This window comes from Oncorhynchus kisutch, linkage group LG13, assembly GCF_002021735.2.
Source record: "Oncorhynchus kisutch isolate 150728-3 linkage group LG13, Okis_V2, whole genome shotgun sequence".
In the NCBI taxonomy this organism is placed as follows: Eukaryota; Metazoa; Chordata; class Actinopteri; order Salmoniformes; family Salmonidae; genus Oncorhynchus; species Oncorhynchus kisutch.
This window is the reverse complement of record NC_034186.2, coordinates 36,817,735-36,943,805: the sequence shown is the minus strand read 5'-3', so window position 1 is coordinate 36,943,805 and position 126,071 is coordinate 36,817,735. Positions and strand designations below refer to the sequence as shown.

The 126,071-nt window shown below is 42.9% G+C and overlaps 1 protein-coding gene across 1 annotated transcript; it reads right to left on the bottom strand.

The window, feature by feature from the left end:
- Nucleotides 1-21,221: 21,221 nt before the first annotated feature.
- On the bottom strand, nucleotides 21,222-119,632 carry LOC109902485 (DNA-directed RNA polymerase, mitochondrial-like). The gene is made up of 21 exons (XM_031786156.1): nucleotides 119,434-119,632; nucleotides 118,803-118,901; nucleotides 117,819-118,693; nucleotides 117,545-117,678; nucleotides 90,813-90,999; nucleotides 81,785-81,934; nucleotides 74,599-74,766; nucleotides 74,110-74,280; nucleotides 73,762-74,001; nucleotides 71,455-72,249; nucleotides 71,185-71,307; nucleotides 68,877-68,999; nucleotides 67,146-67,325; nucleotides 60,938-61,024; nucleotides 59,778-59,891; nucleotides 39,263-39,315; nucleotides 28,600-28,698; nucleotides 27,701-27,773; nucleotides 26,236-26,327; nucleotides 23,388-23,461; nucleotides 21,222-22,167 (listed from the first exon to the last, which is right to left on the bottom strand). The coding sequence occupies exons 1-21, from the start codon at nucleotides 119,564-119,566 to the stop codon at nucleotides 22,118-22,120; spliced, it is 4,020 nt and encodes a 1,339-aa protein (XP_031642016.1). The 5' UTR covers nucleotides 119,567-119,632; the 3' UTR covers nucleotides 21,222-22,117.
- Between the last annotated feature and the right edge of the window lie 6,439 nt (nucleotides 119,633-126,071).

Genomic DNA, 126,071 nt, shown 5'->3' with positions numbered 1-126,071 from the left:
TAACGTTTGTCTATTGAGATTGCAAGGCGGTGTGCTGAATTTTATACACCTGTCAGCAAGGGTGTGGCTGAAACATCCAAATCCACTCATTTGATGGGGTGTCCACATACTTTTGTGTATATAGTGTTTAAACCAAGTCATCCATCCCCATTGGCTGCTCGGCTATTGAAATCCATTTCCTGATTTGAGTTATGAATCACATGAATATATCAACATACTGTATCTCATTCAACCCTGATGGAAATGCATAATAGGTTTTTTGCATAGCTGAAGTTTAGAATAGACAGATCATAGTTTTATATTTTAAAACATATCCAAGATAATAGTCTGACTGATGTTCTGAAGGCACTGTGCAGTGTAATTGATTACGCTAATATGTATTCTTATACTGTACAGACTGATGCACCCTGGTCAGATCCACACATTACACCATTTAATGAATACATTGAACTTTGCATCTCATCTGCATTGTCCCATCCATTACAAGACTTTTTAGATTATTTGAAGTTTAAAACAAATCCATTTTCTTTATCCTTTCCTCTCAAATTCTAACAGTAATATTGCATCAAATTGAGGTAGATTTTGTGTGCATAAATGACATAATGCTTCTGGAATGCTGAAATCTAAATGACTCCCATTCTAGTCTAATCTGCAGCAAGGACAGAGCAGACATTTTGGAGGGTGCATTTCAATGATGTGTCTCCTACCATAAGTGATGCCACTGAATGTGTGTACCGGCCTCCACTGATTAGTGTCCAAAAGTATTAGTGGAAGAGGCTTTCCAAGCACTGATATCCACTTCATCTGCTGCTCAATAACCCCCGTACCACCACCACCACCACCACCATTACTATGTAATGAGAGAGAAGATTGGATCCCCTCAGGCCCCATTTATTTTGGACTGTTATTACTTCTCATTGTGTTTCATCATAAGTTTTACTGTATCATCCACCTTGTCAGTGGCGCCAAGGTTGTGGGTTTGGAAGGGATTTGTTGCTGGAAATTATGCCCAATGAAACTTCTTTGGGAACTTTCATGTGTTTGAAGGTGGTTTTAATGGCCGGATTCCTTTTAGATTGCTGAGCAGGTTTTGAGACTATTGGTCTAGCAATAAATTAGGACATTTAACAAACATGTAATAAATACCATACAATACAGTGTAGATGAAAAGCCAAAATTGGAATAAAATGAAAATGTTTTTGAATGGCTTAAGATTTGTTTATGGGATGCGTTTGGAAGTTCTTATATCTACTGTACATGACACACTTAAGATGGTAAATGGTGGGAATATTTCATGCAATCCATATACACTGAATAAAAATATAAACGCAACATGTAAAGTGTTGGTCCCATGTTTCATGAGCTGAAATAAAAGATCCCAGAAATGTTCCATATGCACAAAAAGCTTATTTCTCTCAAATGTTGTGCACACATTGATTTACATCCCTGTTGGTGAGCATTTCTCTTTTACCAAGATAATCCATCCACCTGACAGGTGTGGCATATCAAGAAGCTGATTAAACAGCAAGATCATTATACAGATGGACCTTGTGCTGGGGACAATAAAAGGCCACTCTAAAATGTGAAGTTTTGTCACACAATACAATGCCACAGATGTCTCAATTTTTGAGGGAGCGTGCAATTGGCATATTGACTGCAGGAATGTCCACTAGAACTGTCGCCAGAGAACTGAATGTTCATTTCTCTACCATAAGCCGCCTCCAACGTCGTTTTAGAGAATTTGACAGTACATCCAACCGGCCTCATAACCGCAGACCACGTGTATGGTGTCGTGTGGGAAAGCGGTTTGCTGATGTCAATGTTCCTAGGCATGTGAAATCCATAGATTAGGGCCTAATTAATTTATTTCAATTGACTGATTTCCTTATATGAACTGTAACTCAGTAAAATCTTAGAAATTGTTCCATGTTGCGTTTATACTGTATTTGTGTTTAGTATACAATCCATTTACAATCCTATCTGAAGCATGTTCATTTTGTCAGGTTAGAATGACAGTTATCCTCTCCAATAGCTACATTTGTTGTCATATGTGTTTAGCCTTTACCCAGCATTTTTCTTGGGATGTTTCCTTGCCAAATTGTGATTTAAACTGTAACTTGAATAAATATATGACGCAATAACAAGCAGTATAAGAAAGAGTCCTTGATGTTTTGGCTTACATTTCCAGGAAGAGACGGAAATAACTTTTTAAACCCTTATATTTACTGTACGTACTGTATAGGTCATATTCTATAACAATTAGTACATGTTTTGTTCTATTCAGAGGAACTGAAACCATGAAACGTGTGGTACTGTTTTATTCATCGCTATACACAACAGAAACTCTATCAAGAATTTGAATGAAGTGTTTATTTGCTCATTTGATTTTTCCAGTGCAATACAATTACATGAAATATCTATCAACACTATCTTCAGGGCATTGTTGTCTCTCAGCTCTGCAAACATTCCTAACCACTTTTCCTGAAGTATCCTCAAACCAATTATCAATTTAGCCTTGAATCCTGACACTGGTGTAACCCTTTCTCTCACACTGTCAGAGAAAAGCTCTTTTTCTGTAACAAAAAATAATGCGCCTGAGCTTTTTACAGAAAAACACAGAACACCCCTGGGCCAAGTTAGGCATCTGCGTTTGTCACAATCCGCAGCATCTGTGTTTTCCAAATGCTTTATTAGCCCCCCATATGTCGATCCCTCTTACCAAATATAGTGTACTTTACAGAAACTGTTGCAGTTTTAGAAATGGCTTCAGCTCAGTGAGTTAATTTAGGGAGACACTGATGGCTGTTTTTTTGTTGTGTTGCCGAGCAGGTGATTGTGGACAAATAGCATGTAAAGCTGGGATATAAATCAGGGAGAACATGGATTAGAGAAGGGCGACAATTTAATACTAATCAACCTCGCAAATAAAATATTCAAATAGCTGCGATGGGGAGAGAGGTAATTTTGAAGTGGCCAGTCATGGTGGAGAGAGAGGGTTTGGGGTGACAGTTACGTGAGCTGACATTTCACAGGCTTTGTAGTCTACCAGAAAGCTTGGCCCAGTCTTCAAACTCACATTTTAGGGGAGTTCCACAAACATCGTAGTGCCTAATCCTAACTTGAGATTCAAACTTGAACAGAAATCCCATTGACACTGCATGATGGGGGGCCTCTGGAATAATCACTCCACCAAATCAAATGAATGATCAGTTAGTCCTTTCAGTTGAACTTTGTCTGACGTTGTATTTCAAGTGTTGCTGTGGTCGGACAAACATCTTTGACATTTGAACAAAATCTGTTTCTGTTGGTTTATTACCAATATCCTAAACTGTAAGCAATGAGATAGATGGTATATTCATGAATGTTATTCCACCCAAAAAAGTGTGAATTCATTGCTTACAGCCATAGACGTGTATAATGTTCCTCATACTCATAACCTACACATCTCACTCTCATACAGTAGTTTCTGAAACATTACTCAGTATGGAACTAGCAGTGTGATTTTCTGTTTGAGACGCTTTCCATCTCTATTGGCGGACACTGTTGTGACCGATGTGATGTGAGCACATGTACAGTATGCTGCACAATATGGTCTTTGTTTTTGTTCCTCTCTAATGCTGACCCCATTTAACCTGTAATGTTTTTAGCTGCGTCACAGACTATATGATTCCATTTGAGTGTGTCTTTGAGTGGGTGTGGACATTGAGAGAGATTGGAGGGAGGTGACTGTATACATGGTGTACAGTCTGTACTGTATGGTGCTTTGAGCACAAAGTGGCAGAGTCAGCTGTTATCGCCTAACATTGTTCCTAAACTACAGCACTCAATTGACTTAACAGCTGATGGTCTCTTTTATAAGAGCTGGTTGGAAACCCAGCCATGAAGAAAAAAGATATATACTTACAGCTAGTGAGAGCAACAGAAACAATAAAGGTACACATGCTAATCAGAATTGGGAGCTGGTTCTTTTAAAGAGCAGTAAATGTCTCATCTCTCTAGAAAAGGGACCCCCATAACACGTGTACTGTATATACCTAGTGCCTAGCATACCTAGTTTCACATACTACATCGAGTTAATTGTCTCTGTGGCTGTAAAACAAAAGCTCCCCAAATGCAAATAAATTCAGTTGTGATGTATATCTAACTGCAATACATGTAATAAGGAAAGAGAATAAATACCATTTGGATTACTAATGTTTGTTGTTGGCTGATCAGCTATTACATAATACACATTGCACTTCTAACAAATGTTAATAGGGATTATATCATATATATATCATTATATTATACATATCCTTATATCATTATATAATCAACTGGTGTTCCCCTGTTCTCTACACTCAACCTTTTGATTGGATTTTCCATCACCTTTGAAATACACCATTTACTGTGCAATAAAGCATTCACTCATAAGGATACTTTCCCCTCCATTAGTGACACTTGCTGCATCAATATGACTAAGTGGTCATGACCCTTGACATTCATTGCCAATGTCTGTAATGATGGAACATCCTCTTGACTGTTCTTGATTCAATTGTAATTGTACACAGGGATAAATTGACATGGTTGTCAATACCATACCTTATTGTTATTCTTCCAAGGTTAATTTGCTCAATGCAATGACGCCCCAGCACAATAATCTCACTCACTCACTCACACGGCGTGCACTCGCACACACACACAAGCACGCACACATACAAACACTGCTCCATCACTGAGCAGACAGTGACAATAGCTAGGGCCGCTGCATCAGTGATGAGGTGTGTGTGACAGTCAGTGAGCCACGCCACCCATTAGTGTGCGTCAGAGGTCTAGGTCAGAGTACCCCCTAACCCCCCTCTGGGGCTGCCAGTGGCCAGCGCCAGCCTGCTGGCTCTGCTGAGAGGTGGGCACTCATCACGCCACGGGGCAGCAGATACGCAGCGATACTGGGAGAGCTTGGCAGATGACCCAAAGAGCTCGCTCAGTGAGTGAGTGTCCTGGCTAACACATGGAGACATTTGGATCCCTTAGAGCTTGAGCCATGCTAAAACTCCTCACACTAGGTTGCTTCAACAGCTAGGATACCCGGTACTGTGCACATTATGTACCATGACATCAGATCACAAGTTAAGTGTTTATAAATCCCTCAAATGTATACTTGTGTTGCTTTCATGTGCAAGCTTCAACTATCTATCTATCGAACTTACCTGAATTCACCTGCTATGGAGTGTAGCCATCGTTGCTTCAATGGTAGTTGTTCCAAGCGAGAGCAGGACTTATTTTATGACGCTGGACATCGTTTCTATTGCACACAGGGCATTTTCCGCCATGGATTATAGATAAGCATCGGCCTTGGAATTATAGTTTCGGGGAGTTTGCTGCGGTACTGTGAGTAATGATGCATTTCCATTTGTTTTCATCACTTCAGTGACAGAGGTTTTAAGAGTGCACTCTATACCCAGGGTTTTGTTTTATTTCTGTATTGTGATTGTGTTGTGTGCCTAATAATATATTAAAGTTAATTGCATTCCCTGTGTAGTTGTATTTTTATTGAGTTATGATTGCATGGGAGAACATCCTGAAAACAGTCATCTCTGTGACTCGGATGGAACAGCATGGGAATAATTGTGAAAAGGACATCTCAGTAAATTACATTCTATGATAATGACTTGCTAGGTCGAAAAACGAGAGGCCAGGGATATTACTAATAGATATTTAAAGTTTAGATGATTGTTTTCAGAATGTACTCCTTTGCAATAGAATAAATGTAGTATGAAAATACAACCACACACTGAATGCAATTTGACTTAAATGTATTAGTTAAAATAATAATGATTAGGTATACAAACGCAATACAATCAATTACAGTATAGAAATCAAAAATAAAATCCTGGTTATAGAGCTCCCTCTTAAAACTCAGTCAATGACACTGTTTGACCTAGCAAGCTAATGTTGACTCACCTCAATTAATGATTAAGCAATGAATGTGAACACAATGTTACTCACAGTACCACAGCAAACCCTTGAAACCAGCTAGCTGGAGTGTTACCGGACATATTCAATCTCTCCCAATCCCAGTCTGCTGTCCCCACTTGTTTCAATATGTACACCATTGTTCCTGTACCCAAGAAAGCAAAGGTAACTGAACTAAATGACTATTTCCCCGTATCACTCACTTCTGTCATCATGAAGTGCTTTGATATGATCATTGACTAGCCTATCACCTCTACCTTACCTGAAACCCTAGACCCACTTCAATTTGCTTACCGCCCCAATAGATCCTCAGACGATGCAATCTTACATAGGAATAACTATGCAAGAATGCTGTTCATTGACTATAGCTCAGCATTCAACACCATAGTACCCTCCAAGCTCACCATTAAGCTCGGGGCCCTGGGTCTGAACCCCACTCTGTGCAACTAGGTCTTGGACTTCCTGATGGGCTGCCCCCAGGTGGTGAAGGTAAGAAACAACACCATTTCTCTGATCCTCAACACAGGGGCCCCACAAGGGTGCGTGCTCAGCCCCCTCCTGTACTCCCTGTTCACCCATGACTGTGTGGCCACACACGCCTCCAACTCAATCATTAAGTTTGCAGATGACACAACAGTAATAGGCCTGATTACCAACAATGACAAGACAGCCTACAGAGAGGTGAGGGCCCTGGGAGTGTCGTCCCAGGAAAATAACCTCTCACTCAATGTCGACAAAACAAAGGAGCTGATCGTAGACTTCAGGAAACAGCGGAGGGAGCACACCCCTATCCACATCGACGGGACCGCAGTGGAGCAGGTGGAGAGCTTTAAGTTCCTCTGCGTACACATCACTGACGATCTGAAATGCTCCTCCCATACAGACAGTGTGGTGAAGAAGGCGCAACAGCGCCTCTTCAACCTCAGGAGGCTGAAAAAAATTGGCTTGGCACCTTAAACCCTCACCGACTTCACAGATGCACAATTGAGAGCTTCCTGTCGGGCTGTATCACTGCCTGGTACGGCAACAGCACTGCCCGCAACCACAGGGCTCTCCAGAGGGTGATGCGGTCTGCCCAGCGCATAATCGGGGGCAAACTACCTGCCCTCCAGGACACCTACAAAACCCAATGTCACAGGAAGGCCAAAAAGATTAAAGGACAACAACCACCCGAGCCACTGCCTGTTCACCCCGCTATCATCTAGAAGGCGAGGTCAGTACAGGTGCATCAAAGCTGGGACCGAGAGACTGAAAAACAGCTTCTACCTCAAGGCCATCAGACTGTTAAATAGCCATCACTAGGATGCTTCCATCTGGTTACATAACCCTGCACCTTAGAGTCTGTTGCCCCATATACATAGACTTGAAATCACTGGCCACTTTAATAATGCTTTACACATCTCATCATCTCATTATGTATATACTGTATTCTATTCTACTGTGTTTAATCTATGCCACTCCGACATTGCTAACCCTAATATTTATATATTCCTTAATTCCATTCTTTTACTTTTAGGTTCTGTGTATTGTTGTGATTTGTTAGATATTACTGCATTGGAGCTAGAAACACAAGCATTTCCCTACACCCACAATAACATCTGCTAAACATGTGTACGTGACAAATAAAATTTTATTGCATTTTGATTTGAAACAATAATTCCAAGACTGATGTCTATCTATAATCCAATTGCGGAAAATGCCCTGTACGCAACAGAAGAGGCGACTCATCTCAGAACAAAGTCTTCCTCTACAGCTCCCGATCCGACGAAGCCAGGCTAACTTTTTGAAGCGATAACGGCCAAATAAATTATATTTAAGTAATAAAACCAAGATGGAGTAGCAGTCAGGAGTCTGTATTCGTCTTGTCGTGTCCCATGTATAAATCTTTTTTCTTCGCATATAAATATTTTTTTTTACCTCAACTCCAACATACTCTCCTGCAACCCGCCTCACCCAATGTGGTATGAATCTGCTATTTTCTTTACTTTAGAACTGGAACCCCCAACAGAAGCAAGCCAGCTAACTAGTTACTAACTAGTAGTCAGCTAGCGGTCATCAGCTAACCTTTAGCCCGGACAACTCCTGCCGGTCTGCACAGCGCGATTCAACCTAGAGCATACCGTACTCTTTTTCCTCACATCTCCGGATTCCTACCGCAAGCTCTGAACCTTTTCACCTGGATATATCACAGCTAGCTAGCTGCTATCCGAGTGGCTACTCCTGGCTAACGTCTCTGTCCCGAAGCAAGCACCAATTAGCCTGGAGCTAGACTATGCTAGGCCCATCTCCCGGCAATCTGAAAAGGTCCATCAGCCACTTCCTTGGGCTACAATACCCATTTTGCCAATTGGCCTGGACCCATTTTACTGCTGATATGGAACCCGCCGATCCTTCACGACTGGTCTACCGATGTAATCAGCCCGAGGGAGTTTTTCAACAGGCTCCTCCGTCGCAACGTTCCCTGATTTAAATGGTGTCTCTAGAGACAATACCTCTCTCATTGTCACTCAATGCCTAGGTTTACCTCCACTGTATTCACATCCTACCATACCCTTGTCTGTACATTATGCCATGAATCTATTCTTCAGTGCCCAGAAACCTGCTTCTATTACTCTCTGTTCCGAACGCATTAGACGACCAGTTATTTTAGCCTTTAGCCGTACTCTTATCCTACTCCCCCTCTGGTGATGTAGAGGTTAATCCAGGCCCTGCAGTAACTAGTTCCACTCCCATTCCCCAGGCGCTCTCATTTGTTGACTTCTGTAACCGTAAAAGCCTTGGTTTCATGCATGTTAACATTAGAAACATCCTCCCTAAGTTTGTTTTATTCACTTCTTTAGCACACTCTGCCAACCCAGATGTCCTAGCCGTGTCTGAATCCTGGCTTAGGAAGTCCACTAAAAACCCTGAAATTTCCGACAAGACAGAACAGCCAAAGGGGGCGGAGTTGCAATCTACTGCAGAGATAGCCTGCATAGTTCTGTCATACTATCCAGGTCTGTGCCCAAACAATTTGAGCTTCTACTGGCCCGGGTATCCTGGAAGGATATTGACCTCATTCCGTCAGTAGAGGATGCCTGGTTATTCTTTAAAAGTGCATTCCTCACCATCTTAAATAAGCATGCCCCATTCAAAAAACAATTTAACCAGGAACAGATATAGCCCTTGGTTCACTCCAGACCTGACTGCCCTTGACCAGCACAAAAACATCCTGTGGCATACTGCATTAGCATTGAATAGCCCCCGTGATATGCAACTTTTCATGGAAGTTAGGAACCAATATGCACAGGCAGTTAGGAAAGCAAAGGTTAGCCTTCTCAAACAGAAATTTGCATCCTGTAGCACAAACTCCAAAAAGTTCTGGAACACTGTAAAGTCCATGGAGAATAAGAACACCTCCTCCCAGCTGCCCACTGCACTGAGGCTAGGAATCACTGTCACCACCGATAAATCAACGATAATTGAGAATTTCAATAAGCATTTTTCTACAGCTGGCCATGCTTTCCACTTAGCTACCCCTATCCCGGTCAACAGCCCTGCACAATCCACAGCAACTTGCCCAAGCCTCCCCTTTTCTCCTTCACCCAAAACCAGATAGGCAATGTTCAGAAAGAGCTGCAAAATCTGGACCCCTACAAATCAGCCGGGCTAGAAAATCTGGACCCTCTCTAAAATTATCCGTCGCAATTGTTGCAATCCCTATTACTAGCCTGTTCAACCTCTCTTTCGCATCGTCTGAGATCCCTAAAGATTGGAAAGCTGCCGCGGTCATCCCCCTTTTCAAAGGGGGGAGACATTCTAGACCCAAACTGTTATAGACCTATATCTATCCTACCCTGCCTTTCTAAAGTCTTCGAAAGCCAAGTTAACAAAAAGTTCACCGACCATTTCGAAGCTGGTCATGGGTGCACCTCAGCCACGCTCAAGGTCCTAAATGATATCATAACCGGCATCAATAAGAGACAATACTGTGCAGCCATATTATAGACCTGGCTAAGGCTTTCGACTCTGTCAATCACCACATCCTTATCGGCAGACTCAACAGCCTTGGTTTCTCAAATGACTGCCTCGCCTGGTTAACCAACTACTTCTCAGACAGAGTTCAGTGTGTCAAATCGGGGGGCCTGTTGTCCGGACCTCTGGCAGTCTCTATGGGGGTGCCACAGGGTTCAATTCTCGGGCTGTCTCTTTTCTCTGTATAGATCAATGATGTCGCTCTTGCTGCTGGTGATTCTCTGATCCACCTCTACGCAAACGACACCATTCTGTATACTTCTGGCCCTTCTTTGGACACTGTGTTAACTAACCTCCAGACGAACTTCAATGCCATACAACTCTCCTTCTGTGGCCTCCAACTGCTCTTAAATGCAAGTAAAACTAAATGCATGCTCTTCAACCCATCGCTGCCCGTACCTGCCCGCCCGTCCAGCGTCACTACTCTGGACGGTTCTGACTTAGAATATGTGGACAACTACAAATACCTAGGCGTCGGGTTAGACTGTAAACTCTCCTTCCAGACTCACATTAAGCATCTCCAATCCAACATTAAATCTAGAATCGGCTTCCTATTTCGCAACAAATAGACTGACTATCTGACTATCCTACCGATCCTCGACTTCGGCGATGTCATTTACAAAATAGCCTCCAACACTCTACTCAGCAAATTGGATACGGTCTATCACAGTGCCATCCATTTTGTCACCAAAACCCCATATACTACCCACCACTGCAACCTGTATGCTCTTGTTGGCTGGCCCTCGCTTCATATTCGTCGCCAAACCCACTGGCTCCAGGTCCTCTATAAGTCTTTGCTAGGTAAAGCCTCGCCTTATCTCGGCTCACTGGTCACCATAGCAGCACACACCCTAGCACGCGATCCAGAAGGTATATTTCCCTGGTCACCCCCAAAGCCAATTCCTCCTTTGGCCGCCTCTCCTTACAGTTCTCTGCTGCCAATGATTGGAACAAATTGCAAAAAAACACTGAAGCTGGAGACATATCTCCCTCTCTAACTTTAAGCACCAGCTGTCAGAGCAGCTCACAGATCACTGCACCTGTACATAGCCCATCTGTAAATAGCCCATCCAATTACCTCATCCCCATGCTGTTATTTTTTTGCTCCTTTGCACCTCAGTATCTCTACTTGCACATTCATCTTCTGCACATCTATCTCTTCAGTGTTTAATTGCGAAACTGTAATTATTTCGCCACTATGGCCTATTTACTCCCTTATCTTACCTCATTTGCACACACCGTATATAAACTTTCTATTGTGTTATTGACTGTATGTTTGTTTATTCCATGTGCAACTATGTGTTGTTGTTTGTATCACACTGCTTTGCTTTATCTTGGCCAGGTCAGTTGTAAATGAGAACTTGTTCTCAACTGGCGTACCTGGTTAAATAAAGGTAAAATAAAAAAAATATTAAAAATCCACAGCAGGCGAATTCAGGTAAGTTAGATATTAAAAACTAGAATTTCTCTAGACTGCAACATGTAAATAAGATTAGGCAACAGTCTTTTTGCTAAATAAATGCTATTCATATCTTCACAGATGTAAAAGTTTAAGCTAAAAAAATAGTGTCCTTCTCTCTTCTCAGCTCGAGCAGAGAGTCAGAAGTCCCAAAAAGTCTTCCTCCCAACAGAAATCCCCCAAATTCACACGTTATTCCAAAACGTAATGTTTATTATTGGCTAAACCAAACCAGGTTGCTTTAGTTCACTTGAATGTAAAAGAGCAAAATAATTTAGTGGACGGCAAGAAATCTACCAACTTGACTGTTAGATTATTGCACATGAAAGCAACAATTGTTTGAAGTAATGCAATCACATAGGCTCAACAGGAACGGCTGTATTAAAATGTAGTGTTTCTAAGCCTTTTAATATCTATTAGTAATATCCCTAGCCTCCACTAGCGAATCAATATCATACAAGTTAATTTACTGAGATGTCCTTTTCACCATTATTTCCATGTTAAACTAGTCAAGTGTTTGGTGAGAGGGTTACCTACACCATTTCAGAAACGTCTACATTTGTAGGGCTTTGAGGGGTAAATGGGCGAATGTGATAAAACAGATTGAGGTATAAGTATAACAAGCGGAACAAGAGAGGGTCAAAACGAAGGGAAATCCTTCCGGGACTGCAGTGGAGTAGAAAGACACTACCATTACCCCATCGTTCAGGGCCTTTGAAGGCAGATCTTTTTTTCTTTTTTTACAACAGAAGGGGGCTTACATCTCATTAAACCATAGCTGGGGGAAACAGAATCAGGAGCTAGATAGGAACAGTACTAGTGCACTCAAATAACTGCAGGGAGAGGGTGAGTTCAAGCACACAGCCTCCTTATCAAGCATTACCCCCTTTGGTGGAGATGGCTTGTTTGGCCATGGCTTGTTTGGCCATGCAACTGATGCAGCGTGCTGGATCTACTCTCTTTGTTCCACTTAGAAACATTAGAGTTTGCTATATTTTTCTCACTACAACTTCTCTGTCTCAGGCAGACATGTACAACGCCTTCGGAAAGTAGTCAAACCCCTGGACTTTTTTCACATTTTGTTACGTTACAGCCTTATTCTAAAAGGAATGAAATAAAAAAAATACCTCATAATGACTAAGCGAAAAAACTGTTTTTTTAAATGTTTGCAAATGTATTAATATTAAAATTCAGAAATACCTTATTTACATACACTACCTTTCAAAATGTTGGGGTCACTTAGAAATGTCATTGTATTTGAAAAAATAAATAAATAGTCTATTAAAATAACAACAAAGCTGACCACGACTCCATTTTGTTGCTCCCTGCCTATAGACAGAGACTAAAACAGGAAGCTCCCGCGCTCAGGTCTGTTCAACCCTGGTCCGACCAATCTGATTCCACACTTCAAGATTGCTTCGATCACGTGGATTGGGATATGTTCCGCATTGCGTCAAACAACAACATTGATGAATACGCTGATTCAGTGAGCGAGTTTATTAGCAAGTGCATCGGCGATGTCGTACCCACAGCAACTATTAAAACGTTCCCAAACCAGAAACTGTGGATTGATGGCAGCATTCGCGCAAATCTGAAAGCCGAACCACTGCTTTTAACCAGGGCAAGGTGACCGGAAACATGACCGAATACAAGCAGTGTAGCTATTCCCTCCGCAAGGCAATCAAACAAGCTAAGCGTCAGTAGAGAGACAAAGTAGAGTCGCAATTCAAAGGCTCAGCCACAAGAGGTATGTGGCAGGGTCTACAGTCAATCACCGATTACAAAAAGAACACCAGCCCCGTCGCGGACCAGGATGTCTTGCTCCCAGACAGACTAAACAACTTCTTTGTGCCACTGACATGGCCCGCTACCAAAACCTACAGTGACTCTCCTTCACTGCAGCCGATGTGAGTAAAACATTTAAACGTGTTAACCCTTGCAAGGCTGCAGGCCCAGACGGCATCCCCAGCTCGTCCTCAGAACATGCGCAGACCAGCTGGCTGGTGTATTTACGGACATATTCAATCAATCCTTATCCCAGTCTGCTGTTCCCACATGCTTCAAGAGGGCCACCATTGTTCCTGTTCCCAAGAAAGCTAAGGTAACTGAGCTAAACGACTACCGCCCCATAGCACTCACTTCCGTCATCATGAAGTGCTTTGAGAGACTAGTCAAGGACCATATCACCTCCACCCTACCTGACACCCTAGACCCACTCCAATTTGCTTACTGCCCCAATAGGTCCACAGACGACACAATCGCAATCACACTGCACTAACCCATCTGGACAAGAGGAATACCTACAGTGGGGAGAACAAGTATTTGATACACTGCCGATTTTGCAGGTTTACCTACTTACAAAGCACGTAGAGGTCTGTAATTTTTATCATAGGTACACTTCAACTGTGAGAGACAGAATCTAAAAATCACATTGTATGATTTTTAAGTAATAATTAGAATTTTATTGCATGACATAAGTATTTGATCACCTACCAACCAGTAAGAATTCCAGCTCTCACAGACAGTTTTTCTTGAAACAAATCAAATCAAATCAAATGTATTTATATAGCCCTTCGTACATCAGCTGATATCTCAAAGTGCTGTACAGAAACCCAGCCTAAAACCCCAAACAGCAAGCAATGCAGGTGTAGAAGCACGGTGGCTAGGAAAAACTCCCTAGAAAGGCCAATACCTAGGAAGAAACCTAGAGAGGAACCAGGCTATGTGGGGTGGCCAGTCCTCTTCTGGCTGTGCCGGGTGGAGATTATAACAGAACATGGCCAAGATGTTCAAATGTTCATAAATGACCAGCATGGTCGAATAATAATAAGGCAGAACAGTTGAAACTGGAGCAGCAGCACAGTCAGGTAGAAGTTGAAACTGGAGCAGCAGCATGGCCAGGTGGACTGGGGACAGCAAGGAGTCATCATGTCAGGTAGTCCTGGGGCATGGTCCTAGGGCTCAGGTCAGTTGAAACTGGAACAGCAGCATGGCCAGGTGGACTGGGGACAGCAAGGAGTCATCAAGTCAGGTAGTCCTGGGGCATGGTCCTAGGGCTCAGGTCCTCCGAGAGAGAGAAAGAAAGAGAGAAGGAGAGAATTAGAGAACGCACACTTAGATTCACACAGGACACCGAATAGGACAGGAGAAGTACTCCAGATATAACAAACTGACCCCAGCCCCCCGACACATAAACTACTGCAGCATAAATACTGGAGGCTGAGACAGGAGTGGTCAGGAGACACTGTGGCCCCATCCGAGGACACCCCCGGACAGGGCCAAACAGGAAGGATATAACCCCACCCACTTTGCCAAAGCACAGCCCCCACACCACTAGAGGGATATCTTCAACCACCAACTTACCATCCTGAGACAAGGCTGAGTATAGCCCACAAAGATCTCCGCCACGGCAAAACCCAAGGGGGGGGCGCCAACCCAGACAGGATGACCACAACAGTGAATCAACCCACTCAGGTGATGCACCCCCTCCAGGGACGGCATGAGAGAGCCCCAGCAAGCCAGTGACTCAGCCCCTGTAATAGGGTTAGAGGCAGAGAATCCCAGTGGAAAGAGGGGAACCGGCCAGGCAGAGACAGCAAGGGCGGTTCGTTGCTCCAGAGCCTTTCCGTTCACCTTCCCACCCCTGGGCCAGACTACACTCAATCATATGACCCACTGAAGAGATGAGTCTTCAGTAAAGACTTAAAGGTTGAGACCGAGTTTGCGTCTCTGACATGGGTAGGCAGACCGTTCCATAAAAATGGAGCTCTATAGGAGAAAGCCCTGCCTCCAGCTGTTTGCTTAGAAATTCTAGGGACAATTAGGAGGCCTGCGTCTTGTGACCGTAGCGTACGTGTAGGTATGTACGGCAGGACCAAATCAGAGAGATAGGTAGGAGCAAGCCCATGTAATGCTTTGTAGGTTAGCAGTAAAACCTTGAAATCAGCCCTTGCTTTGACAGGAAGCCAGTGTAGAGAGGCTAGCACTGGAGTAATATGATCAAATTTTTTGGTTCTAGTCAGGATTCTAGCAGCCGTATTTAGCACTAACTGAAGTTTATTTAGTGCTTTATCCGGGTAGCCGGAAAATAGAGCATTGCAGTAGTCTAACCTAGAAGTGACAAAAGCATGGATTAATTTTTCTGCATCATTTTTGGACAGAAAGTTTCTGATTTTTGCAATGTTACGTAGATGGAAAAAAGCTGTCCTCGAAATGGTCTTGATATGTTCTTCAAAAGAGAGATCTGTGAAGAAGCCCTCCTGTTCTCCACTCATTACCTGTATTAACTGCACCTGTTTGAACTCGTTAACTGTGTAAAAGACATCTGTCCACACACTCAATCAAACAGACTCCCACCTCTCCATAATGGCCAAGACCAGAGAGCTGTGTAAGGACATCAGGGATACAATTGTAGACCTGCACAAGGCTGGGATGGGCTACAGGACAATAGGCAAGCAGCTTGGTGAGAAGGCAACAACTGTTGGCGCAATTATTCGAAAATGGAAGAAGTTCAAGATGGCGGTCAATCACCCTCGGTCTGGGGCTCCATGCAAGATCTCACCTCATGGGGCATCAATGATCATTAGGAAGGTGAGGGATCAGCCCAGAACTACACAGCAAGACCTGGTCAATGACCTGAAGAGAGCTGGGACCAGAGTCTCAAAGAAAACCATTAGTAACACACTAACATTAGTAACACACACCCTGCTCAAGCCGGCGCATGTCCAGGCCCGACTGAAGTTTGCCAATGACCATCTGGATGATCCAGAGGAGGAATGGGAGAAGGTCATGTGGTCTGTTGAGACAAAAATAGAGCTTTTTGGTCCAAACTCCACTCGCCGTGTTTGGAGGAAGAAGAAGGATGAGGACAACCCCAAGAACACCATCCCAACCGTGAAGCATGGAGGTGGAAACATAATTCTTTGGAGATGCTTTTCTGCAAAGGGGACAGGACGACTGCATCATATTGAGGGGAGGATGGATGCGGCCATGTATCGCGAGATCTTGGCCAACAACCTCCTTCCCTCAGTAAGAGCATTGAAGATGGGTCGTGGCTGGGTCTTCCAGCATGACAACGACCCGAAACACACAGCCAGGGCAACTAAGGAGTGGCTCCATAAGAAGCATCTCAAGGTCCTGGAGTGGCCTAGCCAGTCTCCAGACCTGAACCCAATAGAAAATCTTTGGAGGGAGCTGAAAGTCCGTATTGCCCAGCGACAGCCCCGAAACCTGAAGGATCTGAAGATGGTCTGTATGGAGGAGTGGGCCAAAATCCCTGCTGCAGTGTGTGCAAACCTGGTCAAGAACTACAGGAAACGTATTATCTCTGTAATTGCAAACCAAGGTTTCTGTACCAAATATTAAGTTCTGCTTTTCTGATGTATTAAATACTTATGTCATGCAATAAAATACAAATACATTTTTGTTTTAGATTCCGTCTCTCACAGTTGAAGTGTACCTATGATAAAAATTACAGACCTCTACATGCTTTGTAAGTAGGAAAACCTGCAAAATCGGCAATGTATCAAATACTTGTTTTCCCCACTGTATGTAAGAATGCTGTTCATTTAACACCACGGTACCCTCCAAACTCATCATTAAGCTCGAGACCCTGGATCTCGACCCCACTCTTTGCAACTGGGTCCTGGATTTTCTGATGGGTCGCCCCCAGGTGGTGAGGGAAGGAAACAACATTTCCCCCTGCTGATCCTCAACACTTGGGCCCCTCAAGGGTGCTGAGCCCTCTCCTGTACTCCCTGTTCACCCACGACTGCGTGGCCATGCACGCCTCCAACTCAATCATCAAGTTTGCAGACGACACGACAGTGGTAGGCTTGATTATCAACAACGGCGAGACGGCCTACAGGGAGGAAGTGAGGGCCCTCGGAGTGTGGTGTCAGGAAAATAACCTCACACTCAACGTCAACAAAACAAAGGAAATGATTGTGGACTTCAGGAAATAGCAGAGGGAGCACCCCCCCCCCCCTCCCCCCAATCCACATCGACGGGACAGTAGTGGAGAGGGTAGTAAGTTTTAAGTTCCTCTGCGTACACATCACGGACAAACTGAATTGGTCCACCCACACAGACAGCGTGGTGAAGAAGAAGCAGCAGCGCCTCTTCAACCTCAGGAGGCTGAAGAAATTTGGCTTGTCACCAAAAGCACTCACAAACTTTTACAGATGCACAATCGAGAGCATCCTGTCGGGCTGTATCACCGCCTGGTATGGCAACTGCTCCGCCCACAACCGTAAGGCTCTCCAGAGGGTAGTCAGGTCTGCACAACGCATCACCGGGGGCAAACTACCTGCCCTCCAGGACATCTACAAAATCCAATGTCACAGGAAGGCCATAAAGATCATTAAGGACAACAAACACCCGAGCCACTGCCTGTTTACTGCCGCTATCATCCAGAAGACGAGGTCAGTACAGGTGCATAACATGACAGCCCACTAGGCACCTAAAGACTCTCAGACCATGAGAAACAAGACTCTGGTCTGATGAAACAAAGTTTCAACTCTTTGGCCTGAATGCCAAGCATCAAGTCTGGAGTAAACCTGGCACCATCCCTTTTTTCTTTTATTGTGACAGGTAGACCTGCATTTGCTGCAGCATAGCCTATGCTACAGTAATATAATGACCAAATGTGCGTCTAATTTACACATCTCCATCTGGCTTTCAGGGTCACCTTTTTTCTATTTTTTTTCTATCCTCAATTTTGTGATATCCAAATTGGTAGTTACAGCCTTGTCCCATCCCTGCAACTTCCGTACTGACTCGGGAGAGGCGAAGGTCGAGAGCCGTGCCTCCTCTGAAACATGACTCCGCTAAGCCGCCTGCTTCTTGACACAATGTTCACTTAACCCGGAAGCCAGCCGCACCAATGTGTCGGAGGAGTGTCAGCGTGCATTGCGCCCGGGCAGCCACAGGAGTAGGTAGAGCGCAATGGGAAAAGGACAACCCGGCCGGCCAAACCCTCCCCTAACCCGGACAACGCTGGGCCAATTGTGCGCCACCTCATGGGTCTCCCGGTTCCAACACAGCCTGGGATCGTACCAGGATCTGTAGTGATGCAGCTAGCACTAAGATGCCGTGCCTTAGACCGCTGCACCACTCAGGACGACTACCTAATTTTTTAATTGTAAAGGTGTCTTCATTTTTATTATTGCAGTTTTAAAACAGCCTATCACTAAAATGTTGTTGCTTTAAATCAGTTCACAAGCGAACACTCTCTTGCAGTCTTTCTTAATTCCATTCAAATTGCATCCAAAATAGATAATCCTGTTCTAGATTTATATATAGATGTCCTAGTCTACCTCTTTCAGGTAATAAATTCAATGCAGTATCAGCCTTTATATTAGTCTAATTAATGATGGGTTATTCATAATAAGCTTCTAACTTATAACTTGCGCAACATGCAAGCACCTGAGCTCCGCTGGCCTCTCCATAAGAAAATGCTCCTTAGCTCTGAGTCCCATGCAGGAAAAACTAGACTACAATAGCTTGCCGGGCTTCTTTTTATATCAATAAACTATTCAAAGGGGGATGCAAGCTCTTGTTTGCTGAATGCTAAATACAGCAGCCAATAGAGCTCACGTGTAGTTTGAAAGAAGAGCGAATGCGCAATGATGGTAGGCTATAGCAGTTATTCATTCAGACTCATAACCATTCAATCTTCGTGAAGAGAAGTGAAAGCCATCTGCACCTATTTCTAGTCCTATATTATGCAAGAATGTCATTAGAATGATGAAGATAAGGACAACAAAACGTATTTCATATAATTGTTGAAAGCTAGGAAGGAATGAAGCAATAGAGAGAAAGAGGTAGGCTATAACATTAGGGGAAATATAGTATTAGAACAAGTATATACGGTACTAGTCAAAAGTTTGGCCACACCTACTTATTCAAGGGTTTTTATTTTTTCTTACTATTTCCCACATTGTATAATAATAGTGAAGACACCAACACTATGAAATAACACATATGGAATCATGTATGTCCTGAAAAGTTTGCTGTTATTACAACGTCATTCTTGTCACATTAGCGCACGTTAGCAACAACCGTCAAAGTATAGGGACTCCGATCTTACGGAATCCTTAAGAGGTTTTTAGAGGTTTAAACAAACTCATGTTTTTTTCTTTGTATTATCTTTTACCAGATCTAATGTGTTATATTCTCCTACATTAATTTCAAATTTCCACAAACGTTAGGAAAGTGCTTCCTTTCAAATGGTATCAAGAATATGTATATCCCTGCTTCAGGTCCTGAGTTACAGGCAGTTAGATTTGGGTATGTCATTTTGGCCGAAAATTGAAAAAAAGGGGCAGATCCCATTTAAAGTATGGCTCATCAGGCTCAGGTAGCATCAGGCTTGAATTTTGGATCAAATCTCTAATCAAATCCAGACATATTTATATGCTTTTGAGTCAAGCTTCCTGTTTTGGAAGGAAATACCAGGTTACCCTGGTGAACAGTGATTTATTCTCGGGATGGAACACTTGTAAAATACCAGTAAAATATTCAACCCTAGTCTGGTCTGTAAGGTGTTCTCCCAGAGAGAGAGAGAATCTGCCATAATGCATCAGAACAACAGATCTATACCTCAGCCACAGATCATTATTGAAACTCCATGTAGCCATGCCTAGCAGCCATGTTCCATCAGCCCAGACATGTACAGAGCCTTTTTCTGTCTGTTTGTCTGACAGATTAAACCCTTTCACCAATCACTTCTTAGTTCTCTGCTCAGATTTAGCAGACAGAGCTCTGTGCTCTGCGTCAGTGGCCAAGTTGTGAAAGAGGATATGCGTGAGTGTATGAGAACCTGAAAGCACTTCACAGCAACAATCAGAGCTGTGCCCTTGAACACGAACACTGACGGGGAGAAGAGAGAGCTAAGACATGCAAGGAGTGCTTTTTAGACCATTTGAGGACCCCGACTTGATTTGCTTCGTCATTGAAATTACACAACGGTAACAGAGTACCTCTCACAATCAACAGGCTTATAACACAGCGAGAGGCATAGTGGGGATGGCCGAGTTAAAAAAACTGTCCGTTCAATTGAAATCTGAAAATGAACCAAGTCGAAGTGTGGAATTAATACAGATGGCTCTGAGGTGATTGCAAACAAGGCTCTTGAGTTAATGATAGAGGGCTTTGCTCAGAATAAGAGGACGTATCCATGCCTAAAGAGCAAATATTACTTCTTTGTAATCACTTGTGAACATTATGAGGAGTTGGTAAACAGATGGCACGAGACAGATGGCATGCGAATTGTTCAGTAATACTATATTTATGAAATGGTTTAGTTTAAGTAGTGTCGCCGAAGTATTCCGTTTCAACTGCAACACTAAAAGAATTCATCAACGCTACATACAATTGTAACTGTGCCAGATTCATGGCAAACAAATGACCAGTTACACAGACTGGAAAAGCAGAAAACAAGAATGTGTCTTTTTTTTTTTTTTAAACAGCAGGATCATCCATATTTCATGACGTCCTCCCTCTCACAGCCAGTTCTGTTTGGGTCTAGGCTACATTTTCATTTGAACATCGACTCAACACCTTTTGTCTGAAACTGCTGTTGCGTTTGAAGCCCAGATCAGATACCATTCCTGCTTTTTTTTTTACCTCTAGATGTGGGCACTGGCCCAGAAAAATATGATCTTTGTTGATTAGCAATTCTTCAAACCCTTTGTGGACCATCTTATGACGCTCGATACAATTAAAGGGTACAGATATAATGTCTGTAAACACATAATCCAATCAAAACTCTTATCATCAAATGAACAAGAGATGCTTTAAGAAATACATGTTTATTTAAAAAAAAATCTATTGCTTAATTACTCCAAAAGGTGAAAATAAGAACACAAAGTCACAGATTTCTCCCTCATTCCAATCCATTATTTCTATCTTCTTCCCTCTCTGTAAGTGAGAGTAACTGTCTCTATTGGAAACTTGTGATGTAAATGAAGTATCGCTCAAAATGTGAGAGTGGGCATCTCTTCCTGGGTGCCTCTGAATCGATGAAAGGCAGGATCATGTGCTTTAATGACCCAGGTGTTAGCCGGAGGGAGAGAGCCGACCGACTCTGCCCAGAGAAGGAGGGGGGATGGAGGGCACAGACTGACCACACTGGGCTACACCGTTGATCAACGCTCACTCAGAAGTCTCGCTTAGTGTCTCTGGCTCTTTATGTAATGGGGGTATACCTGATAAGGGGAGGACACACAGGTGTGAGGAACACGAGCGTAATACAGTATAAAGCAACATTCACATTCTCATCAAGAAATGTCATTCGCACACATTGACACACAGAAACGTTCTCTCACAACCACCCACACACTACAGTAATAGGAGAGTGAAAGTCATAGCATGGGTCATAATTGAGCTCTGTTGAGATCTTCAGTCCAGGGTGGGGGAGTTGCTCTCCTCTCCAGAGCTGGCCTCTCCTCCTCTCCTCCCACAATGGTCTGTGGCTAGCTGTCTGTCTGGGTCATTATGAGTGATTGAGCTGCTTCCGAAGGCCTTGGCTTCGCCCAGCGGGCTGTGGATCAATCAGCCGATGTCTGAGGGAGACAAGACCTCCCAGCCTCCCAGGCCCCACGCAGCCCTCCCAGTGTTCAGCCTCACAGCCTGTCAATCCCACTCATCTCCCTCCATTGGCTTCTGCTTCCTGTCTGCCTGTTCCTCTCAGCTGAAGAAGTAAGTGGATTCCTTTACCCGCTGGAGATCAAAGTTGCCTGGGAGACAAAAACAACACAAACACACCTCAGTGAAAAGTGATGTGTGATGATTGCTTAAGTTTTGATCTGTCAAATATTGTGGTCCAATTCGGAGTGACTTATCAGTCTAATATCCATCTCCATCTTCAGATCCGCATTGAATTCAACTCTGAAAAGTTGCCCCTGTACATGACTGTCGACTCCTATAGATACATTATAGGAGTCAATGCTTCCTCTACCCTTATATAGGTGGGCCAGACTGCTGACTGTAACCTGTCATATGTGAGTGTAAGAGCAGGGAGGGGCCTGTCTGTCTATATAAGGGACCAGATTATAATACTGATTCTGTCATTTAGAGGAGGGGAAATGACAGCTAGGCAAGACACCCACTCTGTGCATAGCTATTCTATCTCAACTAACACATGTAACCTACTACACGAGAGGAACTAAATGTTCCGATTATGTTGTATAACAATGGGTGAAATTAACCTCTACCTGTTCAATGTAACCTGGCGGAGTGATGCAGAAAATCATCCTGGATTATGTCCAGCTAGTATTCATCCACTGTATCCTGTTAGAGGAGACAGCCAGGGGTTACCGTGGTGATGGCCTCTGTGTGGTTCGGACACAAAGCAGACCACCACATCTGCCTGAGCCATGTAAACAGATTATGAATGCGGGTGGAGGGTGGGGACAATTAATGGTAATCAACTTTATGCAATTCAGCTGCCGGTGCCAACCAGCCACTACAGATGGACAGAGAGAGAGGTTGAGTAAAGCCTCCTTCAGAACTGATGGATGGACGTGTTGCTGACAGAACAACGGACGCTGTTATCAATCATCCCCTATGTCTATGCTGTGGGAATTAGAGGTGGAATCTGATGGACAGAACACACAGGTCACATAGGGTGCAGATAGAGAGAGAGACAAAGATGCAGAGAGACAGACACGCACAAGAGAGTCAGAGAGAGATGCAAAGAGAGAACGAGGCAGAGAGAGAACGAGACAGAGACACACACACAAGAGAGTCAGAGAGAGATGCAAAGAGAGAATGATGCAAAGAGAGAACGAGGCAGAGAGAGAATGAGACAGACAGACAGAGACAGACAGACAGACAGACAGACAGACAGACAGAGACAGACAGACAGACAGACAGAGACAGACAGACAGACAGACAGACAGAGACAGACAGACAGAGACAGAGGCAGACAGAGACAGAGGCAGACAGAGACACTGACCTGTTTGGGGCACTTTGGCCAGCAGCAGCAGCATTCTCCGGTACTCCAGAAACTTTTTGCTTTTGACCTCGCTCCTGGGGGAGAAGGGAAGACACGATAAAAGCCTTATTTAACTGTTGCTGTTGTGGTGGTAAGAGGTTGGTCAGGAGTCCCGGTTAGTGGGAAGAGCAGGATAGTGGTGCAGGATCCTCAGGCTCATCTCCCTAAGCTCCAGCCTTCCTCGGTCTCTCCTCGCCTCTCCTCCTAGGGACTAATGACCTCACGGGGCCTGGGCACAGGGGTGAGGGGCTGGCCTGAGGTGCCCAATTACCCCACAGAAGGAGCAGTGTGGATACCATGTACACTTAACCCAAGCCCAGGGGATTACCGTAAAAACAAAACTTTTTACAAGCAACCTCACTAACAGTAAAAAAGCCTTTTTTACTGTAATACAAGTAGTCTGTTGAGATTCTAAACACATTTATCTTCAAAGGCAGTCTGGGATCTGGGAATTTGTTGACGTTAAAAATCATGTCTCTATTGGATAGCATAGTTAAAAGCCCATCCAGCGTTTAGTATGTTTACTTTCTACAGTGCTTAAATTATTATTACTTTAACGATGTGTGTATGCTTTACCATGCAACTACAGTGCATTAGGAAAGTATTCAGACCCATTCCCTTGTTCCACATTTTGTGTATTACAGACTTAATCTAAAAATACATTTAAAACAAATTAAAAAAACATCAATCTACAAACAATAGCCCATAATGACAAAGCCCATAATGACAAAGCCCATAATGACAAAGCCCATAATGACAAAGCCCATAATGACAAAGCCCATAATGACAAAGCCCATAATGACAAAGCCCATAATGACAAAGCCCATAATGACAAAGCCCATAATGACAAAGCCCATAATGACAAAGCCCATAATGACAAAGCCCATAATGACAAAGCCCATAATGACAAAGCCCATAATGACAAAGCCCATAATGACAAAGCCCATAATGACAAAGCCCATAATGACAAAGCCCATAATGACAAAGCCCATAATGACAAAGCCCATAATGACATAGCCCATAATGACAAAGCCCATAATGACAAAGCCCATAATGACAAAGCCCATAATGACAAAGCCCATAATGACAAAGCCCATAATGACAAAGCCCATAATGACAAAGCCCATAATGACAAAGCCCATAATGACAAAGTGAAAAGAGGTTTTTAGAATTTTTGCAAATGTATTACAAATAAAAAACAGAAATACCTTATTTACATAATTATTCAGACCTTTTGCTATGAGCCTCGAAATTGAGCTCAGGTGCATCCTGTTTACATTGATCATAATTTAGATGTTTCTACAACTTGATTGTAGTCCACCTGTGGTAAATTCAATTGATTGGACATGATTTGGAAAGGCACACCTGTCTATATAAGGTCCCACAGTTGACAATGCATGTCAGAGCAAAAAGTAAGCCATGAGGTCGAAGGAATTGACCAAACGAGCCCCGAGACAGGATTGTGTCGAGGCACAGATCTGGGAAATGGGTACCAAAACCTTTATGCAGCATTGAAGGTCCCCAAGAACACAGTGGCCTCCATCATTCTTAAATGGTTGAAGTTTGGAACCACCAAGACTCTTCCTAGAGCTGGCTGCCTGGCCAAACTGAGCAATCAGGGGAGAAGGGCCTTGGTCAGAGAGGTGACCAAGAACCTGATTCGCTGGTCTGATGAAACCAAGATTGATCTCTTTGGCCTGAATGCCAAGCGTCACGCCTGGAGTAAACCTGGCACCATCCCTACGGTGAAGCATGGTCGTGTCAGCATCATGATGTGGGGATGTTTTCAGTGGCAGGGACTGGGAGGGACTGGGAGACTAGTCAGGATCGAGGGAAAGATTAACGGAGCAAAGTACAGAGAGATGAAAAGCGCTCAGGACCTCAGTCTGGGAGCGAAGGTTAATCTTCTAACAGGACAACAACCCTAAACACACAGCCAAGACAACACAGGAGCGACTTCGGAACAAGTGTCAATGTCCTTGAGTGGCTCAACCAGAGGCCGGACTTGAACCTGAACGAACATCTCTGGAGAGACCTGAAAATAGCTGTCCAGTGACGCTCCCCATCCAACCTGACAGAGCCTGATAGGATCTGCAGAGAAGAATGGGAGAAACTCCCCAAATACAGGTGTGCCAAGCTTGTAACGTCATAACCAAGAAGACTTGATACTTCAACAAAGAACTAAAGTAAATGGTCTGAATACTTATGTAAACGTATTATCATTTTTGTTATTCTTTATACATTTGCAAAACAAAAAACACTATATTTGCTTCGTCATTATAGGGTATTGTGTGTAGATTGATGAGAAAAAAAAAAAAAAAAACAATTTAAACTATTTTAGAATAAGACTAACGTAACAACACGTGGAAAAAGTCAAGGGGTCTGAATAGTGTCTGAATGCACTGTATATCATTAAAGTCCAGCTATGGCTTGTCCAGGCTTAACAAGTACATAGCGTATACAGGGTGAGAGAGACCACAGCAGTAAACTCCCAAGTAGATGAATGTTTGTACATTCTTTGCATACATGGCTGAGAGAAAGTGAAAGGTTCATCGGCAGTGCTGTTGAATCTACTTTTTGTTGAGTTATGTATTCTCAGTAAAAATGCTCAATGTGCAATAACAAGTTCTGGTAAATGCACAAAATAGGCGAGGTTTGCATATAAAGACATATAAAGTCAGGTTTTCCCTCCCCAACACTTTTCCCCCTCTATGCTCCTTTCCTCCTATCTTATAGCTAAATAAAGCATACTAAACTGTCTCAGTGTGGTGTATCAGTGGTCCAGTGTGTGTGGTGTGTAGAAACTTACTGTAGCCCAGAACAGTATTTCTTCAGTAGGAAGTTAGACAGCTCTTGAAGGATGGGCTGGCTGTGCAGTGCCACAAACTGCTCCCGGCAAACCTGGCAACCCAAGAGAGCACACCACACACAGTCACTCTACTGTACTCCCAACACTTAAGCAATCACTCTATTCAACACTGGCATTTGACTGTACTGGGAGTTCTAGAGTGATCTGGCAACCCAAGAGAGTCACTCACTCTGTCCTCATGATAGAAGCAGAACCAACAACACTACTCAACTCTCCAGCTTCATTGACACAGGACTCGAAGTCACACTGCTGACTTGAGTTATGCTAATGATCTCCATTGGGGTTGCTCCATTTGTCCTCTCCAGTCTCGTCGGTCTCCATTGTGTGACTGGGGAGATCTAAACTAGGTTGATGACCCTGATACTACATAGACAACAGGGGAGGACAGGAGGAGAGGAGAGAAGGAGAAGAGGGGGTAGAGGTAGAAATGGAGGAGGAAAGGGATAGGAGACTAGCTAGAGTGATTGGAGCCATTCATTTATGCTGCCAGGTCGGTGCCAATTTAATGCTTGCCTGAAGAATAGAAATATGATAATATAAAATCCTATGTCATATGTTAAGGTGCGGACCAATATATTTAAAGTGCTGCCCCTAGCCTTTGTGTTCAATTGGCTATGTAATGAGGGAAGGGCACTTTGAGATTTAAACATGACAAGAAATAACCACACTGTGAAAAACCGCTTCAATGCTAATTATTGGAGATTGGATGAAGAAATAGCACTTTCCTTAACATAATTCACACAGAAATACCATTATGGTAATTCGGCCATTTTGGATCTCAACAGAGCGTCTCAATTTAGTGTTGTTGACACCTCGGAGCGTCTCAATTTAGTGTTGTTAACACCTCGGAGTCACGCTAAAAAGGACAGGCCAACACAGCCCTCTATACTCCGTAATGGCCCTCTGTAACAGGATGCAACTCTGGGACATATGGTGCTGTCTGCTGCCAATAGCTGTAAAGCCATGTATTAACAGCCAGGCAGCCAGTGGTGTAAAGTAATTGACTCTGGCCACCAGGGAAGGCCTATATGGGGTATTATACTCTGGGTAGTTCAAGCCTTGAATGCTGATTGGCTGACAGCTGTGGTATATCAGACTGTATACCAGGGGTATGACAAAACCTTTATTTTTTACTGCTCTAATTACATTGGTAACCAGTTTATAATAGCAATAAGGTAACTCGGGGGTTTGTGGTATATGGCCAGTATACCACGGCTAAGGGCTGTGTCCAGGCCCCCATCGTTGCTTTATGCGTAAGAACAGGCCTTAGCCGTGGTATATTGGCCATATACCACACCTCCTTGGGCCTTATTGCTTAAGTATACTACCCCACCCAGCCACAAGGAGCTGTGTGCTAAGGTCAAAGGAGGAATGAAGGTGATAGAAGAAAATTAAGATGACGTACCCTGTTCATGGTGTCGACTGTGATGGCGTGGGTCCAGAAGCAGTCGTGGACGGAGACGAACGTCAGGCCGGCACTGGAGAAGCACACAGAGGAAGAAAGAGACATGAGATATAGGGCTAGACACGGTGGAAGGAAATCGTGGTGGAAACTGGACACCGTAACATGAAGTTACACAGCCTGGGAGACATACTAAGACTTGAATCAATGTGACATAGTATGACAACGGTTTATGGGTTCAAACAGAGATGGTTATTCAGATGGCTATCCCATGCAGAGTTCAGAGGGGTCATGAGAGCTGATACCGTAGCAGGCTAGAGCAGGGATGGGCAACTTTGATGTTGGTGGGGGCCACAAAAAAATCTGAACTCATCATGAGGGGCAGTGGCTCGAGGGTCTGCTTACCCACACATGCAGTTAGAGCCGGCCCTAGCCTTTTGGGGGCCCCAAGTGACATTTTATCGGGCCCCAATTCTACACATTTTGCCGGGCCCCAATTCTACACATTTTGCCATGGGTCGTAGAGAAAATGTAGCAATTTTATAACTCATTTCTTGCAATTCTACACATTCTACACACAAAGAAAAATGTGCAATTCTACAGCTTATTTCCTGCAACTCTACTCAGTTTGCCATAAGGTGCAGAAAAATCTGAGTGAGAGTGACTAAGAAAATTAATGAATTAATTAGTCCACGATTACTAAAGTTTAGATAATTGAGTGAATGTCAGTGAGTGACAAGAGAAAAACTGCTGATGCACAACCACATTTTAGAAATAGGCCTATTCTACTTTTCTAACTCTCAACAGCAAGTTGAGACCTCCTTGGAAACTACCACCAGTTTCCCCATCCCTGTTGTAGAGTGTGGTGTGGGTCAGAGGTTATAGGTTAGGCCATAGTGTACCTGTAGCAGTAGAGAGCAGTCAGCATCATGTGTGTGGAGTCCAGAGAGTGGATGAAGTTAGGAGGGAAGGCATTCTTCTGTTTCACAGTGTCTGGTCTCCTGTGGATGAAAAACAGGACAGTTATTCACAACAGGAGAAGACACACACAGTCACACGCTAACTATGTTTCTCTCACACACCAACACATAGCCCCCACTATGAAGTCCCTGATGATGCAAGGAACTGAAAAGCCAGTTTCCAAGTACATAAATCACTGATGGTAGATCAATATGAATTATGTATGAGTGACAAAGAAACAACAGAACAGATGTTCACGTGACAACGGCATCTCGCCAATAACAACTGCACTCTAAACTTCCAAATTCCTGTGCAAGCCTCCAGCTAATTGGGTGTTGGCGAGAAAAGAAAAACACATTGCAGTATTAGAAGCTGTTTTGGCAACTGTCATCCAACTGAAGGGTTGGAGAAATGTAAATGTGCATCGACCTCTGCTGCAAGTGAGCACTTTCCCAATCTGTATATGCACACATTATCCTCATTAGCCTGGGCCTTGACCTCCCAACCCACTGCTCCAGTGCACTTGTAATGAGGATGGAGTACAGGGGGATAATAGCTTGGGATGCACCCAGCAGCACAAACTAGACATAGGCATGCCAGCTATACAGATGTCAACTCCACTCCCCTGTAACGCCGTTTGGCTGGGAACTGGCCAGAGTGATGGAGGAAATAGCCAAGCCTGTATCAGTGCTTAGGGGTAACTTCTACCTACTCTTCAATCTATGCGATTGAAAACTATGCGGTTAACTTTGTCTCTATGGGGAATGGGATAGACTGGGAGTTTAGCTTCAAGCACTTTAGCAACAGTTAGTCAAGTCAAATCACATTTTATTGGTCACATACACATGGTTAGCAGATGTTAATGCGAGTGTAGTGAAATGATTGTGCTTCTAGTCCCGAAAGTGCAGTAATAACTAACAAGTAATCTAACAAAAATGACTACCTTGTACACACACAAATGGGATGTACATAAGAATATGTACATATAAATACATGGATGAGCGATGGCCGTGCGGCATAGGAAAGATGCAGTAGATGCTATAGAATACAGTATATACATATGAGATTAGTAATGTAGGATATGTAAACATTATTAAAGAGCCGTTATTTAAAGTGACTAGTAATACCTTTATTAAATCAATTTATTACATTTATTAAAGTGGCCAGAGATTTGAGTCAGTATGTTGGCAGCAGCCACTCTATGTTAGTCATGACTGTTTAACAGTCTGATGGCCTTGAGATAGAAGCTGTTTTTCAGTCTCTCTGTCCCAGCTTTGATGCACCTGTACTGACCTCGCCTTCTGGATGATAGCGGGGTAAACAGGCAGTGGCTCGGGTGGTTATTGACCTTGATGATCTTTTTGGCCTTCCTGTGACATCGGGTGCTGTAGGTGTCCTGGAGGGCAGGTAGTTTGCCCCCGGTAAATGCTTTATTCCGACCCCACTACCCTCTAGAGAGCCTTACAGTTGTGGACGGAGCAGTTGCCATACCAGGCGGTGATACAGCCCGACATGATTCTCTCGATTGTGCATCTGTAAAAGTTTGTGAGTGTTTTAGGCGGCAAGAAATATTTCTTCAGCCTCCTGAGGTTGAAGAGGCACTGTTGCGCCTTCTTCACCACGCTGTCTGTGTGGGTGGACCATTTCAGTTTGTCCGTGATTTGTACGCCGAGGAACTTAAAACTTTCCACCTTCTCCACAACTGTCCCGTCGATGTGAATGATGGGGGGGGGGTTCCTGAAGTCCATGATCATCTCCTTTGTTTTGTTGACATTGAGTGAGAGGTTATTTCCCTGACACCGCACTTCGAGGGCCCTCACCTCCTCCCTGTAGGCCGTCTCGTCATGGTTGGTAATCAAGCCTACCACTGTAGTGTCGTCTGCAAACTTGATGATTGAGTTGGAAGCGTGGATGGCCACGCAGTCATGGAAGAACAGGGAGTACAGGAGAGGGCTGAGAATGCACCCTTGAGGGGCCCAAGTGTTGAGGATCAGCGGGGTAGAGATGTTGTTTCCTACCCTCACCACCTGGGGGCGACCCATCAGAAAATCCAGGACCCAGTTGCAAAGGGTGGGGTTGAGATCCAGGGTCTCGAGCTTAATGATGAGTTTGGAGGGTACCATGGTGTTAAATGCTGTTCTGTAGTCAATGAACAGCATTCTTACATAGGTATTCCTCTTGTCCAGATGGGATTGGGCAGTGTCCAGTGTGATGGGGATTGCGTCGTCTGTGAACCTATTGAGGCAGTAAGCAAATTGAAGTGGGTCTAGGGTGTCAGGTAGGGTGAAGGTGAAATGGTCCTTGACTAGTCTCTCAAAGCACTTCATAATGACAGAAGTGAGTGCTACGGGTGGATAGTCGTTTAGCTCAGTTACCTTAGCTTTCTTGGGGACAGGAACAATGGTGGCCATCTTGAAGCATGTGGCCACAGCAGACTGGGACAGGGATTGATTGAATATGTTCGTAAAAACACACCAGCCAGCTGGTCTGCGCATGCTCTGAGGACGCGGCTAGGGATGCTGTCTGGGCCGGCAGCCTTGCAAGGGTTAACACGTTTAAATGTTTTACTCACATTGGCCACGGAGAAGGAGAGCCCACAGGCTTTGGTAGTGGGCCGTGTCAGTGGCACAGCATTGTCCTCAAAGTGAGCAAAGAAGTTGTTTAATTTGTCTGGGAGCAGGACGTCGGTGTCCGCGACGGGGGTTGGTTTTCTTTTTGTAATCTGTGATTGACTGTAGATCCTATCACATACGTCTGGTTAGATGGTTAGAGGCCTGTAAGCACAGGAGAGCCAAAGCCAACCACACCACTTACTTACCCTAATGAAGGCCTTTTTAAGGCCTATACTGTGTGCGCGCGTGTGTACAGTACATGTTTTCCTGCCTTATCAGGACCAGAATGTCCTGACTAATCACCAGAACGTCCTGACAAAGTAGGAAAACAGGAAACATTTTGTAAAGCCAGGACTTTTTTCATGTCCTGAATTTGTTTTAAATGCTATTTTAGGCTTAAGGGTTAGGTTTAGGGTTTGGGGTTAAGGTTAGGGATAAGTTTAGGGTTAAGGTTTAGGAGTTAGGAAAAATAGGATTTTGAATGGGAATACATTTTTGCTCCGCAAAAAGTCCTGAAAATTCACGAAAACAAAGCTGTGTGTATGTACACAAGTGAAAGCTGGGGAAATCAGCAGAGAGGAGGGAATGCTGAGCTCGGCTGTAACTGGCAGACTGTGAAATACGGATACTTTCTCTGGCAGAAATCTAAGTTGAGAGGAATAACTCTATAAGCAGCAGCATCCCTCTGCACGCGCGCGCGCACAAGCACACACACTTTAGTTTGAGATAAAGAGGAGGAAGCTTTTTGTTGTGTGTCGCCGTGCTCGTGTGTGGCGGTGAATGTCAGGTCAGACAGAAGGCTGTCAATCTGTCTCCTCTCTCTCAGTCAGTGAGGTATTTATGGTTTCTCGATGTCAGTGTGGTATTTATGGTCTCTCTCTCAGTCAGTGAGGTATTTATGGTCTCAGTCAGTGAGGTACTTACGGTCTCTTTCGATGTCAGTGAGGTATTTATGGTCTCTCTCGATGTCAGTGAGGTATTTATGGTCTCTCTCGATGTCAGTGAGGTATTTATGGTCTCTCTCGATGTCAGTGAGGTATTTATGGTCTCTCTCGATGTCAGTGAGGTATTTATGGTCTCTCTCGATGTCAGTGAGTTATTTATGGTCTCTCTCGATGTCAGCGGCAGACCTCAGAGTAATGGGGAGACTGTCACAAGGCATAGGCCTCACCCCACTGAGGGATCAGACAGTAGGCTACAGACAGCAGCAATTAAAGGGGAACTCTGCCCCAGTCACGATGTGGATGAAATAGTCACAAAACATGTGTGGCTGTCAGTCAGCATGGACATTGTGAAGAACAGAGTATGAAATTTACTTTTTATTTTAAAGTTAGAAATGACCCATATGCATTTTTCCAATCTTAGTGATACAGCTCTAGTGTTTTGTGTTATAGTGTAGGCACTCACTCAAAGATTTACACTAACTAGCCCAACTAGGCCTAGTTCCCTATGTTGCACAGGAATATGTATAGGCTACTTTAAAAAAAGTTTCAAACCAAATACCCAACAAACAACAACCACGGTGTATTAACCTCCAGCTCTACCTCTGATACTAATCACACATTCAATGGCCCTTTTACAGAAATCATTCAGCGGTGACATTTTAGCCCAAATGCCACGCTACCCAGGGCTATCAGTGGCCTGTCTGTCCGTCCGTCTGTCCATCTGGTGCAGATGGCCCCATTGTTTTGAACATATCTTTCCTTTTCAAGTTCAAAAAGTTCACATATACATTATAAAACATGTCAAGGATCGTTCACATCATGCTCTATGTTTTTGGAAGAGAAAGAGACAGAGGGAAAGAGAGAAATAAAGTCATTTCTTACAAACTATCCCTAAAAGGACAAAAATACTGTAAGTAATACATATAATAATTACAGCAGTTTACCTCAATGTCATTGAATAGAATTAACACACACGTTCCTGTTTTTGTCTATACAGTTATTTGGCAGGGTACAATATGTCTTTAGTCGCAACCCGGCTGTTATAATTGACATTACATACACATTTTTCAGTCTCTGAGTCCAGTTGGCGGCTGTGGTTTGAGCCAAATTGGCCGTAGTCATTTTCTGTCCAATCACTAACAGTTCCCTTAACATGTACATTTGGTTTTTATCACCCAGGTTACAAGGTACTGCTCCCAATACAATGAAAGGTGATTCCAGTGGTAACTAAATGTCTAGGAGTGTCTTCACTACTTCTTTTTTAATGTTCTTCCAGAAGCCCTGTAAACTTTGGACAGTACCAGAAGATATGTGTGTGGTCTCCTATTGATCAAGCATACAATTTCGATATCAAGAAAGGATCTCATTTTCACTTTCCAGTCAAACTGGTGCTTTTGTGACTACTTTCACAAATTCTCTCCCATGATTGATCTTCCACCACCAAATTAATCTCTAGTTTCCATTTTCCTTTCACATCCTGCGTGTGAAACCATTTATATAACTGAGACACATATTTTTGGGCTATTTGACCTTCCAATATGTTTATGAAATATTGCTCGACACTGAATGCCAATTTTTTTATGACCTCCCATTTCTTGTGTGTCATTAGGTTGTGTCTTATCTGGAAGTACCTAAACATGTCATTTGCAGGTAGACCATATTTGGTTTGGAGCGGAGTAAAAGATTTGTGAACATTCACTTCAAAAAGCTGGTTAATTGACCCTTCGCTAAGCCCCACGCCCCTTGGTTACTGTTGTAACCTCAGATAGCATTTTCCCAGGAAGCCCAATTCTCCATTCATCCACTGGCGAAATCCCCTTACAATGATCTCAAACTGTGTTTCTAATACACAATGAAATTAAACAGACTACCCCTTGCTAATCAGGAAACTCTTGGGTATGTTGTGGTGGATTGTTGCTTCACGGGAAAGGGAACCTGGTAAAATGATGTTTGTAGTATAGCTAGCCACTGAATGGCTCTGAATTCACTGTCAGCATGCAGTGAAAGCTATAAATATATTTGGAGCAAACTAGCTAGCATGTGCTCTAAAATCATACCCTGATGTTGACAGCAGATGGGAGTTTTATTCATAACAATGCTAACTTAGCTAGCTAACACACAGTACCGGTCAAAAGTTTGGACACACCTACTCATTCAAGGGTTTTTCTTTATTTTTTAAATATTTTCTACATTATAGAATAATTGTGAAGATATCAAAACTATGAAATAACACGTATGGAATCATGTAGTAAACAAATCAAATTATATTTTATATTTGAGATTCTTCAAAGTAGCCACCCGTTGCCTTGATGACAGCTTTGCACATTCTTGGCATTCTCTCAACCAGCTTAATCAGGAATGCTTTTCCAACAGTCTTGGAGTTCAAATAGGCCTTACAAAGCTGTCATCAAGGCAAAGGGTGGCTACTTTGAAGACTCAAGTATAAATATATACCGTACCAGTCAAAAGTTTGGACACCTACACCTTTTCTTTATTTTTATTATTTTCTAAATTGTAGAATAAGTGAAATGCCAAGAGTGTGGAAAGCTGTCAACAAGGCGAAGGGTGGCTACTTTGAAGAAACTCAAATATAAAATACATTTTTATTTGTTTAACACTTTTTTGGTTACTACATGATTCCATATGTGTTATTTCATAGTTTTGATGTCTTCACTATTATTCTACAATGTAGAAAATAATAAAATAAAGAAAAAATCTTGAATGAGTAGTTGTGTCCAAACTTATGACTGGTACTGTACATGCAATATAAACGTGAGCTTTTCCGAGGTGTTGGACCTGATGTCCGTTGCTATCCAGTTGCTGCTGTTGGTTCCCCGGAATTCTAGGGCTAACCAAAGGGTCAATTGTGATCAACCCTTTCTGCCATTATGGACGGCTGTCCATACCTTAAGAGTGTATCTTTTACATTCAGTCTTCAATCTAACTTTCCTCCAATGTAATGGGCCTAAAAACGGTGATGAAGGAAGGGGTATTCTCAGAAATGAATTGTGAGCTGTAGCCATTCACTCTAACCCTGGATATAGGGTTGGGGATCCATACTCTAATCCTTAATAACCAATGGAATTAATCCCATTCTCAAAAGTGTTTGTTCTAGGTAGAACTAATCAACAGTATGAAATGCCTTCTCCGCATCTAGGCTGAGAAGCAAGGCTGTTGCAGAGAAGCATCACTGTTTGTTGTCTACCCTTAGCCAGTGACTGAATGTTTAATACCCTCCTAATATTGTTAGTAATTTGTCTGCCAAGTATAAAACCTGTCTGAACCGGGTTAATCAGTTTCCCTACTGTATATGTTTCTGAATTCTCTTAGTAAATTTTGGGTCCGTGGGGAGGAGACTAATATGCCTGAATGAGCTACACTGGGAAGGATCTTTACCTTCCTTGTGGATTACTGTTATGATTGACCATGTTTTGGGTGGGTCTTCCTTTGATAATGCATAGTTATATACTCTGAACAAAACCAGGGTAATATCCTCAATGAAGGTCTTCACCTCAGTATCCATCTGTCCCCTGGTGATTTATTATTTTGCAATCTCTTGATGGCTTACTCAACCTCGTTCTCTATAACTGGCCGTGTCATTTCGGCCCAATCTTCTTGTGATCATTTTGTGAGATTTAGGTTAGACAAGAGGGTTCAAATGTTTTCTTGTTTATGGTCTTGTTCTGCTGAATCATTAAGGTCTTTATAATATGCTGCAAACACCTCCGCAATGTCACTTGGTTTTGAGACTTCTGCTTTAGAGAAGGGATTAATTATTTTAGGGACTACTCTGCTAGCCTGGGCTTTTCTTAGCTGGAAGGCTAACAACCAGCTGTCTCTATTACCCATCTCATAATATCTTTGATTAGTAAATCTAAATGTCCCTTCTGTTTTGTAAGTCAATAACTTACATAACTTTTGTGGACATTCATTCAACTTATGCAATGTATCATCTTCCCTTGTTTTTTATGTTCTCGTTCAAGTCTCTTTAAACTATCCTCCAAACGCTGCAGTTTTTCAATACACTGCTTCTTTTATTTGGTAGACAAAGCAATTATCTTACCTCTTAATACCGCCTTTGCCCCTTCCCACAAAATGGATTGATGATAGATCATTATTAAAATGAAGAAGTAATCTTTCAAATGTTCATTGTAACTCTTGCTTTACAATATGTTATGTCAATATGGAGACAAAATGTAAAGTGCTTCTCCATTCCAAGATGTATCTTTAGACATACTTGACTGGGGTCCGATATAGTTTTCAACGCTGCATTCCTTTACTTTATGTAAATACTGCTTGGATATACAAAATAAGTATATTCTGGAGTAGCTGCCATGACCCTTTGAGAATTTTTTTTGTATTTTATTCTGGAATGCTTTGAACGCCATGTATCAATAAGCCCCAGTTTATTCATCATGGCAGCCAGGGCTTTAGATTTCTTAGAATGTGGACTGTGCTCAGCAGGAAGTCAGTCAAGCTTGCAATTCTGTATGCAATTAAAAGTCCCCGCCAATAATAACAATCCCTTTTGCATTGTCCACGATTACAGTTGCGATATCTTTAAAGAACCCTGGGCAGTCCTCATTTTGATGCATTCAAGTTCAGAATAGTAATTTATGTCCCCACTACCCTCATCTACCCTGATTATCCTTCAACACTTTATTCTTGGCAAAGCACACAGATCTATTAAATAAGATTGCAACACCTCTTTTTTCCTTACCATGAAAAGATGCACAAAATACTTGATCTACCCATTCTCTTCTTCATTTTTTAGTTAATTCTTTGTTAAATGGGTCTCCTTGAAATGTTCTACTGAACATTTATATTATAACTAATACAATTAACTAGTCGTTTAATATGTTGTTTTGCGTTGATACATAACTCCCTCCTCAACTTGTACTCCCCTCCCTCATCATATAAATCCATTTAAAAAAGTAATGTCTGTGAAGTGCAGAAACTCACTCCTAAGCTCAATATGATGGTCAAGGATAAATGGAACATAGAACATAACCAAACAAAATCAGCCCCCACCCCCCCAAAAAAGAAAACTGGTTCTCTCAAATAAAGTCATGTTTTTGATTATCTGAAATAAAATACACCATCCCCCTTCGACATACAGTGGGGCAAAAAAGTATTTAGTCAGCCACCAATTGTGCAAGTTCTCCCACTTAAAAAGATGAGGCCTGTAATTTTCATCATAGGTACACTTCAACTATGACAGACAAAATGAGAAAAAAAATCCTGAAAATCACATTGTAGGATTTTAAATGAATTTATTTGCAAATTATGGTGGAAAATAAGTATTTGGTCACCTACAAACAAGCAAGATTTCTGGCTCTCACAGACCTGTAACTTCTTCTTTAAGAGGCTCCTCTGTCCTCCACTCGTTACCTGTATTAATGGCACTTGTTTGAACTTATCAGTATAAAAGACACCTGTCCACAACCTCAAACAGTCACACTCCAAACTCCACTACGGCCTCTCACATCTTTTTAAGTGGGAGAACTTGCACAATTGGTGGCTGACTAAATACTTTTTTGCCCCACTGTATGTCCAGAGAGCTGTGCCTTTCCTGTCTGTCTGGAGTAAACACAGTCTGTGTGGATGCCATGATCCAAAAGAGTCAAATCCCCATCCTAGGAAGTTGCTGCTCAAACCTGTACGTATTATCAGTTTTAAATAAAAGTTTTAGACTTGCTAACATACTATATATGTATACTATCTGTCGACAAAGTCATACAATAATTAAGCCAAATAAAGTGGCCTACATCTACATAGCAAATCAATGTGTTCATTTACCTCAGTGTAAACACATATTGTAATGTGGGGCAATACATTTCAAACGTCTTCCTGGATGAATGTCTTCAGATCCATATCTGACAGCACTATTCTGTCCCTGCCTCCTGCACCTGCCATCGGTCTCTCTCGAAATCTCTCTCCCGACGGTTTCTTTCTTCCATCCGTACCGTGATTCCCAGCTCCCTCAGGGTCAGGATTGCATCCATCAAAAGTGCTGAAGGTCTTCGTGCCTGAGTTTAGTGTCATCCTCAGTTGGGCTGGGTATGGGCACTTCGCTTTTATGTTGTTCCCTCTCAGCTGTTTGATCACTTCTCGGACTCACATCCTTTTCTTCTGTAGGTCTGGGGAATAATCATGGTCAAAGTAGATTGTTTTCTCCTGAAATGTAACTTGCCTCTGCTCCCAGGCCTGGAGTAGAATAGTTTCTTTGACAGTTAAGTCCAGAAACCGCACTATAATGGACATTACCGGTGCTTCTGTATCTCTCAGCTTCGTAACCAGTGCCCTCACAAAGCTCATCATATCATTTATTTCAACGCATTCTGCTACCTGGTAGATCCGAATATTGTTACACCTCAGCATATCTTCCAAGTCGTCACACACCGTGGCTCTGTCCTCACCGGTCTCCTCTGGAATCTTTTGAACTGTCGTTATTTGTTGTTGTATCTACTTGACAAAGTCATTACTCAACTTTTCCTGCCACTTTGTTCAATATTTGCCACTCTTAATATATAGTACTACAGTAGTTAGCTAGTTTTCCATTTGGGTCGCAGCTGCGTCTTCAAGCTGTTTTCCCGTTCACGACGTCACAGGAAACTCCCTTTAGTCCACTGTTAATACAATCCCAAAATGTTTTGCATGTCAGCAGTCAAGTTAAGATATAGGATTTTCAAGACGCAAAGTGTCACTTGCCACATCATCCTGATGATGTGCTTGCTATCGCTGAACGGATCAGAATGTGACCAATCAAAAGTGGTAAACATGTCTTGTATACTGTTTTTATACAGGGTGTACATGTCAAAGTCTCTAAAGCAAGTTGGAGATGAGTGGAGAGAAAAAAAAGTGAGCCCTGAGAAGATACCGATGGATGACAGGGTTGGGGTCGATTCCATCTAAATTCCAGTCAAGTCAGGAATGTAACAACTTTCCCCTATGGAGAAATCCCATGTCCAATGCAACTGACAGGAATATAAACGGAATTGATCCCAACTCTGGTAGTGTTAGAAGCGTCTGGAGGGAGAGGAACTTACTCTTTAGAGTCGTGGGTGATCTGGAAACTCAGGTACTGGATGGTGGCCTTCAGCTGCAGGAAACATGGGGGGGGGGGGGGGGGGGGGGGGGGGGGGGGGAACATGAATGAATCAGGTAGGTTTGATGATGTCATTTCGGTCAATGAAATGGTGGAGTTTGGGAGAGGGGACTGGATTAGTATTAGACATTCTTTAAACACACACAAAGCAAACAGGGTAAACTTCTAACACCCAAAGCAGTCCTTCTGTTTGACATTTCTAACACATTGATGGAAAATCAAACGAATGTGGAATCCATTCTTATTGAAAGCCTCTGATTGACCTACAAATGCTACCCATTGATTCCCAGCCCACCTGCCACAGAAATGACAATAGAACATTAATGACTGGTAAAACCGGACTTGAGCCAACATACAAGCGTACTGTGACATGCTAACAAACAGTAATTGTCTCCTAGGACAGTAGTTTCCAACCTGTGAGTCAATTATAATACATCAAAAAAGGGATCAAAATATCGATTGTCTTCCAAAAATAATAACAGTTGGGAGCATCTAGATGTTAGAAACTGTCAAACAAAAATCCATCTGTAATAATAGGCATTTCATGTGTTACATTCACTGATAGAATTGACTAAGATATTTTATGTAAAAAATGGTGGTTCTCAAGAGCTTTTGACAGTCATTTGGTGGTCCCCGGAAAGGAACAGGTTGGGAACCGTAGTCCTAGAAATAAACCTGACTAGTGCTCAAGTCTCAACAACAGCTACTGACAGAGCAGACACACTATACTATAGGTTCTGCCACAGAAGAGAGTTTGGCCAGTCTGAGGTGAATAATGGAGCCCATCATTTTGGCCCTGTAAGAGCTGTAAGGGAAGCCATTTTGTCAAGAATGTGAGTGACTGCTCTCCACATTGGCCCTATCACTGTCACGCCCCTGAGTGCCTCAATCACATTACAGCTCAGATGAGTTTCTCCCTGTCTCTCTCTCTCACACACACACACACACACACACACACACACACACACACACACACACACACACACACACACACAGACAGAGAGAGAGAGAGCAGTAGAGGAGAGAGGTTCCCTGCTCAAGGTGACACTGCATTGAGCCGGGACAGAGAGAAGACAGAAACATGAGAGAGACAAGCAGCACACAGCCGTGAGGGACATCTGAAGTGCTGAGGATAGCTTGAGAGCTGGAGCTTGGGTGGAGTGTGTGTGCTGGCCATGAGGTAAATTGAGATGCAGTCCTGGGGGTGGTCATCAATCACTATGATTTATGAATCTATTAGACCCCATTAATAGAATAACCACTTAATGTAGGAGAGATGAGAGAAAGAAAGAGAGTGAGAGGGGGGGTCAGAAAAAGAGAGAGAGAATGACATAGAGTGTGAGAGAATTAGGGGTGAGAGAGACAAGGAGAGTGAAGAGACACCTTGCTCACTCACCTCGCTCATTAGTTATTCTGCCCTGCAATTCCTCTACAGCAGAGCTCTAGCACTACACACCTGATTCGAATAATCAACTCATCAAGCCTTTGGACCTGTGTCAGAGTGGAATCAGGTGTGTAGAGCTAGGGCCCTCCTTCGGGTCCCAGGAGCAGGATTAAGAAACACTGCTCTACAGAGACAGTAGAAATAAAGAACAGAACAGTCTTTTATAAGCGAAGTGATAAGACTAGCAGTGAATGGGAACCTCTACCCAAACAGGCTCTCTACGATAATAGAGTACCCTGATATAGACATAAATGGACATAACTTGAAAGGATCAGTTCAGGCCTGGGGAACTCCAGTCCTTGGTGACACACTTTTGCCCCAGCTAACACATCTGACTTGAATAAACCACTAATCATGATCTTTAGTTTAGAATGCAATTACTTTAAAATCAGCCGTGTTTGCTAGGGACGGGGAAAAGTGTGACAGCACTCCAACCTCCGAGGACTGGAGTTGCCCATCCCTGGATCAGGTCATCATCATTGTAGCAGTATATCTCCTTCATCTAAATAAGACCTTAGTTATGGGTCAAAATGATGCCCATCTAAGAAAATAACATTTTGGGAGCTCGGAATCAAATAGGATTCACTGCTTGCACTCCTACATCTAGCCATACCAAGGCAACCAGGGCAGTCCTCCCACTGATACACCCTGGCAGTAGGCTTGTGTGATGAAAACATCTATCAACAACCAGATAAGACTGGCTTCAGACAGCAGACACTACTGCACATCATAGCACACATTACATGAACACTGCTGGTTCTGGAAAATAATGAATGTCTGTCTGCCCGCCACAAGTGAAGAGAACCATTCATTCATCTGGAACTCCTGACTAACTGAAAGCTCCAAATGAAGTGCTCTCACTGACACTGGTTCACTTAAAAGTAAATCATCAAAAGCACTGAGAACACTTAAAGACATGCTCCGGAAGTATTTTTAAACCTCCCGCTTTGGGCTAAATGTGTCAATGTGTAGTTCATACAAACATCATTTTTTTGTAGAATTACTGTCTTACCTAAATTAGCCACAAAATCCCTAGTTTGAAAACAGTTTTTCTGGAAGATGGGCTGCGCCACTTTCCCTACATTTCCCCCCACATGGGGCAGCCCCCTAGAAATTCAAGTTCTAGCCAATAAGCTTCAGTCCCTTGCCATTTGAGTGACAGCTAGCAAGTTGAACACACAGCAGAGCGAGAGAAAGAGCAATGACGTGGTGCACATATGTGACTTAGTACGCACATTTCTGGGACCAGTTTTGTCTCGTGACCTCTACTTTCAGAACTACTGGATAAAAATAATACAAAAAGGTGGGTTGGGAATCTCTTTAGAACACTTAAACCCATCACCCAGACTGTAGTGTCTCTAACTGAATGTAGTTAATTCATGCTTCCAGTTTAGAACCAGGGGAGAAAAGTGTCTGCAACTGCTTTCATGAATGGAAATGTACTGCAAAAGCCTGTGTCCTATTCATTATTGGAACCCGTAGTGAAACATTTTGCAACAGAAAATAAGAATTTGTTATTGGACAGGTTCAGATAGTGCCATCCTGTTTCTACCCGCTTTCTTCCATTTTCTGCCTAATGAAGGCAACCGTGGTCAGTTCTTTATGCTAGATTAAAAATAGATAAATCAGTAATTAGGACTTCTGGACATAAATCCAATCCCACAGTGACAAGCCTTCATGCAGGGTAGCAGCTCTCTTGATTTACCCAGCAAGCTGCCTCCTCTGCTGTCAATGGCTCCAGGGCACATTGATTTATTACAGAAACAACCAAACAGGTTGAAAATAGACACACACAGACACACAGGGCGATACATTCCCATCAGCATGTGCCATGTAGTGCGATCTCATCCATCAGCCCTCTAGGAGGAGTTGAAGGAAAGATGTGTCTATCACTGTGGCAGAAAGTCCTTCCGATCTCCCCATGTCCTCAGGGATACATTTAGGGAGAAAGGAAGAGGTAATGATGGAAGGATCTGGGGTTAACTCAACACACTACTCTATTGTACGTAGGGGCAGCAGGTAGCCTAGCGGTTAGAGCGTTTGGCTAGTAACCAAAATGTTGCTGTTTGTTTGTTTGTTTTACCTTTATTTAACTAGGCAAGTCAGTTAAGAACAAATTCTTATTTTCAATGACGGCCTAGGAACAGCGGGTTAACTGCCTGTTCAGGGGCAGAACGACAGATTTCTCCTTCGATTCCCCGAACCGACTAGGTGAAAAATCTGCCGATGTGCCCTTGAGCAAGTCACTTAAACCTAATTGCTCCTGTAACTTACTTAAAATGTCAAATGTATCTTCCATATCCTTATTGAGTTTGCATAAAATAGGAATTAAAGGTAGGCGTAGCGAAATTACGCTGCCACGATTAGAGCTGCAGTTATTGAAATGCAAGACATCACTCTCACAAATCAAATCGTATTTGTCACATGCGCCAAATACAACTTGTGTAGACTTGAAATGCTTGCTTACGAGCCCATCCCAACGATGCAGAGTTTAAGAATAAAAATTGTAACAAGAGAAATAAAATATAATACACAAGAATGAAGCTATATACAGGGACTACCAGTACCAGATCAATGTGCAGAGGTATTTGAGGTAGATATGTACATAAAGGCAGGGTAAAGTGATTATGCATCAGGATAGATAATAATAGGTGTAAAATAAAGAACAGAATAGAAGCAGCAAATGTTGAGTGTAAAAGTGTGTGTGTATGTGTATGTTTGTGTTGTGAATGTGTGGGAGTGTCAATGTAGTGTGAGTGTGTATACAGTGCATTTGGAAAGAATTCAGACTCCTTGACTTTTTCCACATTTTGTTACATTACAGCCTTATTCTAGAAAGGATACAATTGTTTTTCCCCTCATCAATCTACACACAATACCCCATAATGACAAAGTGAAAACAGGTTTGTAGAAATGTTTGCACATTTATTAAAAATAAAAAACAAATACCTTACTCATAAGTATTCCGACCCTTTGCTATGAGACTCGAAATTGCGCTCAGGCGCATCCTGTTTCCATTGATCATCTACAACTTGGAGTCCACCTGTGGTAAATTCAATTGATTGGACATGATTTGGAAAGGAACACACCTATCTGTATAAGGTCCCACAGTTAACCGTGCATATCAGAGCAAAAAAACAAGCCATGAGGTCGAAGGAATTGTCCGTAGAGCTCTGAGACAGGATTTTGTTGAGGCACTGATCTGGGGAAGGGTACCAAAACATTTCTGCAGCATTGAATATCTCCAAGAACACAGTGGCCTCCATCATTCTTAAATGGAAAAAGTTTGGAACCACCAACTCTTCCTAGAGCTGGCTGCCCGGCCAAACTGAGCAATCGGGAGAGAAGGGCCTTGGGTCAGGGAGGTGACCAAGAACCCGATGGTCACTCTGACAGAGCTTCAGGTTTTCTCTGTGGAGATGGGAGAACCTTCCAGAAGGACAACCATCTCTGCAGCACTCCACCAATCAGGCCTTTATGGTAGTGGCCAGATATAAGCCACTCTTCAGAAAAAGGCACATGACAGCCCGCTTGGAGTTTGGCTAAAGGCACCTAAAGAAACAAGATTCTCTGGTCTGATGAACCCGAGATTGAACTCTTTGGACTGAATGCCAAGCGTCACGTCTGGAGGAAACCTGGCACCATCCCTACGGTGAAGCATGGTGGTGGCAGCATCGTGCTGCGGGGATGTTTTCTTTTGTTAGGATTGAGGGAAATGAACGAAGCAAGGTACAGAGAGATCGTTGATGAAAACCTTCTGCAGGACACTCAGGACCTCAGACCGGGGCTAAGGTTCCCCTTCCAACAGGACAACGACCCTAAGTATACAGCCAAGACAACGCAGGAGTGGCTTTGGGGACAAGTCTCTGAATGTCCTTGAGTGTCCCAGCCAGAGCCCGGACTTGAACCCGACTGAACATCTGTGGAGAGACCTGAAAATAACAGTGCTGCGACGCTCCACATCCAACCTGACAGAGATTGAGAGGATCTGCAGAGAAGAATGGGAGAAACTCTCCAAATAAGGTGTGCCAAGCTTTTAGCGTCATACCCAAGAAGACTTGAGGCTGTAATCTCTGCAAAAAGTGCTTCAACAAAGTACTAAGTTAAGGTTCTGAATACCTACCTAAATGTAATATTTCAATTTTTTCTGTGTAATAAATGTCTAAAACCCTTCTTTTTTGGCTTTGTCATTTTGGGGAATTGTGTGTAGATTAAAAATATATATATATTTTAGAATAAGGCTGTAACGTAAGAAAATGTGGAAAAGTCAAGTGGTCTGAATACTTTCCAAATGCACTGTCTATATAGTCTAGTGAATGTGCGTAAGGTATGTGCAAGATAGAGTCAGTGCAGATAGTCAGTTAATGGTACCCAAACTACTTAGCAGTCTGGCTATTTAGCAGGCTTGTGGGAAGAAGAGGTCTCAGAGCCTGTTGGTACGAGAGACGATGCTCCGGTAAGATTTGCTCACATCGGCCACAGACAGTGAGATCACACAGTCATCCGGAAAAACATGGGCTTTCACGCAAGGCACAGTGTGATATTTAGCTCGTTTGGGAGTTCTGCATCGGTGGGTAACTCACGGCTTGGTTTCCCTTTGTAATCCGTTATCGTGTGCAATCCCTGCCACACATAATATTGCAGCTTTTCAAGTCTCTCTGATAGGAGACTCTCGAACAAAGCTATTCTTGAGTGACTGAACATTTGCCAATAGAATGCTGAGGAGTGCCGTTCAGTTCCCTTCGCCTCAATTTTACCAGGATTCCATCTCGCCGGTGGCGTTTTGGTAGCTTATGAAACAAAGGAATAGGGTTGAACAGTGGAATAGCTGAGTCGTGGAACAGTGAAACAGCTGTCGATCTGATGTCCAGAAGTACTTGGTGGTCATTATGTGATGATAGTATGAACTTTCTGTCCAAAAAAAAAAATCTACATAAACACGATAAAAGTCACTAAATAACAAAGTTGGGTTGGAGCTCGTAAGATGTCGCCCTTCTCTGTTGGCGCGCAATATCTGCGCATGTGCACGGTTCGCTTCATGCTCATACAGTGTGGGAGCCACGGGATCAAAACAGCAGAGAAGTTGAGCCTCGTGTTATTTACTTTCTGCATATATGTCATATCGCTGAGTCTACCTTTAAAATCTTGATCATTGTAATTTTCCCTAGGAATGGATCTGCAATATATCTTTGAAGAGAGAGATTTTAATTTATGTCTTGATTTGTATACTATACCCACATCATTATATCTGCACCAGTTTTGCCAGCCTAGCCCAATCCTTAGCTTATGATGAATTTGCCCTTGATACAGTGCAACATTCTCTCCATGGAGAATAGTCCCAAATCACCTGAGAGTTACTCTATCAGACAGCACTAGATAAAACAGTCATAAGTATCAGTGAAGAAGCAGCATTGTGCCGGAAGTGGAAGGATTCCCATCACATTACGACTCTGTTGTGGCAGTTCCTACCACAACCATCATCAGTCCATGTCTAGCCCAGCCCTGCCTCCAGCCCAATGAGCCAACCACTCTACGCTAACCTGAGCATTCCTGGCCCCTCTATCTCGCGCCAACTCTCTACCACGCTCACCCCAGCTGTCACTCACTCACCTTATTGATCACGGTGGTCAGACAGTCCACAGATGAAGTACAACACAATTATTCACCTCCCCCTGGATAGACCTACCAAATTCCCATTGACCTTTTCCTCTCCTCCCCTCCATCCCTCCCTTCTCCTTCTTTTATCCATTACCTCCAGGGTGTCCTTGAAACTCCATCAGCATTTATTAGTTCACCCCAAAACCGCGGGGAGTTGCTGGCTTTGGTTCTCGGGGAGTGAGGGAGAGGAGAAGTCAACATTTGGAGAAGTGCGGTATCATGGAATTAGAATAACTCATTCTGATTCTGTGTATGGTACAGTGCATATTCCACTAGCATACTCATCGTGACTACAGCAGCTAGCATGTTTCATCAAGACAAGGAGTTAGGATTGGAAAGGAAATCTTAAGTAGGCCTCCACACAGCAGGCAAAATAGTATGTAGAAAGACTGGAGAGTTGTCTTTAAACCCCAACATAAAGTGTTTTTAACAGTGGGACCCCCGATCCTTTGGGTTTCCACCAGTAAGGTTAGTTCAGGATATGGCGTAGATGGATTCCCTCTAGGGAAAAGACCCTTAATGTAAGGGTTTCAACTCAACATAGATCCACTGTCTGTCTCTCTGGGTAATAAAAGCATGGAGTAACCCCATAATCCACCACTCCTCTCCCTGGTGAAATCCACTTCTCCGGTTTCACTTACGTAACTCAGCCAGCGAGGGTGGAAAGGAGAAAAATCTTTGCCCGGGCAAAAGTGACCCCTAATCTGATTAGTTGCCTACAATCCCGTTAGGCAGCCATATTGATGCATGTCCACGCTGCTCGCAGCTTGCTACTGTCATTTCCTCCAACCTATCATCAGCACTGGGCCACCTTCCCTCCCTCCGCCACTGACTGATTATGGGACGCTTCTCTCCCTTCTCTTCCTGCTTATTTGTGTACTGATTGTTCCGGGTGCTTCATCTTCTCCCATATTGTCTACTCTAATTAATGCTCCACAAAGTCCATTTATGAAAGGAAAAAAATATTGAATCAAGTATGGTGGAATATTAGGGAGAAAAGGTGACCTTTGTAGTGTTTAATTTCTGTTGGCCCCATGATGCAAGTAGATGGAGAGGGAATAGAAGTATGTAGGGTATATAACACAAAGTGTGGGAATAATAGTGTAAGGGAGTTACATTCGTCTTGGTAGTGTGTGTGGGTGTATGTTTGAGGATGTTATTACTTACAAAGCAGACTATGATACACACATTCGCATGGGCAGCTAAATATATGATTCACACTACAGAAACAAATCACGTCTATAGAGAAACAAATCACGTCTACAGAGAGAGAGAGAGAGAGAGAGAGACACAGAGAGAGAGAGAGACACACACAGAGAGTGAGAGAGAGACACACAGAGACACACAGAGAGAGAGAGAGACACACAGAGACACACAGAGACACACAGAGAGAGAGAGAGAGAGAGAGAGAGAGAGACAGAGAGAGAGAGAGAGAGAGAGAGAGACAGGGAGAGAGACAGAGAGAGAAACAGATAGAGACAGAGAGAGAGACAGAGAGAGAGACAGAGAGAGAGAGAGAGAGAGAGAGACAGAGAGAGAGACAGACAGAGAGAGAGACAGAGAGAGAGAGAGACACACAGAGACACACAGAGAGAGAGAGAGAGACACAGAGACACACAGAGACACACAGAGAGAGAGAGAGAGAGACAGAGAGAGAGAGAGAGAGAGAGAGAGAGAGAGAGAGAGAGAGAGAGAGAGGAGAGAGAGAGAGAGAGACAGGGAGAGAGACAGAGAGAGAAACAGATAGAGACAGAGAGAGAGACAGAGAGAGAGACAGAGAGAGAGAGACAGAGAGAGAGACAGAGAGAGAGAGAGAGACAGAGAGAGAGAGACAGAGAGAGACAGGCTCTCAAGAGAAGACAGGCTATGTGCTCACTGCCCACAAAATGAGGTGGAAACTGAGCTGCACTTCCTAACCTCCTGCCCAATGTATGACCATATTAGAGAGACATATTTCCCCCAGATTACACAGATCCACAAAGAATTCGAAAACAAATCCAATTTTGAAAAACTCCCCTATCTACTGGGTGAAATTCCACAGTGTGCCATCACAGCAGCAAGATTTGTGACCTGTTGCCACGAGAAAAGGGCAACCAGTGAAGAACACACACCATTGTAAATACAACCCATATCTATGCTTATTTATTGTATCTTGTGTCCTTTACCATTTGTACATTGTTAAAACACTGTGTATATATATATAATATGACATTTGTAATGTCTTTATTGATTTGAAACTTCTTTATGTGTAATGTTTACTGTTAATTTGTATTGTTTATTTCACTTTATATATCTACTTTATATATTATCTACCTCACTTGCTTTGGCAATGTTAACACATGTTTCCCATGCCAATAAAGCCCTTGAATTGAATTGAATTGACAGAGACAGAGAGAGAGAGAGAGAGAGAGAGAGAGAGAGAGAGAGAGAGAGAGAGAGAGAGAGAGAGAGAGAGAGAGAGAGAGAGAGAGAGAGACAGAGAGAGAGAGACAGAGAGAGCCCTCCAGAGGCCTGCCATCTGTCACCTCTGCTCCCCAGCACCTGCTGATGAGGTGCAGCTAGCCCAGCGCATCACCGCTGCTTGATACCACACTACCAGAGCACGCTGGGCTAGCTGACAGACCTGCTTAGGATGTCTGTCTGCTCTCCGCTAGTGCTGAATGCCAGACACGTAAGCAGCACAGCACACACACAGCTTCACACACACAAACGGATCCACACAACCACATACACACACCATTTTTTGGTTATAACGGGGACAGTAACATCAGTAATCTGAAAAAGTAATCTCTAAAAGGGGGGGGGGGGGGGGGGGGGTTCTACTAAGCTATATGGAATACCAAGGATCATTTTGCTATTTGATTTTGAATTTTAAAGACCCCTTTAAGTATCAATAATAATAGTGAAGACATCAAAACCATGATATAATACATATGGAATCATGTAGTAACCAAAAAAGTGTTAAACAAATCTAAATATATTTTATATTTGAGATTCTTCAAAGTAGCCACCCTTCGCCTTGATGACAGCTTTGAACACTCTTGGAACTCTCAACCAGCATCATGAGTTAGTCACCTGGAATGCATCTCAATTAACAGCAGTTGAATTAATTACAAGTTCATTTATGGAATTTCTTTCTTTCTTAATGCATTTGAGCCAATCAGTTGTGTTGTGACAAGGTAGGGGTGGTATACAGAAGATGTGGTATACATTTTCTGGATGGTATACAGAAGATAGATCTATTTGGTAAAATACCAAGTCCATATTATGGCAAGAACAGCTCATAAGCAAAGAAAAATGACAGTCCATCATTATCTTAAGACATGAAGGTCAGTCAATACAGAAAATGTCAAGAACTTTGAAAGTTTCTTCAAGTGCAGTCGCAAAAACTAACAAGCACTATGATGAAACTGGCTCTCATGAGGACCGCCATAGGAAAGGAAAACACAGAGTCACCTCTGCTGCATAGGATAAGTTCATTTGAGTTACCAGCCTCAGAAATGGGCAATTAACTGCACCTCAGATTGCAGCCCAAAAAAATTGCTTCACAGAGTTCAAGTAACAGACACATCTCAACATCAACTATTCAGAGAAGACTGCGTGAATCAGGCCTTCATGGTCGAATTGCTGCAAAGAAACCACTAGTAAAGGACACCAATAATAAGAAGAGACTTGCTTGGGCCAAGAAACACAAGCAATGGACATTAGACCGGTGGAAATTTGTCCTTTGGTCCAAATGTCAGATTTTTTGTTCCAACAGCCGTGTCTTTGTGAGATGCAGAATAGCTGAATGGATGATCTCCGCATGTGCGGTTCCCACCATGAGGAGGTGTGATGGTGTGGGGGTGCTTTGCTGATGACACTGTTGGGGATTTATTTAGAATTTAAGGCACACTTAACCAACATGGCTACCACAGCATTCTGTAGCGATATGCCTTCCCCATCTGGTTTGCGCTTAGTGGGACTATCATTTGTTTTTCAAAAGGATAATGACCCAAAACACACATCCAGGCTGTATAAGGTTTATTTGATCAAAAAGGAGAGTGATGGAGTGCTGCATCAGATGATATGGCCTCCACAATCATTCGACCTCAACCCAATTGAGATGGTTTGGGATGAGTTTGACCGCAGAGTGAAGGAAGAGCAGTCAACAAGTTCTCAGCATATGTGGGAACTCCTTGAAGACTGTTGGAGCATTCCAGGTGACTACCTCATAAAGCTGGTTGAGAGAATGCCAAGAGTGTGCAAAGCTATCATCAAGGCAAAGGGTGGTTACTTTGAAGAATCCAAAATATATTTTGATTTGTTAAAACACTTTTTTGGTTACTACATGATTCCATATGTGTTATTCCATAGTTTTGATGTCTTCACTATTATTCTACAATGTGGAAAATAGTAAAAATAAAGAAAAACCCTTGAATGATTAGGTGTGTCCAAACTATTGGTACTGTACTTCCATACATTTTCCCCCACAGATACCGGGGGACCTTCAGACGAGTCTTGAGGCCTGTGGGCATCCTAGAGCAAAACGGAGAACACCATAGCTTTCATGAGAGTCACATATTTCCATAGAGGAAATAATAGATTATAGGCAAACCGTTCAGAGCTACCGTACAAACCGTTCGGAGCTACAGATGATTTTGTGAGAAGACCAATTTTCGGGATGTCTCATGGTCTGACAAACACCGCTCCTAGCTCTGTCAGCTTTCACCGCAGATGCAGAAGTGCAACATTGGTGGATTGAGACGCATCCAATGCAACAAAAAAAACATCTCTCTAGCTTAAACTAACACATTTTTATGGGGATTTTTTAATTATCATGCTAATTGGATTTCCGCAGGTGCGTGGACATTGACTCTAGGGGGTTAAAGGGCAAATCCACCAGTTTTCAACCTCATATTCATCATCTCCAGCATTTCTATGATCTGTGGTTAAAAACATGAAGAAGAAAAGTCCTAAAAAATGCTTCTTTGTGACATCACAGGATAGGATTAAAAGTAAAGAACAATGATTTTCAAAACATGCAACAAGGTTCTAGCCCAAGTGAGAGTATTTCCTTGCTCGCCACACCACCCTGAATCTCATAGTGTTTAAAAAAAACACATTTAATCTGTGTTAAATGTTTGATGTCAACAGGTAGAACTTTTTAACTTAAAAAATGTTTCTACAAAACGTAGAAATGCGACGTTTTCATATATGCTGACACTGGTATTGTGATGGAGAGAATGAAAATGAGGAAGAAAAGTGGTGGAGTTGCCCTTTAAGGAAAATGTTCATATATATTTCTTCATTTTAAATGTTTATGTTTAGCTCACATAATATAATGTCAAAGAATGCATTAAAAGTGTCTGTAATAGAATAAAATAGGCAAAAACGCATGTAGACAATAAATGGATTTATATAGCTTCCAAAATATTTTTTTACAACGGTGGGGGAGTACCAAGATGGAGTACTTCAACACAGCACCCCCCATCAGTCATCCTTACAAATCTTTGGGTAGAACATTCCATACAAATGTGCACACAACACACACACAGATTGTTGGGGAAGAGCACCTTCAGCTGAACCCAGGTTGGGCACAGACGGTTCACATCAATACACTATATTATTATAATGAAGCCATAGACTTACAAATGCAATTGCAAGTCCTAGAAGCTTTTCCATTTCAGGTACTGCACTCAAAAAGCTTTTCAATCCCAAACCTTGCATTCAATGCACACTCAAATACACTGACTGTACTACAATATATCCAAGAAAGCACATTGCTTCTACTTAAGAATTGGCACATCAATTACAATCTCTGGCAGTCCTTTATCCAAGAAAATTGAAGGATATGGACCTTAACATGAACTCCAGGGCTACTGTCTGTATCCTTACACTCCAGTAGTAGAGGCGCTGCAGGAAATCTGTGCTGTGGTGTCCTGGCTATAAGAGGACTGTGGTGGTGCGGATCTGAGGCGGTGTCCTGTCTTTAAGATTATTAATGGAATCCAGGCTGGTTCTGCATGAATCTGGCCAGGCACCGTGACATTTTCAAACAGGGAACTGGAACCCCTACTGAGCAAATCCAGAGAGAGACAGAGAGAGCGCAAGTGCTAAAGAGAGGGAGCAACAGCACTGCTATCAGTATATAACTAGCCCATCAATGGTCAGTAAAGGTGAAGGAGCACGACACGCTAAATCCACTCTGAAATTCTGGCACTGTATAACATGTAAACCTGACTGGGCAAAGTAGGCTGTGGGGGGTAGATGGAATGGAGGAGTTATTGACAATGGAAGACAATATTTAATTTAGCCCTCCCAGCCCCATGCTTGGCAATAGGGCACAATGACAAACAGCTAGCTCAAAGACAATCCAATTGTAAGGTCCAGGGCCTTCATACCCAGTTAGGTAGAGGCAAAACAGGGTAGCGTTCAACCACATTTATTTTTTCTAATTGTAGTAGTGCAAATAATGTGTCAATGATAGACAGATGGATGTCAGAGCAATAACAAAGCCATGAGGTCGAAGGAATTGTCCATAGAGTTCCAAGACAGGATTGTGTCGAGGCACAGATCTGGGGAAGGGTACCAAAAAATGTCTGCAGGATTGAAGGTCCCCAAGAACACAGTGACCTCCATCATTCTTAAATGGAAGAAGTTTGGAACCACCTAGACTCTTCCTAGAGCTGGCTCCCCAGCCAAACTGAGCAATTGGGGAGAAGGGCCTTGGTCAGAGAGAACCCGATGGTAACTCTGACAGAACTCTAGAGTTCCTCTGTGGAGATGGGAGAACCTTTCAAAAGGACAACCATCTCTGCAGCACTCTACCAATCAGGCCTTTATGGTAGAGTGTCCAGATGGAAGCCACTCCTCAGTAAAAGGCACATGACCATGAAAACCTGTTCCAGAGCCCTCAGGACCTCAGACTGGGGGAAGGTTTACCTTCCAACAGGACAACAACCCTAAGCACACAGCAAAGACAACGCAGGAGTGGCTTTGGGACAAGTCTCTGAATGTCCTTGAGTGGTCCAGCCAGAGCCTGGACTTGAGCCCAATCAAACATCTCCAGAGAGACCTGAAAAAAGTTTTGCAGCGACACTCCCCATCCAACCTTACAGAGCTAAAGAGGACCATTTAAAAAAAATCTATTATAGAATAAGGCTGTAACATAATAAAATGTGGAAAAAGTGAATGGGTCTGAATACTTTACAATGCAATGTATTTCCACTAATATTTCTTTATGCAATAAATATTTTACAATTGGTCATGAACTGGTGTTTTTGCTTAGGAATAGAGCAAATAATTTCACCCTCGCACCTGGCTGGTTATATTACTGCTCTGCCCAGTGACGCAAGCCTACCAGATGAGCTAAACTACTTCCATGCTCGCTTCGAGGCAAATAACACTGAAACATGCATGAGAGCACCAGCTGTTCCGGAAGACTGTGTGATCACGCTTTCGGCAGCCGACACGAGTAAGACCTTTAAACAGGTCAAAATTACTAGGCCGCAGGGCCAGACGGATTACCAGGACGTGTACAGCGAGCATGCGTTTACCAACTGGCAAGTGTCTTCACTGACATTTTCAACCTCTCCCTGTCCGAGTCTCTAATACCAACATGTTTTAAACAGACCACCATCGTCCCTATGCACAAGAATACTAAGGTAACCTGCCTAAATGACTACCGACCCGTAGCACTCACGTCTGTAGCCATGAAGTGCTTTGAAAGGCTGGTCACGGCTCACATACACCATTATCCCAGAAACACTAGACCCACTCCAATTTGCATACCACCCCAACAGATCCATAGATGATGCAATCTCTATTGCACTCCAAACTGCCCTTTCCCACCTGGACAAAAAGGAACACCTATGTGAGAATGCTATTCATTAACTACAGCTCAGCGTTCAACACCATTGGTTGCATCACTGCCTGGTATGGCAACTGCTCGGCCTCCGACGGTAAGGCACTACAGAGGGTAGTGCCAGGCGGTGTCAGAGGAAGGCCCTAAAAATTGTCAAAGACTCCAGCCACCGTAGTCATAGACTGTTCTCTCTGCTACCACACGGCAAGCGGTACCAGAGCGCCAAGTCTAGGTCCAAGAGGCTTCTAAACAGCTTCTACCCCGAAGCCATAAGACTCCTGAACATCTAGTCAAATGGCTACCGAGACTATTTGCATTGCCCCCCCCCCCCCCTCCCTCTTTACACCACCGCTACTCTCTGTTGTCATCTATGCATATTCACTTTAATAACTCTACCTACATGCACATACTACCTCAACTAACCGGTGCCCCCGCACATTGACTGTTTTGGTACCTCCCCTGTATATAGTCTTGCTATTGTTATTTTACTGTTGCTCTTTAATTACTTGTTAAACTGTATTGTTGGTTAGGGGCTCTTAATAAGTAAACATTTCACTGTAAGGTCTACCTATAACCTGCTGTATTCGGCGCATGTGACTAATAAAATTTGATTTGATTATTATCATCTTTTTCGTTTCTACTTTGTCAAAAGAAGCTGTAACTGGACTTTAGTAATTACTCTAATTACTCTCAATTACTAATTGAATATACAAATAAAGTTGATTAAATGGATTGCACTAATATTTTATTGCAATGGAAATGAAAATAGGCTATAGGCCTATGTTTTTTATAGTAGAATTATACATATCTTGGTCTTTAGTTACAATGAGAGTGCAGCGGTTCACTGTATAGTGTAGTAGACTAGTGATTCAAAATAGCAATAACTGCACATTGGTGAAACAAATGTTGACCTTTTTTTATACACTAAATACAAGCGGACAAATATCCTGCCTCCAATGTGTTGTGTTATGGAGAAAATGGGGGGGGGTCATGTTTACGGTAACTGAAAAAAGTTACTGCTGTTTTCCTTGGAACTGCCATCACTCAAGTCAGCTTTTTACCTTGGTTTCACTGAGCTTTGGGCTGCAGTGTCAACGGTTTGTTGACCTTGGTATTATCTATTGTTCTTTGCTGATAGAAGTATCAAATTATATGACATTGACAGCCACATCCAAATAAATATAATAACACAAGTTTGTGTTAAAAAAATTAATTGTCATGGAAACGTATTCCAGTGGGTGTACCAAGCTACGGTCAAAGGTCATGTCAGAGGTCAGGGTAAATATGAATACAAAATAACCTTGCAGTAAAACAACAGATAACCACATCTCCAATAATCTGCCTACAATGTATTTTGCTGGACAAAAAAAAACAAAACGTTGAAGCAATTCCTGCTCTTTTGCTTGGTAGGGCAGAGCAGTTAAGTGTGTAGTGTACTAGTCTAGTGATTCTTCATCCATTGAGATTGTGTTGTGTGTTTTCTCCAGCACCGGGTAACATGTGAGATGGCATGGCAGCACGGTTGGGTGTGTGATTAAAAACGATTAAGTGGAGAAGAATTCAAGAGGAGAAGAATTGACACAGCCCCCTGATTTATGAAGACCTTCATCAAGAAAGGCCGTAACAGTCCAATCAAATGTAATGACCTGAAATCACACAGTGGAATGATGATATCCAGCTCCCGAGCCCACACTTCCTGAGGAAATGCCAGGTAGTAGACTAATAGGGAGAATATTAATCAAATCAAAACATAACAGTATATTGCAATATACTGCAAATAGGCCTGCAAGGCTCCACCTTGGAGCTGAGATCAAACAACCTCAACCCCCACACACCCTCTCTGTGAACCCTCCTAAATTCATACTAACTCCCTGCATTTAACACTGGAAAATTAAGTCCAAATTTGGGGCAATGTTATTAGAGTAACTCTCTCAGAGAAGATTGGGGAGAGAGGGTCACAGAAGCTGCAGTAGCGTGTCTGTGCCTCAACCTAGGTTGGGCAAAACTAAACATGGCGGTGTTCCCCTTAGCAATCTCATTAGGATAAAGACCTCCTCCATTCCTGCCATTATTGAAAGACATCGTGATACCTCACATCTCAAAATAGGGCTACTTAATGTTAGATCCCTCACTTCAAAGGCAGTTATAGTCAATGAACTAATCACTGGATCATAATTTTGATGTGATTGGCCTGACTGAAACATGGCTTAAGCCTGATGAATTTACAGTGTTAAATGAGGCCGAACCTCCTGGTTACACCAGTGACCATATCACCGTGCATCCCGCAAAGGTGGAGGTGTTGCTAACATTTACGATAGCAAATTTCAATTTACAAAAAAAGAAAATGACGCTTTCGTCTTTTGAGCTTCTAGTCATGAAATCTATGCAGCCTACTCAATCACTTTTTATAGCTACTGTTTACAGGCCTCCTGGGCCATATACAGTGTTCCTCACTGAGCTCCCTGAATTCCTATCGGACCTTGTAGTCATAGCAGATAATAGTCACATTTTTGGTGATTTTAATATTCACATGGAAAAGATTCCTTGATCCCAGACTCCCTCTGCCTACCCAAAGACATCAGAGGACAAAAATCAGTTTACCACTTAACTGAGGAACTCAATTTAACCTTGCGCAATACCCTAGATGCAGTTGCACCCCTAAAAACTAAAAAAACATTTGTCATAAGAAACTAGCTCCCTGGTATACAGAAAATACCCAAACTCTGAAGCAGGGGTTGAGTCACTGGCTTACTGGTGCTCTTTTATGCCGTCCCTAGGAGGGGTGCGTCACTTGAGTGGGTTGAGTCACTGACGTGATCTTCCTGTCTGGATTGGCGCCCCCCCTTGGGTTGTGCCGTGGCGGAGATCTTTGTGGGCTATACTCGGCCTTGTCTCAGGATGGTAGGTTGGTGGTTGAAGATATCCCTCTAGTGGTGTGGGGGCTGTGTTTTGGCAAAGTAGGTGGGGTTATATCCTTCCTGTTTGGCCATGTCCGGGGGTATCATTGGATGGGGCCACAGTGTCTCCTGACCCCTCCTGTCTCAGCCTCCAGTATTTATGCTGCAGAAGTTTATGTGTCGGGGGGCTAGGGTTTGTTTGTTATATCTGGAGTACTTCTCCTGTCTTATCCGGTGTCCTGTGTGAATTTAAGTATGCTCTCTCTAATTCTCTCTTTCTTTCTCTCTCTCGGAGGACCTGAGCGCTAGGACCATGCCTCAGGACTACCTGGCATGATGACTCCTTGCTTTCCCCAGTCCACCTGGCCGTGCTGCTGCTACAGTTTCAACTGTTCTGCCTGCGGCTATGGAACCCTGACCTGTTCACCTGTCCCAGACCTGCTGTTTTCAACTCTCTAGAGAGCGCAGGAGCGGTAGAGATACTCTTAATGATCGGCTATGAAAAGCCAACTGACATTTACTCCTGAGGTGCTGACTTGCTGCACCCTCAAAAACGACTGTGATTATTATTATTTGACCATGCTGGTCATATTTGAACATCTCAACCATGTTCTGTTATAATCTCCACCCGGCACAGCTAGAAGAGGACTGGCCACCCCTCATAGCCTGGTTCCTCTCTAGGTTTCTTCCTAGGTTTTGTCCTTTCTAGGGAGCTTTTCCTAGCCACCGTGCTTCTACACCTGCATTGCTTTCTGTTTGGGGTTTTAGGCTGGGTTTCTGTACAGCACTTTGATATATCAGCTGATGTAAGAAGGGCATTATAAATAAATTTGATTTGATTTTGATTTAGCAGCACCTCTGCCTCAGTGGGCAGCAGAATAGTAGCCGTCAGATTAACTCAGACTATTAGGGTGCCATCTGACATCACTGCTGTCTGACTGGCTGACAGCACAGGCCTGAAGGACAGACAGGGGCCTGGTGGTGGTGGTGCACTGTATTCTGGAGGACGAGAGGAGAGAGTAGAGGACAAGAAAGGGTAGAGAAGTCACAGCCCTCTCTGCATTGCAGTGATGATGAGCAGAGCTGTGCCAAAGTAGAGTCAGTGTGCCCTCTGCCCATTACCTGGTTCATGTGTTCGGAACAGGGGAGCCCTGCCACACCCTCCTGTTCAACCACAAGGCGGTGTCAGGCACAAAGACAAAATGGCAGTTACACATTTCCTTGGATTTGAATGACATTTGAAATGTAAAACGTGGCAAAAGAACAAAGACACGCATGCATACATAGCCAATATTAAGCAACTCTCAATTTCAGGTACCCTAATGCCACACCCTTCTCCAAGAGGCTTGGGTTGGTGGAACCAGTGCCAGTGTTGACCACAGGACGTATATTGGCCAGCTCAGTGACAATAAATGCTACAGAGACCTCGGTGCCAGTGAGACAGATGTGCAGCCAGATGCTTTCAGCAGAAGTGAGAAGAAGCAGCTCTGCCTAAACTTCCACACAACATAACCACCTCTGAGCTCGGGCTCTTAATACTGCCTGGCAGGCAGAGAGGCAGATGAGAGAGAGAGAAGGGGAGAATAGACAGAAGAGAAAGAGGGGGAAGGAAAAGGGGTGGAGGAGGAAGAAGAGAGGGAGCATGCAAAGCCACTGCTGCAGCTGGCTTATTGTTTCAAAAGACCACGAGGCAGCACGAGACCTTTCAGAGGCCACCGCCCCCAGTCTGTCAGTGAGGTCAGCAGAGAACAGGTGAGGTGAAGAGAGCCCTGTAATTGGCTACTGCTTTTAGGTCCTTCTACCAGTTCACGACACACCACTATAGCCAAACAACAAGCTCAGAGACACTGGTCTCAATTAGGGGGGAAAGGGGACCTTACGAGGGACCCTAGTCTGCTTGTTATTTTCATGACCTCTCCAGATAACATGTGACTGGCATTAATGGTGAACACAGCCAGATTGGTTAGTCTACAGAACACATAGACTGAGTGCACAAAATATTAAGAACACATGCTCTTTCTACGACATATACTGACCAGTTGAAATCTATGATCCCTTATTGATGTCACTTGATAAATTCACTTCGATCAGTGTAGATGAAGAGGAGGAGTTAAAGAAGGATTTTTAAGCCTGGAGACAATTGAGACATGAATTGTGTATTCAGAGGGTGAATGGGCAAGACAACAATTTAAGTGTCTTTGAACGGGGTATGGTAGTAGCTACCATGCGCACCAGTTTGTGTCAAGAACCGCAGCGCTGCTGGGTTTTTTACGCTCAACAGTTTCCCGTGTGTATCAAGAATGGTCCACCACCCAAAGGACATCCAGCCAACTTGACACAATGAGTAGGTGTGTCCAAACTTTGACTGGTACTGTATATTGTATAAATATGCACATATTTTCTTTGAAAAGGGCAGAGTTGACATGTATGAGCTTGTATAACTGTGCAGCAGCACAGGGTGCCTTTGCTGTAAACACCAGTGTAGTAGGACACAAAGGAAGGATCACCGATTGGGTGTAAGATGTTCAATATATACTTATTTCTTTATACTTCTCTGAGCTCCAACTAAGCAACATCTTAAGTATCTAGAGTAAGTGACATTTACTCTTACCATCTGTGTCCGGCTGCGGTGGTAGGGCTGGATGATGGGAAGGCCCAGGGGTGTCACCCACTCTACCGTGCTGCCCGACTTAGAGATGAGCCTGGCGCTCTCCGTCAGCCAGTCCTGAAACAGAGGGCCCCGCCACGGGTTAGCTAATTGGAGGAGAGGTGGTCACTCAGTGAAATTTAAGTAGGACACTTAAAACACCACTCACAGGTCACAGCATGCAACTGCTCTGCTGCCAGCTACTGTAGATACACAGAGCTAGGGGATTCAAATCACTTTCGTCATCTACTGTTGACTGGTGAGTACATATGGACTATGTTCTGCTCAAATTAAGATGTTTGTGAAATTGCTTTTAGAAAATAGACATATTACATTCACTCAGCAGCTTGAAAGTATGATCAGTTTAAACTTAGATGCAGCTTCTTCCGTGATTAGTTCTATCCAGTGCCAACAGATGGAGCATTTTTGTATAAACAGGTGGACAGTTGTTGCTTGCAGACAGTAGAACACTACACTAGACACATTACAGTGCTGGGCTGGCTGTTGCTAAGTCTGTTCACTCTCTCTCTCTCACACAGATTCACTGTCTAGGAATGGAAGCCATATTAGCGTCCCAGAGGTCATCATCCACTGCCCATTCATCAGACTGTCTGTGTTCCTTGTGGCCCTCTTTCTCCCTCCCTCGCTCCTATTTCTCCTCCCTTACCCAGGCAGAGAGGAGAGGAAGAGGAGAGAGGGATTGATCATGTACTTAACCACTGCTGCTCTCTCCTTGAGCCACTGCTGTGCAGACCCAGCAGGACCCGACCCATTTAGAGATGAACCGGGAGCAGGGGCGAGGCGAAGGGGGGATATTTCATGTCTGCCCTCACCCCCTGGTGAGCTAATAGAAACAGTGGGTGGTGGGTCCTTAAGATACCCTGATCATTCTCTATCCTATGGTTTAAATTTATGAGACCATACCAGGTGCTGGTGAATGTCATCCTAAATGTATGTGAACTATAAAGGGAATGAAAATGATGAACGAGCACGGCTATTGCGCTAATAGTAAAGTAAATTAGTCGTTAATAATAAGTTCACACACTAATTTTGCGCGCTGGGTGAACTGTGGAGACGGCATATGCAGCAGGTAAATGGATATATTAGTAATGTGTGTCATGTACCTGGATCTCTCTAGTGCCGGTGAACATCTCCTTCAGACTGCTGAACACCTGGTGGACCAGGTAGTGAGAGGCATCCCATACATACTCCTGCAATCACAACACACACATCTCAATGGCAGGACAATACATACAGTGCCTTGCGAAAGTATTCGGCCCCCTTGAACTTTGCGACCTTTTGCCACATTTCAGGCTTCAAACATAAAGATATAAAACTGTATTTTTTTGTGAAGAATCAACAACAAGTGGGACACAATCATGAAGTGGAACGACATTTATTGGATATTTCAAACTTTTTTAACAAATCAAAAACTGAAAAATTGGGCGTGCAAAATGATTCAGCCCCTTTACTTTTAGTGCAGCAAACTCTCTCCAGAAGTTCAGTGAGGATCTCTGAATGATCCAATGTTGACCTAAATGACTAATGATGATAAATACAATCCACCTGTGTGTAATCAAGTCTCCGTATAAATGCACCTGCACTGTGATAGTCTCAGAGGTCCGTTAAAAGCGCAGAGAGCATCATGAAGAACAAGGAACACACCAGGCAGGTCCGAGATAATGTTGTGAAGAAGTTTAAAGACGGATTTGGATACAAAAAGATTTCCCAAGCTTTAAACATCCCAAGGAGCACTGTGCAAGCGATAATATTGAAATGGAAGGCGTATCAGACCACTGCAAATCTACCAAGACCTGGCCGTCCCTCTAAACTTTCAGCTCATACAAGGAGAAGACTGAATGATCAGAGATGCAGCCAAGAGGCCCATGATCACTCTGGATGAACTGCAGAGATCTACCGCTGAGGTGGAAGACTCTGTCCATAGGACAACAATCAGTCGTATATTGCACAAATATGGCCTTTATGGAAGAGTGGCAAGAAGAAAGCCATTTCTTAAAGATATCCATAAAAAGTGTTGTTTAAAGTTTGCCACAAGCCACCTGGGAGACACACCAAACATGTGGAAGAAGGTGCTCTGGTCAGATGAAACCAAAATCGAACTTTTTGGCAACAATGCAAAACGTTATGTTTGGCGTAAAAGCAACACAGCTCATCACCCTGAACACACCATCCCCACTGTCAAACATGGGGGTGGCAGCATCATGGTTTGGGCCTGCTTTTCTTCAGCAGGGACAGGGAAGATGGTTAAAATTGATGGGAAGATGGATGGAGCCAAATACAGGACCATTCTGGAAGAAAACCTGATGGAGTCTGCAAAAGACCTGAGACTGGGACGGAGATTTGTCTTCCAACAAGACAATGATCCAAAACATAAAGCAAAATCTACAATGGAATGGTTAAAAAATAAACATATCCAGGTGTTAGAATGGCCAAGTCAAAGTCCAGACCTGAATCCAATCGAGAATCTGTGGAAAGAACTGAAAACTGCTGTTCACAAATGCTCTCCATCCAACCTCACTGAGCTCGAGCTGTTTTGCAAGGAGGAATGGGAAAAAATGTCAGTCTCTCGATGTGCAAAACTGATAGAGACATACCCCAAGCGACTTACAGCTGTAATCGCAGCAAAAGGTGGCGCTACAAAGTATTAACTTAAGGGGGCTGAATAATTTTGCACGCCCAATTTTTCAGTTTTTGATTTGTTAAAAAAGTTATAAATATCCAATAAATGTCGTTCCACTTCATGATTGTGTCCCACTTGTTGTTGATTCTTCACAAAAAAATACAGTTTTATATCTTTATGTTTGAAGCCTGAAATGTGGCAAAAGGTCGCAAAGTTCAAGGGGGCCGAATACTTTCGCAAGGCACTGTATATCCAAATCGAGCACATCTATATACACATTTATTTGCACATATTCAAAAAGAGTAAAAGGACCAAGTACAGAACCCTGAGGAACTCCACAAAGTAAATGATGGTCTGTTCCATACAATTAATGGGTTGATACATGTATTAGGGCTGGGCGATATGGCCAAAATATCATATCACTTTTTTTAAATACATTTTTAAAAATTGGATGGAATTACAATATTTAACGTTTTTTAATAATAAAAGTTCTACATTTGCTTTAGGAGTAGCGTATGACCCTAGGGTGGCAACACATACATTCTAAGTGATTAAAATGGGTCTGTCTCCCTTCTGATTATTTTATACTGTTCAATTCAACCAAAAATAATTTTCTGTATTTTCATATATTTCTGTATTTCCTGCACTCATTTGAGATCATTTCCCCACTGCCACGTTGGGCTGCAAGATATGGGCAAACAATCAAGGCTTTATTTTTAACAAAATGTTGCGATTTAGAGCAAAACCCTTGGATGAACTGTTGGAATCATGGAAATAGAATGATTATTCAAATTCTATAGTTAGAATATAATAGTGGGCACTTTGAATACAGTGTTGTTTGACATGACAACCAATGAAAATGCCAGGGAGGAGTGATTGTGACAGGGTAGGAACCAAAGTGTTGATACGTTTTTCCTAGCGGACCCTATAATCTTTGGCTACATTGAATGTTTTCTCTTCGCTACTTCATGTAGCTAACATATTCTTTCTTCACATATTCCTTTTTGATTTAGAAGATACTGTTGCACAAACAACATGCTGATTTAGGTCTACACCATCACCGGTATTATCAGGCTGTATAGCTCATTAAGTTTGCTCTATTAGCATTAGCGGCTAACATGATTTAGGCCCAACTTGCTCAGAAAAGAAACTAGAAGTTTGCAGATGTAAGAAACACAGAGTAATAGTGTAATTATAGAACGTTTGTGGGTTCATATTAAGACGCAAAGTGAAAACAGCATCATTGTCATCAACATTGTTGCATGTGCTGCATTGACCATGCAGCCTGAACGCAAGTGTCTTGGTGGTCGAGGAACAACAAATGCGCCCCTTGAGTGACAGGGGGCGGCTAGGTCTGTGTGGAAAGCAGCATGGAGAGAGAGAGATGACTCAAGTAGCGGAGTAAACTATAAAAATGGGCGTTACATACGGCATATCATATTCAACAAACCAAACATTCAAATACAGTTATAGAAGGTAATGTAAAAACGCAAGAAGGTCTGTGCATCAATACCGGTATATCGTAAAACTGCTCAGCCCTAGTTGATAGACGCTGATGGGTTAAGGGTCATTAAATGTTGTGTGGCTGACGGGGGCGGGAGGGTTGAATAAAGAGAAATTATTGCGCAATTTATATAGGCTACATTGAACTTCAGGGCTTATCTGGACATTGACTAACCAGAATAACCTATTGTTTTTTGGCAAACTCCAAAGTCCTCTGATAATACTGGTCCCGTGTGAATCGACTTGAGATACATGTCTGAGGTTGACCGGTATTGCTCGCGGTTTGAGCAAAAAAATAATAACTGATTCGATCAATTGAACGAAGTGCTGTGCATAGCCTATATATGAAGGGCCTACATGTATCAACTTTCAGTGAATTCTTTTGTGCGAATTAATTGAACATTGCCAAATGCATCATAAAAAAATATTGTGTCTATTTAACCCTTGCTGTTAGTAGATTGCAAAGCAGCATACAACGTTTGGAACAATTTCACTTCCTCATCTAGAACCTAAAAACGCATACCAAGTTAACTGTTTAGCTCACATCTGAAGGCTGGGGGACAATTAGGATATCTTCTACTGCAGATCGCTAAAATATCCTAATGATTATCATCATACTTGCTCATTTCAAATATAATGGCAACACTATATCAAATATGGTTTGGTAAGGTTTAGAAACTTGGTAACCAAGCTCGAGATATCAGTGTAACCGGTTATCGCCTGGACTTGTTGAAATATCTTCACACGTAGAAAAAAACTCCAGCCTTCCATTATATCTGTAAAATGATAGAAAAAAGAGAAAGAACGTTCTCTAGTAATACTAGTCCTGTGCAAATAAGGCAGTAGTCTCAATAATAACTCCTGCAGAATTAAGCATTTCTTCGAGTAAAATGATACACCAAATGTAGGCTAAATTTGGACTGGACTGGAGAAATATGATATCTTTATTTCTGCATCTTGCTCAGTGCTCAGTTATATACCATCTGCAGAGGTGCTGTCTTTATCATAACAGCGTCATAAAATCGGATAGTATTTTAACCACATAAAATATGCATCTAAGCCAAACTGAAATCGGTGGGTCGTTTTCACAGCTTTCTTTCTCCTTACCTCATTTGGACATTTTGCACAGAAAATCTTTCCCGTTTTTTTGTTGCATTATTGAATTATTTTGCTCCGCGAAAGATGACAGAGAAAACTTTACCAATTTCAACTAAATTGAAAAATTAATATATTCATATATATATTCATATATTACATTATCCTGTTGAGCAAAGGTTTATTTAGTCTTCTAGGGCAACATAATGACAAAAGAGAAGCCCCATCTAATTATATACAAGTCGACTAACACATAGCCTACCAAAATGTCGAAAATTATAAGCAGAAACAAAAAATGGATATCAGTGTGTGTGGTGCCACAAGCTCCCAGCTGCTGTCTGTCTATTCCAACTCCTTCCCAGTTCTGCTGTTGGGGGAGCACAGAGGTTTAACTGTACCCTACCACAGCAGGGCCCCTTAGACAGGCTGTGAGGCCACGGAACTGCCATCAGCACTCTCATTACCCCTGACACCACTGTAACTAATGACATCCCAACCACCACATTTACATACTCAACTGTATGATTGTATCAACTGGGGGGGGGGGGGGCTTTCTCCATACTGTTTTCAATTACCATAATACAGTAGGTTATGATGAGACAATTACCATTTGTATAGGTATCAATGGTTTTGGCATAGAATTTGACTGAGAATAGGGGTATTAAATTCATGGTGATATTGCTGCGTTGAACTAAAAGGTTATGAGAAGTACGATCGTCACATTACAGTGGTATATAAATCTCAGTGTGATCAGACGGTTTCCCCAGCTGTTCGTTTCACTGTAGTAATAATTTCCCATTACACTGCTCCCAGATTCCCTGTTGAACTAATTACAAGTGTTAACATCTCTCTGGCTATGAGAAAAGAAACTCTAGGGAGGGACAGAAATTGAATTTCTGAATGTTGGGGGGGGGGGGGACATGTCCCCCCTGAAAGTTGCACCCTTGCTACTGTATTATAACAGGCCTACGTGCTTGTGTGAGGTACCTAAAGATTAATAAAAATCAATGGCTATCATAGACAGATATACAGTGAATGACATCAGTCATCAGTATGACACACATGGGAATGTATCGCTGTGTATGCCATTTCTCGTAACACAGTCATATGATATAGGATATTGTTATATAATACTGTTAAGTATACATCTAGAAAGTTCATAGTGACATCATAAAACCAACAACAGCTCTCTTTGGGGATTTGAAGTGGTCAAATGGTGTAGAAGGGGCAGAAGGTAACCTAGTGGTTTGAGCTCAGGAACAGTAACCGAAAGGTTGGTGGATCGAATCCCCGAGCAGACAAGGTAAAGATCTGTCGTTTTGCCCCTGAACAAGGCAGTTAACACACTGTTCCCCGGTAGGCCATCAGTGTAAATAAGAATTTGTTCTTAACTGACTTGTCTAGTTATAAAAGTTATCTCCGTTATTATGGCTCATATTCTTTGTAACCGTTAGAGACGAGCCATTTCTTTGCTGTAAAGCTGCAAGCATGCCTGTCCATTTCCCCTCTCTGGCACTCAGAGGCTGCGCATGACAGTGAACCTTACTAAGACTAGCCTGTGCTCTTGGTAACAGTCAATGAAATGATGCCAACTTTGTACGCTCTGCTCCAATGTAACACCAGAAGACTCATCAGGGTCTGCATCCCCTAAATGATATTTACAAAACTGATGGAGGAACAGATGTGCAGGAAGCTTGGACAGAGAGAGGCATGTGAGTGATGGCTGGAAGGGGATACTGCTGGCTGATTACAGTTGCAACATGAAAGTGAAGTGGATATTATTGGACCGGCGCATACCAGAGACTGGTGGTTGTTGCTTCAAATCAACTGAATATATAAACATTTTATAACAGGCGCCAGCAGGTTCTTTAGATCAGTAGGGGATTAAATTTTGGTAGTATCATATGAAATGGTACTACGGTATTCTAAAATGCTGGTATCATAAGTATCATGACGTTTTGGTACCGTGATACTATCGTGGTATCGGTACACACTAGTATAATGGTATAGCTTAGCCAACACCCGAGCATGGATAAATGGAACCAATCTTTATTGTCCCCCCCGGGGTCCTGGAGGCTACTGGTAGGCCTTACCTTGGGGAAGTCATCAATCTCCTTGAGCCTCTTCTCTATCTGTAGGCGTCCTCCGTAGCGCGTCACCCCGTACACCACCGTCATCACCGTCTGCTTCACCACCTTCCTGCTGATGAAGCCCTCCAGCACCTGGGCGATCTTCAGACCCTTCTCAGCATCCCGCACACGGAACTCCTCCACCTATAAAACCCACAGAGAGCACCAAAAACATTGTCATCTTGTCCAAAGGGAATCGCACTGACTCACAATAGTATCATTCACTGACTGACAGGCACAGAGCATCATTTGGGAGCATAAGAGCACCACATTGACTCAGTGTGCTACAGACAATACAATGATTTAGACTGTCAGTGCATGCGACACAGCTACCACACTGCCTCAATAGAGCAATTGCTTTAGTAGCACTTTGCTGTATAGCCTGTACAGAACCTGCTGTACTAGTTATACAAGTGTACAGTCTGAATCAATGAACTGCAATCACTTTAAAGTTACACCGGGTGTATACTTCCTGTAAACATTGTAACCTGGATGATTGGGGCCCTGTGTGTACAGGAGGTGTTTCTCCTCCCTAGGACTCAGAGCGGAGATGATTTCATCAGCTGCTTTCTAATCAGAGCTCCCAGGGGTGAGTGGACAATGAGGTAGGAGGGAGCAGAGAGCACTGACACAGCACTTTTCTGACGGGCAGCCCAGCTCATTGAGAACTCCTCAATGTACTCTGCTGCTCCAGTTAAATGAGGCTTGATGTTTTTGGCATGGCCGCACTGTGCTTTTTTATCACAGCATAAACACTCTCCACTCCCACCAGTGCTAAAATCAATAGGCTCACTATTAGCCTAAAATTATTTCCCCTTAAAATGAGACGCTTGTTCAGAGCAGAATCCTTGGGCTGTAGGAGCTGGGGCAAAGAGGAGCTCTTGGGCAAAGAGGAGCTCTGGGACAAAGAGGAGCTCTTGGGCAAAGAGGAGCTCTGGGACAAAGAGGAGCTCTAGGACAAAGAGGAGCTCTGGGGAAAAGAGGATCTCTGGGACAAAGAGGAGCTCTGGGACAAAGAGGAGCTCTGGGACAAAGAGGAGCTCTGGGGAAAAGAGGAGCTCTGGGGAAAAGAGGAGCTCTGGGGCAAAGAGGAGCTCTGGGACAAAGAGGAGCTCTGGGACAAAGAGGAGCTCTGGGGCAAAGAGGAGCTCTGGGACAAAGAGGAGCTCTGGGACAAAGAGGAGCTCTGGGGCAAAGAGGAGCTCTGGGGCAAAGAGGAGCTCTGGGGCAAAGAGGAGCTCTGGGGAAAAGAGGAGCTCTGGGGAAAAGAGGAGCTCTGGGGCAAAGAGGAGCTCTGGGGCAAAGAGGCAAAGTAAGCCTGATGTAAGGCTGAGGAGAGCAGGTGCTGTTATTATAGACTGTGCTAAGGAAAAATAACAAGTAGACTGTCATTCTCTAGGAGTCCAACCACCCAAGTAAATGAATAAAGATGCTCAATAATGTAAGACACTCATCAAGGACATAGGAAGATAAATAGAACATGAATTTGGGCATTACAGCCAAGCTGTTTTGACCGCTGGTGTTATTACTACAGTATAAGGGAAAGGGTTTTACTACAATGCATTCAACTGAAATGTGTCTTCCGCATTTAACCCAACCCATCTGAATCAGGTGGTAAGGGAAGGGTGATTCAACCACCCCAGCATTAACTAGAACCCCTGCACACTGCGCCCTCTGGTGCCCAGGCTGACTGACCTGCTGTGCCACCCCGCTGTAGACATCCTGGGGCACCTCACAGGGAATAAGGTTCACAGAGGTGGCACCAATCACGTCTCGACCCAGGGCTGCATAGTGCTGCAGGCCGTTACACGAGCCATCCTGAGAGAGAGGAGGGAGAGAGAGAGATGCAACACTATAACAGATCACAAAACTGGTGGATTGAGTCGAGTAGGCGGTGTGATACTGCTGGCAGCATTCGTTTCATTTAACAATGACATAGCCCACAGATTGTCATTTTTCCGAGGCTAGAGTAACAGACAATTAAGTACCAGTCAAATTACTATGCTCAGTCCAAAGACATCTGGACCTTGACTTCTCACACAGAGACAGAGAGAATCGAAAATAATAGAAAGGAAAATAGAGAGCAAATAAGCAAGCAACTTTTATTGGAGTGGCAAATAAAAGATTAACCGTGGCCATGGATGGAGTCCTGAAGCAGCAGAGAAAGACCAGGTCAATGGGCTGCTCAGCTCTTTGTGAGGTTTTAACTGGGCACCGATTGTGCTTACCCCTGCAGATTGCTCTACCACTGGCTCTATTACATAGCCAGAGCCCAGCCAACAGACAGCTAACTGATGTCTGAACACATAATTTAGGCTGGATGACCATATTGCTTACACCTACAGTTAAAGTCGGAAGTTTACATACACCTTAGCCAAATACATTTAAACTCAGTTTTTCACTATTCCTGACATTTAATACTAGTAAAGACTCCCTGTCTTAGGTCAGTTAGGATCACCACTTTATTTTAAGAATGTAAAATGTCAGAATAATAGTAGAGAGAATTATTTATTTCTGCTTTTATTTATTTCATCACATTCCCAGTGGGTCAGAAGTTTACATACACTCAATTAGTATTTGGTAGCATTGCTGTTAAATTGATTAACTTGGGTCAAACGTTTCGGGTAGCCTTCCACAAGCTTCCCACAATAAGTTGGTTGAATTTTGGCCCATTCCTCCTGACAGAGCTGGTGTAACTGAGTCAGGTTTGTAGGCTTATTCAGTTCTGTCCACACATTTTCTATAGGATTGAGGTCAGGGCTTTGTGATGGCCACTTTAATACCTTGACTTTGTTGTCCTTTAGCCATTTTGCCACAACTTTGGAAGTATGCTTGGGGTCATTGTCCATTTGGAAGACCCATTTGCAACCAAGCTTTAACTTCCTGACTGATGTCTTGAGATGTTGCTTCAATATATCCACATCATTTTCTTTCCTCATGATGCCATCTATTTTGTGAAGTGCAACAGTCCCTCCTGCAGCAAAGCATCCCCACACCATGATGCTGCCACCCCGTGCTTCACGTTTGGGATGGTGTTCTTCGGCTTGCAAGCCTCCCCCTTTTTCCTCCAAACATAATGATGGTCATTATGGCCAAAGAGTTCTATTTTTGTTTCATCAAACCAGAGGACATTTCTACAAAAAGTACAATCTTTGTCCCTTTGTGCAGTTGCAAACCGTAGTCTGGCTTTTTGATGTTGGTTTAGGAGCAGTGGCTTCTTCCTTGCTGAGCGGCCTTTCAGGTTATGTCGATATAGGACTAGATTTACTGTGGATATAGATACTTTTGTACCTGTTTCCTCCAGCATCTTCACAAGGTCCTTTGCTGTTGTTCTGTGATTGATTTGCACTTTTCGCACTAAAGAACGCGTCTCTTTCCTGAGCGGTATGACGGCTGCGTGGTCCCATGGTGTTTATTCTTGCGTACTATTGTTTGTACAGATGAAAGTGGTACCTTCGGGCATTTGGAAATTGTTCCCAAGGATGAACCAGAATTGTGGAGGTCAACAAAAAATGTTCAGAGGTGGATTTATTTTGATTTTCCCATGATGTCAAGCAAAGAGGCACTCAGTTTGAAGGTAGGCCTTGAAATACATCCACAGTTAGACCTCCAATCGACTCAAATAGTGTCAATTCGCCCATCAGAAGCTTCTAAAACCATGACATCATTTTCTGGAATGTTCCAAGCTGATTAAATGCCACTGTCAACATAGTGTATGTAATCTTCTGACCCACTGGAATTGTGATACAGTGAATTATAAGTGAAATAATCTGTCTGTAAACAATTGTTGGAAAAATTACTTGTGTCATGCACAAAGTAGATGTCCTAACCGACTTGCCAAAACTATAGTTTGTTAACAAGAAATGTGTGGAGTGTTTGAAAAACGAGTTTTAATGACTTCAACCTAACTGTATGTTAACTTCTGACTTCAACTGTACCTATATAATCCTTTCAGATCTACATGGAGGGTCAAGTGGTAGGGGTTAGAGGTCAACGTCATTACCTGATGTACAGGAAAGTGGGAGATGAAGTGTGTGGGGTCAGGTGACCTGACGGCGTTGGCTATCTCCATACAGCAGCCCAGGGTTTGCCAGGGTTCATCTGCATTCTGCCACCACTTCTTACCCTGCCATGGAAACATAGACAATGCAGTACTAGATACACAACATTACTACTCAACGGTTCGGTTATCTCCCAGTAAGTAGAATAATAATCTCAATCTACGAGCTCCAACAGTATGATAAGAAACAGAAAACATTGTTAGCAGACTGACGATGAGGGGGTTGTCTGCAGAGTCCAGGATGTCGTCCATGATGGAGTTGGCATACTCCAACCTGCCTGCCAGCGAGCTGCGTTTCTTCAAGCCTGTCAGGTTGACCAGGTGGATCTTCAGCCATTCCAGCCCGCCCGGCCCTAAGGGCTTCCCCTCCGCAAACACCAGGACGGCCCTGGTCACATCGCTACCTAGGTGGTTGAAGTAGGGCGGGCACGGGTAGGTGCGCCCGCGGAAGTCCATGTTGTGGGGGAACCAGAAGACCTCGTCCCTCATGTGGTTGGCGATGGAGAGTTTATAGAGGGCGTCCATCCTGAGGCTGTGCATCTCACTGCACTTCTTCTTGGCATTAACCACCTCCCTCTTCAGGTGGGCCTTCTCGGCTGAGGTGAAGGTGGCTGAGTCCTGCTGGTTGTAGCGGGGAATCTTAGGAGCCTCAGAGTTGGGCGGCGGAACGTCCAGCTTCTCGCTACCCTTGTCATTGAAGATGGAGATGATGATGTCCAGCAGGGGCTGGTTGATCCTCCAGGCTGCGTTGCCCAGCTGGTTGAGGGAGTCCAGCACGGCATGAAGGTCAGCATCCTGGCACTTCTCCAGCAGGATCTCATGCTGGTTGGCGCCTTCCACCGCGCGCATCATTTTGGTGGGGGTGAGGAGGTAAGCGCCGAATTTAGCCGAGGTCCAGGGCACGGGCGGGCACAGCATGGGCATCACGTAGGAGTCAAAGGTCAGTGTGGTGTCCATGGCATCCTGCTGCATTTGCGTCAGGATGGGGTGCGGCTTGATGAAGCCGACCTGGAGCCAATCACATCACAAGAGATCTAATTAATTACATTAAATACAGATAATACAAATACAGTACCAGTCCAATCAAATATATGCTCAAAACAGAGCTGAATGTTTCAATTAAGCTTCAGTAAAAGAGTCAGGCGTATTTGCTGAGACAACAACACATTAATCATTGCTTCAGCTAAGGTGTCTGGTTCATAGAAGGTTTATTTATAATTTTTTTAGCCCATTTTCCTCCCCAATTTCGATCTGGTCTCATTACTGCAAATCCCCAACAGGCTCAGAAGGCGAAGGTCGAGTCATGCGTCCTCTGAAATATGACCCACCAAAACCCGCTTCTTAACTCCCGCCCGCTTAACCCCAAAGCCAGCTGCACCAATGTGTCGGAGGAAACTGACAACCGAGGCCATTCAACTGACAACCGAGGTCAGCCTGCAGGCGTCCGGCCCGCTACAAGGATTCGCTAGAGCACAATGAGCCAAGTAAAGCCCCCCCGGCCAAACCCTCCCATAACCCGGACGACGCTGGGCCAATTGCACGCCGCCCTATGGCACTCTCGATCACGGCCGGTTGTGACACAGCCTGGGATCGAACCCAGGTCTGTAGTGACGCCTCTATCACTGTGATGCAGTGCCTTAGACAGCTTCACCACTCGGGAACCCAGTTCATAGCGGTTTTAATCACGTGACAGCTGGAGATGAACTAACTACTCCCTGAAAGGCTTCACCATCCAAACCCAGACAGACAGAAACAGCATTGAACAGCACCACAGTATAAACCAACAGTGCACAGAGAGAGCTAAAGAGAGAGAGATATTATAACAGATTCAGTCCATCAACCAGGCAGAGCCTAACTGTGCATGCTGTAAAATCATTAGGCTGCACCCCTGCTGGCCTACCCTCTATCCCTCTGAGCCAGAACAGCAGAAGGATGGGTGGCCAGAGACAAGCTTCGAAACCCACAGTGGACTCCACTGTCAAAGCACATCAAGTCCACCAGGTTGAGATGCCGGCAGGTGCTTTTTTTCCCCCACCAGGAACGAGGCTCGGAGGACAATATAGAAAGTGTCTTAATTTCCTTGTCAGTTATCCCAGGACAGTAAATCAGCCAGCCAATTAAGGGGACAGTAAAAAAAGGATTAGTTTGGAAGCCATTCGTCTTACTCAACTGCACCGCCGTCCACTCTTGCAGGGAAAGCGGTTTTATTATTCATATGCCTATGAGCCAGACCATGCAGGCAGAGAGTAATATGAGGGAGCTGAGCTGAGAGAGGAGAGCTGAAGACAGATGGAGAAGCTATGACAGACAGCCCTGTCCAAAACCAAGGTCACCTGTTATGTTCTGGCTGCTTTTCACTGCTGCACTACTGATCGATTTCGCTCATAAATGCCGACGTGAAGATTAAGGCATGAGCTGAGGAACCAACACTAACCCTGGGAAATTGGGTGAATAAATTGGGAGAAAATAACTGGCATAAAATCACTTCAACTAACAATTCCACTCTAGTATATTCTTTACCTGTTTGTTACTGCGGAAGGTGTACATGTGGTAGAGCACAGGGATGAGCTTTCGGTCGTAGGCAGAGTTGAGGAGGTCACTGTTCACTTTCATGTGCTTGACCATGAGGTCCACCAGGTAGGTACCCAGCTCCACCACCACCATGTGAGGCCAGTGGGTCTCGTCCCCCAGCAGGGAGGGACCAGAGCTATGCTCCGCCTCCAGCTTCCACCATCGCTCCCTAGGCAATACGTCAAACTCCTGCAAGGCACAGTAAGGAGGTTTTCTTTAAGTCAAACAGTAGGTCAATAATTTGATACGTCTTCAGATAAAGACCAGATAAAGACCAGATGTGGAGGAGTGTCATACCTTAGAGTCTTTGGCTAGTAGCTCAGTATATTCATTGTAGATATGACTAAGCTTGTCCACCATCTGATTGTGTCCCTTCATGCGGATGCAGAACATGTTGTGAACCCGGTTGCCTAGCTCCTTGGCCAGGATGTGGAGAGACTCCCCACTGGGAGGCAGGTTGGACAGACTCTGACCACAGACAAAGAGCAACATGATTAGGACAATCCGGATTTTATAGAATAACATTTTATGCAATACTACAAAGTTGCTAAATAAACCTCAACCCTGAACTCTAAATACAACAGAGGTCTATAGGACCCAGGGTAATAGATACTGCTGGGATTCAGTGGGTTTTATCTGAGGGATCCGAGCGCAGAACATTGCGGAAAGTCAAATTCAACTTTGGATCATTCAGATCATCACCTTTCAAAAGGGTGAGATTTAAAACAACAGATGTGTGTATGACCGAAGCACCAATATACTGATAGTATTCAGCGGGTTATATACCTGGATCATGATGTCTACATAGTCCTTTTCATCCAGCAGACAGAGGTAGGGGTAGAGGCTGAGTCTGACGGCTTTCTGGGTGCTGCTGGCCAGGATTATCTTGCCCTCCCTCAGGGCCCCAACCAGGGCTTTGTGCCACACTAACCGCTGCACTGCCAGAAGGTCCCGCTGAAACAGACAACATGGTCTCACTGCATGGTCTCGTGTGGATGAAAACATGTTCTGCCTTATATCCACTCTGGACATGAGTTCAAATTTGACTTAAGGTTAAACAACAAACACATTAGATCTGTAGTATCTGTTGCATTCAGCACATACAATTGAGGGCAAATACATTGAGTGTATTTGGCCTCAACACCTGCTCTTCCAATGACAGACTTACCATGCGAAAGCTATGATTCCTTATTGATGCCACTTGTTAAATTCACTTCAAATCAGTGTAGATACAGAAGAGACATGGAAGAGACAAGCCTTAAGACATGGATTGTGCATGTATGCCATTCAGAGTGTGAATGGGCAAGACAAAATATTTAAGTGCCTTTGAACAGGGTATGGTAATAGCAGGGTTAGGTAATAGCCAGCTTTTGTCCGATATATATTTTTAAAGACGATGAATAAAATTTGCGCCAGCCAATTGTCCAGGAGAAAGAAAAAAATCCCATTGCGAAATAATGCTTTTTAGCCGATTCATTGATAGAAATACATTTGACTGGTCATGCTTATCTGTCTATAAATGAATTTAGTGGAATTAAATAGGCTTGTGTACAGTATGTATATTCGTTATGCAGCTTATTTATCACAAGCGTACAGCATACAGATACAGAGCCTTTGAGTGGAAAATATGTTGCTGCTGCTACATCTTGTGGTGCTTTCAAGACAACTGGGAACTTGGAAAGATAAAAGGTCAAATCATGACGTCAGTGATCTTAAAGTCAGGAAAATCGGCACTCTAGACAGAGTTGCGGAGTTGTAATTCCCAGTCGGAGCTCGTTTTTTGCCAAGTTCCCAGTCTTGAATGCACTGAAGTTGGAAGTCAGAGATTTCTGAGTTGTTTTTTTAAAAACCAATTTTCCCAGTAAATCCTGACCTCTGTCCTCTTGAGTTCTTAAAGCAAAGGTCATACGCTCCATATGGTGTATTTCTTTACAATCACTATCCATTGTGTCACTGTGGGAGGGTCTTTTTGTAGCCATTTTCTAGTGATAGAACTAATTCTGAGTTGTTTTGAAAATGGAAATGGAAGACAGGCTTCATCAGTGCGTCACACACACATTTTGAAAACAATGGTTTAAAACCTGAACATTTTAATACATATTTTGAGGCATGTCTTACCTTGCTTCAAAGTAGCCTATTAGATCTCCTCTATTCTAAATTTCTAATGGATATTTTCATCACATGAAACCGCTCGCATGTGCAGTGCCCTTTTGACAAAGGTGGTTTCCCACTAATTGCATTACGGAACGTACATTTGCACGTAGCCTACTGCTTTGTGCGCATTGCTGCACTTGTAATGTGAAGAAATAATAATTTATCACCATTTTAAGCTAAACATTCTGATCTGTTGCATCAGACATTTATTTTTAGTGTTATTTTATTTATGTTGGTATGAATATTGTCCCACAACTGTCCCAGAGTCTGTTTGGAACAGTCTATTTCTTTCTCGACAAGCTAACCAATAGAATAAGTAGCCTAAACTTTTCTACTATAGTAGATTGAAACTACTCATCTTGTTGGCCGAGGAAAAGTAAATGTAACCAGTTAGTCTAATGCACATCAAAGTCCACATCAGAATTCGGTAAGCATCATCAAATCAAATCTAATTTTATTGGTCACATACACATGGTTAGCAGATGTTATTGCGAGTGTAGCGTAATGCTTGTGCTTCTAATTCGTCAACTTGCATGTTCTGTTTTTTATGAATTACCATTCTAAATGTGATTTATGTAATCCTGAGTGCCATGGGTGGACCCCCCTAATCAGGTTTACGCACCCAATGCATATGGGTCCGGATAATTTCTCAAATTTCCTGTAAATTAAAATGTTGCAGGACAAATGTCCGGCGACACATTTTCCTAACGGAAACCCTGGGTAGTAGGTGCCAGGTGCATCGGTTTGAGTGTGTCAAGAACTGCAACACTGCTGAATTTCTCAAGCTCAACAGTTTCCTGTGTGTATCAAGAATGGTCCAACACCCAAAGGACATCCAGACAACTTGACAACTGCGGGAAGCATTGGAGTCAACATTAACCAGCATCCCTGTGGAACTCTTTCGATACATTGGTAGAGTCCATTTCCCGACGAATTGGGGCTGTTCTGATGGCAAAAGGGGGTGCAACTGTATGGTTGAGAGGGGTGAAGCTAAATAAATGGCAAAAGAGGTCTGGCTGTACAACCAACTGGCAAAGGTACAGCAAATTGAGAAATTGTGACTAAACTGAATAAAAAGAAGAATAAACTATACTATGAAACAAAGATAAATGACATAAAGAATGATAGTAAGGCTTTGGAGCACCTTAAATTACATTTTGGGCAAAAAGGAAAACTCAGCTGATTATTATTATCTGACCCTGCTGGTCATCTATGAACGTTTGAACATCTTGGCCATGTTCTGTTATAATCTCCACCCGCCACAGCCAGAAGATGACTGGCCACCCCTCAGAGCCTGTTCCTCTCTAGGTTTCTTCCTAGGGTCTGGCCTTTCTATTGAGTTTTCATAGCCACCATGCTTCTACATCTGCATTGCTTGCTGTTTGGGGTTTTAGGCTGGGTTTCTGTACAGCACTTTGTGACATCGGCTGATGTAAAAAGGTTTTATAAATACATTTGATTGATTGAATCAGATGACTCATTCATCCCAAAACCCACTGATATTGCCAACTACTTTAATATTTTTTTTATTGGCAAGATTAGCAACTTTAGGCACAACATGCCAGCAACAAATGCTGACACTACACAAGTATATCTGAACAAATTATGAAAGACAAGCATTGTAATTTTGAATTCCGTAAAGTAAGTGTGGAAGAGGTGAAAAGGCCACCGGGTCTGACAACTTGGATGGAAAAATACTGAGGATATTAGCGGACGATATTGCCACTCCTTTTTGCCATATCTTCAATTTAAGCCTACTAGAAAATGTGTTCCCTCAGGCAAAAGTAATAGCCGACCAATCAGCCTGTTACCAACCATTTGGATGTGTTTGACCAGATCCAATGCTATTTTTCAGTAAACAAATTGACAGACTTTCAGCACGCTTAAAGGGGAGGACATCCAAAAGCACTTACACTTATTAAGCCAGCAGCATACCACCCTGCATCTTTACTAACGACATGCCACTGGCATATCCCCCCTTGAGTAAAGCCAGTGGATGTATTGTAATGTTTTTAAAAAAATTATAACTGCCTTAATTTTGTTGGACCCCAGGAAGAGTAGCTGTTGCCAAAGGATCCATAATAAATACAAAACTCAATATTTGGAAGGCGTTCCTAATATTTTGTACAATGTTTGGCACCCTTGCACTTTTTCAATGGAGATCAATGAAGCAGAATAATATGTTTTCTCTTTGAAAAACTGATTGAATGGCTATTTTTACCCGGTAGGCACCTGCAACTTACCACAGGTGAAATACATGACATTTTTTGGGTCCTGTGCAGTTGTAAATCAAACAAATACACGTGTGAACACAAAGTTTTTAAATTTCAACTTATTTGAGAAGAAATAGTGAATCATGGAAAGGTGCCAATATATTTGGTGCATCTGTATGTGTTCAGATTCAGAGATGGTGAGAGGACAGACGTCTCCAGCCAGGTTGTAAAACCAGGTCAGCCTTCCATCCATGGGACTGTCATATTCCCCATCCATGCCAGGAGGAGAGAGCCCAGCTGACACCGAGCAGATAGGCTGGCCTGGCCTGGCCTGTAAAGGTGACTCAGCTCCCTCCTCAGGAGAGCCTCATTACAATATATTATCATGCTGCTCTGCCTGCTGTAAATGTTGCAGGACCACCAGGGACCCTCGTCCTCCGGCTCCCAGTCTGAAACATTGTCTGGAAATGCAGGGAGAGTTTAAACTGTAAATGCCAATGCCTGGCCCCAGACCACTGAGATATGGGGAGAGGGACACATCGCAGGAATAATATAGCTGATGTCTGGTGGCCTCAATGCATAATGTTCAAAGTTTTGACTGAAGTCTGGACACAAACTTTTCTCACAGATGACACTGACTGAACATGAAAAAAAATACATCAACATCATGAAAATATATGATTTTGTCATTGGTAGTGCTGAGCGATTAGTGCTTTTTGAGGTCAGTTTGCGTCGTGCCTAAGAACAGCCCGTAGCCATGGTCAATTGGCCATATACCACACCCCCTCGTGCTATATTGCTTAAACACACACACACTTTAAAAATATATATATTTTCCTTTATTACTGTCTAACCCTAGCACCCCTCCCCCAATTGGAGTAAACTAGTGAACAACAACCCTTAGGCCTGTATTTCCAGCTTATACATACTACATACATTTTATGGACACAGTCTATTTATTATTAGTTGTTATTAGTCTCAACCTTCAGCTCCATTCAACCCCTCCCATCTATCTCTTAACATAATCCATATTGGATTTCTATTTGCCATATACTTCTCAACTGATGTGATGTTTCACAAAAGTTCTGAACCTTTCTATTCTCATTGTTTCTACAGACTGTAAATATAAAAGTATTATTATATTATTGATCGATTGACTGACTTTTCAGATCACCCAGTAGTGCTATCTGCAGGGTTAGCTCCAGGTAAATATTGCAATTCTTCAGCCATTCCTGGACCTATGACCAAAAACAAGCTACATATGGATATTATTTAAAAAAAATTATCTAATGATTGTCTCTTTGCAGCAAAAATCTGCAGAGCTGGGAAGGTTGTATCCCCCATATAAATATCATTATATTGGTTGCAAGAATTTCGTATAATAATTTAAATGGTAAAATTCAAAGTTTTGAATCTGGCATCATTTTGCGTATCAGTTCATAAACCATGTGCCATGGTACGTCAAAAATCTCTTCCAAACTATTTTGCAATCTATACTGCACGACTGTCAATTTCTTGGTCCTTAATAAATTAAACTGGTATACTTTTTTTTATTTATCACAATTTTCTTTAACCAATGATGGTCTTTAATGCAGGGCTGACAGACAGGTGCCTTACTTTTTCCCCCTTCCACTTTCCTCTTCCATTTTTGCGGAAACGCTGCAAATAGTTGGTTGTAATTTTGGGTAGAGCAGACATTTCCAGATGTTTCTGTTAGCTGCATGTGTGACATAACTCCACCAGTCCTATTTATGATATCATTTATGACGATTATACCTTTTTTTCTTTTTACTTTAATAATATTTTTTAAATAAATTAATATATTTATAGTAACACACTGAAATACACTCTAGTTTATTGCCTGCACCTAGCAAATAGTTTTTTAAAAATGATTATTTGTAACGGCAAACCAGGCAGAATTAAACGGGCCTATTTATATAATGAATCATAGGAGGGCAGAAATTATTAAATATTAAAGCACTAGACCTCTCATTAAAGGCTTCAGTCATACAAAAGTTATACTGAAAGTAGTAAATTAGTAAAACTGGCTCATGTTCAATGGCCTTTTTCCTTTTATTCAGATTACAACCTCTCACTTTCCGTTATTTGAAAAGTAAATCATCTCAAATATTACTATTTTTAAAACAAACCATAGAAAGTTGGTTGCAATTTCAATATAATCCACCAGAAAAGACAGAACAAATAATACAACAAATATTGTGGTTAGTTTAACCATATTTGGGAGATGATTTACTTTTCAAATAACTGAAAGTGAGAGGTTGAAATCTGAATAAAAGGAAAAAGGCCATTCTTGAACATAGGGTGAGACATTCCAACCAATTTATTAGAGAACCAGTTTGGATTTCAGTATAACTTTTGTATGACTGAAGCCTTTAGTGAGAGGTCTAATGCTTTAATATTTAATCATTTCTGCCCTCCAAATTCATATTCATTATATAAATAGGCCCTTTTAATTCTGCCTGGCTTGCCGTTCCAAATCATTTAAAAAACTGTTTGCTAGGTGCAGGCAATAAACTATAGTGTATTTCAGTGTGTTACTATTCCATACTGTATTAGTATAGTAGTATATTTCAGTATTATTATTCCATACTGTATTACTATAGTGTATTTCTATTCTATACTGTATTCCTATAGTGTATTTCTATTCCATACTGTATTACTATAGTAGTATAGTTCAGTAGTATTATTCCATACTGTATTCCTATAGTGTATTTCTATTCCATACTGTATTTCTATAGTGTATTTTTATTCCATGCTGTATTACTAGTGTATTTCTATTCCATACTGTATTCCTAGTGTATTTCTATTCCATGCTGTATTACTATAGTGTATTTCTATTCCATACTGTATTCCTATAGTGTATTTCTATTCCATACTGTAATCCTATAGTGTATTTCTATTCCATACTGTAATCCTATAGTGTATTTCTATTCCATACTGTATTCCTAGTGTATTTCTATTCCATACTGTAGGCAATAAACTATAGTGTATTTCAGTGTGTTACTATTCCATACTGTTCCATACTGTATTACTATAGTAGTATATTTCAGTGTTACTCAGTGTTACTATTCCATATTGTATTACTATAGTGTATTTCTATTCCATACTGTATTCCTAGTGTATTTATATTCCATACTGTATTCCTAGTGTATTTCTATTCCATACTGTATTACTATAGTAGTATATTTCAGTGTTACTATTCCATATTGTATTACTATAGTGTATTTCTATTCCATACTGTATTACTATATTGTATTTCTATTCCAGACTGTATTACTATAGTAGTATATTTCAGTGTTACCATTCCATATTGTATTACTATAGTGTATTTCTATTCCATAATGTATTACTATAGTGTATTTCTATTCCATACTGTAATCCTATAGTGTATTTCTATTCCATACTGTATTCCTAGCGTATTTCTATTCCATACTGTATTACTATAGTAGTATATTTCAGTGTGTTACTATTCCATATTGTATTACTATAGTGTATTTCTATTCCATACTGTATTACTATAGTAGTATATTTCAGTGTTACTCCAGCTAGGCCAGACTATACGTGTAGGTGGCCAGTTTGTTTACCATCTTGGCCATGTGTGAGGTGACAGGCTTCATGGCCTCCACAGAGTGAATGGTGATGGTGCTGGCCTGCTCGATGCTCAGCTGACGGCTGAACCTCTCCTGCAGCTCCTCCAGGCTGAAGGCCATCTTGGGGTATTTAGCATCTGCCCTCTGAAACACACAGACAGAGCAGAGGATAAGGGGGGGGGGCATAAACAGACTGGGATCTCCAGGGAGAGACTATTACCTTGCATCATAGGAGAGACTCACTAGAAGGGAGCCTACATTAAACCTAAAGTCTATTATTAGACTTAATAGTTCTGGTACATCAATGTTTCCTTGTGGAGAATACACACATTGCTTTGATACATTTTGGAATGTGTATGTGTGTGTGTGAGAGAGTGTGTGTGTGTGTGTACAATCCTGGCCAAAGAGAGGGTGTGTGTGTGTGTGTGTGTGTGTGTGTGTGTGTGCTGAATAATGAGGGACTGTGTTGATGGGTAGGGTTTTGTCAGGTCAGGGTGCTGAGTCTTACCCAGCCTTTTATCACTAGACGCTCAGCTCCACAAGACTATAAAGCAAAACAAATGGCTCATTATGCTCGGTGTTAAAACGTGTAGTCATGTCCTGTGTGCACCATCAAATTGTATTACTGTGAGCTGGAACCTTGACCGATCGGCATTTCATTTCCGAGATCAAAGTGAAAATCTAACTACAGTATACGTCTTTACATAGGAGTGTGGATATTGCTAACACCTAGAATTGGATGGTAACACATTTAACGTCAATGTAGTTCTCTCTGTGTGTGTGTGTGGTGTGTACTTATATTTGTCCTACTTCACACATGTACAAGTGGGTGTTAATACACGCGTGTGAATTGGAAATGTGTTTTTTGCATATCCCACTCTCCCTGAGACACCCTCGGAGAGCGGGGACACAGACAGGGTCTGCCATTCAATGGCGACCCTGGAGCAATTATGATTAAGTGCCTTGCTCAATAGCACAAACAGATTTTTCACCTTGTCGGCTCAGGGATTTGAACCAGCGACCTTTTGCCCACTGGCCCAACAGGGTGGGTGTGTATAGTGCTTGGAGTGATGGCACAAAATGGACTAAGGCCCATGCCATCATTCCCCCTGTGCCTGCAGTCACCTGACAGAGACAAATACGGAGGAAACGAGGGCACAAACTAATGCAAACCAAACTCACAAAGCCTTAATTTAACAGCCAGTAGATATGCAAATTACCTTCCATCCCATCACCCTCCCTGTGGCTAATTAAAAAATAACTATGCTTATATCGTTATGTGCTGCTGCTTTAAGCTTAACCAGCACCAAAGGTATGGAAGCCACCCAATTAAAAAACCCATATACACTCATTATATAAATACAGAGCTGGCTAAGTGGTCCAGCAGGAAGGGTACTGAGTAGGCCTACATACTGAGAGGTCCGGTGTGCTTATACATGTTGTCATTTATTATTGAAAGAGGACGTCAGTGGCCTGTGCAAGGACAACTGGGTATTATCAGAAAACACATTACATAGGGGTTGATGCTTTATTAACCCAGGAGACAAACACTAAATCTGTCCTCAAGAGAAGAGACTGCACGCTATTGGACCGCAGCCAAAACAAAGCTAAAGGTTACCCGGGAGATAAATCACTTGGACATTGGCTCTGCTGCACTACATCATGGCAAAATACTACCTTCTCTGTGGAGTAGATGGGCTCTTAATCTTTTTTTTTAAGAGCAAGCTTTGCTGCTGAGAAACAACAGGATATATACTGACGTATATAGACACATCTCTGTGTAGGTCTCAGACATTGTGTTTCAGCTTGACTATGGCAGTTCATGCTGGGCCAAGAGAGGGGACTGAATAATAAGCATTTGTTCATGTGTATTGTTGTTTGCGTGAGAAGAAGTGAGTCAGATGCTTGTTGCTGCCCAGGGGCTGTGAGATTGTCCAGAGAGGGAGCAGTGTCATGCGATGCCCGGCTTTCAGCATAGGCTGGAATGGGACAACTACCACGCCTCTCCCACTGTCTTTCTCTTCCTCCTCCTCACTGTCTGTTTTCAAGGGCCCCTGGCAAAGACTTATCTGTCAGCTAAGCCACAGCCCAGGGCAGGAGAGGGAATCAAAATGAATGACCACTAAGAAGGCTGTGTGCTTTATAAGAATAAAAACACAAAATCTTCAATGACAATGTCTAAATAGTAGACCAAACTGCATTTGCTAAAACTTCATACATATTCCAAATAGTACATTACACAAATAATATTTTAACGAGCTTATGCCGACAGTAATTAAGACTACTCATGAGACAGTGTTATGAAACCTTGGCACTGAGTAAACAACAACGCTCTCTCTCTCTCTCTCTCTCTCACTCTCAGCCAGTACTCAATTATGAAAGCAGAAGCAGATTGTAAATGTTGCAGACCTCTGGTGTTTGCAATGCACCTTAGCCTATTCCCAATTTAGTACACTACTTTCGACCAGAGCCCCAAGGCCCTGGTCAAAAGTAGTGCACTATACAGTGAATAGGATGCCACTTGGTACGTATAGCCTACAGTTGAAGTCGGAAGTTTACATATACCTTCGCCAAATACTTTTAAAAACTCAGTTTTTCACAATTCCCAACATTTAATCCTCGTAAAAAATCCCCTGTTTTAGGTCAGTTAAGATCACCACTTTATTTTACGAATGTAAAATGTCAGAATAATAGTATAGAGAAGGATTTATTTCAGCGTCTATTTCTTTCATCACATTCCCAGTGGGTCAGATGTTTACATACACTCAATTAGTATTTTGTAGCATTGCCTTTAAATTGATTAACTTGGTTCAAACGTTTCAGGTAGCCTTCATCAAGCTTACCACAATAAGTTGGTTGAATTTTGGCCTATTCCTCCTGACAGAGCTGGTGTAACTGAGTCAGGTTTGTAGGCCTCCTTGATCGCACACGCTTTTTCAGTTCTGCCCACAAATTTTCAAAAGGATGAGGTCAGGGCTTTGTGATGGCCACACCAATACCTTGACTTTGTTGTCCTTTAGCCATAACTTTGGAAGTATGCTCGGGGTCATTGTCCATTTGGAAGACGCATTTGCGAACAAGCTTTAACCTTCTGACTGATGTATTGAGATGTTGCTTCAACATAATTTCCCTTCATCATGATGCCATCTATTTTGTGAAGTGCACCAGTCCCTCATGCAGAAAAGCACCACCACAACATGATGCTGCCACCCCCGTGCTTCAAGGTTGGGATGATATTCTTCGGCTTGCGAGCCTCCCCCTTTTTCCTCCAAACATAACAATGGTCATTATGGTCAAACAGTTCGAATTTTGTTTCAGCAGACTAGAGGACATTTCTACAAAAAGTACAATCTTTGTTCCCATGTGCAGTTGCAAACCGTAGTCTGGCTTTTTTATGGTGGTTTTGGAGCAGTGGCCTCTTCCTTGCTGAGCTGCCTTTCAGGTTGTCGATTTTGGACTCGTTTTACTGTGGATATAGATACTTTTCTACCGGTTTCCTCCAGCATCTTCACAAGGTCCTTTGCTGTTGTTCTGGGATTGATTTGCACTTTTCTGTCTCTAGGAGACAGAATGCACCTCCTTCCTAAGTGGTATGAAGGCTTCGTGGTCCCATGGTGTTTATACTTGCGTACTATTGTCTGTACAGATGAACTGGTACCTTCAGGCGTTTGGAAATTGCTCCCAAGGATGAACCAGTACAGGTCTACAATTGGCTGATTTATTTTGATTTTCCCATGATGTCAAGCAAAGAGGCACTGAGTTTGAAGGTAGGCCTTGAAATACATCTACAGGTACACCTCCAATTGACTCAAATGATGGCAATTAGTCGATCAGAAGCTTCTAAAGCCATGACATCATTTTCTGGAATATTCCAAGGTGTTTAAAGGCACAGTCAACTTAGTGTATATAAACTTCTGACCCACTGGAAATGTGATACAGTGAATTATAATCTGTCTGTAAACAATTGTTGGAAAGATTACTTGTGTCATGCACAATGTAATGTCCTAACCGACTTACCAAAATATAGTTTGTTTCCAAGAAATTTGTGGATTGGTTGAAAAACAAGTTTTAATGACTCCAACCTAAGTGTATGTGTAAAGTGTAAACTTCTGATTTCAACTGTATGTCGTTTAACCTGTTTTACATGTAGTCAGCTGCACAGTGTTCTGTTGACCTTTTCTGGATATGATAGATAATATGCTCTCCTGGTACACCCTACCCAGCCCTGTTAGTTACACAGGAAGTAGGTTTACTTTTTTTTTTTTTTATCAGTCTTCCTTAAAAAAGAAAAGGTTGGATGTGTGACTATTCAAAAATGATTCAACAGCAGTAGACAAGATTGTTCTGGCTCTGAGGCGTAGAATGCCCTACTGTTGTGTCAAATGGACAACGCACCAATCCTTTCCCACCTGGCATGGTATAATTTGATACAGAATATTTTCTTAATTTATAGACCAATGAAATGCTGATACATTTTAATGACAGTCAATTTCATACGAATCGCATAGCTGTCTCTCTCCCTCATACTTTCCTTGTCAATTCATTATCATATAGCGTACTTTCGGAAAGCCTAAGGTAGGCCTAGATTTTTTCATAAGTTTTAAGGAAAGGATAAATATTTGCTTGTGTCTGACATACGCTGGTTGCTTTGATTGACGGGTCCTTTTACGGGGGTATGCGTGTGTGGGTTCGCTGATTCTATCTACAGGCCTATACACTACAGGTCAAAAGTTTTAGAACAGCTACTTTTTCTTTATTTTGACTATTTTCTACATTGTGTAATAATAGTGAAGACATCAAAACTATGAAATAACACATATGGAATCATGTAGTAACCAAAAAAGTGTTCAACAAATCAAAATATATTTTATATTTGAGATTCTTCAAATAGCCACCCTTTGCCTTGATGACAGCTTTGCACACTCTTGGCATTCTCTCAACCAGCTTCATGAGGAAGTCACCTGGAATGCATCTCAAATAACAGGTGTGCCTTCTTAAAAGTTAACTTGTGGAATTGTTTTCCTTCTTAATGCAATTCAGCCAATCAGTTGTGTTGTGACAAGGTAGGGGGGTATACAGAAGATAGCCCTATTTGGTAAAATACCAAGTCCATATTATGGCAAGAACAGCTCAAATATGCAAAGAGAAACGACAGTTCATCATTATTTTAAGACATGAAGGTCAGTCAATACGAAACATTACAAGAACTTTGAAAGTTTCCTCAAGTGCAGTTGCAAAACCTATCAAGCGCTATGATGAAACTGGCTCTCATGAGGACCGTCACAGGAGTGGAAGACCCAGAGTTACCTCTGCTGCAAAGGATAAGTTCATTAGAGTTACCAGCCTCAGAAATTGCAGCCCAAATAAATGCTTTACAGAGTTCAAGTAACAGACACATCTCAACATCAACTGTTCAGAGTAGACTGCGTGAATCAGGCCTTCATGGTCAAATTGATGCAAAGAAATCACTATTAAAAGGACACCAATAATAAGAAGAGACTTGATTGGGCCAAGAAACATGAGCAATGGACATTAGACCGGTGGAAATTTGTCATTTGTTCTGGAGTCCAAATTTTAGATTTTTGGTTCCAACCGCCGTGTCTTTGTGAGACGCGGTGTGGGTGAATGGATGATCTCTGCATGTATGATTCCCACCGTAAAGCATGGAGGAGGAGCTGTTATGGTGTGGGGGTGCTTTGCTGGTAACACGGTCTGTGATTTATTTAGAATTCAAGGCATACTTAACCAGCATGGCTACCACAGCATTCTGTAGCGATACGCTATCCTATCTGGTTTGGGCTTAGTGGGACTATCATTTGTTTTTCAACAGGACAATTAACCAACACACCTCCAGGCGGTGTAAGGGCTATTTTACCAAGGAGAGTGATGGAGTGCTGCATCAGATGACCTGGCCTCCACAATCACCCGACCTCAACCAAATTGAGATGGTTTGGGATGAGTCAAACCACAGAGTGAAGGAAAAGCAGCCAACAAGTGCTCAGCATATGTGGGAACTCATTGAAGACTGTTGGAAAATAATTCCAGGTGACGCTGGTTGAGAGAATGCCAAGTGTGCAAAGCTGTCATCAAGGCAAAGGGTGTTTAACACTTTTTTGGTTACTACGTTATTCCATATGTGTTATTTCATAGTTTTGATGGCTTCACTAGTATTCTAGAATGTAGAAAATAGTCAAAATAAAGAACATCCCTTGAATGAGGAGGTGTTCTAAAACTTTTGACCAGGGTAGTGTAAGTCCATTCAGAATGTTTCCTGAAGTAGCCTGTCTGGACTCCAACTCTTTAATAAGAATCAAACACTCCTGTCATGATTTAATCTCGTAAAAAGGCCCCTTTTCAGTCACTTACGCTACATAATTTCTCTCATTATGGCATCTTCTCTGCGGAACATATGCCAAGGCCACTGCCATTGAATGACCAGCAGGGTTTGTGACGTTACGCAAATATTTAGGGAAATTTTAAAGAAACCATCGGACTTCATGTGAATGGAGTTGTGCGTCAAAAGAGGATCTGTGTTTTTTTCATTAAAGCCAACAGACAAGGGCAAGATGGGCATATAGCTTTATTTTGACTCCGTATATGAAAAATGCGACAGCTCCTTTCCAACCTGCCATTTCTTATTTAATAGATTCATATTTATAAGTAATAAACTGAATAACAATAATGAAATGCCATGATAATAACGAAGTGTAATGGCTTGTTTCAAAAAGGTTATATTAAGAAGTATATGCATGTAATCAAGTGTACAAAGAATTGTGAAGTCCTCTTTTTACATAGGGCCTTACAGACCTAAGACAAACAGTAACATACATTTAAACAAAATGGACACATTGAGAAAAAAAAATGTGAAACTGGAAAGAAAAGGAAAAATCAGCAACAAAGTATAATGCAATAGTGAAATTCCACATTTCTTTTGAGTCTGATAGCCTATGTGTTAAATTGTGTCAATACAAAAATTTTACAATCCTCTCCAATCAGAGATTTCTTCATTTGTATACTAGACTAATATTTAGCGGAAATAACTTAAATAAAAATAATGAAATGCTACTGATAATAACTAAGTGTAACTGTAATAGTGACGTTGCAGAGAAAATCCATGGTTATGTTGGTGACCGTGTACATTTGCCTAGGGAATTACTGTAACATCAAATTCCAAGACCGTCAGAGACCTAACAGGGAGAGAAGCCAGGCATATCATTACTGGCATGGCACCCTGCAATATGTCAGCCTGACAAATAATGTAAGTAGGGTTGGGATTTGCCAGGGACCTCACAATACCATATCATCTCAATACTTGGGTGCCTTTAGGATATGTATTGCGATTCTATATGTATTGCGATTCTATATGTATTGCAATTCTATATGTATTGCGATTCTATATGTATTGCGATTCTATATGTATTGCAATTCTATATGTATTGCAATTCTATATGTATTGCAATCCTATATGTATTGCGATTCTATATGTATTGCGATTCTATATGTATTGCGATTCTATATGTATTACGATTCTATATGTATTGCGATTCTATATGTATTGCGATTCTATATGTATTGCGATTCTATATGTATTGCGATTCGATACTGTGATCAAAGCTCCAAACAAGAGGGAGCGAAGATAAAAGGTAAGGAAATAGGCATGGAAGGCATAGAAATAGAAGTGCTGAAAGCAAATTGGCTGTCTATTTAAAAAGATAATGGAGAACAAGCTATGAAGGAAAATACTGGAGTTTTGGTGCAGGTACAGCCAAAAAGCACAAAAATAATATTGCAATATTGTCAAAACAATACGATTGTCAAAAATAATATCCCGATATGTAGCTATATCGATTTTTTTCTCCAGTCACAAAATCTAAGAGAATGAACGTGGGCCAGCACAGCTAAAAACACAACTGTGTACTGTACTGGCTGGAAATGAATCGTGTGAGGAAGCACAGCACAGCAGCACACCCATATAGAGAGCAGCGTTTTGCCAGCACGTCTAAAAATGGATATCATGATACATGTCTGAAAGGAGGAGTGACAATCATATCATTCTGCTGCTAGTGCTAGGGTCTCCTGGCTGGCATATTCCTCATTCACACTGCTGCTCCAACTCTACAGTCAGCCCAACTAAACACATATTTAACACCCACTTCATCACTACTCCTAGAACCCTACTTTGTCAGTTGTTGTTTTTCTATGATGATGTCATCATCAATAAATTCATCAAGCTTTCTCTGTTCCCGAATATTGTTTTCCTTTGCTCTACCAACAGACTGTATGTAGGACAACAACATGAGGTCTAAAAAGAAGTGTACACTATGTTCAAAAATACATGTAGCTAATGCACCATGATTTCATAGAGCTTGTTATAGGACATAAAAACACGACCTAGTCCAACCACTGCTTTCAGAGAGGGCTCCAGGCATGGACTGAGAAGAAGCATGTTATGTGTCAGACAGCAAGGCAGTTGGCCAAAGAGACATTTCTGTCTCCAACAATGGAAGTAGTGTTCTATTCTGTCATTCTAGTCCAGTCTACTTACTCTAGATGTGATAATTATTCTATTTGACTCTTTTCTACTCTCCTCGTGGCTTGAGGCGTCTACTCTCCTCGTGGCTTGAGGCGTCTACTCTCCTCGTGGCTTGAGGCGTCTACTCTCCTCGTGGCTTGAGGCGTCTACTCTCCTCGTGGCTTGAGGCGTCTAGTCTACTCGTGGCTTGAGGCGTCTACTCTCCTCGTGGCTTGAGGCGTCTACTCTCCTCGTGGCTTGAGGCGTCTAGTCTACTCGTGGCTTGAGGCGTCTACTCTACTCTTGGCTTGAGGCGTCTACTCTACTCTTGGCTTGAGGCGTCTACTCTACTCTTGGCTTGAGGTGTCTACTCTACTCTTGGCTTGAGGTGTCTACTCTACTCTTGGCTTGAGGTGTCTACTCTACTCTTGGCTTGAGGTGTCTACTCTACTCTTGGCTTGAGGTGTCTACTCTACTTTACTCATGGTTAGCGGTCAACTTGTGTCCTACCTCTATGTAGAAGTCTTTGACTAGTGGTGAGGAGCAGGTTTGCAGGATAGTGTTGATGCTGGACTGGAAGTCTGGTTGCACGGTGTGGATGGCTCTGAGCACCATGTCCCTCTCGTCCTGCCTGAACACACAGTGACTGAACAGCTCGTCCACAGGCAGGCCATCCTCCTCCATCTGACGCAAGACCCTGAGGACAGACCAGGAAACACAATGGGTTGAGTTAGAAAATACACATTATTCCCTAAAAAGCAGAATTTTGCCATAAATATCCAGGCCTACGTCCAGATGACAAGTGCCTTGGGGTAAAGGCAACGGATCGATTACAAGTGTTGATCACCATCTTTAGGTAATATGTTATTTGCTTGAAGTTCAAAGTTAGGAATGCACATTTATCAGTGTAAAATCATAGAAGTCAATATTTTGACCTTAGTCTTCATAAGGTGTGGCCAAGTGTCTCATACACAGTGTACAAAACATTAAGAAGACGTTCCTAATATTGAGTTGCACCCTCTTTTGCCCTCAGAACAGCCTCAATTTGTTGGGGCAAGGACTCTACAAAGTGTCGAAAGCGTTCCACCGATGCCTTATAATTGCAGTCGCTGTACTCATAATATACAGGAGAATGATCGCCTTATGATGAGGATAGCCGTGCTGCAAGCCCAGCTTCAGACGCAATCGTTAGTCAAGGGTAAATAAAGTGTAGGAAAGTATGAAACAGTGTCTGTGCCACCAATAAATACAGATAGTAGTATAAATCCCCTGGGACAGTCCCCGCAGCCGGACTATTTTCTCATGGCTTCTGGAAGGAAATGCTGTAGGAATGTTCAACCGGTGTCACTCATTCAGACGACAGAAACATTTTACCGGTTTTCCCCAAGTCGGATTCAGAGGTTGAGCCTTCCCTGGTCTATTCTCCACCCGTTACAGGGTCTGAGATGCCGAAGCCTCCCACCATTAGCTCTGACAAATTGAAAACCCAAGTCATTGGTGACTCCATTACCCACAATATTAGACTTAAAAAGAACAATCCAGCGATTATACACTGTTTACCAGGGGGCAGGGTTACCGACGTTAAGGCTAATCTGAAGATAGTGCTGGCTAAGGTTAAAACTGGCGAGTGTAGAGAGTATAGGGATATTATTATCCATGTTGGCACCAAAGATGTTAGGATGAAACAGTCAGAGGTCACCAAGTGCAAAGCAGCTAGAAAAGCAGCTAGAAAGATGTGTCGGCATCGAGTAATTGTCTCTGGACCCCTCCCAGTTAGGGGGAGTGATGAGCTCTACAGCAGAGTCTCACAACTCAATCAAATCCAATTTCATTGGTCACATACACATGGTTAACAGATGTTAATGCGAGTGCAGTGAAATGCTTGTGCTTCTAGTTCCGACCATGCAGTAATATTTAACAAGTAATCTAATAATTTCACAACAACTACCTTATACACACAAGTGTAAGGAATGAATAAGAATATGTACATATAAATATATGGACGAGCGATGGCTGTGTGACATAGGCTAGAAGCAGTAGATGGTATAGAGTACAGTAGATACATATGAGATGAGTAATGTAGGGTACGTAAACATTGTGTAAAGTAGCATTGTTTAAAGTGAATAGTGATACATTTGTTACCTTCAATTTTTTATTATTAAAGTGGCTAGAGATTTGAGTCAGTATGTTGGCAGCAGCCACTCAATGTTAGTGATGGCTGTTTAACAGTTCGAGACTGAAAAACAGCTTCTGTCCCAACTTTGATGCACCTGTACTGACCTCACCTTCTGGATGATAGCGGGGTGAACAGGCAGTGGCTCGGGAGGTTGTTGTCCTTGATTATCTTTTTAGCCTTTCTGTGACATCGGGTGCTGTAGGGCAGGTAGTTTTCCCCTAGTGATGATGCGTGCAGACCTCACTACCCTCTGGAGAGGCTTACGGTTGTGGGCGGAACAGTTGCCGTACCAGGCGGGGATACAGCCTGACAGGATACTCTCGATTGTTCATCTGTTTGTGAGTGTTTTCGGTGACCAGAAATATTTCTTCAGCCTCCTGAGGATGAAGAAGCGCTTTTGCACCTTCTTCACCACGCTGTCTGTGTGAGTGGACCATTTCAGTTTGTACGTGATGAGTACGCCGAGGAACTTAAAACTTTCTCCACTACTGTCCCGTCGATGTGGACAGGGGGGTGCTCCCTCTGTTGTTTCCTGAAGTCCACAATCATCTCCTTTGTTTTGATGATGTTGAGTGTGAGATTTTCCTGACACCACACTCCGAGGGCCCTCACCTCCTCCCTGTAGGCTGTCTCGTTGTTGTTGGTAATCAAGCCTACGACTATAGTGTCGTTTGCAAACTTGATGATTGTGTTGGAGGCGTGCATGGCCACGCAGTCATGGGTGAACAGGGAGTACAGGAGAGGGCTGAGAACGCACCCTTGTGGGGCCCCAGTGTTGAGGATCAGCAGGGTGGAGATGTTTCCTACCCTCACCACCTAGGGGCGGCCTGTCAGAAAATCCAGGACCCAGTTGCACAGGGCGGGGTCGAGACCCAGGGTCTCGAGCTTAATGATGAGTTTGGAGGGTACTATGGTGTTAAATGCTGAGCTTAATCGATGAACAGCATTCTTACATAGGTATCCTCTTGTCCAGATGGGTTAGGGCAGTGTGCAGTGGGATTGCTTGGTATGTGGACCTATTGGGGCGGTAAGCAAATTGGAGTGGGTCTAGGGTGTCAGGTAGGGTGGAGGTGATATGATCCTTGACTAGTCTCTCAAAGCACTTCATGATGATGGAAGTGAGTGCTACGGGGCGATAGTTGTTTAGCTCAGTTACCTTAGCTTTCTTGGGAACAGGAATAATGGTGGCCCTCTTGAAGCATGTGGGAACAGCAGACTGGAATAGGGATTGATTGAATAAACACACCAGCCAGCTGGTCTGCGCATGCTCTGAGGACGCGGCTAGGGATGCCGTCTGGGCCTGCAGCCTTGCGAGGGTTAACATGTTTAAATGTTTTACTCACGTTGGCCGCAGTGAAGGATAGCCTGCAGGTTTTGGTAGCGGACCATGTCAGTGGCACTGTACTGTCCTCAAAGCGAGCAAAGAAGTTGTTTAATCTGTCTGGGAGCAATATGTTGGTGTCTGCGACGGGACTGGTTTTCTTTTTGTAATCTGTGATTGACTGTAGACCCTGCCACATACGTCTCGTGTCTGACCCGTTGAGCCATATACTGACGCTTAGCTTGTTTGATTGCCTTGGATCGCGCTTTCAGTTTTGCACGAATGCTGCCATCAATCCAGTTTCTGGTTGGGGAAGGTTTTAATAGCCGCAGTGGATAAAACATCACTGATGCACTTGCTAATAAACTTGTTCACTGAATCATTTCAATCACTGGTTGAAAACTGTTTTCTGCCCCTCCCAAGATAGAATTTGTAGATAATTGGCCCTCTTTCTGGGACTCACCCACAAACAGGACCAAGCCTGGCCTGCAGCTGAGGAGTGACGGACTCCATCCTAGCTGGAGGGTTGCTCTCATCTTATCTATGAACATAGACAGGGCTCTAACTCCTCTAGCTTCACAATGAGATAGCCAGCTTAGTGGAGTCTGCCACTAGCACAGTCAGTGTAGTCAGCTCAGCTATCCCTATTGAGACCGTGTCTGTGCCTCGATCTAGGTTGGGCAAAACTAAACATGGCGGTGTTCGCTCTAACGATCTCACTGGAACAAAGACCTCCTCCATTCCTGTCATTATTGAAAGAGATTGTGATCTCACATTCCAAGGTAGTTATAGTCAATTAACTAATCACTGATCATAATCTTTATGTGATTGGCCTGACTGAAACATGGCTTAAGCCTTATTAATTTAATGTGTTAAATGAGTTACACTAGTGAACTTCTCCTGGTTACACTAGTGACCATATCCCCCATGCATCCCACAAAGGCGGAGGTGTTGGTAACATTTACGATACCAAATATCAATTTACACGGTTCCCTGAATTCCTATCGGACCCTGTAGTCATGGCAAATAAGATACACATTTTTTGTGACTTTAATATTCACAAGGAAAAGTCCACAGACCCACTCCAAAAGGCTTTCAGAGCCATCATCGATTCAGTGGGTTTTGTCCAACATGTCTCCGGACCTACTCACTGCCACAGTCCTACTCTGGACCTAGTTTTGTCCCGTGGAATAAATATTGTGGATCTTAATGTTTTTCCTCATAATCCTGGACTATCGGGACACCATTTTATTACGCTTGCAATCGCAACAAATAATCTGCTCAGACCCCAACCAAGGATTATCAAAAGCCGTGCTATAAATTCCTATAAGATTCCCTTCCAGACTCCCTCCACCTACCCAAGGACGTCAGAGCATAAAAATCAGTTAACCACCTGAGGAACTAAATTTAACCTTGCGTAATACCCTAGATGCAGTCGCACCCCTAAAAACAAAAAACATTTGTCATAAGAAACTAGCTCCCTGGTAAACAGAGAATATCCGAGCCCTGAAACAAGCTTCCAAAAAGTTGGACCGGAAATGGTGCTACACCAAACTGGAAGTCAGTACCGTTGGAAAGACAGTACCGTGCAGTATCGAAGAGCCCCCACTGCTGCTTGATCATCCTTTTTTCCAATTTAATTGAGACGAATAAGAACAATCCCCTCAAAATTTGATACTGTCGCAAAGCTAACTAAAAAGCAGCATTCCCCAAGAGAGGACTCCTTTTTAACATGTGCATATTTCTCCAAAGCTCAGTTGTCCTGAGTCTGCAAAACACTGCCAGGACCAAGGGAGACACAGGTTTTTTAATAGTAGATCTCTTGAAATATTGATGAAAATAGTCATGGCCTCTAAACCCTCAAGCCGCATACTGGACCCTATTCCAACTAGAGTACTGAAAGAGCTGCTTCCTGTGCATGGCCCTCCTATGTTGAACATAATAAACGCCTCCCTATCCACCAGATATGTACCAAACTCACTAAAAGCGGCAGTAATAAAGCCTCTTGAAAAAGCAAAACCTTGACCCAAAAAATATAAAAAACTAAATCGGCCTATATCGAATCTCCCATTCCTCTAAAAATAATTTGAAAAAGCTGTTGCGCAGCAACTCACTGCCTTCCTGAAGACAAACAATGTATACGAAACGCTTCAGTCTGGTTTTAGACCCCATGATAGCACTGAGGCTGCACTCGTGAAGGTGGTAAATTACCTTTTAATGGTGTCAGACCAAGGCTCTGCATCTGTCCTCGTGCTCCTAGACCTTGGTGATACTTTTGATACAATCAATCACCACATTCTTTTGGAGAGATTGGAAACCCAAATTGGTCTACACGGACAAGTTCTGGCCTGGTTTAGATCATATCTGTCGGAAAGATATCAGTTCCTCTCTGTGGATGGTTTGTCCGGTGTTCCTCAAGGTTCCGTTTTAGGACCACTATTGTTTTCACTATATATTTTTACCTCTTGGTGATGTCAATCGGAAACATAATGTTAACTTTCACTGCTATGCGGATGACACACAGCTGTACATTTCAATGAAACATGGCGAAGCCCCAAATTTGCCCTCCCTGGAAGCCTGTGTTTCAGACATAAGGAAGTGGATGGCGGAAAATGTTTCACTTTTAAACTCGGACAAAACAGAAATGCTAGTTCTAGGTCACAAGAAACAAAGGGATCTTCTGTTGGATCGGACAATTCATCTTGATGGTTGTACAGTCGTATCAAATAAAACTGAAGGACCTCAGTGTTACTCTCGACCCGGATCTCTCTTTTGACGAATATATCAAGACTGTTTCAAGGACAGCTACGTAACATTGCAAAAATCTGAAACTTTCCAAAAATGGATGCAGAAAAATGAATCCATGCTTTTGTCACTTCTAGATTAGAAAACTGCAATGCTCTACTTTCTGGCTACCCGGATAAAGCACAAAATAAACTTCAGTTTGTGCGAAACACGGCTGCTAGAATCTTGACTAGAACCAAAAAATGTGATGATATTACTCCAGTGCTAGCCTCTTTACACTAGCTTCCTTTTAAGGCTAGGGCTGATTTCAAGATTTTACTGCTAACCAACATAGCATTACATGGGCTTGCTCTTACCCATCTTTCCAATTTATTCCTGCCATACATACCTACATGTACGCTACGGTCACAAGACGCAGGCCTCCTTATTGTCCATAGAAGTTTTAAGCAAACAGCTGGAAGCAGGGCTTTCTCGTATAAAGCTCAATTTTTATGGAATGGTCTGCCTATCCATGTGAGAGACGCAGACTTGGTCTCGACCTTTAACTTGAGTGTAGGGGGCAGTATTTTCATGTTTGGATGAAAAACGTAACCAAATGAAACTGCCTATTTCTCAGGCCCAGAATCTAGAATATGCATATAATTGTCAGATTAGGATAGAAAACACTCTAAAGTTTCCAAAACTGTCAATATTGTCTGAGTATAACAGAACTGATATTGCAGGCGAAAACCTGAGGAAAATCCAACCAGGAAGTGCTGTTTTTCCTGAAAGCTCTCTGTTCCATTGCATGCCTTCCCTCCATTTAAAGGGATATCAACCAGAATCCTTTCCTATGGCTTCTACATGGTGTGAACAGTCTTTAGACATAGTTTCAGGCTTTTATTCTGAAAAAATAGCGAGAAACATCACATCGCGTCAGTGGATGGCTGCCAGCAGCGTTTAGCATGCGCCAACAGAGTGGAGCAGACATTTTCTCTCTCTCTCCTATTGAAGAAGCTACGGTCCGGTTGAAATATTATCGATTATATATTGTAAAAACAACCTGAGGGTTGATTATAAAAAGTGTTTGACATGTTTATACTAACTTTACGGATACTATTTGGAATTTTCGTCTGCCCCGTCGTGACCGCTCGAGCCTGTGGATTTCTGAACATAACGCACCAACCAAATGGAGGTATTTTGGATTTTAAATCATCTTTATGGAACAAAAGGAACATTTATTGTGTAACTGGGAGTCTCGTGAGTGCAAACATCCAAAGATCATCAAAGGTAAGCGATTCATTTTTATTGCTTTTCTGACTTTCGTGACCAATCTACTTTGCTGCTAGCTGTTTGTAATGTTTTGTCTGCTGAGAGAGATGTCCTTACATAAACGCTTGGTATGCTTTCGCCGAAAAGCTTTTTTGAAATCTGACACACCAGGTGAATTAACAACAAGCTAAGCTGTGTTTTGCTATATTGCCCTTGTGATTTCATGAAAATTAATAATTTTTAGCAATTCAGCGGATGTTTACGAAAATGTTCCCGCTAATGGGATGGGTGCGTCAAGAAGTTAAGTCTTTATTGAAGACTCATCTCTTCAGTAGGTCCTATGATTGAGTGTAGTCTGTCCCAGGGGTGTCAAGGTGAAAGGAAAGGCACTGGAGCGACGAACCACCATTGCTGTGTCTGCCTGGCCGGTTCCCCTCTCGCCACTGGGATTCTCTGCCTCTAACCCTATTACAGGGCTGAGTCAATGGCTTACTGGTGCTCTTCCATGCAGTCGCTAGGAGGGGTGCATCACTTGAGTGGGTTGAGTCACTGACGTGATCTTTCTGTCCGGGTTGGCGCCCCCCTCGTGTTCGTGCCATGGGGGAGATCTTCGTGGGCTATACTCAGCCTTGTCTCAGGGTAGTAAGTTGGTCGTTTGAAGATATCCCTCTAGTGGTGAGGGGGCTGTTCTTTAGCAAATTGGGTGGGGTTTTATCCTGCCTGGTTGGCCCTGTCCGGGGATTTCGTCAGATGGGGCCACAGTGTCTCCCGACCCCTCCTGCCTCCAGTATTTATGCGTCAAGGGGCTAGGATCAGTCAGTAATATCTGGAGAATTTCTCCTGTCTTATCCGGTGTACTGTGTGAATTTAAGTATTCTCTCCCACTCTCCCCGGACCTGATCCCTAGGACCATGCCTCAGGGCTACGTGGCCTGATGACTCTTGCCTGTCCCCAGTCAACCTGGTAGTGCTGCTGATCTAGTTTCAACTGTTCTGCCTGCGGCTATGGAACCCTGATCTGTTCACCGGACGGGCTACCTTGTCCTGGACCTGCTGTTTTCAACTCTCTCTCTTTCTACCGCAGCTGCTGTCTCCAACTCTGAATGACCAGCTATGAAAAGCCAACTGACATTTACTCCTGAGGTGCTGACCTGTTGCACCCTCCACAACCACTGTGATTATTATTTGACCCTGCTGGTCATCTATGAACGTTTGAACATCTTGGCCATGTACTGTTAGAAATCTCCACCAGGCACAGCCAGAAGAAGACTGGCCACCCCTCAGGAAGAAACCTAGAGAGGAACCAGGCTCTAAGTTCCTACCTTTCTAGGGAGTTTTTCCCAGCCACCGTGCTTCTACATCTGCATTGCTTGATGTTTGGGGTTTTAGGCCAGGTTTTTGTATAGCACTTTGTGACATCGGCTGATGTAAAAAGGGCTTTATAAATAAATGTGATTGATTCAAATTTTATTGTACAACAATGCATTCAACTGAAATGTGTCTTCCGCATTTATATACACACACATGTTGAGCGTGAAAAACACAGTAGCTTTGCAGTTATTGACACAAACCGGATTTCCGAAGCCTGGCACCTAATAACATACCCTGTTCAAAGGCACGTAAATATTTTGTCTTGCCCATTCACCCTCTGAATGGCACACATACACAATCCATGTCTCAATTGTCTCAAGGCTTAAAAATCCTTATTTGACCTGTCTCCTCCCTCCTGTCTCAGCCTCCAGTATTTATGATGCAGTAGTTTATGTGTCGGGGGGCTAGGGTCAGTTTGTTATATCTGGAGTACCTCTCCTGTCCTATTCGGTGTCCTGTGTGAATCTAAGTGTGCGTTCTCTAATTCTCTCTTTCTCTCTCTCTCTCGGAGGACCTGAGCCCTAGAACCATGCCCCAGGACTACCTAACATGATGACTCCTTGCTGTCCCCAGTCCACCTGGCCGTGCTGCTGCTCCAGTTTCAACTGTTCTGCCTTATTATTATTTGACAATGCTGGTCATTTATGAACATTTTAACATCTTGGCCATGCTCTGTTATAATCTCCACCCGGCACAGCCAGAAGAGGACTGGCCACCCCACATATGCTCTCTCTAATTCTCTCTTTCTTTCTCTCTCTCGGAGGACCTGAGCCCTAGGACCATGCCCCAGGACTACCTGACATGATGACTCCTTGCTGTCCCCAGTCCACCTGACCGTGCTGCTGCTCCAGTTTCAACTGTTCTGCCTTATTATTATACGACCATGCTGGTCATTTATGAACATTTGAACATCTTGGCCATGTTCTGTTATAATCTCCACCCGGCACAGCCAGAAGAGGACTGGCCACCCCACATAGCCTGGTTCCTCTCTAGGTTTCTTCCTAGGTTTTGGCCTTTCTAGGGAGTTTTTCCTAGCCACTGTGCTTCTACACCTGCATTGCTTGCTGTTTGGGGTTTTAGGCTGGGTTTCTGTACAGCACTTTGAGATATCAGCTGATGTACGAAGGGCTATATAATAAATTTGATTTGATTTTCATCTACACTGATTTAAGTGGATTTAAAAAGTAACATCAATAAGGGGCCATAGCGTTCACCTTGGAAAGAGCAGGTGTTCTTAATGTTTTGTACACTCAGTGTAGTTCACAGTGGCCCCATGGTGACTTAATCAAATTGAAAGCACCTCTGATATCATTATGCATGGCTTTATTAAAGCTGATTGACAATGGCAGCATAACAAACAGAATATTTGCATTGACACTTGGTTCTTTCAGACGCATTGGAAATATCAGGCAGTCCACAGACAGATGGTCACAGAGAAAGTCAGTGTCATGTTTATTCAAATGATATCATCCAGAGACTCCACACCTGCCATAAATGAACTGCTCAATTCAGGAGACAGCAATGTGCAAACAGACAGTGGGAAACAGATGGTAGTGTATGGAGCAACAACTGAAGCTTAAAAGGGAGGAAGGAAACTAAAGCCTGATTAATTTAAAGCATACCCTTGGATAACCAATTTTGTGAACAAAACAAAAGACAAAACTGAAGTGTATCATTTGGCTAAGTCAACCTACATTTCTGATTTAAACTGTTGCTATATGTGACTACTTCAGAGCAGTGTAGGAAGAGGAAGAGTCAGCCTAGGTTGTGGCATTTGATGTGTAACACATTGATGTAACCCAGAGACAGAGGGCCCTGTTGGGCTTACGTGTTACCACTGCCCTCTAGTGGAGTAAGACAGAACACTGTGACAAAGGGATGGAAAGGTGTAAGATTTGTCATCAGCCTCTGATAATGAGAGCTTTCTTTTGCCCTCTACACCTTTCTGCAAGACAGTGATTAAATAACATGACCTTAATTACCTTCTACAGGAAATCCTACTTAAACACCCAGCAGCCCCCCGTCAGGCTAACACAATTAGCAGCTGCCACACTGCTACCACTCCAGTTCAATTCTCTAGGCATTCACAGAATCAAATGTAATCCTCCCTTTTTATTACATTTTAGTCACTTAGCAGATGTTCTTATCCAGAGCGACTTTCAGGAGCAATTAGGGTTAAGTGCCTGACTCAAGGGTACAGACTATTTTTCACCTAGTCGGCTCAGGGATTCGAACCAGCGACCTTTCAGTTAACACGCTTAACGCTAGGATACCTGCCTCTATGTCACCCCGACTTCTTTGCATGTGTTGGGTATCGTTTAAAATACTTGGATGGGAATGACACGTTGGATTGGCTTTTAAATTCCCTGTACTGTTTAATACTGTTAACCTTTCTGGTTATAACCTTTTTCGGCAAGACGGATCTTCCAAAGGTGGGGGAGTGGCAATCTTTACCATGGATCACTTTCAGTGCTCGGTTGTCTCCACCAAGTCTGTCCCCAAACAATTTGATTTGCTGGTTTTAAGCATTAAACTTTCAAATACCTCTTTGTTTACTGTTGCTGGGTGCTATCGTCCTCCATCATCACCGGCCTGTACCCTACCCTACCTGCCCTAAGCTCTCTCCTGGCCCCTTACACGAAGTCTGAATTTGTCCTGCTTGGTGACCTAAACTGGGACATGCTTAAACCACCTGACCATGTCCAAAAGCAATGGGACTCCCTAAATTACCAATCCCACAAGGTAGGACTCCAAACACCCAGAAAAGGCTACTCTCCTCGATGTTATCCTCACAAATAATCCTGATTAGGTATCAGTCTGGTGTTTTCTGTAATGACCTTAGTGATCACCGTTTTAGAGCCTGTGTTCGTAATGGCTGCTCAGTGAAACAACCTGTCCTGATTTGTCATAGACACTTGGTAAAAAACTTTAATGAGCAAGCCTTCCTTCATGAACTGGCCTCTGTAAAATGGTATAGAATCAGTTTGAGCCCCTCTGTCAAAGACGCTTGGACCTTCTTTTTTGATATTTTAAGTGGTATTGTTAAAAAACTGAATTAAAAAACAGGTTCAGCCCCTGGTTCGACCCTGATCTTGCAGAGTTACTCCACCTCAAGAATTGCATTTTGTGAAAAGCTTGGCACACGTATACTGGCTATCGTTCAGGCAAATGAGAAAAAAGAGCACTCAGGCTATCCGGAAGGCCAAAGTTAGTTACTTTAAGGAGCAGTGCTCTCTCTCTGGATCTAACTCCAAGAAGTTCTGGAAAAACGGTTAAAGACCTGGAGAATAAACCCTCCTCCTCACAGCTGCCCATGTCCCTTAATGTTGATGATGTGGTTGTTACTGACAAGAAGCACATGGCTGAGCTCTTTAATCACCACTTCATTAAGTCAGGATTCCTATTTGACTCAGCCATGCCTCCTTGCCCATCCAACATTTCCTTATCACCCACCCCTTCTAATTCTAATTTCCCTGATGCTTCTCCCTATCTTTTCCCTGCACCGCTACAAAGTTTCTCCCGGAGTCCGAGGTACTACAGGAACTCCTTAAACTTGACCCCAAAAAAACATCTGGGTCAGATGGTTTAGACCCTTTCTTCTTTAAGGTTGATGCTCCCATCATCGCCAAGCCGGTCTCTCCTTTCTGGGGAGGTTCCTATTGCTTGGAAAGCAGCCACAGTTCGTCCTTTATTTAAAGGGGGAGATCAAGCTGATCCTAACTGTTATAGGCCTATTTCTATTTTGCCCTGTTTATCAAAAGTGTTGGAAAAACTTGTCAATAGTCAACTGACTGGATTTCTTGAGGTCTACAGTATTCTCTCGGATATGCAATCTGGTTTTCGCTCAGGTTATGGATGTGTCACTGCAACCTTAAAAGGTCCTCAATGATGACACCATTGACCTTGATTCTAAGCAATATTGTGCTGCTATTTTATTGACTTGGCCAAAGCTTTGGATACGGAAGAACATTCCATTCTTGTGGGCCGGCTAAGGAATATAGGTGTCTCTGAGGGGTCTTTGGGCTGGTTTGCTAACTACCTCTCTCAAAGAATGCGGTGTATAAAGTGAGAAAATATGCTGTCTCAGCCACTGCCTGTCACCAAGGGAGTACCCCAAGGCTCAATCCTAGGCCCCACACTCTTCTCAATTTAAATCAACAACATAGCTCAGGCAATAGGAAGCTCTCTCATCCATTTATATGCAGATGATACAGTCTTTTACTCAGCTGGCCCCTCAGATTTTGTGTTAAGTGCTCTAGAACAAAGATTTCTTAGTTTCCAACAAGCTCTCTCTACACTTTGACTTTTGTTTTGGAGGTGTTCAGAACAAAGTTGTGGTTTGGTAAGAAGAATGCCCCTCTCCCTACAGGTGTGATTACTATTTCGGAGGGTTTAGAGTTTGAGGTCGTCACCTCATACAAGTATTTGGGAGTATGGCTAGACGGTGCACAGTCCTTCTCTCAGCACATATCAAAGCTGCAGGCTAAAGTTAAATCTAGATTTGGTTTCCTCTATTGTAATCGCTCCTCTTTCACCCCAGCTGCCAAACTAAGCCTAATTTAGATGACCATCCTACCAATGCTAGATTACGGAGACATCATTTATAGATCGGCAGGCAAGGGTGCTCTCGAGCGGCTAGATGTTCTTTACCATTCAGCCATCAGAACTGCCACCAATGCGCCTTATAGGACACATCCCTGGACTCTGTACTCCTCTGTAAACTGGTCAATGATGCAGGAAGGAGGGGGTGGGGGGGGTCATGACCTGATGGGCTCCCTGAACTCTTCTGCACATGATTCGAGTTGCAAAAACTTAGACAAACCTGGATTTTTCCCACAATGACTTATAAAGGGATTATACCCTCTACATCAAAATTCCAAATCTAAAAACCGTTATTTTGGAGAAAATTACCTTGAAGGATTATTACTACCAAAGACTATCCAGAAAAAAAATTCGGTCAAATCAAAACCTGCAGAAGAAACACAGAAGAAATCTGGAAATACCATCCAACCCAAAACTGAGTGAGTAATGTTCACACTGAAGCTACCTCTGAAGGCAAAAAGTAAAATAATAAATCAAGGTAATTGTGTTATATAAAGGTTTAGTTAATAAGGCTACTAAGCTACCGCGCTTCCTAGGATAGGATAGATATCCCAGCTGAAACTTCAATTAGCACCGAGGTGTGAAATCATGTGAACCCAACAATGGCAGCAGAGCATCACAGCCTCCCCCACCCAAATGCAGAGACCTTTTCATCCCACTGCTCCATGGCTTAATCTCCTTGCATGACACTGTGCTATAAGAGCACACTACCCCTCTGTCATGAGAAAGGGTATTGGCCCAGGGTGGAAACTCAGACCAGTAGACATTGAGGACCATGAAACTGAAACAACCTCTGTCAACATGTGCAAGTCTGGAACAGTGGTGGTGCGGTTTCAGCAGGACTTTAAGGGGATCAGAGCACAACAAGGGGCTCTCTTTTGGTGATGACTCCCCCATCCTGAGTCTGATCACAACTCCTCCAACTGCCCTGCACACAAGCAGCCCCAAGACAATAGTAACCCCCCCTGGAGAGAAAGATGGAGAAAGCTGGAAGGAAAGATGGTAGAGCTCCGCAAGCTAGTCTACACACACAATCCAGACAGCACAGCACAGAACAACAACCCCCCCCCCCCCGAAACAAACCACAACAAAGGCAAAGTCTTCTCATACTTTATTGATTTCAGAAAAAGCATTTGACTGAATTTGAAAGCATTTGACTGAATTTGGCTTGAGAGTTTGCTATACAAATTGATTGAAAGTGGTGTTGGGGGAAAAATATACGACGTTATAAAATCTATGTACACAAACAACAAGTGTGCGATTACAATTTGGCAAAAAACACATTTCTTTCTACAGGGTCGGGATGTGAGACAGGGATGCAGTCTACCATTTGCTGATGTTCTGGTGCTTCTGCACAGATTCTGTCAGACGGTGACGGTGAATCTCAATAAGACAAAAATAATGGTGTCCAAAGATGGTCCAGTTGCCAGGACCACAAATACAAATTCCATCTAGACACCATTGCACTAGCGCAGACAAAAAAAAACTATACATATCTCGGCCTAAACATCAGCCCCACAGGTAACTTCCACAAAGCTGTAAATTATCTGAGATACAAGGCATTCAACATCCCAATTAGAAACTGGCTAAAAGTACTTGAAGCTGTTATAGAACCCAATGCCTTTTGTGGTTGTGATGTCTGGTGTCCACTCACAACTGAGAATTCACAAAATGGAACAAACACCAAATTGAGACTGCATGCAGAATTCAGCAAAACCATCCTCCATGTACAATGTAAAACACCAGATAATGCATGTAGAGCAGAATTAGGACGATACCCGCAAATTTTAAAAATCCAGAGAAAAGTTGTTAAATTCTACAACTATCTAAAAGGAAGTGATTCCCAAACATTCAATAACAAAGCAATCACATACAGAGCAGGGTTTTTGTTAGTCGGTAATTGCCGATAAATACAATTGTAGCAGGCCAAATTGTTATGGAGAGGCTGTCTATCATAGTGTCACCAGCAAAGCACCCGCACATCATCACACATCCTCCTCCATGCTTCACTGTGGGAACCACATATGCAGAGATTATCTGTTCCCCTACTCTGCATCTCACAAAGACACGGCGGTAGGAACCAAAAATCTCAAATTTGGACTCATCAAACCAAAAAGGACAGATATCCACCAGTCTAATGTCCATTGCGCATGTTTCTCTTCTTTTTGGTGTCCTTTAGGGGTGGTTTCTTTGCAGAAATTCGACCATAAAAGCCTGATTCACTCAGTCTCCTCTGAACACTTGGTGTTGAGATGTGAAATTTTCCAGACTGACTGACGTTCATCTCTTAAAGTAATGATGCTGTGGTTTCGCTTTGCTTATTTGAGCTGATCTTGTCATAATATGGACTTGGTCTTTTACGAAATAGGAGGGTATACAGAAGATAGCCCTAACTTGTCACAACACAGCTGATTGGCTCAAATGTATTAAGAAAATAAATTCCACAAATGAACTTTTAACAAGGCACACCTTGTTAATATAGGGGGCAGCATTTTCACTTTTGGATAAATAGCTTGCCCAATTTCAACTTCCTGCTACTCATGCCAAGAATATAAGATATGCATATTATTAGAAGACTTGGATAGAAAACACTATGAAGTTTCTAAAACTGTTTGAATCATGTCTGTAAGTATAACAGAACTTATGTAACAGGCACAAACCCGAGGACTAACCGTTCAGAATCTTCTTTTTTTCTCATTGGGAAACCATATTTCTTAGGAACTTGTTTTCAGTTCCTACCGCTTCCACTGGATGTCACCAGTCTTTGGAATTTGGTTGAGGTTATTCCATTGTGCAATGAAGAAGTATGGCCATCTAGGAACTGCGTAACACTGTTGAGAGTTGCGCAAGACTTGAAAAGTAGCTTGGTTTGTTGTCTTCCTGTATTGAACACAGATAGACCAGTCTTCAATTTGATCGATTATTAACGTTTAAAAATACCTAAAGTTGTATTACAAAAGTAGTTTGAAATGTTTTGGCAAAGTTTACAGGCAACTTTTGAAATATTTTGAAGTGCCGTTGCGCAATTTGGAAGCTGTTTTTTTCTGGATCAAACGCGCCAAATAAAAATGGACATTTTGGATATATATGGACGGAATTAATCGAACAAAAGGACCAATTGTGATGTTTATGGGACATATTGGAGTGCCAACAAAAGAAGCTTGTCAAAGCTAAGGCATGTTTTATTTCTGCGTTTTGTGTAGTGCATGCAGGGTTGAAATATGCTACCCTCTTTGTTTACTGTTGTGCTATCATCAGATAATAGCTTCTTATGCTTTCGCCGAAAAGCCGTTTTAAAATCTGACATGTTGGCTGGATTCACAACGAGTGTAGCTTTAATTTAGTATCTTACATGTGTGATTTAATGAAAGTGATTTGTATATCATTTTATTTGAATTTGCCGCCATAAGAAGTTAATTGAAACGCATTCCAGGTTGACTACCTCATGAAGCTGGTTGAGAGAATGCCAAGAGTGTGCAAAGCTGTCATCAAGGCAAAGGGTGGCTACTTTGAAGAATCTCAAATAGAAAATATATTCGGATTTGTTTAACACTTTTTAGGTTAAAACATGATTCTATATGTGTTTATTTCAAAGTTTTGATGTCTTCACTATTATTCTACAATGTAGAAACTAGTACAATTAAGAAAAACTGGAATGAGTAGGTGTGTCCAAAGTTGACTGGTACTGTATATATTTATATATTAAATGTCACACAGTGGACGACTAAGCCTATTGGCCTATGTATGCAATGCCCTGATGCATTTAGTGCTCAAATCTCTGACAGCTGAACCGTGAGGTGGGCAATTATTGTTTTAGGAAACTCTGATACAGAGCAATGAACCTGAAGAACAGTCCCCTCAGCAAGCTGGCCCATGACAACAAAGAGAGGTACAAATATAATTACGTGACACAATGGAAAGAATTAACCAAAAAACATACACAGAGAGTATACAATGGCAGAATACCTGACCACTGTGACAGACCCCAAATTAAGGAAAGCTTTGACTATGTACACTGAGTGAGTATAGCCTTGCTATTGAGAGGCCGCTGTACAGGTTATGTGCACACTGCCCACAAAATTAGGTGGAAACTGAGATACAGTTCCTCACCTCCTGCCAAATGTATGCCCATATTAGAGACACATATTTCCCTCAGATTATACAGACCCACAAATAATTCAAAAACAAATGCAATTTTGATCAACTCTCCTATCTTTTAGGTGAAATACCACAGTGTGCCATCATCACAGCAGCAAGATTTGTGACCCGTTGCCACAAGAAAAGGGCAACCAGTGAAAAAAAACACCATTCAGAGGAAGCAAGCTGAATTGAGCAAGCTGAAGATTTAGTTCTGTAGGAATGACATGTGCTTTAAAAGGATGCTAGTCGCTAGGCACAGCGCCACTGCGGACAATGGCAACCATATCTGAACAGGAGATACAGTATGGCCAGAGACAGGAAGAGAGAGGGGGAACTGGAGACGAACAGGGGAAGAAGAACAGAGTGTGCGAAAAATATGTACTGGCTGGGCTGAAGAGTTAGCAAGAGAGCACCACCGCAGAACAACAATGTCATTGGTATCACCTTACAGCGATCGATGGACCAACCAGCTGCCCCTCTCCACCCCTACTGCACTGCAACCTGCTTTGTCATTGGGCCACACTGCATAGGGTGACATCCTCAGGGGGAACAGTAGTAGGGAGGGATAGCTGGAGACAAGTTCTGCAGTCCAACACAACTAGAAAGAAAATCTGATAGAAAAACCTGTGTTATTATGAATATTAACACCTTCATACCAGCCAGTTTGTGCAGAGAGAAAAATAAAAACATTGAATCAATTAGCCAAACGTTCTAGTCAGCAAATTGACAACGACAAATTGTTAGCAAAATCAAATTACTGACAGCAAGTTGTTAAGAAACCAAAAGCATACAGTATCAATCACAATCCATTTGACGTGACTGAAATCCATCCGGCTCCTGTCTCTATATAGTCAGCCAGCAGATTGGCCTAGCCTACATCAGAGACACTCATTATGACAGATCTAGTACTGGGATAGCTAGAGGTGAACAGTGTGCCGATGCGTTGTGTGTGCCTCCATGCTTAATGTCATGCCATGCAATCAATCTATGTCTGGAGGAAGCATACAGTCACTGACACCACCATTGGCCTAAACTCAATTAATAACACTCAATGGTGATTTCTCCCCCAGGCTAATGCTGCGGTGGTGACGAAACTTCGTCAGCTGGTGATTATCAAGCAAATAACTGTCGGTCTCACAGTAATTGACCGTTAATTAACATAAACACATTTAGCCACTCCTGGCTTCCACACACAGCCTACAAGTCACTGATGCAGACCTTTGGAACATCTACATTTTAAATAGTCTAATAAATCCATGTAATATAGCCTACACCGTCACAATAAATCCATTATTTATTTTAGACCGGTCTAACGAAGCATGGTATGAAGAAAATGTAGTCTATTTCAGAAGAATAGAATACTCTGAGTTGTCCTTGTATTAGGTACTGATCAGGCTATGCCAAATGGCTGTGGGCTACACTAGTTCATTTAGCAGACAAGATTAGCTTTTTCCTCAACTTTTTCACTCCGGACGCTTTATCTGGACACGATTCGTCAGGACCTCCAACAGCCGAAGCTAAGTAGTAACATTAACATGATGCCTTCTAATTGCAGCCGCTGTACTCGCCTTACGGCGAGGATAGCTGTGCTGCAAGCCCAGCTTCAGACGCAATCGTTAGGCAAGGGTAATTTCAGTGTAGGAAAGGATGAAACAGCGTCTGTGGCACCAGTAAGTACAGATAGTAGTGTAAATCCCCTGGCACAGTCCCCGCAGCCGGACAACTTTCTCACGGTTTCTGGAAGGAAATGCTGTAGGAACGCTCAACCGGTGTCGCTCATTCAGCCGACAGAAACTTTCAACCGGTTTTCCCCATTAAGCAGCGGGTCGGAGTCAGAGGCCGATTCTTCTCTGGTCTCTACTCCTCCCGTTACGGGGTCTGAGACGCCGAAGCTTCCCACCATTAGCTCTGACAAATTGAAAACTCTAGTCATTGGCGACTCCATTACCCGCAGTATTAGACTTAAAGCGAATCATCCAGCGATCATACACTGTTTACCCGGGGGCAGGGCTACCGACGTTAAGGCTAATCTGAAGATGGTGCTGGCTAAAGCTAAAACTGGCGAGTGTAGAGAGTATAGAGATATTGTTATCCACGTCGGCACCAACGATGTTAGGATGAAACAGTCAGAAATCACTAAGCGCAACATAGCTTCTGCGTGCATATCAGCTAGAAAGATGTGTCGGCATCGAGTAATTGTCTCTGGCCCCCTCCCAGTTAGGGGGAGTGATGAGCTCTACAGCAGAGTCTCACAACTCAATCGCTGGTTGAAAACTGTTTTCTGCCCCTCCCAAAAGTTAGAATTTGTAGATAATTGGCCCTCTTTCTGGGACTCACCCACAAACAGGACCAAGCCTGACCTGCTGAGGAGTGACGGACTCCATCCTAGCTGGAGGGGTGCTCTCATCTTATCTACCAACATAGACAGGGCTCTAACTCCTCTAGCTCCACAATGAAATAGGGTGCAGGCCAGGCAGCAGGCTGTTAGCCAGCCTGCCAGCATAGTGGAGTCTGCCATTAGCACAGTCAGTGTAGTCAGCTCAGCTATCACCATTGAGACCGTGTCTGTGCCTCGACCTAGGTTGGGCAAAACTAAACATGGCGGTGTTCGCCTTAGCAATCTCACTAGGATAAAGACCACCTCCATTCCTGTCATTACTGAAAGAGATCATGATACCTCACATCTCAAAATAGGGCTACTTAATGTTAGATCCCTTACTTCAAAGGCAATTATAGTCAATGAACTAATCACTGATCATAATCTTGATGTGATTGGCCTGACTGAAACATGGCTTAAGCCTGATGAATTTACTGTTTTAAATGAGGCCTCACCTCCTGGCTACACTAGTGACCATATCCCCCGTGCATCCCGCAAAGGCGGAGGTGTTGCTAACATTTACGATAGCAAATTTCAATTTACAAAAAAAAAAATGACATTTTCGTCTTTTGAGCTTCTAGTCATGAAATCTATGCAGCCTACTCAATCACTTTTTACAGCTACTGTTTACAGGCCTCCTGGGCCATATACAGCGTTTCTCACTGAGTTCCCTGAATTCCTATCGGACCTTGTAGTCATAGCAGATAATATTCTAATCTTTGGTGACTTTAATATTCACATGGAAAAGTCCACAGACCCACTCCAAAAGGCTTTCGGAGCCATCATCGACTCAGTGGGTTTTGTCCAACATGTCTCTGGACCCACTCACTGTCACAGTCATACGCTGGACCTAGTTTTGTCCCATGGAATAAATGTGGTGGATCTTAATGTTTTTCCTCATAATCCTGGACTATCGGACCACCATTTTATTACGTTTGCAATTGCAACAAATAATCTGCTTAGACCCCAACCAAGGAACATCAAAAGTCGTGCTATAAATTCACAGACAACACAAAGATTCCTTGATGCCCTTCCAGACTCCCTCTGCCTACCCAAGGACGCCAGAGGACAAAAATCAGTTAACCACCTAACTGAGGATCTCAATCTAACCTTGCGCAATACCCTAGATGCAGTTGCACCCCTAAAAACTAAAAAAATGTCTCATAAGAAACTAGCTCCCTGGTACACAGAAAATACCCGAGCTCTGAAGCAAGCTTCCAGAAAATTGGAACGGAAATGGCGCCACACCAAACTGGAAGTCTTCCGACTAGCTTGGAAGGACGGTACCGTGCAGTACCGTAGAGCCCTTACTGCTGCTCGATCATCCTATTTTTCTAACTTAATTGAGGAATTCCTTTTTAATACTGTCGCAAAGCTAACTAAAAAGCAGCATTCCCCAAGAGAGGATGACTTTCACTTTAGCAGTGATAAATTCATGAACTTCTTTGAGGAAAAGATTATGATTATTAGAAAGCAAATTACGGACTCCTCTTTAAACCTGCGTATTCCTCCAAACCTCAGTTGTCCTGAGTCTGCACAACTCTGCCAGGACCTAGGATCAAGAGAGACGCTCAAGTGTTTTAGTACTATATCTCTTGACACAATGATGAAAATAATCATGGCCTCTAAACCTTCAAGCTGCATACTGGACCCTATTCCAACTAAACTACTGAAAGAGCTGCTTCCTGTGCTTGGCCCTCCTATGTTGAACATAATAAACGGCTCTCTATCCACTGGATGTGTACCAAACTCACTAAAAGTGGCAGTAATAAAGCCTCTCTTGAAAAAGCCAAACCTTGACCCAGAAAATATAAAAAACTATCGGCCTATATCGAATCTTCCATTCCTCTCAAAAATTTTAGAGAAGGCTGTTGCGCAGCAACTCACTGCCTTCCTGAAGACAAACAATGTATACGAAATGCTTCAGTCTGGTTTTAGACCCCATCATAGCACTGAGACGGCACTTGTGAAGGTGGTAAATGACATTTTAATGGCATCGGACCGAGGCTCTGCATCTGTCCTCGTGCTCCTAGACCTTAGTGCTGCTTTTGATACCATCGATCACCACATTCTTTTGGAGAGATTGGAAACCCAAATTGGTCTACACGGACATGTTCTGGCCTGGTTTAGATCTTATCTGTCGGAAAGATATCAGTTTGTCTCTGTGAATGGTTTGTCCTCTGACAAATCAACTGTAAATTTCGGTGTTCCTCAAGGTTCCGTTTTAGGACCACTATTGTTTTCACTATATATTTTACCTCTTGGGGATGTTATTCGAAAACATAATGTAAACTTTCACTGCTATGCGGATGACACACAGCTGTACATTTCAATGAAACATGGTGAAGCCCCAAAATTGCCCTCGCTAGAAGCATGTGTTTCAGACATAAGGAAGTGGATGGCTGCAAACGTTCTACTATTAAACTCGGACAAAACAGAGATGCTTGTTCTAGGTCCCAAGAAACAAAGAGATCTTCTGTTGAATCTGACAATTAATCTTAATGGTTGTACAGTCGTCTCAAATAAAACTGTGAAGGACCTCGGCGTTACTCTGGACCCTGATCTCTCTTTTGAAGAACATATCAAGACCATTTCGAGGACAGCTTTTTTCCATCTACGTAACATTGCAAAAATCAGAAACTTTCTGTCCAAAAATGATGCAGAAAAATTAATCCATGCTTTTGTCACTTCTAGGTTAGACTACTGCAATGCTCTATTTTCCGGCTACCCGGATAAAGCACTAAATAAACTTCAGTTAGTGCTAAATACGGCTGCTAGAATCCTGACTAGAACCAAAAAATTTGATCATATTACTCCAGTGCTAGCCTCTCTACACTGGCTTCCTGTCAAAGCAAGGGCTGATTTCAAGGTTTTACTGCTAACCTACAAAGCATTACATGGGCTTGCTCCTACCTATCTCTCTGATTTGGTCCTGCCGTACATACCTACACGTACGCTACGGTCACAAGACGCAGGCCTCCTAATTGTCCCTAGAATTTCTAAGCAAACAGCTGGAGGCAGGGCTTTCTCCTATAGAGCTCCATTTTTATGGAACGGTCTGCCTACCCATGTCAGAGACGCAAACTCGGTCTCAACCTTTAAGTCTTTACTGAAGACTCATCTCTTCAGTGGGTCATATGATTGAGTGTAGTCTGGCCCAGGAGTGGGAAGGTGAACGGAAAGGCTCTGGAGCAACGAACCGCCCTTGCTGTCTCTGCCTGGCCGGTTCCCCTCTTTCCACTGGGATTCTCTGCCTCTAACCCTATTACAGGGGCTGAGTCACTGGCTTGCTGGGGCTCTCTCATGCCGTCCCTGGAGGGGGTGCGTCACCTGAGTGGGTTGATTCACTGTTGTGGTCATCCTGTCTGGGTTGGCGCCCCCCCCCCCCTTGGGTTGTGCCGTGGCGGAGATCTTTGTGGGCTATACTCAGCCTTGTCTCAGGATGGTAAGTTGGTGGTTGAAGATATCCCTCTAGTGGTGTGGGGGCTGTGCTTTGGCAAAGTGGGTGGGGTTATATCCTTCCTGTTTGGCCCTGTCCGGGGGTGTCCTCGGATGGGGCCACAGTGTCTCCTGACCCCTCCTGTCTCAGCCTCCAGTATTTATGCTGCAGTAGTTTATGTGTCGGGGGGCTGGGGTCAGTTTGTTATATCTGGAGTACTTCTCCTGTCCTATTCGGTGTCCTGTGTGAATCTAAGTGTGCGTTCTCTAATTCTCTCCTTCTCTCTTTCTTTCTCTCTCTCGGAGGACCTGAGCCCTAGGACCATGCCCCAGGACTACCTGACATGATGACTCCTTGCTGTCCCCAGTCCACCTGGCCATGCTGCTGCTCCAGTTTCAACTTCCACCTGACTGTGCTGCTGCTCTAGTTTCAACTGTTCTGCCTTATTATTATTCGACCATGCTGGTCATTTATGAACATTTGAACATCTTGGCCATGTTCTGTTATAATCTCCACCCGGCACAGCCAGAAGAGGACTGGCCACCCCACATAGCCTGGTTCCTCTCTAGGTTTCTTCCTAGGTATTGGCCTTTCTAGGGAGTTTTTCCTAGCCACCGTGCTTCTACACCTGCATTGCTTGCTGTTTGGGGTTTTAGGCTGGGTTTCTGTACAGCACTTTGAGATATCAGCTGATGTACGAAGGGCTATATAAATAAATTTGATTTGATTTGATTTGATTAGCTTAGAATTCAGTGGCATTATTTTATAGTATGAAGAATACAATTGAAAAAAGTTGAATAAAATAGAAAAGACATTTTCTCCAAACGATTTGAGGGAGTGTACACACACGGCTAATCTGTGTTGAGTGGTTAACAAAGAAATAGGTATTCCTATATTCTTAACTTAGAGTTATTACTGGAACTTTATTTCTACATATGTTGGGATATATGTTTTGAAGTTTAATACATTGTAAGGCTGCATGATGCGACTAATGATTTGAAAAAAAGTTGCTTGAAAGGCATAAGCTGCTTTGTTGTTTTTGTGCAGACTGTACAGACTACATCAGTCACTCATTCACAATTTGACAAGCACTTGATAATAGCTAGAATTTCACGGCAGTATCCCCTTTGTGTGGCCGTAATGAACCCCCCCAAAAAATCTATGCCTTTTGCGACCAGTGAACTTTCTCTCCGAGTGCTGAGCGCTCTGAATCACCTGTCACTTATCACGTGATGGGGTCTTTCTCACAGGCTACAAGTGAAGAGTCACATGGGGGACGCAACTGCACACGTCCTTATCCAATTCCGAGATGCATATTAACGATATTGGAAGAACTGTCCACATTACTTTTCATCAGCCAACAAGATGAGTAGGCCGAACGAACAGCAAACAGCACTAGTCTATGTCAATCTACTATCCCCGTAGTACAAAAGTCGACCTATTCTATTCTATTCTGTTCCAAACATAGTCTGGGATGCACGAATGTTCCATTAGCGCGAAAACACCATTATCAAAAGTGACCGCAAATGCAATTATGCATGTAATGCTTTTATTATAAAGGTGCATTGTTATGGTGAAAATTATCTTCCCCAAACTTGAAACTCACGTGCTGCTTATGTATGCCAGTTAGGCTCTACACCCCTTGTAAATCAGATTAATGTGCTTCATTTTAAGAAGTTATTTGGCCATTATAGTTGTGATACATCTGGACGAGACAAATACTGTATCCCTTATTGACACCTGATACGCATCAATTATTTTCTCTGTAGGTACTCTGCTACAGTATTCACAACTTCCCAAGCTTCCGTTCAGTTGGCCAAGAGTCGAAACAATTGAAAACACAATATAGAAGAAGCATATTAAAATACACAATATGGTCAAAAGTATGTGAACACCTGCTCATTGAACATCTCATTCCAAAATCATGGGCATTAAAATGGAGTCGGTCCCCCTTTGGTGCTATAACAGCCTCCACTTTTCTAGGAATGTTTACAACTAGATGTTGGAATATTGCTGTGGGGACTTGCTTCTTTTCAGCCACAAGAGCTTTAGTGAGGTCGGGAACTGATGTTGGGGGATTAGACCTGGCTCGCAGTCGGCGTTGCAATTCATCCCAAAGGTGTTTGATGGGGTTGAGGTCAGGGCTCTGTGCAGGCCAGGCAAGTTCTTCTATACCGATCTCGACAAAGCTATTTCTGTATGGACCTTGCTTTGTGCACGGGGGCACTGTCCTGCTGAAATAGGAAAGGGCTGTCCCCAAACTGATGCCACAAAGTTGGAAGCACAGAATCATCTAGAATGCCATTGTATGCTGTAGCATTAAGATTTCCCTTCACTGAAACTAAGGAGCCTAGCCGGAAACATGTAACAGCCTCAGACAATTATTCCTCCTCCACCAAACTTTACAGTTGGCACTATGCATTCGGGCAGGTAGCACTCCCCTGGCATCCGCCAAACCCAGATTTGTCCGTCAGACTGTCAGATGGTGAAGCGTGACTCATCACTCCAGAGAACGTGTTTCCACTTCTCCAGAACGTGTTTCCAATGGCGGCGAGCTTTACACCACTCCAGCCGACGCTTGGCATTGCGCATGGTGATCTTAGGCTTGTGTGCGGCTGCTATGCCATGGAAACCCATTTCATGAAGCTCCCGACGAAACAGGTCTTGTGCTGTCGTTGCTTCCAGAGGCAGTTTGGAACTCGGTAGTGAGTGTTGCAACCGAGGACAGACGATTTTTACACACTACGTGTTTCAGCACTCGGAGGTTCCATTCTGTGAACTTGTGTGGCCTACCACTTTTCAGATGAGAATTTGTTGCTCCTAGACGTTTCTACTTCACAATAACAGCACTTACAGTTGACCGGGGCAGCTTTAGGAGGGCACATTTTTTACAAACGGACTTGTTGTAAAGGTGGCATCCTATGATGGTGCCACGTTGAAAGTCACTGAGCTCTTCAGTAACGCCATTCTATTGCCAATGTTTGTCTATGGAGATTGAATGGCTGCGTGCTCAATTTTATACACCAGTCAGCAATGGGTGTTGTTGAAATAGACAAATTGACTATACTTTTGTATATATAGTGTATATCAGAAGGATAAATTGATAATGGATAAAATAACATAGCACAGGATGTTACACATAGTAACCAGTCCACTTGAAAACAGTTTCCTCTAATGGGTTGATGTGGAGACCACAATAGGCCCTATAGTGATGGAGGAGAGCAGGAAATGATGGATCACGGAGGCTGAACTACAACACTTCTCCTTGACCTGCCACCTCAGTTCCAGGAGACGCTTCGATGGCACCTCTCCACACACAGCTGGTCCACATGCTCAGCACTCCACAATGAGCCACAATGCCCCACTCAACAACATATTACAGGAACTATTATAGCAGCTTTCTTTAAAATAAAAGACCATGGTAAAGGCGTGGGGTAAAAAAAATGGGCAGAAATATCAGATCTCATATTTAACTAGCTGCTCAATGTCTAATTTTCAGAATATTTCATCAGGCTTTTGTGAATCCCAGTATGTCTAGACATAATAATAATAATAATAATAATAATAAATGCATTTGGCATACGTTTTTAACCAAAGCGAATTAAAGTAATGCATGCATACATTTTTGTTGTTAACACTGTATAACAGAAGAGGATAGAATAAAGAGAAACATGAACCGCAAAGCTAATAGGAGAGTCTGACATCATCTAGTGGCAAACTCAGGCAACGCATGCACTGGCCACCTAGAAATAATCATACAAGACCACAAATAATTATCTTACACAAAGTTAAGGCCTGTAAATGTCTGTGGGTTAGCCTACCTGTTGATGACATGTGGGGAACAGTCAGGGTTTCGACCCATACACTCCAGAGCAGCACAGTAAGAGCCAAGGTTAGGCTTCAGACCAGCCTCTTCTATCAGAATGAACATACGGCCAATCTGGTTTAAAGAGCCCTGGAATACAACAAGGAGAGACACACTCAGGATGATCTTATATTCCACATGGGGAGGCCCTGCATAATTTCTAAGTCTGTAAAATACCACAGAGTTGCAGCTCTACATGCCATAGAAATAAAATACTGAGCTGCACTTACCTTCTTGGCCCAGACCCTCATCATGATGTTGTAGAGTCCTATGTTGAGCAGGTTGCGTCGGCTGACCATACGGTGGTGGCTGAGCAGAAAGCGGTGAGCTCTGTCGATGTCCCCACAGAACACACAGGCCTCCAGGTAGCAGCGCACACTGCGCTGGACGTCGCCGTACACCCTGGCCTCGCTGTTATCCTGCACAAGCTCAGGTCTGGCCGACACAGCCCACTGGTTCAGCTTCCTCTCCAGCTCCTCCACCTCTGCCAGCTCCCGGGCCTTGGCCTCAGCCTTCCTCTCCATCTCCTCGGCCCTGTTCCTGGCCTCCGACAACTCAGGAGCCGGCTCCTTCGAGGCTTTACCCTTCCCTTTGGCTTTTCTAATAGGCACATTAGCAGCAGCAACCGGTGCAGCTGCCATAGTGTGCTCGTGCTTTGAAGCTGCCATGGTGTTTTCTTGGTTTTTCAGACTTTTACTCTTTTTAACAGTTGATGCAGTCTTTATTCCTGCTTTTGTCGATATTGTTTTATGTGAGGTACCTGGTAGCATCAGTTTGCCTTTGCTGCTTTTCACAGGTTTATCCTCTAGGCCTAGCTTCTGCTTCAGTTTCTTTGTTTTAGTCTTCTTCTCCTGGCTCAGTTTCTCCATCCAGCGGGATTTGGAGGCTGATGCATCTTTGCCCTCTCCTTTACCAGTCTGTCCCCCTCCCTTACTAATAGTCTGTCCCGCCTTGGGCACCTCAGTCCTCTCCCCAAACACATTCTTGGGACTGTTCCCTGAAGAAGCCCCTATCCCTGACTTGGAAGCTTTAACAAATTGCACCTTTTCATGTTGGACATCTACAATGACGTCAGATTGGAGTTGCTGGATCCTGGCTTCGAGCACTGCAAAGAGGAAGGGAAGAGAGAAAATAATGAAATAATCAAGAATAGCATGCAAAATGTAAAACCATTGACCATTTCCAAACCTAGTAAAGCAAGTAGGCCTACGCACCATCCAGCAGCTGAGATTGTTCCCATACTCGTTTTTTCCCATCTTCTTTCTTTGGGATCAGAGCTGAGAAATGTCTTCGTTGTGATGTCCATGGTGGCTCTGCAAGTAGTAGGTGTTGTGAGCTTTTCTTTGACAAAAACTGACACACTGAATGCACTGTGACTTTAGTTGTGTTTTTCAAAAACAATCCTTGGACATTCGCAGATTAGATGCCAATTCGTGTTGAGGTTTAGAAATAAAATTGAGCAAATATTGCATTGACGTTTTTGACAGGCAACGACCTGCAAGTTTATAAGATGGAGATCCTAATATAGTTACATAAGCTGTAAATACAGTCATTTAGCTCATCTCTGCGTTTACAAACGTGGTTTTAAAATCTCGACAGGATGAGAATTGAGCATGGGTATGTAATAGCTGGTCAACTACAGCCCGTAAATCAATGTATATATTATAATACTAATAGATAGTTATCGAGGGATACCAAATATTGCAAGGATATATATATAACTAGGATATAACTAGTTATATATTATAACTAGACAGTGCTGTGCTGGAACTGTCTCGTGCACCCGTCCCCTTGGCTTGACATACAGTAAGTAACGTTAGCTAGATAGCAAGGGACAAAACATACCTGAAATGTGCCTTTCAATGTTATTCCGGATTGTAAGGCAATGGTCAACATATGGCACGCGACGAACACTTATTTCCAACAGTATGCGACCACTCAGACACTTTGGAAAGGTACAGAGTCTCAAAAGTGACATGTTGACATAATAACCGCATTACTTTCCCCCACACTAGGCTGCCATTTTGAATTACACCAGCTAATCGAACACAATGGATCTGAGTACAGGCACGGATAGAAGAGCACCGATAAATCGAGCAGTGTTTGTTTTGAAAGAAGGTACACGTTTTTTCCTGCAATGGAGTGTAAAATATTTCCAATTAAACAAGGAATCATAAATATGCAATTTGTGAAATGTATGCGTTTAGTTGATTTTGTTTTACCTTCAGTCTCAGTGAATAATAACTGTTATGTTTGTTGAAAATGAAGTTTTATTGTATTATTCAGGAATATCTGATCAATTTCATGCTGTAATTACTTCGCCACCATGGCCTATTTATTTCCTTAACTTACCTCATTTGCACTCACTGTATATAGACTTTTTGTTTTCTTTTGTTCTACTGTATTATTGACTGTATGTTTTGTTTATTCCATGTGTAACTCTGTGTTGTTGTATGTGTCGAATTGTTACGCTTTATCTTGGCCAGGTCGCAGTTGCAAATGAGAACTTGTTCTCAACTAGCCTACCTGGTTAAATAAAGGTTAAATAAAATAAATAAAATAATAGAAATTATGACCTCTGTTGAAAAAAATAAAGGACAATGAGTTTCAAACCTGTGTATGACCTATATCACCTATAGGTGGCAGCCTCACCATAAAATAAGTAGAACTAAGGTCAAACTAGGTGTAACATATAAGTGGTCTTGCAGTACAATTATGTGTTGGTTGGAATGAAAAATTGCCACATCACAACCTTTTGGAAGGCTTCCAAATACCACTGATGAACTTTTGAACATTTGAACTGCCAATTGTCAATGTGTAATTACAATATAACACCATGTTTAAAAATAATCATATTAGTTCTGCTTGTAAATTGGTTCGGTTAACCCTACTGGTGTGATGCATACAGCCCCTCTGTTCACTACAATATCATACTCAGCATACCCTTTGAAACAAATGCACAGTGCTTCTGCAATACAATACAATGAGATTCACTTACATGCTGCATCAAAATGGAATATTCTTTCATTGGCCCTTTTCATTGTATCCTTAGTTGAAGTAATGCAGAAAATAAATTCTACATCGTTCTAATAGCCTGCATGCCGTTTGACCTAACAAGTGTCAGATTCCTCTTGTCACCCGTAAAGCATTCCTAAAGACTTGTGCAGCCTTTTGTGTGAGGCGCTGGAAGTTAACATAAGTACTACTTGAGAGGCCAGGCTGGGAAATGAGGTCCAGGCAGTACATCTTTCTCAATGGAGGTGGTGGTTGGGATCACAGTCACAGCGGTTGGTGTCTGCTACTGAGATGTAGGTGAGGATCAGGAGGTGTTTCTTGTTACGGTTCACGAGTAGGGCCCCTCGACAGGCTCGTTTGATGTGGTTGGCCTCTGTCGGCGGCTGGCTCTTTACGCTGGTGTGACAGTCATTGCCGGGTGAGTGACTGTCAATGCTTGGGCCAACAAAAGGCGAGAAGACAGCCATTCATGGCCCTGATAATAGCCAGGCCAGGACGAGGCTGCCATTCTCCCACACTTTGATCATCTGGATTCTTTGCACACCTCTGTAGGGGCTCGCTATTTGTTTTACAGATGGACGCTGTTTTGAAAGTTCTCCTAGCCAGGGAAACTTGATGGAGATGCTTTGTGAAATGCTTGTGTTGGTAAATGTTTTTGGCATGGGTGTGTGTGTGTGTTCCTCTCAGATGGAACAAATGACATTCCTGTGGAAAAAAGTTTTTAGAGATGGCTGCTTTAGGCTGTCCAACTGACTTCCTAGAGGAGTCGTTCTTGGACATGTCAAATATTAGTCATAATGTTGAAATGGTCAAGAAAACATATTTTGGAAATGATTGTGTGTGTACTGGACAGTATATGTATAATACACTCAGTGGCGTACTGCAGTTTTGGAGAAAGCTCCCCCACCCAAAAGTAGATATTTTTTTTTTTTTTTGGTGGATTGTTTGGGTGGGAAACAGCTAACTTCAGACAATTCTACACATTTTACCATGGAAAAAAAAAAATCAGTTTTATAGCTAATTTCATGCTATTCTAAACAATTTGCAATGAGGCTGAGAGAATTTAGATTTGAAAGCTTTTTTCCTGCTATTCTACACATTTTGCCATAAGGCTGTGATATAATTTTGCAGTTTTACCACCAATTTCCTGTAATTCTAAATGTTCTATCATGGTTTATGACGTGTTCATATGCTATCTGGGGAGGGGGCAGACCTCCAGGGTTCACCCAACCCAAACCCACCTCCGCCTTGCAGGGAGTGCAGGGGTGTGTGGTACGCCAGTGAGTACAGTATATGCATAGCCATTTATAGGAAATGTGTTTTTTGTTGGTCACATTACGTAAGTATTCATTATTCATCTTCTCTTCCAAATATTGCCATAAATAACATTTTTAATTCCAACACTTTCTTTTGTTCGTTTACCAAACAGATTGAGCAAATATTTGAAGTACGAGTGTCAACAGTGGATTAATACTAACATCTTGAACAATTCTGACTCACACCACTCTCACAGGGTTTCCCACACAAAGAGGCAAGGCACATTAAGATGGTTTGAATTAGTGAGTCATCTCGGAAAATATTGTAAAGATTTTTTATGCTGGTATTTACAAGTGCTACTTAGTGGAATAATGGCTGAGACTACAGAGGTGCATGTAACATTTTGCCTTTGTGATGCTTAGTTATTCCCATCACTGTACTTAATGCTAGACTCAAAGTACCCTTTTGGTTCTTGGCCAAAACCTCTGAGGGGTTTTAAAATGCTGAGCCAGCAGAGGTCATTACAGTAATTACGTCTACATACCGCTATCTCTGTGTCTCACCTTATCAGTGTTCTGATTATCTGCTTTGGTATCACTGATGTGCAAAATCACAGCTACTTAATCACACCTGTCATGTCTCTTTTTTTCTTCAAAAAGCCACCGTTTGTGCTATCACCCTGAGATCTACTCCCGCCATCGTAGGAGGATGAGGATAGCTTCTGGGTCTCTTAGAACAGTTCAGTCCATCAGATAGGTGCCCCGTTTATTACCAGGCCACCAACAATAGACAATAGTCACGAAGCAGGATATGCAAATGAGCCATGCTCTGACTAGGCCAGGGCACAGTGATGGTGGTGGTTTGGTCAGTTCCTGAATGAGGGCTGGATGTTTACTCAGTCACCCACAGTGTGTGGCACAGAGATATCAATAACACGTTCATTGGTCCAAACTGGCAGGAAGTCGACAAGTGAAGACAGATGAATTTGCATATTCACAGAGGTTATTTTGTTATAATAATTGATTGGCAGTATGTTACACAGTGCATTCGGAGAGTATTCATACCCCTTCACTTTTCCCACATTTTCTTACATTGCAGCCTTATTTTAAAATCTACACACAATACCCTATGCCCATGCTGGGAAATGGGGCGGCAGGTAGCGTAGTGGTTAGATCCAGTAACCGAAAGGTTGCTAGATCGAATCCCAAATGCATTAAAAATAAAAACAGATATACCTTTTTTGCTATGAGACTCGAAATTGAGCTCAGGTGCTTCCTGTTTCCATTGATCATCCTTGAGATGGTTCAACAACTGGAGTCCAGCTGTGGTACATTAAACTGATTGGATATGATTTGGAAAGGCACACACCTGTCTACATAAGGTCCCATAGTTGACAGTGCATGTCTGAGCAAAAACCAAGCTATGTGGTTGACGGAATTATCCATAGAGCTCCCAGACAGGATTGTGTCAAGGCACAGATCTGGGGAAGGCTACCAAAAACTTTTTTGCAGCATTGAAGGTCCCTAAGAACACAGTGGCCTACATCATTCTTAAATGGAAGAAGTTTGGAACCACCAAGACTCTTCCTAGAGCTGTCCGCCTGGCCAAACTTAGCAATCGGTGGAGAAGGGCCTTGGTCAGGGAAGTGACCAAGAACCCGATGGTCCCTCTGTCAGAGCTCCAGACTTTCTCTGTGGAGGTGGGAGAACCTTCAAGGAGGTCAACCATCTCTGCAGCACTCCACCAATCAGGTTTTTATGGTAGAGTGGCCAGATGGAAGCAACTCCTCAGTTGCACATGACAGCCCACAGATGGAAGCAACTCCTCAGTTGCACATGACAGCCCACTTGGAGTTTACCAAAAGGCTTCCTAAAGGACTCTCAGACCAGGAGAAACAAGATTGTCTGGTCTGATGAAATCAAGATTGAACTCTTTGGTATGAATTCCAAGCATCACGTCTGGAGGGAACCAGGCATCGCTCATCAGCTGTAGGGATGTTTTTCAGCGGCAGGGACTGGGAGACTAGTCAGAATTGAGGGAAAGATGAATGGAGCAAAGTACAGACAAATCCTTGATGAAAACCTGCTCCATAGCGCTCAGGACCTCAGACTGGGGGCGAAGGTTCACCTTCCAACAGGACAACGACCCTAAGCGCACAGCTAATACAACGCAGGAGTAGCTTCAGGACAAGTCTCTGAATGTCTTTGAGTGGTCCAGATAGAGCCTGAACTTGATCAAACATCTCTGGAGAGACCTGAAAATAGCTGTGCAGCAATGCTCTCCATCCAACCTGATAGAGCATGAGAGGATCTGCAGAGAAAAATGGGAGAAGCTTGTAGCATTATACCCAAGAAGACTCAAGGCTGTAAAAGCTGCCAAAGGTGCTTCAACAAAGTATTGCGTAAAGGGTCTGAATGCTGTATATGATATTTCAGTTTTTTTTATTTGATACATTTGCAAACATTTCTAAAAACATGTTTTTGCTTTGTTATTATAGGGTATTGTGTGTAGATTGATCGGGGGGGGACTATGTAATCCATTTTAGAATGTGGCTGTAACGTAACAGAATGTGGAAAAGTGAAGGGTTCTGAATACTACGAATGCACTGTATTTACACATTATGTCCCTTGCGAATTTGCTAACTTTCCCACAGCTGTTACAAATAGATGTTAGCTAACACATTGTTACAGTAAATGTGAAGACATTTGTATACTCACAATAGAAATCTGCCTTTTAATATTTGGATAAGAGATAAAAGAGCAGAATTATTCTATCATAAGCTTAAAAAGTGAGAGGTCAGGGGTCAGCAACTGAAAAAATCTACAAGCCATCAGACTGCTGAACACTTGAACTGGACTCACCACCTGCTCTGATTCTCTGCACCTCACTCACGCACACACACACCCACCCACACAGACATCCACACACCCACACAAACACACAAACACACAAACACACAAACACACACACACACACACACACACACACACACACACACACACACACACACACACACACACACACACACACACATATATATATATATATATATTTTATATATTCATGCTACAGACACACCATAGCTGCTGGCACACTCTTATTATGATTGTTAAATACTGTACAATTTAAACACTTACACCCCAATCCCCCTTTTCCCAAAACACGTGTAAATATTGGACTATAATTATTTTACTGAGCCATTTACATTATGTTCATAGTCTTATCTTTTATTGTTTATTATTGTTGTTGCATCATCGAGAAGGAACCTGTAGGTAAGCATTTAGTTGGATGGTGTATAACATGTGTATCCCATACATACAACTACTGTAATAAAACTTGAAACTTGAAGATCAGCAAGAGAAGTATAGAGGGAAAGACGGGGACAGAGAGTGAGTGAGATAAAGAGAGGAAGGGGAAGAGCGATTGAGCCTCAGAGGGAGCGAGAGGGAGAGAGAGTTAGAGAGAGGGAGAGGAAGGGAGAGAGAGAGAGAGATTAAGTCCAGAAACAGGGAGTGAGTCAGTGGAGTTAGCAAAAGAGAGAAAACAATTAATAATAGGAGCTATTACTGAGGGATCGTCAGTGCTAAGAGGGAGGTCGAGTTTCAAGCCTTTTTGAAGACTTTGATGGTACAAAACAGGCCTCATTACAGAGATATTATCTCCATTCATACACTTACAGAGCCGCTTGGATCCCTGCTGGGAAAGATTAGGTTCCTTCGCTTGTGAACATCCTCCTCTGGTGGGTGCCCGGGCTGCAGAGTTTTCTCAGCTCAGGGCGCACCCTGGCTGGGAGACGCGACGTGGGAGCCGACTGAAAGCCTTCTGCAGGAGAGAGGGGAGGGCTCAAACTCCCAACAAGCAAGCCCTTTCTCATTTGGAGAGAGAGCTGCGTCACACCAGAAGGCCCCCCACCGGCTACTGATCTCTGAGTTTAGCATATGCCTTGTATTTTAGGATAGGGAACCAATGGGCTTTGGGCCTTGTTTCTTAACGATCATCACATAGACTAAAAGTCTTGAATGGACTTGGATGCTGTCATATAGGCCTACTGTATTTAATGTTATACTATAAGTGTCTAACTTTAAGCATCAGCTGTCAGAGCAGCTTACCGATCACTGTACCTGTACACAGCCCATCAGTAAATAGCACACCCAACTGCCTCATCCCCATATTGTTATTTTTTTGTTGTTGCTATTTCGCTCCCCAGTATC

Excerpts from the sequence above, each read along its gene's own strand:
- LOC109902485 (XM_031786156.1), bottom strand. The coding sequence starts at position 119,566 with ATGTCACTTTTGAGACTCTGTACCTTTCCAAAGTGTCTGAGTGGTCGC. Across the intron at positions 74,281-74,598 it reads ATGTAGACATCATGATCCAG|AGTCTGTCCAACCTGCCTCC; the intron begins GTATATAACCCG and ends GTCTGTGGTCAG. Across the intron at positions 69,000-71,184 it reads CCCACTTTCCTGTACATCAG|GATGGCTCGTGTAACGGCCT; the intron begins GTAATGACGTTG and ends CCTCTCTCTCAG.